General features: G+C 39.0%; 5 protein-coding genes across 5 annotated transcripts; all 5 read right to left on the minus strand.

Moving 5' to 3' along the window:
• Window positions 1–9,593: 9,593 nt before the first annotated feature.
• Window positions 9,594–32,704, minus strand: MS4A13 (membrane spanning 4-domains A13). The gene is made up of 6 exons (XM_064491858.1): window positions 32,648–32,704; window positions 29,267–29,407; window positions 25,892–25,948; window positions 24,782–24,901; window positions 22,743–22,838; window positions 9,594–9,848 (listed from the first exon to the last, which is right to left on the minus strand). Exons 1-6 carry the CDS (start codon window positions 32,702–32,704, stop codon window positions 9,594–9,596), a joined length of 726 nt encoding a protein of 241 aa, XP_064347928.1.
• Window positions 32,705–42,104: 9,400 nt separating this feature from the next.
• MS4A12 (membrane spanning 4-domains A12) lies at window positions 42,105–51,523 on the minus strand. Its single transcript, XM_031459521.2, has 7 exons — window positions 51,257–51,523; window positions 47,510–47,647; window positions 46,817–46,873; window positions 45,117–45,233; window positions 43,485–43,595; window positions 43,175–43,287; window positions 42,105–42,489 (listed from the first exon to the last, which is right to left on the minus strand). The coding sequence occupies exons 1-7, from the start codon at window positions 51,521–51,523 to the stop codon at window positions 42,105–42,107; spliced, it is 1,188 nt and encodes a 395-aa protein (XP_031315381.2).
• A 22,284-nt stretch (window positions 51,524–73,807) lies between these two features.
• On the minus strand, window positions 73,808–92,809 carry MS4A1 (membrane spanning 4-domains A1). Its single transcript, XM_010986998.3, has 7 exons — window positions 92,645–92,809; window positions 87,542–87,716; window positions 86,973–87,092; window positions 85,539–85,598; window positions 83,716–83,952; window positions 76,553–76,654; window positions 73,808–75,687 (listed from the first exon to the last, which is right to left on the minus strand). Exons 2-7 carry the CDS (start codon window positions 87,698–87,700, stop codon window positions 75,472–75,474), a joined length of 894 nt encoding a protein of 297 aa, XP_010985300.3. The 5' UTR covers window positions 87,701–87,716; window positions 92,645–92,809; the 3' UTR covers window positions 73,808–75,471.
• A 4,874-nt stretch (window positions 92,810–97,683) lies between these two features.
• Window positions 97,684–117,627, minus strand: MS4A5 (membrane spanning 4-domains A5). Its single transcript, XM_010987061.3, has 5 exons — window positions 117,475–117,627; window positions 111,345–111,473; window positions 108,950–109,006; window positions 107,820–107,972; window positions 97,684–97,797 (listed from the first exon to the last, which is right to left on the minus strand). Exons 1-5 carry the CDS (start codon window positions 117,625–117,627, stop codon window positions 97,684–97,686), a joined length of 606 nt encoding a protein of 201 aa, XP_010985363.1.
• Window positions 117,628–123,959: 6,332 nt separating this feature from the next.
• On the minus strand, window positions 123,960–141,695 carry MS4A14 (membrane spanning 4-domains A14). Its single transcript, XM_010987062.3, has 6 exons — window positions 141,527–141,695; window positions 139,554–139,682; window positions 137,156–137,206; window positions 134,508–134,657; window positions 131,892–131,990; window positions 123,960–125,756 (listed from the first exon to the last, which is right to left on the minus strand). The coding sequence occupies exons 1-6, from the start codon at window positions 141,662–141,664 to the stop codon at window positions 123,960–123,962; spliced, it is 2,364 nt and encodes a 787-aa protein (XP_010985364.1). The 5' UTR covers window positions 141,665–141,695.
• Between the last annotated feature and the right edge of the window lie 2,484 nt (window positions 141,696–144,179).

Below are 144,179 nucleotides of genomic sequence, written 5' to 3' on the forward strand. Positions count from 1 at the left end.
GTGTGCAATTGTAATTGGTAGTTTTAAAATTTTCATCTCCATAGTAAACCTATATTCTGCAAATATCAATAAATTCTTATTAGTTGAAGTTTTTTTTTTTTTTTTTGTAGACTACTTTGGATGTTTTAGGATGTCTGTGAATAAAACAAGTATTACTTCTAACTTTTCAAACATTATGCCTTCAGTAGCTTCTTGACCTACTACACTGAACAAGAACTCATGTACAATATTAAATAAATATGGTAAAATGATGGTGCAATGTTTCTGATCTTAGAGGAAACATTCAGTCTTTCACCATTAAGTATCATATTAATTATAGTTTTTTTTTTGTAGGTACCCTTTAGCAGGTTTAGGGAGTTCCCTTTCATAAGTAGTTTGGTAAGAATTTTAAAAAATCAAGTGTGTTTTCTTTATCTTTAATTACCCTAAGATGTTGAATTACACTGATTAATTTTTTAATGTTGGACCAAGCTTGCATTCCTGCAATATATTCTACTTCATTATGATTTTTAAAATATATTAACAAATATGATTGATAATATTTTAAGCATTTTGGCATCAGCATTCATGATGGATACCGGTATTTTATTTTTCTTTTCTTTGGAAGTCCTTGCCGAATTTTGGTGACAGGGTTAGGCTGGACTCCAAAAAAATCAGTAGAGAATGTTCTTTCTCCTATGTTTTCTGAAATATTTTGTGAACCAGATGATATTATTTGTTCATCAAATCCTTGATAAATTTACCATTTAAATCATGTGTGCCTGGAGTTTTCTTCATGGAAGGATTTTTAATGATTAATATTCCTTTAACAGACAGATACAGGGATATTCAGTTTTCTATTTCATCTTTTTCTGTTTTGGTAAGTTGTGTTTTCCACAATTTATTGGCATAACATTGCTGGTTTTTTCTGGGGAGGGGGGCGGATCGTAAAATGTTTATTTTTCAACCAAATATTTGGAAGTACAGAAAGTTTAAATCATTTGATAAAAATCTGACAGCATATCAAATCACAAACCCAGAACTGAAACCCAGATACATCACTCTTAAGTAAGTGTTCCTTCTACTACCGTGAGCCCAAAGTGATCTAATAATGTCATTTTTATATTTGAAGAACCTCATAGCTGTCAATAAATAGCACACATATTTTACAAACTGAAATTTTAAAATGTTACAGTTTCATTGTTATAATTCTCCATTTATTACTAGTTAACATGGTGGTTCAAGAATAATCCACTACTTTTACCCAAAGTACGTAATTATTTGATTAGGACCTAACAGAGTCGTTCACTAAAGGTGAAATAAAAGGAGTGATAAGCATCAGTTGAAGTATTCATGCTCTGTCATACGTTGATATGTTGATCAATGATATATACATTTTTATTTTTAAAATTATAAAATATTTATTTGAAAAAATATTTCTACTCAGATCTGGGGAAAGTGCCTCAAAGTAGGCACTATTATGGCATAATGCTGTTCACAGCATTTCCTTGTTTCTTCTTCCCTGTCTCCAGTATCTGTAGTGATATTTCTTCTTGCATTCCTGATACTGGTTAGTTTGTGTTTTTTCTTATTGTTTTCTTGATCGGTCTTCCCAGGGGTTTATCAATTTTATTTCTACTTTCAAAGAACAAGTTTTTCTTACTGTCTGTTTTACTGATATCTATTCCTATCTTTATTATTTATTACCCTCTATTTACCTTGTGTTAAATATGCTCTATCTTTTTTAGTTTTTTAAGTTGGAAATTTAAACAATTAGACTTTAAACCTTTCATCTTTTTAAAAATATACTTTTAAAGCTGTAATCGTCCCTCAGGCATTGCTTTAATTGTGTCTCAAAAATATTGATATGTAATGTTATCATTCATTTCAGAATATTTTCTAATTTATCTTGTGATTTCTTTTTAGCCATGGGTTGGTTATTCATTAAAAGTGTTGTATAACTTCCAAATATTTGGATAATTTCTTGGACATGTTATGATTGATTTTAATTTAATTCTATTTCCTTATGTTAACCTATTCTGTAATGTTTCAATCCTCCCAGGTGGCTGCAGGACCATCCTTTTCATGGCTACCACGCCAATGAACTGGGGATTGAGTGGGAATGGAAATCACTCCAGGTTACAACATTACAGATCTCTCTGCTTTTTCTGAGATTCAATAGTATCTCCTGGATAGACAATTTTGTTTTCACTTTGACTCTGGTTAATTTCCAGTGCTACAAAACCATTAATCTTACTTGTTTTGCTAGTGTTTTCCTTGTTCTTGTGGAAGAATGACCTCAGGGAGTTGCCTATGCCACCATCCCAGAAGTCAATACCTTCACAGTATTCCTAATTACTCTAATTTCTTATCTTTTCATTTCACTACCTGTCGACATAACACCCCATACTCTCTAAAAGAAATCAACATAATCCAGACTCTTTACAATATCTCATTCACATTGTCCATCATACAATCAAAAGTTCCCAGAAATGTGAAGGAAGAAAAAAGGAGGTAATAACAGATACTGGGGCATTTAAAGACAACCAAATCTACATCGCATAACCAATATTTTAATTTGCATTAAGTAATTTATCATCTAGAAATTTAACTCCATGATTAACTTCATACATCCTGAATTATTTTTATGGCCAATTAAATATAACAAAGATTTCAGTAACTGGAGTGTACCCTTTTTCTTTTGATACCAATTCAGTAGAAACTTAAATTTCTTGTTTTAAAAATGTATTCTCCTAGAATTTGGATAAGCTTTAGGGACTCAGAGATAATGCCACCTTCTTAGGGACTCTCCTTCGTTTGGCAAATAAAACTTATCTCTAGAGTTACTACAGACATTCTGACTTACCAAGAACCTTGTACGCCTCTTCTCTAAGAATATTGTACTGACCCCTGAGAGGATATACTGGAAACAAAAACAACATTTATTAATACCTAGTCATTATGATAACACATAATAAATTAAAAAGTAAGAGAATTCTGGAATGAAATAACAGGAAAAATATCATCTTATAATTAAAATACTGGCTTGCTTGTTAACTCTGTCTCCTCAACTAAGAAAGTGAGGTCTATGAAAGTAGATGCATTTTTTAATCTCCCTGGACTTACTATATGTCTTGTTCATTGTTTTAGTCAAGTCCCTATAGCAGTTCTTACAAATAGTGGCTGTCCAATGGAGTTCTTTACTGAATGAATGAAAATACAATTAAACAACATAATCCATTTTAGAAATGAAGTCAGATGTATGAAAAGCACTTTCAGTAGATTCCGTGTGTTCTGATTCACTTTGTCAGAGTTCATCTTCAACTAATTCCCAGACGATAGAGACCATAAAAAAATATCATCCCATGAAATACCAATCAAGACCCTTTCAGGTTTATTTGGTGTGTGTGTGTGTAAAACTGATTCCAAAATTTATATGATAAAGTGATGCGAGGATGGCCAAGATAATCTAGAAGAAGAACGAGACTGTAAGATGCAGCATACTGATATTAAAACTTACTTAAAGACACAGTAGTTAAAACACTGTAATACCAGCACAATTATAGAAAAATAGGTTCAGAAGTGGATTCAACCCTAACTACACTCGATTCATAGAAGCAGGAGAATCTTCTTTCCAATAAATGACACTTTTGAAAAATCCATATTTTAAAAACATAAAATTTGACCCCTAATGCATATCATAAACAAAAATAAATTCCAGGTACATTGGAAATCTAAATTACGCATGAGTAAGAAATAAACACTCATAGATGTACGGCACTGGGTTTTGTGGTGGTTAGTTACATAACATAATAACAGATTACCAGCAGTAACTTTTTCAATGAAGCCTACCTAAACCATTCAATTAAAAATAACCCATATCCCATTGATATTCCCAGAAATTCCATTCTGTCTTACCCTACCCAACTTTTTCTTTTTCACTTCCATAGCTTCATCATCTTCTAACATACTACACCCTCCTGGAATAAAGCTCCATAAGGGTTGGGTCTTTGTTTTGTTTACTGATATATTTCATGCACCTAGGACAGGTACCTGGCACATAATGGGTACTCAGTAAGTACTAGTTGAATGACTCAATGTCAAATGTATTATTATTATTATTATTATTATTATTATTATTATTATTATTATTATTGAGTTTCACTCAGGATTTTGTGGGGACAATGGCATATCACTCACCATACTGTCAGACATAATAAAATTTACTTTAGAAATCTCTGTTCAATTCTACCAAATGTTTCTTGGACCAATACTATAAAAAGATTTTAACTTTCTGTCCCTGTGCGAGTTCTATATATTCCAGCATTTCCATGGCAGTTCTCTCATTTTGCTTGCTCCATTGGAAAAATAAATGCCCTATGGGTAGTGGGACAGTCACCACCGTTTTCTGTTTTCCCAAAATGCCCCTTGTGCATCTTACCATTGTTTCCCATATCAAAGGGAGTAAGAATAAAAAGTGGATCTTTAACAAAATACACTCTCATTATAGAAGAATATTACTGGCAAGAATCTAAGTCTTTAAAATTTTTTTGTTTCATTTTTCATTTTCTCTTATTTATTTATTTATTTTTAGAGGAGGTACTGGGGATTGAACCCAGGACCTTGTGCATGCTAAGCATGTGCTCTACCACTTGAGCTATATCCTCCCTCTAAGAATTTAAGTTTTTTCCATATTGATACATGCCTTTTTAACTAGATATAAGAATGAGTTCCTTGAAAACAGGGATGGTGCATTTTGGTGTTCTATCTCTGGCATGCTACTGGGCTCAGAAACAGTCATTACATATAATAAATAAACTAATTAATAACAATCAAGAAGTAAATTATTTACTCACAATAAAAGCTGACCAAAATGGATATCTTGTTATTACTGCAACGGGAACATACGATTTTCCAAATGCTGAAATTTGTGTGACTAACAGATATACCCAGAGCAGTCCCAGGGAGTGAAGAAGCAGACCATTCATTACCTGTATAGCCTGGGAGAAAAGAACACCATTAATTACTTACTACTCTTCCAGTCCAACCTTTGAAAGGAACACACATCAAGAAAAAGCCGAAGTGGAGAGGGAAGGTGACAATCTAATAGAATTTCAGGATTTTCTTTTTAATTTTTTAAAATTATTTTTATTTTTTACAGGATTTTCAACATTTAACTCATATGAGAAGGGTTTGTTATTATTTCAGATACAATGACTGTTTACATGTCCAATAAAGGTTTATCAGAGAGTCTGTTTATCTACTTGGTTCAAGAGGTCATAAGGCATGAGCCTTGGAGCCCTGAAAGAACTGATCTTCGTCTATACTCATGACTCCTTATGCGGTCAACAGTCCTTACCTGCAGGTACAGCTCTTATGTTTCACAGGCTACTAGACTTGGGACTTCTGGCTGTACTCGCCTTTCTCTCATCTTCCCCAAACTGGGATTTGGACTTTGATTCCTTTTGGTCTCCCCACCCCCCTGCCCGCCCCTAACTATGACTTTTATCAAAGTTCTGGGCCCTTTATAAACAAGAGTTAAAGAAAGATACTGAACTCTTGGGTTACCTGGTTTTCTATAGCTTTTCCTAGGGACCATTTAGGGATTGTAGATAATTTCTGCCCACTGAAGCCAGGCCAACCATGATAGTTCCTGAGCCAAAGGAGAAGGATAATTCTACAGCTTGCTGTTTAGAGCTCCCTAACATCTCGCTGTAGGACCTTTCAGTTGGTTTTCAGATAGATGTTTCTCAGGTGTATCTCCTACCACAGCTGAATAAGCCACTCCTCCCTGCTCCTGTTCATCCCCCAAACATAGGAGTTAAGCTTGAAAAAACTGAAGGAGTTATATTGGAGTTCAGAGCCTAGAATCTCTTGCCTTACTGCAACTCATATTTCCATGATGTCTGGGGACACTGACATCCTTTTTCTCACAGGTGCTCTTAAATAGGATAACTTCAACTTGAAGTTTGCAATAGGCTTCTGTTCTGGTATGTAATTATCAGGAGAGCCAAGAAGTGGCTAGTTGGTGGGATACTTCTCTCACTTGGAGAGTACCCTGACCTCTAGGCAACACAAAACTATATATTTAGTGGCACTTTCAACGGGCTATGGCAGAGAGGAGGCAACACTGGAGTAGATAGGACTTTCTCCACTACTCCAATGGTGTAGTTTTAGCTCCTTGCTGCACTTGGAATACACTGACTTTCTCTAAAGTATGAGTTTAGAAGAGTGCAGGATTTAAAAAAATTTTTATTTTAAATAATTATATATTTACAGGAATTTGCAAAAATAGTACAGAGAGGTCCTACTCTTATCTTTATTATTGACTCCTGCTTGCTTTGAGTTTTTTGCTCTTCTTTTTCTAGTTTTTCTAGGTGGGAGTTTAGAATACTTGACAGTTTTCTTGTTTTCAAATGTAAATATTCAGTGCTATAAATTTTGATATGCTGTATTTTCAGTATCATTTCATTGATTTTTTTTAAAAAAACTTCCTCTTTGATCCATTAATTATTTAGAAGTATGTTAGTTTTCAAATGTTTAGAGTTTTTATTAAATTATCTTTCTCTAATTGATTTCTAGTTTGATTTATTTTGGTCAGAGAACACACTCTACGACTTGAGGTTTGTTTTATGGCCCAGGATACTGTCTATTTGGTTAATGTTCTATGAGCACATGAAAAGAATGTGTATTCTGCTGTTGGGTGGAGGATATTCAAAGCTTTCAACTAAGATCAGGTAAAAGGCAAGGGTGTCCCCTCTCACCACTCTATCCAACATCATACTGGAAGTTTTAGCAAATACAATAAGAAAAAGAAAATCCAAAAAATTGACAGAAAAACTCCTGGGACTAATAAGTGATTATAGCAAGATTGCAGGATACAAAGTTAATATAAAAAGGCAGTTTCTTTCCTATACACTGGCAATGAACAAGTGGAATTTGAAATTAAAAACACAATACCATTTCCATTAGCACTTAAACAAATGTAATACTTAGGTATAAATCTAACAAAATCTACAAAACTCTGACAAATCAAAGGAGAGCTAAGTAAATTGAGAGATAGTCTTATCTTCATGGGTTCAATACTGTCAAGATGTCAGTTCTTCCCAACTTGATCTATAGATTCAAGGCAATTCCAATAAAAATCCCAGCAAGTTATTTTGTGGCTGTCAACAAACTGATTCTAAAGTTTACATGGAGAGGATAATAACACAGAATCCCCAACACAATATTGAAGTAGAATAAATTCAGAGGGCTTGACTTTAAGACTTAGTATGAAACTGTAGTAATAAAGACAGTGTGATTTTGGAAAAAGTAGGCAATAAATCAATGGAACAGAATATAGAGAGCCCAGAAATAGACCCACACAAATACAGTCAACAGATCTTTCACAAAGGAGCAAAGACGACTCAATGGAGCAAAGTTAGTCTTTTCAACAAACGGTGCTGGAGCTAATGACACACACATGCAAAAAAAAAAAAAAATGAATCTAGACATAGAACTTATACCCTTCATAAAAATTAACTCAAATGGGATCACAGGCTTAATGTAAAACATCAAATTATACAACTTGTAGAAGATAACAAAGGTGAAAACCTAGATGAATTAGGTATGGTGATGACTTTTTAGCTACAACACCAAAGGTATGGTCCATGAAAGAAATAATTGATAAATAAGCTGGACTTTATTAAAATTAAAAACTTCTGCTCTATAAAAGACAATGTCAAGAGAATGAAAAGACAAGCCACGACTGGGAGTAAGTATTTGCAAAAGACATATCTGTAAAAGGACTATTATCCAGAATATATAAAGAATACTGAAAACTCAACAATAAGAACAGAAACAACCCAATTGAAAAATAAGCAGAAGATCTGAAGAGACATCTCACCAAAGAAGATAAATAGCTGGTCAATTAGCATAATAGGGAATCTAACCCCCACCCAGTAGTAACAAGGCTGTGCCCCTATGCCCTTTCCTGCACAGTATCAGAGAAAATTTGCTGAAAAAGATTTAAGTAATATATTTTTAATTGTACTAAAATACACATAACATAAAATTTACCATCAAAATCGTTTTTAAGTTCAGGGGCATTAAGTACACCTACGTTGTTGTGCCACCATCCCAGTATCCATCCATTCCCTACTCAGCCACCATTGACATTGGCAGGTTGGGTGGGGAGAGGGTCACCTTAGGGTTTCCCACTAGGTGACACCACTGTGGCTGGTTGGGGTAGGGTCACCACTTTATTGGTCCCCCGTGTGTCGTATACTGACACTGGGGAGGCTGGCGTAGGGTGCTCATTCTGCTGAGAGATGATGAAAGTCTCAGCCTCCCACTTAGCTGCCTCTGGTACAACCCTGGGGAAGGGGAGGGATGCCTTGTCATAGCCAGGTGATGGTGGAAGTCCAGGTTCCCACATGGCCTTTGTTTATGGAGGTGGGGGCCATAGTTTTTCCTATGGTGTTTGGTTAGAGTAGGGGGATGATGTCAAGAACATAGTGCCATTATGATGTTTGCCACAAAGCTCTATGGTCTGCAGCTTCTCCTGAACATAGTTCCCACAATCCGACCGTCTCATTTGGGACCATGTTATCATCAGCTCAGCTTGAAATAATATATAGATGCCAAAAAGGAATTTTATATCCATTTCCAGACTCAGAGTATATTTTATGGGTGTATGACTAGGTTATAGTGGTTTTGTGTTATTTAATTGTAGTTGATAGATTCATAATTTTGGCTTTAAATTTAGCCTGACATATAGTTGATATATATGTTCAGGTGGCATGTGGGAAATGCAGATATTTTTACAGAACCATTTCAGGACACTTTCATTACCTTTCATTTGGGGAGTTCCTAATAGAGGTGGTTAAAGTCTTCTTTTTATATTTAGAAATTGCAACACCATAGTTATTTATTCGCTCAAGTAGCATTTAGTTCTTACCCCCAACACTCTTGTTTCCTCTCTTATCCACAGACGATTTTGTGGCATTTTTCACTAGGATACAATAGAAAATGAGAAGATAAGTGTTTCTTTTCTATAGGAAAATATGGAGACAAATCAATATTAATCATATTCTTGGGTAAGATACTTAAAATACATCTTCATTTTGCTAAAACTAGTAAGAGATAATTTTTGTTTCTTGCAACCAAAAAGTCTTCTTTTTAAAAAATCACCTTGTCATCTAACTTTACTCACATGGCAGTGTACTCTAATAATCTATTCTCCTGAATCTCCAATGCCTGATAACTATTTTTTTTCCCTTTCAACCTCTTATCTATAGCCATGTCTGAAATCTAAGACTTTGTCTTTAAACTCTTCACTAATAAACTTTTCCTTCCATTGACATGAACTCTTAAGGTCTGAGTTCTCTAAATTGCCCTGTTGATGCTTGAAACTGAGAAAACGTAGAAAGGTATAGAGGAAAAAGTCAAATTTGAGTTCAAATCTTGTCCTTACCCATATCATTTATTCTTTCAAAGGGTGTTTCCTCAGCTGCAAAAATCCTGTAGGGCTATACTGGGGAGCAGATAAGAGAAACTGGTAGACAGTTGAAACTCAAGAACTAGCGTTGGGAATGCCTGCCTTCAGCGTGGTCCACACCGACCGTGGGCCCCTACATCCTCTTTATCACAGGGCCAGAGGGGCGTGATCTCACAGGTGGCGCCCTTAGTTCCGGGCCTTTCTGCTCCGGAAGTCCTTGCAGCAGCACTTGCTGGGTGGGCCCTGCTGCCTCGGTGGTGTCCCTCATCGCCCCTCGCGGGGTTCCAACGCCGCAGTTGTGGCCAAGAGCGCAGCTTCTGGGGCGACCGTGCGTGAGGACCCCCGCGCAGATACCTGCGCGGTGGAGGCCTCGAAGCTCTGCTGGAATCTGTAGGTTCCCAGGACACGCACAGATAGGGAAAGAGATGTTGGGGGAGGGAGTTGACATAGACAAACCCTTTGCTGCCTGTGATGGCATCACACTCTGACCTCGCTTGTTAGCATCACAATCTGGGCCACACCTGGTTCCCTGGCTGCCTCTGCAGAGACGTGCCCATCAAACACATGCTCCCTCTCCACTCTTCGGCTAAGTTAGTCCTTATGGATCACACAGGCTCAGAGATCCTCTCTGGGGAATGAGCAGACACCTGTACACCCTCAGCCCCTTCACAGGAAACTTTCTGTACCTCCTTGGCCTGAAAAGCCTAGCTTTCCTTTGACAGCAGTAATTTTCCAAGCACTCGCTCACTCTTTGGAACCAGGAGTCCTGGGATAAGGAGAACGATGAATACATTTTCTGTGAATTCTGCAGAAACTTCAAGTTCCACACTGTCCGATTCAGCAGCCATTGAACCACATGTGATAATTAAGCATTTGAAATTAGTCTGAATTGACATGTGTTAAGTGTAAAATGCACACTAAAATTTGAAGACTTGATAAGATAAAAAGAATGTAAAAAATATATATATTTTTTGACATATTGCGTTTATGAAATATATTATTAAAATGAATTTCACCTGTTTCTGTTTACTTTCTTAATGTGGCTACTAGAACATTTAAAATTACACACACTGAAAAAGAATAAGAAAATGAATATATGTATGTTCATGTATGACTGAAGCATTGTACGCCAGAAATTGACACAACATTGTAAACTGACTACACTTCAATAAAACATATACATATATAATATAAAAAAATAAATAAAATTACACACATAGCTCATATATATTTCTATGGGATAGAGCTGTTTCAGATCTTTTCACTCTCCTATAAACTTCTTCCCTCTTTCAGCTCGTCTCATCTTCTTGTTTCTATATTTACATAAAATCCTAACAACTTAATAAGGCCAAAAAGGCACTTTTTGGCAAAGATAAGTGAGCTGGCTCCATCTATCTTTCCCGCTTCACCCTTAATCACCTTCCTTTTTGATCAGCGAGTTCTAGCCACATCATCCTCAAACCAGCCAATTCCTGCCTCTTCTCAGGATTTTGTTCTATTTCCTCTGCTTGGGGCACATGTCTTCTGACTTGGAAAATGTCTGGCTTCATCTCTTCCTGCTAGTTTCAACCTAAAAGTCACCTTAGAAAAGCATTTATTTCCTATCTAAAATAACGCCAACTATCCACCCCACCTCTCTGCCCATCATCTGGTTTATTTCCTAAAAAGCACTTTCTAATTCCATACTTCCTAAAATTCTCTTGCCAGCTCATTAAAAAAAAAAGTGTGTATCGTTTATCTTCTCCTTCAGCTCCATCAGAGTAGGGGTCTTGTCTGTCTTTATACCCAGGGTCTAAAACAAGGTTGGTTGCCTAAATGTATGCTAAATGAGCACAAGCAATAAAGATTGATTGTATATATAACAACATAGGAATATTTGATTTTTTAGTCAAATTTAGTACATATGTGGTTGGGTAGTGTTAGTAACTATGTTTAAGTGTTACTGTAAATTATAGAGATTAGAAATAAATGATTAAACTAATTTAAGTAATTATGGTTAAAGTGCTTGCTTTTTCACCACCGTCTGTCTTTCCCTCTAGTTCCCAACATTTGACTCTCAGCTCTTGTGTCCTCCTTGTGGACTCCCTTCCTTGGCCTTATGTTTTGATCTTAAATGATATTCTTCCCTAGGGTCCTTTCTATTTTCACTCTCGTCAGAAATCACAATTAGAAAGACCTTCGGACTAAACAAGTTCAGTTACAAACTTTAAGGGGTTTTGTTTATTTGACTAATTTTGTGATTTTTTTTAAACTCTGATTTTAAGGGCATTTAGATAGGGCCTGGGTTCTTTAAGACACCATCTGGCCATTACTTTGTGACATTTTACACCTGGTTTCTTGTGGACATTTGATTGCTTGGTCTGGGCTTTCTCGATGGGAAATGCCATTTGTATATATGGAGTGCACTACAATTTTATAAATAGCTTCCAAACCTCAACTACCACCTTAGAATTCTCTACTGAATTCCTTGTCTCATATTTCCAACTTCCTAGTAAATGTTTCTAGGAAGCACCTCAGGTAAAAAAACAATCCAATCTGAATCAATCATTTTCCTATAAAGCGTTTCTTTTTCCTCTCTTCCAGTTAATAGCATCACCAACCAGCTAACTGCTCAAACCCCAGCATTGATGCCACTTGCAAATATAACCATTCTCCAAATCCTTTTGATTTTATTTTCCATATACATTTCAGAATTCTCCTCCTGGTCTTCATCCCCCACTATTCTAGCTGTGGTATGCACCAGCTCTCCTCTAGAAAACTGCGGTAATTGTCTAACCTAGATAACCCGCTTTTAGTATAACAGCCACCTCAGTTTCATCCTCCACGTTCCAGCTACAAGGAACTAACCCCAAATCTCATGATTCTACTTCTTGTGTTCCTCCCACAGTACTCCATCACTGACTGGCTGAAATTCTCATTCAAGTGCTAACTCCCCTTGTCCACCCATACAGCCTCATTTCCCACCTTCTCTCCATAGGCACCGTGGTTCATCTTCATCAAACTACTTGCTCTTCTACAAATATATCACGCTTTTTTCCTTTGGTCAGAGTAGGTCAGGTTACCATTGCAATGTAAAGTCATTCTGATTAAACCTCTATTTTTGAATGAATCTGATTAAGTCCCTAAGTAGGGAGAGACAATTATCAGACATTAGAACTTTTTTTGGTGTTCGGGTAGCATTAATCTATTTTCCTTTTTCGTTCAATTTCAGAGGCTGGCACTTAATTTTTAATGGCTGAAAACATTTTGTCTTGTAGGTTATTTATTTGTTTGTTTATTTAGTTTTTAAAAAATGGCTTCAAAACATTTTTAATTTCTAGTTTATTTTGAAAGAAATATATTTCCAATACTGTTCTCTAAGGTGATTGCTGTTAAAAAATCAAATTTGTCAACAATTTGTCCTTATTTTTTAAAATCTATTTTTATATATAGTAGCTGACATTTGTAAATCTCAAACTCCCAAATTTATCCCCTCCTACCCCCTTTCCCTGGTAATAACTAAGTCTGCAAGTCTGCTAGTGTTTTGTAGATGAGTTCACAGTGTCCTTTTTTTTTTAAAGACTCCACATGGGAGTGATATCATATGGTATTTTTCTTTCTCTTTCTGGCTTACTTCACTTAGAATGATGGTCTCTAGGTCCATTCATGTTGCTGCAAATGGCATTATTTTATTCTTTTTTATGGCAGAGTAGTATTCCATTGTATAAATAGACCACAACTTCTTTATCCAGTCATCAGTTGATGGAAATTTAGGTTGGTTCCATGTCTTGGCTATTGTATATAGTGCTGCTATGAACATTGGGTACATGTATTGGTATTATCACTCTTTTAAATTTAATTTTTTTGCCATTCAGGTGGATGAGTAGTGTTACATTTTATTCAAATATTCTATACTCTTACTGATTTTTGCCTGCTTGTTCCATCAATTGAGAAAAATTGCTAAAAATTTTCCAGTATGATCATGGATGATCTCTTATTCATTTTAGTTCTTTCAACTTTTGCTTTATGTATTTTAATATTACTCACAAATATAGAATTATATCTTCCTGCTAGATCGACAGCTTTGATAAAATTCCTCTTCATCTCAATTTCTCTTGCTTTAATATTTTCTCTAATACTAGTTTGCTTACCTCTGTTCTGTTTCTTTGCTTTCTTGCCTTCTTTTGGATTTTTCACATTTTATTTTAATAAACTATTAGGTTGATATTCAGTCTTTTATTATTCTTTCGGTGTTTACCTTAGAGATTACAACATGCACCCTCTATTTATTAAAGGTTGTTGTAAGTTAGTTCTTTACTGCTTTACAGACAAGGCAAAGACCTTAGAACACTTTAACTATATTTGTCACCTGCCTTGTGCTACTTCAGTCTCTTTTAAATATATCTTAGTATGCCTAGACATGAATTTTTCATTTTTCATTTTTATTAGGTAGAATTGTTACAATTTGACTGCACATATACAATATAGTGCATGTAAATACATATACCCAATATACTGCACATATAGACATTATTATTTATATGGTCACACTTACTTATATTTACTCAGACATTTATCCATTTAAAATTTTACTTCTTTCCTTACTTTCCTGCTTCTTCAAGTTTCCTTCTGAGGTCATTCCCCTTTTGCCTGAAGAATACTTAAAATTTTAATTCAGCATTGAAGACTTTTGGCTTTTATTGTTTTTGTTAACAAGTCAGCCACCATTCTTTTTATTGTTTTTCTTTCAAGGTAAAGTATCTTTTTCCCTTGACTGCTTTTAAGACTTTTTGTGGCTGGCTTTATACAGTTTTACTATGATGTACTTAGATGTAGGTTTCTTTGTATTTACTTAGCTTAGGATTGTAAACCTTCTTGAATCTATAATTTGTCATTTTTTTATCAACTTGAAAATTCCGAGATATAATAATCTCTTTAAATATTACTTATTTTCTCTTATCTCTACTCTCCTTCTGAACTTCCAAATACATGGTATTAGAACTTTTCATCAATGTCATCTCTTATCCTGTCCATTCTCCACACTGTACTTTCCAACACTTTATCAATGCTTCAGTCTGATTTTCCCTTTTGCTTTTTCTTCCAGCTTACTGATTTCTTATCAGTTATGTCTAATTCCTGTTCCATTCGTATGTTTAGACCTTAATTTCAGTTATTGTGCTACTTCTAATTTCCACTTGATTTTAAAAAATAATTTTAATTTCTCTGATGAAATTTTGTCATTTAAGATTCTATAATTCTGTTATTTGGATCTATTGTGGGCCTGTGTTTTTTCTTGGATTTCAGTCAATTCTTATTTTACTGTGGTTGAATTCTAGATACTGTGTATGAAAAATTGTAGTGATAACTTGATCTGGATAATGTTATCTTCTTCTTGGAATGCTTTATTTTTACTTTGATAGAATGTTAGATTTGGGGAAGCTCACTTTAATACAATCTGTAACTGAGCTTAGCATCAGTCTATGAGAGTCATGGCTCGTTTTTGCTCACTTTTACTGTTAGGCTTTAGCTCATAAGGATCACAACAGAAAGTTTTGGGTGTCAACGAGCTTCTCATCCTCTGGTAAGCATGAGCTCCAATCATTGTCTTCACAATCTTGTAAGTATCCTGCAGGAGTCTTAACTTCTTAACCTCTCATCTGCTGTGTATGATTTAGAAAATGCACCTGGAGGAAAAGCTATGCTAAAAGCCTGGATCATCTCTTGGTTTCAACTCTGGAATCTTGGTGCCTTAAACCCCAGTTCCCTTAAATTCTAGATTTCCAATACCTTTAAACAGATGATGCTTTAAAATTTTGGCTTGCTTTTGTTGTGTTCTTTGTAGGAGGCTTCAGCTGCAGGAACCTAATTTTTAACTGCTGGAAATGGAAACACTCCTATTCCCATATTTTTAATTACCATCAAAATAAATCTCTTTCTATATAGCTAACCTTTCTCCAACCTCAAGTTATATATTTTCAACTGCCCAACAGACACCTCTACTTTAATGTCTCATAGTTATTTCAAATTCAACCTATTAAAAATGGAATTTATCATTTTATCCAATCCTACTGTGCCTTCTACATTTTTTATCATTGCCAGTATTACCCAATCTGGAAACTAGGGAGTTATTTTAGATTCTTTTTTTCTCCTTCATACTTTATGATTAATCAGTTAACAAAACTAAAACGTACCCTCTTTTTCACTGTTTGTCTGAATCACTGCAGTAGTCATCCATTACTTTCCTCCACACTCTAGTTGTTCTTATCAAATTTATCCTGTCTAATGCATTTCCCTCTATTTAACACTTTTTCCTCAGGTGTAAATCCAAGTGTATAATTTCCCTACTTAAAAACCCTTCAGTGGTTTCCCACTGTCTGCAAGGTATAGTTCAACACTTTAAGTCATCAGTCTTGAATGACCTGACCCTATCATCTGGTTTCTTCCTACTTCTCCAACTTTCACCCTTGACCTATTCCTCCCTGTCATTACGTTTTAATTATACACACACACACACACACACACACACATACATATATAATTATCTTTTTCACAATTTTTGCATGAGCTATTCCTTCTATTTGAAATGTTTTCCCACCTTTCAATCTGCTTGATAAACTACAATTAATCCCCTGCTCAGAGGCAATATTCTTCATAAAACTTTATTCCCTCTTACTTCCCAACAGAAGGGTCATTATCTTTTCCGCACTATTCCAATTTTTTTATACTTCTGTTAATACACGTATCACACTGCATAATCTTGATTTGTTACCTGCTGGTTTCCTCCACTGAAATAAAGCTCTTTGTGATGAGGTACCTTATTAATTTTTGATATTCTGAAGTTTAATATATTCATTGATACACAATAGACACTCAGTTAATGTGTGTTAAACTGATAGACATGAGCTAAGCACTGAAATTCCCAGAACAACAAAATCTTAATTTGTAGTATTAGATAATGATTGATGAAACCTCTTGAGAGACAAGGCAGAAAACCAAAAAGAAACAGCAGCACATTTAAAAGAGAGTTACACATACTCATTGGCATGATTCATATTGTTGAGCAAGGCTTCCTGAAGTTCTGTTCCACATTTGAAGAAAGGATGAATCTGAATTCACAACGAATCCTTCGGAAATTTTCCTTAGTGCGGAAAAGCAGCCTGTTTGCTTTGCAAAGCAATTGAACAGGTGATCCAAGCAATGAGAAGAAATAAGAAGCAAGGGGGAATGAAAGGGATGAAAGACAGCAGAGACTTTCAGGGCAGAAGGGAATTTTAATGAGGAGAGGAGCAGTCAAAGAATAATGAAGGGACTATGAATTGGATGCCTTTTAATTCATACTTTGTTCAGGTAGAAGCTAGTTCAGGAAGAATAACTCAGACTGAAATGTACTCTTTACATGTAGAGGCATAAATTATTTAAAATTCTCCTAAGAATGATACAATATCTTGCTCCAAGTCTATGCAGCTTGCATGTAGAGACAATCACACATCTTTTTTATGGTCTCTTACAAGAGCTCCATTAGGTAGAGTTGACAGCTATGCTAGAGTGCCTAGAAAATAAAGTCTTCCTTATAATAATAGCATACTTAATTAGGGAAAAGCTTTCCACTTGGAGCCTACAAAAATATGTGCAGAGACTTTTCTTGAATACCGAAAAGAAAAATTCCAATTTGTTTTGCATTTTCTTTTGCAAAAAATCTGTGGGCTTTGTAGCAGGCTTGTTACACCGAGATATCACTAGGGCCCACATCAGGTAAGAGCACCAGGAAAATTCTCAACATTTCTAAGGATTTACAAAGCACTCTCAGCTTCCTCTGTACCAGCTGCAAAAGTCTCTTCATTTTTGCGACACTGAAAAAAAAATTAACCTCTCATAAGCCACATTATGACTCCTACAATCATATATGTAATAAGTATAGTTTTTTTAAAAAAAAATAAGCAATACTATTACTTATAGAATAAAATGCCATTTGTCCTCTTTTTGTTTTCTATCTCAACCCACTGTTTTAATTCCTATTGAACCACTTTTAACCTTTGGTATACTCCCAGAGCTTTATAGAAAATATTCATGGTCTTCTGCAACATGAGCAGATGCCAGCACCACAAAAGTCCCCTTGTCGTGACATTCCCAATTATTACCTATTCCTTCCCTCTGAAAGTAATTGTCGTTTTGACTTTTAGGTAATCAATCCTTTCTTTTTAATTTTACCAATAGCTTCCATCCTTCCCTGAACATTATAGTTTAGCTTTAGTTTTGCCGGATTTCAAACTTCACATGAATGGAAATTAAAAGTATGCATTTTTGAGCCTGCCTTTTGGTATTTGACATTATATATATGAGATTCATCTATGTTGTTAAGTGTAGATATAGTTTATTTTAATCACTATGCAGAATTTTATTACAGTTGTAGACTAAATATATTCACTACTCACTGAATGCATTTCCACTTTGGGACTATTATGAATAATACTGATATATATATATATATATATTTCCACCCCTCCCTGGAAGTGTCTCATCTGTACACACATTTCTGTTGGGTATATAATGAGGACTGAAATTACTGATAGGGTATGCACATCTTAACTTTTAGTAAATAATGCCCAAAAGTTTTCAAAGTTGTTGCAATAATTTTTATTCCAACTAGAAGTGTGTGAGAAATTTCTTACATCCATAGTCCTTATTATCACTTAGAATTATATATTGAAATTTAGTCATTCTGTTAGGCACCTAATATCTCACTGTAGTTTTATTTTAAGGACATTTTTGAAAAGGTTGGATTTATGTCTGACGTTTTGCTATTTGTTTTCTATATGTCTCATGTCTTTTATGTTCCTCTTTTACCTGTTTTTTAAAAATTAAGTACTTCCTGTGTATTATCTTAATTTATTAATTTTATTTTACTATAATCTTTTGGATTTTCTTAGTCATTGGCCAGGGATTACAATATGCATTTTAATTTATCACAATCTGCTTCAGATGAATGCTAATTTAATTCCATTAAAATATAAACACTTTGTTCTCATGTAGCTATATTCCTTCCCCTTCCTTTGTGCTATTATTGCTGTATATATTACACCTACATATGTTATATAATCAACAATATAGTGTTATCTTTTAAAATATCAGAGAAAAAAGGAGAAAATATGTATCTAAATACCAGAGGTTGGCAAATTATGACAAATGAACCAAATCTGGCCCACTACCTGTTTTGTAAAGTTTCACTGAAACAAAGCCATATCCATTCATTTAAAAACTGTCTATAACTGCTTTCATGTTATAAGGTAGAGTTGAATAGTTGTGACAGATGGAATTAAGATTGATAATAGCATGGCCTTAAAATAAGGAGATTATCTTGGAAGATTTGGGTGAGTCCAGTGCAATTTCTGCAATTGTCTTTTAAGTCAGTTAAGAAAGAGCAAAAGATATGTTTACACTGCTTTTCATAATCATCTACACAATTACCTTTACTGACGCTCTTTATGTCTTCATGTGTATTTAAGTTGCATCTGATATTACTTCCTTTTTGTCTAAAGAACATTTCTTGTAAGGAAGTTCTGTCAGCCACACATTTGCTGTCTTTGTTCATCTGTGTATGTCTTTATTTCACCTTCATCTTTGAAGGATAGTTTTAAAGGATACAGAATTCATGCCTGACTGCTTTTCCCTCCGACACTTTAATATGCCATCCCACTACCTTAATGCCTCCATTGTTTCTGATGAGTCAGCTGTTAATCTTATTGTGGTTACATTGCACATGAATTCATGTTACTCTTGCTGCTTTCAAGATTTTTTTTCTTTTCCTTTTTTTTTTTTTTTTGGTAGAGAATTAGGTTTATTTATTTATTTTTAGAAGAGGTACTGGGGATTGAACCTAGGACCTCACGCATGCTAAGCATGCACCCTACCCCGTGAGCTATACCCTCCCCCTAAGATTTTCTTTTTATCACTTTGGCTCTGAGGCACCTAGAGGTGAATCTTTTTGTGTTTATTCTTACTGGCGATCATTCAGCTTCTTTAATGGATAGAATATTTTTCATCAAATTTGGGAAATTTTTGGTCATTATTTCTTTATTTTTCTTATTCCCTCATTTTCAGGGATTCTCATTATGCATATGTTGGTGCACTAGCTGGTGTCCCCCAAACCTCTGAGGCTCTGTTCTTTTTTTTTTTTTTTTTTTCCTGTTCTCCAGACTGGATGGTCTATATTGTTCTATCATGTTTTCTGATTTTGCCCTCTGTCAGCTCAGGTTTGTTCTTGAGCCCTCTACTGAGTTTTTCATTTCAGTAACTGTATTTTTAAATTCCAGAATTTCCATCTGGTTCTTTTCAATAATTTCTATCTTTTTAATTATTGTACTTATTAAAAAATGTAACAGCTTCATTGAGGCATAACTGAAATACAAAGAACTATATGCATTTCATGTGTACAATTTGATGAATTTAGACATATACAAACACTCTGATACCATTGCCACAATCAAGGTTATAGACACCGATACTCTTATTTAACGAGCTATTATATCACCCATTAATTCTTTATACATGTTTTCCTTTAATTAAAGTCCAACATTTTTCTTCCCCTCTTCCCAAAAGACTATATCTATTGACTGCTTTTTTTTCCCAAGTATATGGGTCACTGTTTACTGTTTTTTGTATGTCATACATTGTTGCTGTTGTTGAAAAATGAGTTTTTTAGATAATATGTTGTAGCGACTTTGGATTCTGATTGTCCCATTTTCCCTCTGCAGTGGTTGTTATTGCTTCTTTTCTGTGAGCTGCCTCTATCAATTTTGTGGAGTCTGTACTCCTTGCAGTATGTGGCCTCTGATATATCTACTTACATTTTTTCCAGTTTTAAATCTCTGTTTTTATCTTTAAGGCTGGTTTCCTTGGGTTTTTCCCCTGGGTCTGCATAAGTGATCAGCCAGTGAGTGGTCAGAAGTTATGCTTAAACACCTTGTTATGGGCTGAACTATGTTCCCCTAAAGTTCATGTTGAAGTCCTAACCGCTAGTGCCTCAGAATGTAACTGTACTTGGAGATAGGGTCTTTAAAGCAGTAATGAAGTTATAATGAAGTCATTAGGGTGGGCCTTAATCCAATATGACTGATGTCCTTATAAGAAGAGGAAATTAGGACACAGACACATATAGAGGGAAGACCATGTAACGACAAAGAGAGAATAAGCCACCCGAAAGCCAAGGAAGAAGGTCTTGGAAGAAATCAACACTTCCAACACTTTGATCTCAGACTTCCAGCTTCCACAATTGTGAGACAGTATCTATTGTTTAAGTCACCCAGTCTGTGGCAGTTTGTTACGGTAGCCCTAGCGAAGTAATATACACCTTAAGCCAGTAAGACAACCACCTTTGTCAATGAATCGTTGTAGCTTAAGGAAAGTATTCAAAGTGTAGGCCATTTATAAATCTGTCACAGTGTTTACTCTGTGTTTGCAAGTCCTCTTACTCAGCCAGCGGTGAGTTTACTAGGACCCTCTCTAGTCTCCTCAGTGCACAGCACGCACTGCCCCATGCGCATTTGTAGTCTTCAGGCCACAAGGGATAAATAGGATATTATCAAGGCCCACTTTGGCTATTTTGTTCTCAGAGTCTCCCTGTTAACTTTTGGCTGGTTGCCAATTTCTTGCCCTGACAAGTACTGTAATCTCAGTTAGACTAGGTGTTATATTGGTTTTTCCAGACTGCAACTGAGATAACTATTGTTTTAGTAACATCCCTGGTCATAAACTTTCTGTGCTCTGTTCCAAGTAAACTCAGCCCTCTCCAGCAGTGAGGCTGCTGGTCCTCAGTCTGACTCACCCAGGGAAACTTCTATGAAATGGAACCTGGGTTTGCAGGAGTGAATCGGAAGGACCTGGAGCAGCCCCCAGCTAAAATGTCACAGACATCCCCTGTTCTTATCAAGTCTCCATACATTTTCTTAAACAAACACTTCTCAATTTGCTTTGGTAAATTTCCAGAATCTTTAAAAGGTTGTTTACTGACAATTTTGTCCAGTTTTATAATTTCTTTTTAGGGAAATTTGTCAAATCCACACCCAGACATTCTGGAAGCCCTACCATTCCCTATTCTTGGAAAACCTTTCTTCACATAGTCTCCTAGTTGCCTAGGCACTTCAGCTAGCCTCTGCTCAGACAGCATCCCATGTAAGTCAGTCTTTGCCTTATCTCCTTACTGTGTTTTATTTCACTCTATGACACTTTTGAACTTCCTGACATTATTATATATTTGTTTGTTTATTGTCTTTCTCCATCACTGGAATGTAGGCTCCCTGATTGTAGGGATGTTTTGTTAATCATTGTACCCTTAGTGCCTAGTAAAAATGCCTAGTAAATGTAATGCCTAGTAAAAAGTAGGCTTTCCTTATTTGTGAAAGAATGCATGAATGTTGGATATCTAATTTTTTTAAGCATGAGAGAATATAGCCAGTCTCATGAACTTCTGTGGTATTGTGAATTAGTACAGCATTTTGAAATATTAAACTTGCAATTACACTTCTTGGAATTAACCACCTACAGAAATACTAGTCTTGTATGCAAAGATATTTGTATTGGGATGGTCATTGCATCATTGCTTATAATTTAAACTGGAAAAAAGTTAAATATGCAGCAGCAATAAAGGAATGTTAAAATAAATACTAAGGAAAAGTATAATGCTATTAAAAGGCATTGTTTAGATATGCTTTATAATGGAAAGCTGTTTATTTTTTAATTGAAATACAGTCAATTACAATGAGTCAATTTCTGGAGTACAGCACAATGTATGTGTCACACGTACACATACATATATTCATTTTCATATTTTTTACATTAAAGGTTACTACAAGATATTGAACATAGGTCCATGTGCTATACAGAAGAAACTTTTTTTAAAATCTTTTTTTATATATAGTAGCTAACATTTGTAAGTCTCAAACTCCCAAGTGGAAAGCTGTATATGATAGCTGAGAAAATGTATGTGACAAAACAATATGATTACACAATTAGTAACAAAGAAAACTGTATGTGTGCCTTTTTGTGTAGATTTTGACATGTAAGCATGATTAGGACTACATTAAGAGGACAACAACCTTTACAATTTTTTACTTTTTAATATTGTTTCATGTATTACTTTTGTAATTTTATAAATAAAGAAAAAATTAAAAAGTGAAGTAACTATTATCACATATTCCATTTTTATTAGTCCCAACCAGGTATCAGAATACTTTATCTCCTCATAGTGTCTGCTTACTAGAAATAAATCTACATTCTTGATTTGCCAGACAGTTAGATAAACACTTACCAAACCAATACAGCCAAAGATCGTGTATGTGAATGCGATACAAAGTTCCAAGGGGTAGAAGCCCAGTAAAACACGTGAAATTTCTCTCCCGAGTCTCTGAAACCAGAAAGTAGGGAGACATCTTGCATTATTACCTTTAATAAATGCAAATACGTTCACAGAAGGAGCTCCTAATATAAGCGTCAAAGAAAAGAAGGGAAACAGAAGAACAAGGAAGCCTCTTTCACTGTTTGATTTCCCCAGGAATTTCTATTCCTGAACCTTCTGCTTCATTTTCCTACTTTCATCCCCCTAGTTTATTGCCTAGAGCTTTAGTTAGCGTTTCCTTCATTTACACATAAAGAAACTAAGGAAATGGGGAAGTAAAAAACTTGTCCCAGGGGTCAGACACAGTGAGTATGAAAGATAGCATCTGAATAAAGGCAGCCTGGTTCTGGATTTATACTGTTAACCATTTTTCTATATGAGAAGTATATTTCAGAGGCATGGACTTTGGGGGATGGCTGAACCTACCTGAGAACACTGACCACTTGATGAGTTTGTGGATTTAGCCAAGCCACTTGCTTATGTTAGAAAAACTGGCGTATGGAAACTCTTGCAAAATATTGGCTGCCTAGGTATGTAATTCTATAATGTGTCTAGGAAAACACAGCATATGTAAGTTCATTTTGTGTAACTCATCACAGCAAACAGAGCTGAAACTTGTGTGCTTGGGAGATTGTGAAACATCATTAGTACTGAGTTCAGGTCAGATAAATACAGTGTCCAATGGCTTGTAATACTTCCTGCAAAAGTTAAGTCTTGGCAGTTATGCCGTATTATCTCAAACTGAGATTATAAGCTTATGAGTAAGAGTTGTAAGATAAAATAACTTGAAAGAATTCTATACTTACTAAATTGATTCCTCCCCTCCCTATCTCTGCCTCTGAAATTAGAATTGAAGATATCTAGACAAAATTTCCAGGGCAAATGGAAAATTTTCTTACAACTTACAGGCAAAATCTGATGCACGCTTATTTTATTTAAATCAAAACATCATTCATTACAGATAATCTGTTTGGAAGTATTATTGCATCTTCTCTCATCATCCTATTGTCTTCTAGGATTTTGTTCCCCAACCTTGGATTCCTTTCCCCTGACGGTCCCTTTTATAATATACTGCAGGTATGGACAGGGGTATATAGGGAAGCAGGAGGAAGCTTATCCCTCACCTACAGTGACTCTTTTACTTAGAATTACTGTGAATTGAAAATTTCCAAATTGTTATTTGTTTTGTTCTGTTGTTCAGTAACAAAGAGAAGCTTCACTCTAAACTGTTTTCATTTTAAATGGAAGATTTTAGTAAGTATTGCCAAAATCTTTGGCAGCACTAATATTCTATGATTCTGAATTTTAAGCCAACACAAGTGAAATAAATCTACTGTGATATCAGTAAAGGGATTTACATTTATTGGGGAATGTTGTATCTTAAAAAGAACTGTAGTTAATTCTTTGGTACAAAGTATGTGATTGGATATTTAATTAAATGGAAGCAAAGTAGATTCATGTACATTCAGCATTTGAGGACTTAAAGCAAAATTCATGTGAGATATAGAAGTAGGCTGTATATGAAAATATTTATGTTAAACCAAAAATTACTAGATGTATACAATTCCAACTTCATGCATCAATAGCAGAATTCTTTTGTTGATTTTGGGAATGGTTTTAAGGTCTAGGATTGTACTTTCCTTTCATTAAGAGAATCATCCTAATATGTGTGTGTGTGTGTGTGTGTGTGTGTATAAAACTTATCACTGAAGCCTTCAAATCTTTTGCTTGCTTTATTTTAATTGAGCATATCAAGAATCAAATTTCCTATTAATATTTATAAAAATTACATTAGAGTTATTTTTTAATTAAAACTTTCAATCAAGAGCTGACTACTAAATCAAAGAATTTAATGAGGACCAACAAAAGCCTTATTTTACCTCCTAAAACTTCAAAACTTCTGAAAAGAATAATTTTGAAATTAAGATGTTACTATAGAATTGGTCACTTACCGCTTGTCCAAAATTCCTATATGACACAGAATCAAAAGAAGACAACTCTAATACTGTTAGAACCGTTGCAATAATCACAGTAATCATGCACAAGATGTTCATGATCATGGCACATATAAGCTGAAAAGAAGATATGGGGTAAATTTATTATACTCAGAAAAAACAATTTGGTTAAACAGTTTGCATTGCTGAATAAGATCACTTAGTTAAAATTTTGATCTAGTTTCTAAAGCTTTAGAAGTGTTGGTATGCTTGCCATTAGAGTAAAATCTTTTTGTGGTTTATATGAAACCCGGTTAATTTGGAGGAAACATTGAAATATCATCACACCAATAAGCATCGATCTTCCACTTGGGCTCAAAATTATTATATTTTATAATCTTCTGAGTCACTTGGAAAAAAGTCTTATAAGATATGATTTCAACAAAAAGCATTCCACTGCAAAAAGAAAATAAAAGATGAAAACTGATTGCTTGTAGAAACAGGCCAAATAGGATTCAATGAATTTTAATCCTCGGTTTTCATTCTCTGGGGAAATCCATCAATATCTTTGGATATCAGTTTTTTATCTGTACAATTATGAGAGCAGACTAATTAATTTCTAACGTATCTTTTAGCCCTAAGAGTCTAAGATTTTTTTCTTCCCAGTATCTTTCCACCTATACCATAGATCTTCTATTTTGTTACAAGATACAATCCTATTTCCAAATTGGATAGTTAGGAAAATGAAGTTTTACAGCAGTATTATGTGTGTGTATGTATGTATGTGTATATATATATATATATACACATACACACATACACAGGCATTAGGTCCTGTTAAATTTTTTCTAACAGCAAAATTCATACAATGTTAAAAAAGGTAGAATACCAAGCCAAAAAAAGAAAACCTCTACACTTAAACTTAGAAATCTTTACACAATATAATTCTAACTAATACAGCATGTTTATCTACAGTAAATTATGTGCTTCTGGGTTTTCACTTAATTTCTTCATTGATTTTACAGGTAGGGTAGATTCCTTCATTGTTTAGATGTTCAGTGTCTTTTCATTACCACCTGTTAGCTCTGTGACCAGCAATTTCTAGGGTACCTAAACATTTTAACTTACCAGGCGTTGAGTTGGATGCCTTGCTACTTTTATTATGGAGACTCCTGAAATGATAAACTGGATATAAAAACATATATTTATAAATACTCATTGATAATGCTCATCAAATTAAAATATACTTTTAACAACTCCCTCTTCTAAGTCAATTGTTTTTAGAATACTCAGAGTTAAAAAAATATAAGAAAGTTTTAGTAGAAGGGGTCAGGACAAGTTTACATCAGGCGGTAAAAGACAATAGTAGAGTCACTAATAACAGAAACATATAAGGGACACTGGGCATAATTCAGGCAGTGGGTTGTGGAATGACTTAAGATGACCTAAGCAGCTCTGAATCAGGGACCAAGTTATTTATATCTGTGTGTACTTTCTGAACTAGTTCAATTCTTACTTCTAATGCTATGCTTCCTATTGAGATGATACCACTGGTTATTAACTACTGTGTATATATCCACATGTGAAAAAGTAGTCCATAACTCTATTCCAAGTTGTGTTTGTACACAATACAGCTCTTAAGTGAGACTGTAGCCATTATTAAGGTAATAGCTGCTATTCGTGTTTTTACCTTTGTTTTTTTAAAAAAGAGGTTCCATTATTTCATACTAGGCAATTTTGTCTGTTTCCCAGAAGCGTAAAACTATGTCATATTGTTCGAATGTGGGTTGCACAATCCCTTAGAAATATTCCTTTTGTCTTATCTGTTTTAGTGCCTTTGACAAAGATCCAAGTCAAAGGCTAATTTCTGGAAAAATAGCATTTGTAGTATACACCATATAAAGGAAGGCCAAGCCTGCAGCTTACTAACTCCTCAAGGATAACTTAAATCTACATAATCAGCAAGCATTCCATTCTGTAGCAAAAGCTACACAGAAGAAGGTACACAGTGAAGGTACGAACTAGTTCAGAATATAAAGTGAAAATACGTTGTGAATTTTAAACTAGTGCTAACTAGATTACCAAACCATGTACTTTACAAAATGCCTTTCAAAGTTTATGACCTAAAGTAGAAGATTTGTATTGGATTAAATTTAATTGAACTTTTAGATAATTTAATACAGGAGCTAACTATGCTATTTTTATAACATAAATGATTAAAAACCCTGACAGACGTGAATCACTCATCTGGATTTTGTCAGCACTTTCACTCTTTTTCTCCTATTGTTTTCCAAGGCAATGCTCTGACACCTGTCAGCCAAGGTGCAAAGGCAGGGGAACTCCCCTACAGCCCTCTCAAATGGTGGCCATCCTCTCTCCTACAGCCCTTACATCACTGATTCTAAGCATGGGTAAGTGACCCCCTTACTTATTGTTACTTCCAAGCATTCCGTCTCCTCCAGCTGTGAAGCAGAGGTTGTCAGATTCTATCACCCACTATCCCTTCTGCTTGAAGTCATCTACGGACCCCCTTGGTCACTCTTCTCTTTCTAGATGAGTTTAGCTCTTAGCTCTCTCTCTCTCTGACATCGCCTACTCCTTGGTAATTTCAATATATACTTCTATGATGCTTCTTGTACCCTGGGCTTGTAGTTCTTTGAATTTCTCTCCTCTAATCCTTTCACTCCATCTTATCTCAGTCACTCACTCCCATATTCATTCTCTTGACATGTTTGTCAATGAGAGTAACACCTTTCACAGCTCAGTTTTAATTGTCCCACTCTGACCTACACGTTCTTTCTAGTTCATGCTCTGCAGTATGACAACCCTAAAAATTCTTTGACCCCATCTGGATCTATAATTTGAGCCCCTTACCTCTGTTATGTTCTCTCCTTCACCAGCTTAAATTCCATGGTCAATTATTAAGATGCTCATTTTTATACATTCTCAATTCCTTTGCACCTTTCTTGTTTGATCACAGTTTTATGGTTAAACCGAGATCCTGATTAAATGCACTTCTCCTTCTTACTACATGCCTGTACCCATGCAGTCGAACACAGCCTGAGAAAGATGTACACAACCATCTCAACCCACCTCACTATACAATCACATGCCAAAAGCTTAAGCAAGTTCTTAATGCAGCATGAAAGTCAAACTACCTTTCTACAATCCATGCACTCTCTCACTTTTCCTGGCCGATGATTTCCTATCATCTTCTCTCTCCTCAACCAACCAACATTTCTTCATTCACACTCTCAGCTCATGATTCACTGAGATATTTGAAGCCATCAGAAGAAAAGTCCACCGGCTTCCAACATGCCACTAGCTAACTATAAAATTTGTCTTTTCTCTGTTTCTCTACCTTCCCTCCTGCTACCTGCCTTGATACCATTTACATTAAAGGTGGGTAATTCTTTGTTGGGGGCTGTCCTGTGCATTATAGGATGCTTAGCAGTATCCTTGGCATCTGCCCACTAGATCTACACCCCCCAGCTGTGAAAATTAAAAAGGTCAACATCAAATGTCTTCTGAGGGAAAAAAAAAAATCACCTCTAGTTGAGAACCACTGCTAAAGATGAACTGTCCATAGTCCTAGCTATTTGTGTATTAAAATGTACCATTTCTTACCTACACAAGTCCATGATTCTAATAACCCCTCCCTTCACCCTTTTATCTCATACATCATTAGTTTTCTCTCTTCTGGTTCAGTCCCCTCAACGGAAGACATGATACTGCAAACTGACTGAAACAAATACGCAAACTCTGCCTTGACCCTAGGTTCCCCCAGCTACTTCCTCATTTCTCTATACCCCATTACACCAGAACCCGTAAAGGAGTTGTCTGTATTTGCTGTCTCTGATTCCTCTCCTCTTATTATTTTTTAAAACAATTCCAATCAGGCTTTTGCCCCACCATTCTACTGAAACTACTTGTTGAGTTTATTGTTGGCCTCCATATTGCTAAATCCAACGGTCAATTTTAAGTCCTTGTCTTATTTGGCAACATAATGAAATTTAATATAGTTGATATTTCTCTATTTCTTTGATCACTTGGTTTCCAGGGTGTCACATTCTCCAGACTTTCCTACTACCTATGGCTGTCTAGAAGCCATAGAAGAGTGCAGGTAATGACAAATTAAGAAAATGTGTGAGTATAGACGCATTGTGTGAGGAACCTAAGGTAAAGACTCTAAACATGAAAATTAAGCATGTTAATGGATATTGTACTTTAAGATTCTGTCTTTCACATATCTGAGGACAATTCAACCTATGGTTGTCACTGTGTATTCACTCATCTCTTTATCTCTTGTAATAGCACTGATAAATTAAAGGTGCTCAATAAATATTTGTTGAAAAAAGAAATTTGACTTTGAATAAATAATCAACATGGGATTTAGTTACTTAATTCTCCTGAAAACTTTGTTTAGAAATTGTGCCCTATGCTCCACTAGTTACATGAATATTATTTACTGAATGTTAATCCATATAAATGTATTCTACTCACAATAATTCCCCATAAAGAACATCCTGTTCTGTAAGTTATAGGTTCATATGTCCCAAAGACTCCTTTAATTTGTCCCATATACAAAATCAATAGGAGATACCACATGAGAACATTAAAGATGCCAATCATAATCTGGATAGCCTATGAGAAGAGAATGCTATTAGTACTGAAACCATGTGATTTATAACATAATTCCAATAAGTGTTAATTATAAGACACATTCAACATTTTTACAAAAGATGAAAGTAAAATAACAATGCACCTAACCATGAAATCCCTGGGTTGGTTAGTTCAAAAAGAAGGCCTTAAGCAGGAAGTACTGAGGTTTACCAAAGAGGAATCAGCCATACTTGGATCATCAGACTGTTCAGTAATAATTCTGGTGAATTCTCCCATGAGAATGTTGACAGTCTGACTCTGCTACTGGCCATGCCCCTAACTAGCAAGTAGTGGCATGAGAGGAGAGTAGTGGGGGTACTTCTTTTCCTTCCAGGCACACTTAGTGGCGATCTTTTTCACAAGCATGTAGAGGCGAGGTCGAGTCAACACAGAGATGCCAAGAGTACCCAGAGTAGACTTACTTGCACCAGGTCTCCCTGTTGGACAGGGAATAGGTTAAGGCAAGGGAGAATCATTACTCAATTTTAATTTGTAGTAAGATAATTATACCCAATAAACATGTACTAATAAATTTATTTCAGAATTATACGTATACTGCTATTTTGCCTACTGAATCACATTTTTAATTACTCTTTAAAAACTTCAGAGGGTACATTATATTCACTTTCATATAAACTTTGATATGAAGCTTTTCAGTGTTTAACTTTAATAGTTCAAGATCTTTGTAAAACCGACAACATAATGCCATTTGCAGCAACATGGATGTTCCTGGAGAATGTCAGTCTAAGTGAAGTAAGCCAGAAAGAGAAAGAAAAATACCATATGAGATTGCTCATATGTGGAATCTAAAACAACAACAACAACAACAAAACATAAATATAAAACAGAAACAGACTCATAGACATAGAATACAAACTTGTGGTTGCCAAGGGGGTGGGGGTGGGAAGGGACAGACTGGGATTTCAAAATGTAGAACAGATAAACAAGATTATACTGTATAGCACTGGGAAATATATACAAGATCTTGTGGTAGCTCACAGAGAAAAAAAATGTGACAATGAATGTATGTATGTTCATGTATAATTGAAAAATTGTGCTCTACACTGGAATTTGACACAACATTGTAAAATGACTATAACTCAATAAAAAATGTTAAAAAAAATAGTTCTAGCTCTTTGTAAAGCAAGTAATCTATGAAACACATAAATGCAATTGGCTAATATTAAAGATATGTTTTAGGGAAATTGTTCTTTTCGTATAGAAAAACCACTTTTCTTGGTAACAACCTTATGCATTTACAGTTTGACTTTTAAGGTTTCCCCTACATCAAATTTGGAAAAATTGCATTGTTTTCAAAGGTTCTTCGGATTTGACTGGGAGTAAATCCTCTATAAGATCTCAAAATTCTTGAGAGCGTGACTTCAACAGTCCCTTTGTTGTCCACCAGCCTCTAACACAGTACCCAGCATACAGCAGTCACCCAGTAAATACCTCTTGAATAAGCATATCAGTCTCAAGAATATTAATTCCACATCACTTTCTGTTAACTGTAAAAGGAGTGAGTAGGCTTGATAAATGGTATCTCCTTTTATGTAGTTTGCAACTGTTAAATACAAAACTATGAAATATCCAGGTAGCCAAATCTTGTAAAGGGCTCTTACAAGAAAGCAAGGCTGCTAGTATGTGGAGAAAGACAAGATGAGTTTTCTTATTTAAAAATTACTCTTAACCTAGAGCCAATGCATAGGTTCCAGGAGGTCATAGGCCTCCCCACCCACATACACACAACAATGAGTGCAGAGGATTATGATATGTGCCTAAGTGTGGGGAGAAGATTTAGAGCTTTCTTCCTAGCCCAAAGAGGTCTGTGACTTGAAAGAAGCCAAAAAACCTCTGAGTCAGGTAGGAGATTTAGACAACTGGTCTACAAAGTAGCCAAATTTAAATGAAAACTTCATATCCATCAGAAAATTTTTTTCCTCTTCAGATGTGATCTTCATAACTCCTTTGTGTTTATTAAGAGAGCTAGATAAATTCTGTTGATAATTTAATAGAAAAGACAAATTAATAATAATCCTACTGCATAGACATCAATATGGTAATTTTAAAAGATCAGCATTAAACTATCAAAGAAATGCAAATCAAAACTACAATGAGGTATCACCTCACACCAGTTAGAATGGCCATTATTAAAAAGTCCATAAACAATAAATCCTGGAGAGGGTATGGAGAAAAGGGAACCCTCCACACTGTCAGTGGGAATGTAATTTGGTGCCACCACTATGGAAAACAGTCTGGAGGTTCCTTAAAAAACAAAAAAAATGGAACTACCACATGACTGAGCAATTCCACTCCTGGGTGTATATCCAGAAAAGATGAAAACTCTAATTCAAAAACACATATACACCCCAACGTTCATAGCTGCACTATACACAATAGCCAAGACATGGAAGCAACCTAAGTGTCCATTAAAGGTTGAATGGATAAAGAAGATGTGGCATATACATAATGGAATATTACTCAGCCATAAAAAAGAATGAAATATTGTCATTTGCAGCAAGATGGGTGGACCTAGAGATTATCTTATTAAGTGAAGTCAGTCAGAGAAAGACAAAATATTTTATCACTTATATGTGGACTCTAAAAAAATGATACAAATCAAGTTATCTATGAAACAGGAGACTCACAGGCATAGAAAATAAATTTACATTACTAAAGGGGAAGGCGGGGAGGGATATATTAGGAGTTTGGGATTAGCAGATACAAATTACTATGTATAAAATAGATAAAAAACAAGGTCCTATTGTATAGCACAGGGAACTATATTCAGTATCATGTAATAACTGATACTGAAAAAGAATGTAAAAAAGAGTATATATATATAAAACTGAATCACTATGCTGTACACCAGAAACTAACACAACATTGTAAATCAACTATACTTCAATAAAAAATTAAAAATAAAAAAATCAGCAATAGATACCTCTACAGTTAAAAAACACTTTTTTTCCTTCTCTTCCTTTTTTGGATTCATCTATTACCCTGTGTATACTGATTTAGTCAGTACATTTATATCTAAGCACATATTTGTTTATGAAGGGCAATGACATCAAATTTGTAGAAGACAATCAATACTTAAGAAAAAAAGCCTTTTACCCTTTTGACTTGACCAAATCTGCCCCTCTTCAGATTCAAGAATGTTCCTTATTAAATTGAAATAGTGTGCGATCCTGAATTTAGTCAAAGAGAAGTCTTACTTACCCCTAAGACAAGAGCATCTGCTGTAGAGATTTTTGAACAACACTCACACGAAGCCATACTACCAGCATTTCCTCTAGATGATTATGTCTCTAATCTTTGATGATATCTTTATTAGCAAACTTCTACAAAACAATACAAAACACATATACATATGCTTTGCTCAAAAGAGAGTACTTGTTTCATTTCCTATTGTTTTGCAACCACCTCCCCAAACTCAGAAGCAATCACTTTCTGCTTTTCATGCCTTGTTAGAGGCATCAATTTGCATCCACCTATTCTGATTAACAGCTTCCATAACTGAAAAGCCTCCCTCTGCGACTAAAAAATATTGGCATATTACAGACACTTTCCCTGAGTAGTGAAATTGTCTCCGGATGATAAAGTATAAAGAACACCCAGGAAAGAGTGTTAGAGGATTTTCAGTAAAGCTTTTAACGATTCATTTGCAATTTATAATTAAGTCAATGCATTGCATAATGCCATGTTTGCATTTTTAAAACTGAGTTCTTGGACTTAAACTCATCACTGGCTTGTGACTTTTCTGACACATACTTGCTACCTAGTTCTTCATTCTATGTGGATGAAGTTTTTCCTCCCTCAGAGAAGGAACTTATCAAAGTTGCTTCCAAAATCCTAAAGGCCTTTTTTTGGTTTTGTTTTTCTTGTTATTCCTGCATTTCTCCCTGGTGTTTGTATCACCTTCTTATTTACAGGAACATAAAAACTTGGCTAATAATTGTATCCCCTTCTGGGATTTTGTCCATTTGTGCGTCTGAAATTACATTGTTTAACATCTTCCAACATGACCCACTTAGGTCAATAACTTGAGTTATGCCACTTGGCCATCCAGGTGATCATCTAATGGACAATCTCAAAACTTAAGCCTTGGACCGTCCAGAAATGAGGGAGGAGTTCGACCACATGATCTGCCATTCTCTGCACCCTTAAAATCTCATGATTCGATTATTTTAATGAGTCTTTGATTTCTAAAATTGATTTCCTGAATGTCTCTAAATTCTATAATGTATAGAAACAGAAAAGGCTAGGGTGAAAATACAGGAGCTGGTGATAGCAAATAGAGAGAACAATATGTTAATAACTGAAGTATAATGGTAAACTTTATATATTCCAACATCACCTTTGAGAAATACCAAAGAAAGAGTATAGGCCTATAGGTAACCAAGATTAATCACTCTGCTTAAAAGACAGAATTACAGAATCGATATATAAAGTAATGAAGAAAAGCCATACCTAGATTGCTATTATTTGTCATTTTTCAGAGAAAAGGAAAATAATAAAATAAGTCCTTTTGTGTATATAGAAAGGTTCTTTTCACATTCATAGTTGATAGTGGAAGAACCATGGGTGACTTGGGAAGTAGAAAATTTAGCATCACTCTAGCCTCCATCAGGCCCTCACCAAAACCACCCCAAATGAGGTATTCATTAAAATACTAAGAAAAAAAGTGTATGTGTGTGTTTAAAATCCTCAGCTTAATTGATGAAAGGAAGAAATGCTACAATATATTCCTGGAGTAAATGATGGCTAAATTTTAAAAAAAGTTCTACATTCTTACTCTACAACCCAGTTAAAAACTAAAAATAGAATATAAAAATAAAATAAATCATTTATTTGTTTTTATTTTCTGGTGTTCCCAGAACTAAACCAAAGGCAGCTGCAGGGTAAGTCCCTGTCCCTAATTCTCACCCATATCCTCACCCCATAAACTTGCCTTACATAAAATTCTGGAACAGTCACAGAGAGCTCATGTCTAGAAACCACTTCTCTATCTTTAGCAGGGATGCAACTCTTCACTGTCTTCAGAATAAAGTTCAAAGTCTTTGGCAGGGCCTATAAAGCCCTAGATGAACTGCTCCCTGCCCACCTTCTCAGCCTCATCCTGGCCACTCCCTCAGTTTCAACCCTAACAGCTGCCACAGAGACCTCTGGGAAGCCTCCTCTGCCTCACGAGTCTGTTAGATACTCCTCTCCTTGACCCCCTGACATTCTGTGCATACTTTATATTATGGTGCAATCTGAACTTGATTTTCAAGATTCGCTCCCAAGTCAGTGTGGGCGCCCAGAATTCCAGAAATTCATTTCTCTATGTCCAGGGCCAGTCCTGGGCTGTGACTGAGAGACTCAACCTTGATGAAATAAACCACAATGAGGTATCACTTCACACTGGTCAGAATGGCCATCCTCAAAAAGTCTACAAATAACAAATACTGGAAAGGGTATGGAGAAAAGGGATCCTTCCTACACTGTTGATGGGGGTGTAAATTGGTGCAGCCACTACAGATTACAGTCTGGAGGATCCTTAAAAAACTAAAAATTGAAGTACCACATGACTGAGCAATTCCACTCCTGGGCATATATCCAGAAAAGGCAAAAACTCTAATTCGAAAAGATACATGCATCCCAAAGTTCATAGCAGCTCTATACACAATAGCCAAGACATGGAAGCAACCTAAGTGTCCATCAACAGATAAATGGAAAAAGAAGATGCGGTATATATACACAATGGAGTATTAGTTAGCATAAAAAAATAAAAGTGCCATTTGCAGCAACATGGATGGACCTAGAGGTTTTCATGCTAAGTGAAGTCAGTCAGACAGAAAGATGAATATTAAATGATATCACATATATGTGGACTCTAAAAAACGAATACAAATCAATTTATTTACAAAACAGAAAGACACTCACAGACATGGAAAAGAAACTTACGGTTACCCAAGGGGGAAGGGTAGGGGATAAATTAAGAGTTTGGGATTAGAGGATACATATCACTATACATAAGATAGATAAACAACAAGGATTTACTGCATAGCACAGGGAACTACATTCAATACCTTATAATAACCTATAATGGAAAAGCATCTGAAGCTGTACACCTGAAACTAGTGCAATATTGTAAATCAACTACAGTTAAAAAAAAAGACTGGAGGCAGTGGAGGGTAGTGAGGCCCGGCCTTCCAGGCTCCGCACAGGGAGGGAAGGAGACACACAGGAGGGTGGGGGTGGGGAGGCCTTGAAATCTGTCTCCATGCCTCCTTGTGGCTTTTAAGTTAACAAATCCCGTAAGCAAAGCGACATCATTACCCCTCATTTTACATGTTCAAGGTCCCAAGGATCGACTCTCGCCCTCCGAGGTCCAGACCCTGGCTAAAGGAGGAGGGGTCCCCGCGTGGGCGGGTCACCCTGCCCGGGAGAGCTTGTCCAGCACCCAGTCTGCGGCCTCCCGCCAGTACAGGCCCGGCTGAAGATGCCGATCTCAGCTGGCGGCGCCCTCAGGGCCAGGTCCCCATATCCTGCCCAGCCGCCATCACTGAGGGACCAAGGCGCCCAGGACCCAGCCGGCCCTCAGGCTCCTCAGGTCTCGCAGGTCTCCAACGGCAACAGCAGGCTCCTGGTGCGCCTGCGCAACTCCAATCCCCAGGAGGGTGCTGGGAGCAGAGCGCGTGCGCAGACTCACTAGAGTCTGGCCGACCGTGTGCTCAGACCCGCGCCAACTACTGCTCGGTGTCTCTGGAAGTGTCTTCTCTTCCATTTCTGGTATTGGTCTGTCTGGTGAGCTTCTTATATATGCATCCGCTGCAGAGCAACCAGGATGGCTGAAGAAAGTCAGCCCTTCACCTTCTTGGTTCTCAAGGAAAAATTTTGGCCACGTAGGCGCTTTAGAAAGTGTACGTATTGGAAAAGTCTAGTAGCTGAGTCATTGACTCCTCTTTCTCTTATTTTTCAGACGTTATGTGGTGAAAGGAAGAAATTAATGAAGAGAATATATAGCAAGACACTGGAATGACTTTGTGATCCACCGGCTAAGGTGAGTTTCGCTTTCAGGTTTTACCTGGCATCAGTTTTATATTTGACATGGACAGGAGTTAAAACAGTTTTTTTAAAAGAGATGTGAGAAATAGAGGTGGCAGCTAGAAGATAAAGAAGAGTCAGATCTGGGGACATGGATGAGGAAGTGGGGGGGAAAAACTGGAGCAAACAGTGTAATCATAAATGAACCGACATTTACAGATCTTCCTGTTATGCACGACTTACTGAGGTGTTAAAGTAACCGGAGAGCAGCTTCTGAATATTTATGAACTTTAATTTATTCCAGAAAAATTTACCTTGGTATTTTGGAAAAGTTAATATTCAGGCTTGTGATGTAAATATTTAGTGAATGATAGCCGAGTGAGCAAAACATTCCTGAAGAGAGACTGATTTTCTTTGATAAAGAAATTGCTGAAGTGCCACAGACACCTTTGGCCAAAGTACAACTACAAGTATATCTTAAAGCTGCAAAGAACTTTTATGGTAATTCTATGGCCTGAAAATCAGTTATAAACTCAGTTAACTATCTTCAGCCCCACAGCTAGCTTCCTTACATTGCAACTGTAAAAGTTCCCTCAATTAAAAGAAAAAAAAATATGCCAAGCTCTGCTGAAACCTTTACATTTTGTACTGGTCAGTATATCATTAAAAGTTTTAGTTTCATTTTTAAGTAATAAAATACCATAATTTATATCATTCCCATTTTTCTTTTGTGCTTTATCTGTCTATGAGCAGAGGGGCACCTGACAATATTAAGTAGTTCACATGCTAAAGAAACAGAAACTCACTTGAATGTACCTTTAACCTTAAGATTACAGATTTAGTAGAAATAAGAGTCAGTTCTGATAAGATGGTGCCCTGTTGTAACTTGCTGCCATGGTTGGTTGATTGATTGTGAGATAAGTGATACATCTTTTTCTTAAATATATATTTAAGGTTTAGCCAACAGTCTCTGGAAATTATCTTTACTTTGACCATTTTCTTGAATTGGGCCCAAATATGGATTCATTTTTGTTCTGTGAATATGAATACATGTTCATTCACATGTATTCAGTAGGAACATAGGTGAGAATAGATGAGTCAGTCAAACTGAGAGACAGGACATCCTCTGATAATATCACAGATCAGTAAACCAACCTTACTTTTCTCTGTCCCTATAACCTGGATTTGGAAATTCGGAATTCATTTATTTTTAGTTTTTTCCCTTTGAGCCTCAATAACTCTACATCTTCCACAAATAAAGAGATAACTAGTTATGGTTTGACATCTAGTTTGACTTAACTTTTACTCTTTGTCATCTTAAATTTTTCTCCATGTAGATTATGTTGTTAATTTCCCTCGAATTGGTTCTCAGGATACAAAAGACAAGAAACCCTGGGGAAACTAAGCAATTGGGTTTATTGTAGAAGCGCAATATGTATAAATATTTATATAAAGTAAGTGTGTATGTATATGTATACACATACACGCACACATATATACACATATATAGTAAATTTCAGTTTTATATAGTCAGCGTTATTACTTAGTGATTATTTAATAAAATGCTAATGAACACAATTGACCCTTGAACAACAATGGGGGACCCTCATGCAGTAAAATATCCACGTATAACTTTACAGTCAGCCCTCCATATCCATGGTTGGGCATCTGTGGATTCAACCAACTATGGATTATGTAGTGTTGGATTGTGTATTTACATATTGGAAAAAAATCAGTATATAAATGGACCCATGCAGTTCAGTGTTATTCAAGGGCCAACTGTAGTTTAAAAGTTTTCTTTCTTCCTTCCTTCCTCCCTCCCTCTCTTTCTCTCTTTCTTCCTATGTCCAGGCAATGTTACATGCCTTACATGTGTTTAAAGATAAACTGAGGTACATTAAAATCTTGAAGAGTTTGAGCAAACACTGATGTGAAGCTGACTGCACCAAACCAAAAATGGTTAGAAGCACTCTGCTGACAGGAACTAGGGGAAAGGTGTTTATAGAAGACAAGGGAGCAAAGCAAGGAAATTATTTGGTTGGCTATAGTTTATTTATTTATTTATTTATTTTTAACTTTTTTTTTTTATTGAGTTATAGTCATTTTACAATGTTGTGTCAAATTCCAGTGTAGAGCACAATTTTTCAGTTATACATGAATGTACGTATATTCATTGTCACATTTTTTTTTTCTCTGTGAGCTACCACAAGATCTTGTATCTATTTCCCTGTGCTATAATCTTGTTTATCTATTCTGCATATGCCTGTCAGTATCTAAAAATTTTGAAATCCCAGTCTGTTTCTTCCCACCCCCCGCCCCCTTGGCAACCACAAGTTTGTATTCTGTGTCTATGAGTCTGTTTCTGTTTTGTATTTATGTTCTTTTTTTTTTTTTTTTTTTTTTTTTTTAGATTCCACATATGAGCAATCTCATATGGTATTTTTCTTTCTCTGTCTGGCCTACTTAGAATGACATTCTCCAGGAACATCTGTGTTGCTGCAAATGGTGTTATGTTGTCAGTTTTCATGGCTGAATATTATTCCATTGTATAAATATACCACTTGTTCTTTATCCAGTCATCTGTTGATGGACATTTAGGCTGTTTCCATGCCTTGGCTATTGTAAATAGTGCTGCTATGAACATTGGGGTGCAGGTGTCTTTTTGAAGTAGGGTTCTTTCTGGATATATGCCCAGGAGTGGGATTCCTGGGTCCTATGGTAAGTCTCTATTCCTAGTCTTTTGAGGAATCTCCATACTGTTTTCCACAGTGGCTGCACCAAACTGCATTCCCACCAGCAGTGTAGGAGGGTTCCCTTTTCTCCACAGCCTCTCCAGCATTTGTCATTTGTGGACTTCTGAATGATGGCCATTCTGACTGGTGTGAGGTGATACTTCATTGTAGTTATGATTTGCATTTCTCTGATAATTAGTGATATTGAGCATTTTTTCATATGCCTATTGTTCATCATGTGATTTTTATCCTTCCTTTTGTCAATGTGGTGTATCACATTGGTTGATTTGCAGGGGTTGAACCATCCTTGCATCACTGGAATACATTCCACTTGAGCATGGTATAGAACCCTTTTTTATATATTGTTGGATTTGGTTTGCTAATATTTTGTTGAGGATTTTTGCATCTATATTTATCAAAGATATTGGCCTGTAATTTTTTTTTTTTCTGTAGTGTCTTTGTCTGGTTTTGGTATCAGAGTGATGGTGGCCCTGTAAAATGTGGGAGTGTTGTGTCCTCTTCAGTCTTCTGGAACAGTTTGAGAAGGATAGCTACTAGCTGTTCAGTATATGTTTCATAGAATTCCCCTGTGAAGCCATCCAGGCCTGGACTTTTGTTTGCTGGGAGTTTTTTTTTTTAATTAAAAATTCAGTTTAACTACTAGTGATAGGTGTGTTTGTATTGTCTGTTTCTTCCTGATTCAGTCTTGGCAGGCTGGAGATGGAGGGGCTAGAGCTGTTGCCGAGTGTGAGGTGGGGTTCCCCTCTACTTAGTGGCCATCACTGCCCTGTGTAGTGGAGGGTGGGGGGATTGGATCCCAAGTTGCTGGGGCAGAAGCCCTAAGGGACAGCTCTGTTGTCTTTAAGTTGGTGCTTTCCCCTCCCAGCACTGAGACCCTTGCCCCACAGTGGAGCAGTGTGGAAGCAATAGGCTCTCTGCTGCTGACAGGGCCTGAGTGGCGATGGGTCCGCCACAGACAGAGGTCCGAGCTGCCTCTGATGTGTCACCTATGCAGATGCCAGCAGTTGTTGCCCTTGTCTTGCTCAGGTGCTGCTCCAGGTCTGAATCCCTGGCTGAGCTCTCTCCTTGGTCCTGGCAGCCAGCCCTAGTTCCACTGCATTGCTGTGATGTGGAGTAAGCAGGGCTGGAGCGTTCCCTTGGTTCATGCTGAGGTGTGTTGGGGAGAGAGTGGGGAAACTGAGCATCTGCTAGAGCAGTCCTCAGTCTGCCCTCTCTGCTTTGCCTTGGGGGTTAACCAGCATGTGGGTGCTCCACACAGCGGAGTCTGGGCTTCCCACAGCCCTCCTGTTAGTCCCAGCAGCCCTCCAACCAGCCAAGGAGGCTCCTCTTCCCAGTATTGGACCCTGGGCTGGGGTGCCCAGTAAGGTGCACCAGCCACTCCCCAAGGTGAATCTCCACCTGTGTAATCTCCCTTCCCTCTGAGTCTCTCCTGGGGGGCACAGGTCCTGACCTGATCACTTCTCTTTCTTTCTTACCCGATTACGTGTGTGTCTTTCTTACAGCCTTGGTTGTACAGGTGTTTTTGTGTCAGTTTCCAGTTAGTTTTCAGTGAGGACTGCTCCACATGTAGATGTATTTTAATGTGTCTGTCGCAGTGGCAGCAAGGGGATGCTGGGGGATGAGTTTCACATCCTCCTACTCCACCATCTTGAGCAATCTCCCTGCCAGATTTTAAAGTGTTGCTAAATATTTGGGGGAGTGGGAAGAGTTGTGAAAAATAAAGTTGTGAGTACAACTTAAACAGAGTAGAGCCCACGTGTGGAGAAGGAGATTGAGTGAAGCCAGCTGAGTACTGCTGAGCTGGTGGAATTGAGTAAACAGCTATCCATTTTTATTTTTTATTTTTTCCCCTTCACATTTTATTTTATTTTTTTAATTGTTGTATAGTCAATTTATAATGTGTTAATTTCTCATGTACAGCATAGTGATTCACTTGTGCATATATATTCCTTTTCGTATTTTTTTCATTATAGGCTTTAGCAAGGTATTGAATATAGTCACTGTGCTCTACAGCAGGACTTTGTTGTTTATCTATGTTATATATAATAGTTAGTACCTGTAAATCCCAGTCTCCCAACTTATCCTTCCACCCCTCCTTTTTCCCTCTGGTAACCGTAAGTCTGTTTTCTATGTCTATGAGTCTGTTTCTGTTTTGTAATTAGGTTCATTTGTGTTATGTTTTTAGATTCAACTTACAAGTGATATCATATGGTATTTTTCTTTTTCTTTCTGGCTTACTTCGTATGACAATCTCCAGGTCCATCCATGTTGCTGCAAATGGGATTATTTTATTCTTTTTTAGTGGCTGAGTAGTTTTCCATTGTATATACATAGCACAATTTCTTTATCCATTCATCTAATGGACATTTAGGTTGCTTACATGATTTGGCTATTGTAAATGGTGCTATGAACATTGGGGAGCATGTATCTTTTTGAATTAGAGTTTCCTCTGGATATATGCCCGGGAGTGGGATTGCTGGATCATAGGATAAGTCTATTTTTAGTTTTTTAAGGAATCTCCATACTGTTTCCATAATGGCTGCAGCAAACTACATCCCCACCAACTGAGTTGAGTCATGGGGTAAACAGTTGAGAATTGAGTGAACAGCTATCAGGAGTGGAGAGGAGGTGGGTTTGAGGAGAGGAGAAAACATTTCCACGTTATGAATTGTCTTGTAGAGAATAGCCTGGAGGGAGGAAGTCTTCGTTTTCATTACAAACGGAAGGGAGAAAGGCAGAAATAGCCAGTTGTAGGGAAATGCTGATGTCTGAGTGCTCTCCAGCCTGTGGGAATTAGAAGGACACACAGACAACACGGCCACATTAGCCTGGCCTGCACCCCCACCTGCGTGGGCACACCCCGGTTCTCTGCACATCCCCACTTCCAGAGTATTTCAAGGAGTTTTCACATTGTCCTCTAGCACAGCAGACCTCTGCTGAGCCTCGGCACCGTGTGTGGGGCCCCCACTTTCCATCTGCATCTCAGCCTTCTCAATCTTGGCAGCTGCTTTTCTGGACGAAGGCTGCTTGGCCCCAGGTGCGGTCTCCCAGCAGTCCCTAAGCTCCGAGCCCCCCAGGGGTGTTTCAGCAGCCTTGCATTTCCTTCCGTCCTCCTTACGGAGCAGGAGCCTGACTACAGTCCATGCACAAATGAGAGTACCTCTTTCTCCAAAGGGGTCAGACCCGTCCCGGAAGTCAGGCTGGGAACCGGGCGCCACGTCCCAGTGTTTCAGCTTCTGCTTCAGATACCTGAGCTCACAGCTTCCTCCAGACCTTTTCCTTGATTCAAATCACTCTTGCAAATAAATGCCTGGGAAGTCTCTACGAGCTTCCTCCCAATCACCTAAATTCAGGATATGTTTGGCCAGCATCTGCTCCATGGGAAAAGGGAACTGTTGTGACTGATTACTTTTTAGAGGGATGTGACAAATGCAAATGTTGTTTGTATGGATTCTGGAAAAATAATTCTTGTGTTTTGGTTTTTTTTTTTCTTTTTTTTTTTGGTTTCTGGCTTAACTATTTAAAAATTTTTAAAAAAATTTTATACAGTTTTTAAAGGTTGCTTTCCATTTATAGTTATTACAAAATTATTGGCTATATTCCCTGTATTGTGCAGTACATCCACGAGCCCATCTTATACCCAGTAGTTTGCCCCTCCCCATCCCCACTGGTAACCACTAGGAAAGGGTAACATTAACAGGCATGTTTCTAACTTTAAGAGAGGTTCGGAGTCATTTGCAGCATGCTGGTCCTTTACTTTTGCCAGTGTGTGGTGGTGGCACGTAGGAAGAAACAGTAACAAGGAGATCTATCCAGTTATGATTCATGACAAACTAAGAGCAAATCTCCAAACAGTCTCTAAAGATCAGCAGTCATCGTGAGTGGTAGAGGCCAGCTTCTTAGGCAGTTTCTGCAGGTGGTTTTACCCCGTGAGATTGCATGATGTTCCTTTGTCTTTTAATACCCAGTGGTGGTAGGTGGGGTGAGCACTAGGTGGCCATAATTTCTGGGAGGAACCGAGGGCAAGCCTGTGGTCAAGGGGCTGTTTGTATACACATTTGGAACAACCAGGACAGCCTGGAAAGAAAGAAGGAAGCAAGAAAATAGTTACTACAGTCCTATTCAGTACCCACCCCAACCCCGCCATGCTGGTTCCATCAGAGCTGAGGGCAGAGTGCGCTCTGGTAAACCCACAGTGGGGCTGCGCTGACACGTACGTGTATATTTCTCCATTACATACTCAGATTGCTTTACAGGGAAGAGGCCCAACTCACCCCATTGGTGTTGATGATTGCTTGGCTGGCATAATAGGCTGTGGTACAAGTTAGGCAGAACTCCAAGATGGAGAAGATGATCAGCATGGCTGAAATCCCTTTCCCAGCAAGCTGAAATCAGGAATAAACACACTGAAATTCTGACTGATCGGGGGGCTTCACTCAGGCTTCAGAAAGCTACTGACTCATCAGATGTGCTATTGCTTATCCTCGACTCGCTCTGGGATTATTTCTCGACTGTCATCACATGCTTATTTCAAAGGATTGTGAATTAATCTTGGAATTTCTTTAAAATGCTGGAAGACTTTTCTTTTCTCCAGTGGACTGTTTTATTTTGAAACATTGGAAAAGAAGTGGACTTTTTTTTTCTTTGTAGTGGCTTTCTTTATATACATATGTATAGATTTATCTGCTCATTAAGAAAGAAATCAAGCAATATAAAAGACAACCAGTCATCTCAAACACCACTGCCCAGAAATGAGCAAAATTAACACTTGAGGCCTATTATTCCAGAACTCTGTCGATGGGCAAAAGGCAAACGGAAAAATGGATGCATGGAGAGACAGAAAGAGAGGAGAAAAAAGAGAGAGCAAAAGAGAGAAATACTACTCTTTAAGAATGGAATCATTTTGTACTTCCTATTTTGAAGTAAAAGCATTACTTGATTTTAAAAGAATAAAAAGATGTTAAGTTAAATTAAGTTTTGGAAATTCTGAAAGAAGTTGACGTCATTTTATAAGTTTCAGTTTTAAGCAGGATTAGATGGTTGTTGATTATGAAAAATGAGTGAGTAGCACTCTTATTTTGTCTCTCATTTTATTGCTCCCCTCCTCACCTCGCCTCCTGATTTTTGTGCTTTTCACTCATGTCCTCACACTGCTTCTTCCTGCCTTTCTGAATTCTTGATTTACTTTACCTCATGTGTGTTGAACATTACGACTTTTTTAGCAGCAGTGCCCATGTGTGTTATTGTTCTTTTACTGAGAGTATCTTCCTGTTACTTTTATACTTTCACAAGGATTTTATTGGAGGTGTTATTCATGAGCCACATTTTCTTTTCATCAGAACTTTCTAGACATTGCTCCATTATTTCCCCTCATTGGATGTTCCTGGAGGAGTGACTGAGTCCAGCTGATTTTTTTTTCCTGCTTGTAAGTCATTTTGTTATTCTGCCTAAAATCTCAAAGAATCCTTTTCTATACCTTGTGCCTTAATAAGGATACATATGTGTATCACTATGTATCAATATTAATATCTATATCTGTATCTCACTTACTTTGCATCGCTTTCTCCTGTTACAGATTATTCCCATTCAGTCTATAAATTCCATTATTATTTTATTTCAGGGAATTTTTTTCACTCTTTCTGTACACTCTTTAGGAGTCTCCCCAGTTGTTCATGTGACTCACCATGAGATGGACCAGTAAAGAAGGCCCTTCTGCCCTAGTCCATCTGCAGAGGTAACTCTCCCACTTTATTCTCTAGTCCTAGAGATCACATGACTAGGAGTAGGGCTGGGATAGAAAAAGGGAGTTTCTGCTAGAGCTGCTGGGCAGTAATGAGAAATAAAAAACAGACCCACTCCACATGAGTGGGAAGAGTGGAGGCAATGGCAGACCATAGGATACTTACCACCGCCCAGTAGTCTTGATTAGGTTGCCCATTGATGCTCACATCCACCAGCAACAGAATCAACCCAATGAAGACAAAGACAGAACTGACAATATTCATTCCCAGGCTGCTTTTTATCTGATAGAGATGACAAGAAGAAGAAATAATATATAGGGTGAATGATAAATAAGAATCAATTAAATCTAATGGTTCTTATTCTCTGAAACTTTGAAAAAAAACTTGGAGGTTGAAATGATTTTTTTCTCCTCTGCCCTTCTGAGTAGTTACCACGAAAGCCATTTGGCATGCAGCATAAATGTAGGGTGTCTCTAAAATGTGTATAAAAACGTGAATAGGCCAAAGCAGAAGGTCATGTACAGTAACAATGATACTCCCTTTTTTACAACAATAAAATGACAAACTTTTAATGAGCACGTTTCTGTCACAGTCACTGTATTAAATTATTTAAATACATTATCACATAGAGCTCTTATAACCACCATATGCAGTAGTACTGTATAGCATTCCAGTTTTATAGATGGAAAAGTATATATACACGAAATCTTTGCTGATCAATTTAGGAATTTTGTTAGGCTTCTGGGGGTAGAGGTGTCTGGGCACAGTACAAAAGTTTCCCCAGCTGCTACAAGAAGATCTTGAAATTCAGCAGAGTAATTGTGAAACCCAGCCCTCGCTGAATTGTTAGGAGTTCTTTGGAATGCGCTGCTGCTTCAGCATGCCTGCGTCTTCCACAGGCTCCTGGAAACATGGCTTTAGGTATAATTTTAGTAGCTGTCTTCTCCCAATGGACAGATTCTCTGCTTGGACAAGCTTAGTTAGAGGGAAGCATCCCTAAATCATGCAGAGAGAGGGTGCTTTGTTTTGTTTTTGGAGCACAGCAGGAGTGGTTAATCAAGATTAGACTGATTTGATCTAATCTAATGTGAATTTAGTCTAGTCTAGTCCAATCTACTCTGGGAGAGCATGAGCAACACAATTCTACGTTCCTGTTCTCCCATTCTTCCCTCCTGTGCTGGATTAAATATAATCTTGAAACCACCTCTGCTCTAGTTGCCTCTAGCTCTTGGCAAACCGTTTTATTTCTCCTGTTTCAGAAGTGGACTAGGAAACTGCAAAAGGTGGAGTGCTATGGCCAGGAGAATGGAAGGCCTGTCTCAGTGATGTATTTTTATGAACTCTTCTTAGGTGGTGAGCTGGGTGTTTTTAGTGGTGGTTTCAAGAACTATGATGCAAAAGTCAGATCTGAATAACAATAGGAGAGACACACAAATGAAAAAAATAAAGTTCCAAGGCAAGGCAGAACTGGGAAAGGGCCAATGAGTAGCAGCATCTTTGATACTGAAGTGTCAAGCACGTGTTTCTGGGCCCCTTGGATTCTACTTGGAGTTCCAGCAATGCTCACAATGTTCCCCCGGCTCAATGTGACCCCACTGAACCAGAGAGCCTCAGGAAACCCCATCTGTACTAATTTCCACTCTTGTGAATTAAAGAGGCGGGATGGGGAACTCTGCCATTTCCTGAGTGGCAAATCGTGTGGACGATGCGAAGACACACATATCATGGAGAGGCAACCAACAGATATTTTGGGGAAAAAAATGCCCCCCCTTCTCATTTTCTGAATCCACCTTCTCTGTTTTATTCCCCAAATAAATTAAATTAATCCTTAAAGGGGTTTAAAAAGTAGAAACATTCTAACTTACCAGGGAAGGGGAAAGCTGCTTGCATGCTGATATGCAGAGAGCTCCAGTAATAATGAACTGTAAAAACAGACAGATGTATTTGTGAAATGATGAGTTCTTTGGTTGTTCCTGGAAATTACTTCTCTCTATATCATCATATTAGTCTATTTATATTTCCCTCTCAAAAATTCTTCCCATTCTTCTCAATTTTTGGAGTAACACTCAAGAGATTATGACCTCTTGACTTCCTTTTTTGTCTCCTTAGTTTCTTTCATATAAAGAACTCATTCCCTTGTAAACTTTCTTTGTTCTGATGACTTCTGACCTCACTGTTCAGTCTCTTCTCATGATCAATTGCTATTTTAAATCATGTTCCCAATTACCTCCTTTTGCTGCTCTCCACCCAACACATACATTTCCATCTAAATTGTAATAGGGAAGTAAGACTTTGGTTTGCTAATTACTTGATCAGAGTAAACTTTATCGTGTGAGTTCAGGCTGCAAGTTAAAATAGAGAACAAAAGCTCTCCCTTATTAGATGTTAATTATCTATCTATCTATCTATCTATCTATCTATCTATCTATCTATCTATCTATCTATCTAAATTCTCCAGCCGATCAGATGCAGGGCTTATTAAAAGATGAGTTGTGCATAGACTGGGGACAGCTATCTTCGATGAACTGAGCAGGAGAATGTTCCAGCAGTCTACTCACAGAGAGGCCGCCCCAGAATGGATATCCGCTAATAAAGGAAAGGGAAGCAAAACCCAAAACATTTCTGTAAGTGACGTTCATTAGACCCAAAATAATTCCGAAGCCAATGTGCATCGATCCAATTATGATCTGGATTGCCTGGAAAAAGAAAGTAGACACTTAAAAACTGCTCCTTCAAAAAAAGTATGAAAACAAATATATATATGTATGTATATGCAAGACTGGAATATTGTGCTGTTTATGAGAAATTGACACATTGTAATTGATTATACTTCGATAATAATTAAAAAAATTTGCTCCTTCATCTTCAGGCACCCCTGAAACATGACTGTCATTGCTGCTGTTGCTTGTTTATTGTCAACTCTGCCAAGACTTACGGGTGGCATTGAGCTGCACCCCTACAGGAGGTGGGCCATTAAGAGTTTGACTACACTAGCATCAGGGACTCGGCATAAGGCCTTGATTGAGATATTTGGGGATGCTTGTGCAGGTGGCCCAAGGAGAGTTCTTTAGAAAGTGCTACTGCTTACTCGTGCGTCAGAATCCCTGAGAGGCTCCAAGACTCTTAGAAAAAATGCTTTAACTGTGACTTCGATGGCTATCTTTTGTAAACAGACCAGTTCTCTGCTTGTTTAATCTCAGATATGGGGAAAGTATCAATGAAGGAAAAAACAAATATTAGGCATTAACTACATGCTTAGTAATATTCTAAACACTTGACACTTATTGTACATGTAATCCTTCCAACAATGGGATGGAGACAGAGATACAAAGAAATTAGGTGTCGGTCTTAGTCTGTTCAGGCTGCTGTAATAAAATACCACAGACTGAATGGCTTATAAACAGAAGAAATGTATTGTGCACGGTCCTGGAGGCTGGGAAGTCCAAGTTCAAGGTGCCAGCAAGGTCAGATTCTGGTGAGGGCTCTCTTCCTGGTTCATAGCCCACACCTCTCTGTGTCCACATGTGGTGCAAAGGGCTGGGACTCTCTCAGGAGCCTCTTTCATGAGGCACTAATCTCATTCATGAGGGCTCCACCCTCATGACCTAATAAGCACTTCCCAAAGGCTCACCTCCTAATACCATCATCTCTGAGAGTTAGGATTTGAACATACGAATTTGACAGGGTGACACAAATATTCAGACCATAGCAGTGCCTGAAGTCACACATTTGCTGAGGGGCAGCTCTGGGAATTTAATATAGCAGAGTGACTCCAGAGCCCACATCTTAACCATTCAGTACAGCCTTCCCTCAGGCTCGGCTCAGCTCCACCTCTTCCATGAAGTCTTCTTGATTACCCCAGTCAATTTAAGCTATCTTTTTCCGCCTAAATTTCTGTTGTATATTACAGTATAAATCACACAGCATATTACTGGTTTTGTGCTCATTTACACGGTTTGTCAATTGCAGGTATATGAAATTTCCTTACTGGCGTATCCATATGTTCTCAAAGACAGTGGATACATCTTTGTACCTCTTAGCGCACCTTCCTTCATCCCAGATAAACAGATTTGCGAGAGATAACTGTTGCTACATTGGACCAGAAGGTACACTGTTTCTTCCCAAGTTAACATCTTATCTATCCAGGAAGACTGCAAATACAAGGATTGCTGTTTATTTCTTCAGTAAAGCGCTACCACATACAATTAAATTGAATCAGAATTAGACAGAGAGAAAAAAACCACACAGCTTCCTAAATAATGCTGATAGATTAATATTTTTTGACAATGAAGTTGAGACACCAATAAAGCCTATGAACCTTCTCACCTCAACAACTGTTCTTATACATCCATACATTCACACACCCCACATTTGCTTATAACTTCAGAAGTGTCCTGGCTTTTAGCCAGTTGTGGGTCTCGGTTGAAGAACTCTGGCATTAGACGTAATTACTTGGTTTTGCAACCTCTTCTCTAGAGCAGCAATTGCAGCATCTGGCTCTAAGCTTTCCATCGTCATCCTTGCCATCATCTTGATGAGAAGCAATTAGATCTGGATTAAAACTGGCCTTTCTTTGGCCTAGTAGGACCCTGGAGGTACCATGTACTGATCAGAATTGCTTGTTGGCCAGACTTAGTAAGTTAGTCTTTTCATTCCTTCTGGACTTTTGGCCACAGACCCACTTTAAGCTCTGGGTCAGTTGTGACAGATGGTCCACTCACATTCTCCTGCCAGGGGCCCCTGCACCGTTGGGTGACCAGGGGCTATTAACAGCACAGATGTACAGTCTTCGGGGAGAAGAAGGTGCTTCTGTTAGCCGAATCTTTTAAAAAGACAAAACAGCACTTTAAAGCACTTTTATTGAGCACCTCTTTGGTACCAGGCAGAATGTTCTAGTGACTCTACCGTGAGACTAAAAGCCAAAGCCTCCTGTCCTGCAGGCCGCACAGAATCTGATCCCCTCTGCCCTCCTTCTGACTCCCCACTCCATCTGTCATTCTGTTCTGCTTTACTCGCCTCCTCCCTGTTCTTCAGACACGCCACACACATTTTCCTCTACAGACCTTTGGCTTTGCCTGGAACCTGTTGCCCTGACATCTGCGCGGCTCGCCCATCACGTCAGGGCTTTGCTCAGATGTCATCTTCTAAGGAAAACCTGCTCTGGCCAGCTTGAAATCGCTACCCCTCACTGGAACCGCTTATCCCTCCCACACTTCTTGATTCTCTCCATATCTTTGATCACCTTCTAACACACACTGGACTTCAGTTCTTTATTGTGCATGTAGGCTGATTTCCCCCGGTAGGTTCTCAGGTCCGCAAGGGCGGAGATTGTGCCTGTTTGGTTCTCGGCAGTATCCCCAGCACCTGTGAGGGGTCAGTTGGACCATGTGCTAGTTTGTCCCACTTCCTCAGTGGGAGCAGGGAATTTCCTCTATTTGCAGGAGGAGGATCTAAGCGGCCACCTCCCAGCTTAGGTCTGCCTGTTGGAGGGGGACCAGGGCACATTTTTTCTTTCCTAAGGTGGCTAGAAGAGTTTCTGGCACATAATGGGCACTCAGTCTCATTTACTGAATGCTCTAGCAGAGAAGTTAGAGCTGCATACAGGGAGGGACAGTGCTATTTGGTGGAATTGTGTTAATGGCGTGAAAAGCACAGCAAAGGGACTAACAGCTCTGCCTCTGGAAGTGGAGTCTTCCTGTACAAGGAAGGCGTGATTTACAGTGTCTCTCCATAGACTAGATTATGAAGGGTCAAAGTGCCCCTTGTGGAGAGAACTTGGCAGTTAGGTCGTAACATCTCCAGGGGCACTGGAAGGGCACGGCAGATGGAATGGCCCCTGATTCTTTCACATCCAGTTTCCCCAGATGACCCATTTGTAGTTCTATTTGTAAAGCAGCCATCAATGTTCATATTATTGTGAATTTATCTCTATACAAATACCAGGCTTGAAACTAATTCAGAGACAGGATTTGAGGGTACCCAGAATACCCTTTGTAGAAATGAGACCAAGCTAGAAATACTGGTATTCCCATAATGTCAATGTTACTGAATTGTCCTGCTGGGAAGAATCTTTTATCACCCGTTAGATTTTTGCTTGAATCTAAAATGAAATGAGCTCAGGGTGAAGTCGATAGGCAGACTGATTATTTCTACCCAGAAGGGATACTGTTTCCAGAGTATCATTCAGAACTTTTTAATGATTGGGTGTATGCCACAAGATCATAAACTTCTCTCCACCTATAATTTATAAATACAATAAACCCTTACAAATGCAACATTAAAATTCTAGTAGTAAGTAGACTTACCCCAATTGTCTTTGCTTCTTCTTTAAAGTTCGTGGCTCTTGTTCCGATAATTGGGTTTACCATTTGTATATTTCCTTGACTCTGCTGACTGTTAGTGACGATTCCAGGGGAAGTGATAAAGGGAGGCTGACTACTCGGAGCTTGGTTTCCCAGGTGGTTGAAACTCAGAGGCTGTTGAGACCCAGGAGCCATCGAGTTGCTTGGTGGGTAAGGACTGAGTGTGGTTTCATACACTGTGGAGTGGTTGGTTGACTTGGATGACATCATTATGTCCTAAGTATTATGAAACTTAACAAGAAGAGAAACTTACCCAGATAAGAAACTAAAGATAATCTTGTCAAATATCAATTATCCTTGCAAATGGAGGAAAGCAAGTGAGCAGTTGATGGGCAATGACAACCAATAGAAACATGATTCTTATTTGACTTGAGGATCCTGTACATCCTACAGTTTGAAGGAAGTGAAGGAAGGGAAGAGGGGGATAAGTTTTCTTTCCAATTGCTATTTGATTTTGCAAAGTATTTATATATATATAAGATATATATATCTTCTGTGAGTTTACTGCATCTGAAGAACAACAGAGAGAGGGAAGAGAGGTGGTAGGCAGAGTAACACACCCTCCCTCTCCCCCCAGAGATGTCCACGTTCTAATGCAGGAAACTGAATACGTTAGGGGACGTGGCAGAGGGATTTAAGGATTTATGGTTGATAATGAGCTGACCTTAAAACAGGGAGAGTTCCCTGGATTATTTGGGGAGGCCCAGAGGAGTCACAGGAGTCCTTAAAAGTGGAAGAGAGAGGTAGAAGAGAGTCAGAGAAAGAGATGTGATGATGGATGTTGTTGAGTCAGAGAGATGTTGTGCTGCTGACTTTGAAGTCAGAGGAAACGGGCCATGAGCCAAGGGACGTGGTGGCATCTAGCAGCTAGAGAAAGCAGGAACAGATCCTTTCCTAGAGAGTTCAGAAGGGAATACAGCTCTGCTGACACCTTGGTCTTAGCTCAATGGAACTGGTGCTGGATTTCTGACCTACAGAGCTGTCAGGTGATGAATTTGTGTTATTTTAAGCCAGTAAGTTCCTGGTAATTTGTTATATCAATAAATAGATAATGAAGACAGGGGCCAAGAATACAACTGGATGGTGAGAAAGGCAGTCCAAGATTTAAAATTATTTGTCAGTACTTTTACAAGTAGATAATTCACATGTGATCCATTAAGTTGATTCTCTTGTTCTTTAAGAAAAATACTCTTGAGATTCCCTACTCATTTTTGACCTGCAGGCATAGGACATCTCAAGTCCTTGGTGGCCAAGGGGAATTTTGTTGCAAATAAACCAGCACTCGATACGGAGAGCAATCACTGTTACCCCTTGGGAAAAGAAATCATGACACTTAAAAAATTTTTGTCATCATTGTCCTTAGATTCCTTTTTTGAGACCTCCTCTCCAAACCATTTTCTTGTACGTTGTGAATGTCAAGAAGGTAGTCCTGAATGCCCTCATCCTTGGTATGAAGTGTGAGTAGCTTGCTGAAGCTTTCCAGCACTGGTGTTTTAACAGGGGCAGTTATTCAGACCATGTCCTCATAGAATCCTGAAATTTCAGGGTAGGGAAGAGCCTCTCCAATTATCCTGTCCCATTCCCTTGGTTTATAGAAAAGAAATGGAATCTGTGAAAGGTGAAACACCTCAATCAAGGTTACCCGGGAAATGTTTGGCAGAGCCAGGAATAGACCATGGGCTCTTGTCTGTGGGTGGTAGTCCCCCTCCAGCTGCTCTGCTTATCCTGGGGGCTGACAGAGTGTGTCTTCACCTGGTGACAGGTGGCAGGGTATTGACTCTGCACCTGCAACTGCCCAACAACAAAACTACTGTTTGTGGAGATGTTGTGGAGAGGACTTTATAAACCAGACTGACTTCTTAGTCACTCAGTAGTTAAGTTAGGAAGGGCTCTGCTCAGCGAGCCCCAGGTGAACGCTTACCAGTGGCACCGTGGGGCCTGTGAACTCTGGGTTAGAATTCTGACTCCTCCAACCAGCTCTGTGTCTTTGGCAAGTTTCTTAACCACTCTTTGCCTTCGTTTCTTGTCTATAAAATGAAGGTAATAAGGGTGTCTTCCTTATAGGGTCACTTTGAATATTAAAGAGTAATTCCATGTAAAGTGTTTAGAATTGTACCTGTTACAACTCCATGGGTTGGCTGTGTTATTAATGCTGTGTTAAGTAGGTGAGATATATTATCTCTTAGTCTTTACAAACACTCAAGAGATAGGCACTTACATCATCCCCACTTCACAGTGAGGCAATTGAATCTAGAATCTACACTTACTTACCCTAAGCTCCTCAGCTGCTCGATACAACTAAAAAAGGTCGAAAACTCAATATAAAGGTAGAAGACACATGTTGGAAACGTCTGATTACAAGGGGATTACTTTTTCAAAGTAATTTTAATCTACAGGCAGTTATTTCTAACAAGAAAAAAGAATCAACTCCATAGCTGTGATTCTTGGAGTGACTCACTATAGTTCTCAAATTTTAACGTTTGAGAGTACAAAGTTTTTATATCCCGTGGGTCTGGTTTCTGTGGCCATTTAGTGTTCAGGCTCTCATCTGCTTCTTCATTAATCCCCCATCTGCTACTTCACTAAACTCTGGGGCCTCGAGCAATTTTCTTGACCAGATCCCTGTTAGTCCCTGTGTCCCGACTGTAGAGTGAGACTAGTGATGCCGATCCAAGGGGCTGGTATGAAGATCAGACAATCCTAATTCTCGTGAAGCTGGTGAACAGCTGTTGGCAAGGGCTTAATAAAAGGTAACTGTCATTCTATTATTAGAGCTCCAAATCTTCTGTCCCTGCTTAAACAGTGGCTGTGGCCGTATGAAAAGTTTATAATAGAGCTTGAGCTTCAAAAGGTCAATGCCAAGATCAAGGAGATAGGAGATGAGGACTCGGGACAGTAATTAACCAGAACAAGAATTTTTAAAAGTGTTTTTTAAAGTGTTAAACAATTAAACTGTTTTTACATATATGTGATCTCATTACCTCCTATTTCAGTTATTGATCATTGTAATTTTTTCGGTCTCATTGAGTCATTTGATAAGAAAACTCCAGGCTTTCCATCTACTTAACATTTTTTGATTTCATATCTGCTATTTAGTTTCTGGATCAAGGCTTGTGAGTTCCATATAGAACCTAGATTATTAATATTTATAAGGATCATGCTGGGGGGTGGAGGTATTTAGCTCAGTGGTAGAGCGCATGCTTAGCATGCATGAGGTCCTGGATTCAATCCCCAGCATCTCCATTAACAACAACAACAAAAATTTAAAGATTATGCTGGTCTCAGATTCATTTTTCCTGGGTCAAGTTTTGGTCTTATGAAAAAGATTATGGAGCTGAGCCAGTCTCAATCATTTTAGTTTATACCAAAGTGACTTAATGTGTAAATAACCTTACTAGTTATGTATAGTTTGGTATAAAGGGAAGAAAAAATGCTTAGAGGAATAACTAAGTGATTATCTAGTTGAAATAAGGATAATCCTATAAATGATGGAAGAAAAAGGAAACCAGTGCATAGGCTCTTTTCTTAGATTCTACCTATTAGTGCAATTTTTATCTTAATCTTTGGTAAAATACTTACTATTGATTGTCTTTTTTTCCTAAAAATTAGAGCAACTGCATTTATTTTTAAGCAAAGGAACACATCAAAAAACAGAAGGGCCAATGAGATCAAAAAGAGAAAACTGTAGCAATAAGAGGAAAGCTCACCAATTTGCTCTGATTAGATAATTTCAAATAAAAACTGGAAAGTTTATTTTTTTCTAGTTGCCTTCTACCTCTCTTCCACATTAATTTCTCAGAGTGAAGATGACTACTGTCTTTTGAGAAGACACTGTAACATATAGTAAAACAATCCCAAATCATTTCCGCATTATCACCCAGTACATTGGCAAATAAAAATACTGACCTAGTGGAAGTGAGTGATTTTTTCCCCACCTACTTTTATTTTTGCCATAAAAAAGCACGTTAATTAACATGTATTACGAAACCAAGTGCTCCAGTATTTCTGTGTGGTCAGGTAGTCTCCACGTTATCAGCACTTGCTGACAATGGGACATTGCTTCCTCCGTGATTTATATTCATGGAATGGCATAAATTTGAACCTCCTATGTCACCTTTCTTAGCATGAGCTTTTTTTTGAATTTTTTAAATTGATTTACAGTATTAGTTTTAGGTGTACCACATAGTGATTCAATATTTTTATAGATTATACTCCACTTAATGTTATTACAAAATAGTGTCCATATTTCCCTGTGCTGTAAAATACATCCTTGTTGCTTATTGATTTTATCCATAGTCGTTTGTACCTCTTAATACCTCTGTCTTGCCCTTCCCCCCTTCCGTCTCCCCACTGGCAACCACTGGTTTGTTCTCTATGTCTGTGAGTCTGTTTCTGTTTTATACATTCATTTGTTTTAATTTTTAGATTCTACCTATAAGTGATAACATACAGAATTTGTCTTTCTCTGTCTGACCCATTTGATTGTTTTTTCTCTAAGTGTCTTTTACTTGCTCTATAGCACCTGACATTCTCTTTCATGTCTCTCCTGGTTTTCATCCCTCTCATGGTTTCTCCTCCCTTACTATCTACTTGCCCAACAGAGAGCCAAGAGTTGGCACCACCTCTCCAGCCCAGGGATGGCGTGCCTCAGGGAGCCCGCGCCAGGTGGGCCAGATGCACCTAGATCTGCGTGAAGAGACAGGCAAAGATGTGTCAGTGGACTTACTCTGTTCCTTTGGTACCTCTGCGCTCTCTCTTCCTCTTCTCCAGGCTCTGTGCCAGTCTGTGACACTCCCCTGTATATTATCAGTGCTTTTTGTTTCCTTATTTCCAACCAACCTAACTTTATTTAATTCCAAAGTTCTTTTAGACTTGATTCCTTTACCCTGAGTGGATGCGTAGGCCGGTTTGCAAACTTTGGAATGAGCTGTCCTTTCGCACCTTCCCCTCCCTCATACTGGGAAGCCTTTTCTGACACCCTGTTTCAGCAATTCATCTTGTAAAGTTATAGGATAACTTCTTTCTTTTAATTAAAAAATGGATTCTGGAAAGTTTAATTTGTGGATCTTCTTTTGATAGGATATAAAATGCACAAGGTGATTGGTAATAGCTTCTTGCAGATGTGTAAGGTCAAAGCCATCATTCACTTCTTTGCTAGTTGTTGTTAAATTAGGCTCCCTGCGATCACCATCCATAAACATTCTGGTTTTCTAACTTTCTGGTGTTTGTTTTTGCCCCTTCACCTTACCTGCCATTGTAAAACACATTGCTTAGGCCTTCTGCCCAATTTTTGATTGAGTTGTCTGTTTTCTTGTTATTGAATTGTTACAGTCAGAATTGGCATCATTAAAAAGTCCACAAATGATAAATGCTGGAGTGGAGAAACAGAAACCTTCCCACACTGGTTGGTGGGAATGTAATTTTTTGCGGTCACTGTGGAAAACGGTATGGAGGTTCCTTAAAAAACTAAAAATAGCATTACCATGTGACCCAGCAATCCCACTCCTGGGCATATATCCAGAGGAAACTCTAATTTGAAAAGATACATGCACCTCGATGTTCATAGCAGCACTGTTTACAATAGTCAAGACACAGAAGTAACCTAAATGTCCATCAACAGATGACTGGATAAAGAAGCTGTGGTATACATATAAATGAAACACTATTCAGCCGTAAAAAAGAATGAAATAATGCCATTTGCAGCAACCTAGAGATTATCTACTAAGTGAAGTAAGTCAGACCAAGAAAGGCAAATAGCATATGTTATTACACTCATATGTTGAATCCCCCCAAAAAAGGCACAAATGAATTTATTTACAAAACAGAGACTCACAGACACAGAGAACAAACTTATGGTTCATTTGTTCTTGAGTGTACTCTGCCTCTGTCTCCACTCTTCCTGGTTGGCTCTCATTGACCTTCAGACCCAGCCAAACCCAGTTCTTTACAAGTTCCCTGCTCTGGGACAGAGTCTGACACACCTGGACACAGAGATCTCAAACCCTCACACACTTCCTGACTGTATGACCTTAGTCAGATTTCTCGCCATGCTGACTCAGCCCCTCCCCATCTATAAAATGGCAGTTAAATCTATTACAGGGTATTTCTGAATGTTAAAGGAGATTAATGTAAAACCAGATAGTGTCCCATAAACAGCACTTGACATTACAACATGTGACATGTTAAGGTTGGTTTGTCAACCGTTACCCACCCCCGCCATATGAAAATTTGAAAAAATGGAAGCCTTACTTATAACATTATTCAATGAGAAAATTCTGTGGAGAACATTGGAAATAGGAAGTGAAGTATTTGTGTTTCCCCAGATAAGAAGATAGTTTGGTCTCAACTTTTCAAAAATGTGACTATTACCGGACTCACTTATTTGATTGATATGTTCAATATTTAAATGATCTTAATAATTCTAAGGCCTAGAAGGAATGTGATATGTTTTTTCCCCCGTTTTTATTGAAGTATAGCTAAATTACAATGCTGTGTTTATTTCTAGTGTTAAGCATAGTGATTCATTTATACATACATATTCCTTTTCATATTCTTTATCCTTATAAGGTACTAAAAGGCATTGAATATATAATTCCCTGTGCTATACTGTAGGACCTTGTTGTTTATCTGTTTTATATATAATAGTTAGTATCTGCAAATTCTGAACTCCCAATTTATCCCTCCCCACCCTCTTTCCCCCTTGGTAACCATAAGTTTATTTTCTGTGTCTGTGAATCCGTCTCTGGTTTGTAAGTAAGTTCATTTATGTCCCCTTTTTTTTTAAGATTCCATATATAAGTGATATCATATGGTATTTTTCTTTCTGGCTTACTTCACTTAGTATGACGATTTCCAGGTCCATCCATGTTGGTCCAAATGGCATTATTTTATTCTTTTTTATGGCTGAGTAGTATTCCATTGTATATATACACCACATCTTTATCCAGTTATCTGTTGATGGACATTTAGGTTACTTCCATGTCTTGACTATTGTAAATAGTGCTTCTATGAACATTAGGGTGCATGTATTTTTTCAAATTAGAGTTTCCTTTGGATATATGCCCAGGAGTGGGATTGCTGGGTCACATGGTAATGCTATTTTTAGTTTTTTGAGGAATCTCCATACTGTTTTCCACACTGACTGCACCAAATTACATTCCCACTTAGAGTGTTGGAGGGTTCCTGTCTCTTCACACCCTCTTCAGTATTTATCGTTTGTTGTCTTTATAATGATGGCCATTCTGACCTGTGTGAGGTGATACCTCACTGTAGTTTTGATTTGCATTTCTCTGATAATTAGCAGTAATAAGCATATTTTCATAAGCTTGTTGGCCATTGTATGTCTTCATTGGACAAATTCTCTTTGGGTCTTCTGCCCATTTTTTGATTAAAAAGTGGTTTTTTGTTGTTGTTTTTGTTGTTGTGTTGTGTGAGCTGTTTGTATACTCTGGAAATTAAACCCTTGTCAGTCCCATCATTTGCAAATACTCCTCCCATTCTTTAGGTTGGCCTTTCTTTTTGTTTATGGTATCCTTTGCTGTGCAAAAGCTTATTAAGTTTAATTAGGGTTATGGGGGATGGAGAAGTAAATAGGGATAAATAGAGTTTGGGATTTGCAGATACTAACTACTATATACAAAATAGATAAACAACAAGATCCTGTTTAGCACAAGGAACTATATTCAATATCTTGTAATAGCCTATGATGATAAAGAATATGAAAAAAGAATATATATATATGTATAATTGAATCACAATGCTGTACATCAGAAACTAATACAACATTGTAAATCAACTATACTTCAATTAAAAAAAAAAAAAAACAAAGAATGGATGCATAGGGCTTCCATGGTGTAGCTTTTCACAAGGCTTTGGAAATTGCATGTCATCTAAACCTGAGCAGCACCCTCAAGTGGCAAGCATGGTACAGAGAAGCAATTGTGACATGATGGTGATGGATTTCACCACCAGATGTCCTTCCTCGTTAATCTTTGCACTCTTCTTTCTTCTTTTCTTCACCTTTCTTTCTTTCTAAACATTTTTTATTGATTTATAATCATTTTACAATGTTGTGTCAAATTCCAGTGTTCAGCACAATTTTTTGGTTATACATGAACATATATATATTCATTGTCACATTTTTTTCTCTGTGAGCTACCATAACATTTTGTGTATATTTCCCTGTGCTATACAGTATAATCTTGTTTATCTATTCTACAATTTTGAAATCCCGTCTATCCCTTCCCACCCTCTGCCCCCTTGGCAACCACAAGTTTGTATTCTATGTCTATGAGTCTATTTCTGTTTTGTATTTACGCTTTGTTTGTTTGTTTGTTTGTTTTTGTTTTTGTTTTTTAGTTTCCACATATGAGTGATCTCATATGATATTTTTCTTTCTCTTTCTGGCTTATTTCACTTAGAATGACATTCTCCAGAAGCATCTATGTTGCTGCAAATGGCGTTATGTTGTCGGTTTTTATGGATGAGTAGTATTCCATGTATAAATATACCACATCTTCTTTATCCAGTCACCTGTTGATGGACATTTAGGCTTTTTCCATGTTTTGGCTGTTGTAAATAGTGCTGCTATGAACATTGTGGTGCAGTTGTCATCCTGAAGTAGGGTTCCTTCTGGATATAAGCCATCAATAAGAGAAAGGACAAAAATCACGTGATCATCTCAACAGATGCAGAAAAAGCATTTGATAAAATTCAACACCCATTTATGATAAAAACTCTCGCCAAAGTGGGTATAGAGGGAACATATCTCAACATAATAAAAGCTATATATGACAAACCTACAACCAGCATAGTACTCAACAGTGAAAAACTCAAAAGCTTCCCACTAAAATCTGGGACAAGACAAGGATGTCCACTATCACCACTCCTATTCAACATAGTCTTGGAAGTCCTAGCCACAGCAATCAGGCAAGAGAGAGAAATAAAAGGGATCCAAATTGGAAAAGAAGAGGTAAAAGTGTCACTACATGCCGATGACATGTTACTATATATATAGAAAACCCTAAAAGGTTTTCTTTCTTTCTTTCCCTTTCTTTTTTTTCTTTCTTTCTTTCTTTCTTTCTTTCCTCCTTCCTTCCTTCCTTTCTTTCTTCCTTCCTTCCTTCCTTCCTTTCTTTCTTTTCCTTTCTTTCTTGCTCTCTTTCATGCTCTCTCTCTCTTCCTTCCCTCCCTCCCTCCTTTCTTATTCTCTCTTTCTCTCTTTCATTTCATTTCTTTCTTTTCTGAATTTCTTGCATGTTTTGGGCAGTTACACTCCTTTTCTCTTTCTGAGGTGTCAGGAAGTTACCTTGGCAACTTGGAGAGGCACGAAAATGTGTCTCTCTTCTTCTCCCCTGGCCCTGTGCAACCCTAGAAAGTGACGGGTGGTTGGAAATCTTAGAATATTGCTTCTCCAATATGTGTATTTGGGTCAAGTGACTTGAACCTAAAGAAAATGTTGTCAAGTATTTGACATGTAGGCGGAGAAAGATGAAACTGAAAGATAGGATAAAGTTAGCAGCAAAAGAGAGAAAATAAGAAGGTTATACTATGATGGACGTTAAGGAGAAAGTGTGTTTTAAAAAGAAGGAGAAACTTAACCATAGTAAGGATGTTACTTCTTCCCAAATTGATATGTAGGTTTAATAAAATTCCTACCAAAATCCCAACAGAATTTCTTCGTAAACATAAACAAGATTACTCTAAAATTTCTGTGGAAAGGCACAGGCTACAGCACAGCTAAAACAATCCTAAAAAAGAATAAAGTAAGGGAGTCACTCTACGTAGTGTTAAGGTTCACGGTACAGCTACAATAATCCAGACAGTGTGGTACCAGAGAAGGATGGATGCAAAGATCAATGGGATAGAATAGAGAACCCAGCACACAAATACACTCAATTAATTTTTTCACAAAGGTGCAAAGACAATTCAGTAGTGGAAAGATGGCCTTTTAAACAGATGGTGCTGAAGCAAGGGGACACCATAAACAAACAAACAAAAAAACAAACTGAAAGCAGTGAAAGAACCTAAATCTAAATCTCATGCTTTATGTAAAATCAGTTAACTGAAAATGAATCACAGACTTTAATGTAAAACTTTAAATATGTAAAACATCTTACAGTAAAACGTAAATTTAAAAAAAAACATAGGAGCAAATCTTTAGACTCTAGGGCTAGGTGAAGAATTTTCAGGTTGGCTAAAAAAAGCCCAATTCATGAAAGGAAAAAAAAAAAAGAAAGCGTTTGTTTACTGAAGACCTTGAATTCCACTAGTTCAGGGCTAATTGGTCTTGTGACCCTAGTTAGCCTAGGAAAGTACAGGAGAACAGAGCAGATTTTAAAATCCACGAAATATTTACTGAGGGCTGGCTGGGTGCTAGGCACTGCCCTAGGCCTTGATAAGTGAACAAGCCAGAAAGGGTCATCCTACCCCTACCTAGGCTGTGTGTTCTCTAGGCACTGCTCCTCCTGCTGTTCTGCATGAAAGCTTCAACTGAGCAGGCAAGCCAGGTTTCCCTGGATAAGGTCCTAACTTTGGAGCCTTCCAAGTTCTTGGAAGGGCGGAAGATCTGGCATTAGTTCAGGTCATACGGGTAAAGGCTACAGACACTGCCAGATACTTACATCCTGTTCATGCAAGGGTAGAGGATGTTTCTAAAAGATGAATACCTTCCCTTTCACCAGTGAGAACCTATTTCTAACATGCCTAGGCTATACAGTAAGCCACTCATTTTCAGTAGAAATTCTGACTTATTATTCTAATTAGCAAAGGGTCTGATATTGATCAGTACCACTAATTGCTTCTGGAGAATGAGTTATATGAATAGAAGGCCAGTTAACCATCCCCATTACTAGTTTAAATGGTTGCTACATTGGTTTCTAGCTTAATGCAACTGAAAAGTAACCAGTCTTATACTGGCTACACTGAAGTATTTGAACTGTAGATATTGTAATCCTTGGCCTTACCCACAGATACTCAGTTTGGATGGATCTGAAATGGGGTCCAGAATTCTGCATTTTTAACAATTGTACCCTGTTGAAGAAAGGCCTCCCACTGTATTTTGAGAATCCCTGGATTATTCTAGTAGAAGAAGCATAGGAGGGTACACAGAACTGTAGTGGTAGGTAAACAAACTGTGTACCTTGTTCAATGGAATGCTACACAACAATAGAAAGTAACAAACTATTGATACATACAGCAACTGATGGATCACAAAGGTATTATGTTGAGTGAAAAAAGCCAATCTCAGGTTACACACTATATAATTCTATCTATAGACTGTACTTAAAATGACAGAATATATGATGGTGAACAGACCCATGGTTGCCAGAGGTCAGATACAGTGGTGTGACCATGAAGGGAAAATACAAGGGAGTTTCTTTGTGGTTATGGAGGAGTTCTGCATTCTTACAGGGGTGTTCGGGGATAGTTGAACTGTTCTGAATTCTGATTGTGGTGGTAGTTACATAAATCTATACATGTAATAAATAAGTTACACATACACACACACACACAGACGTGTATGTAAAAACTGATAAAATCCAAATAAGTTGTAAGGTTTCTTGGTTCATGGTACTGTACAAATGTCAGTTTCCTGGTTTTGGTTGTTGTATTATGATTATGTAAGATATGAACATGGGGGGAGCCAGGAGAAGGCAGGGTACCCAGGAGCTTTTTGTACTATTTTGGCAACTTCTGTGTGAGTCTAAAGTTATTTCAGAATAAAAAGTAAAAACAAAACAAAACAAACGACAACAATACAAACCTAGGTGGATGTGAAGTTGTAAATGTGAGGATGAAAGATGGTGTTTGAAAAAGAGAAAGGGAAGATAGAGGTTAACAACAGTATGGAATCTACTGCAGTCACACTGGGTTCAGATTCCTGTTCTCATTCTTGCTAGATGTGACCTTGGGCAGATTAGTTAACCTCATGTTTGAAATGGGGGAATAGCAGTATCTATGCCAAAGGAAGGGTTATTGTGAAGAGGACACACAAATACATGTAAAACACTTCGTATAGTGTTTGATACATGGGAAAGACTCAAAAAAACTGTTCTTATTTGCTTAGAGACGTGGGGAAGGAATTGTCAAGGCTCTGGCTGAAGTGGCCGTGGGAACAAGGACAAGTGCAAGATCCCACAGCAGGGGCAGAATTGTCATGGAGAGACTGGGTGGGGGCGCTGGGTAGAGGAGGAGGATGCTTCACATGTGTAGAAGACACCAGTGGGGCTCACCAGTTGGCCTGGGGGACAGGACGTTAGGAAGATACAGAGAAGAGGATGAAGTACAAACAGTGATCTGCAGGACCTCTTCCCTCTCAGAAAGTCTGAGCCAAAAGAATAAAAGCTCAGATGCTTAGTACTGATCTCCACAATATTTGGAGGAAAGTAAAGTTGTGCAGAAGATAAAGACATGTTTACTCTTGTTCTCATCTGAGTGCCTTGAGAAGTTAATGTTGCTGATGGAAATTGTGTCAAGAGATGGTTTCACTAGGGTCTTAAAGGATAAAGCCTGACATAATAATTCAGAAACTATTAATTGAGCAGCAAATGGGGATGCTGAAGTGAGTAAAAAAATGGTTTTTACCTTCAAAAGTTCATATCCTAAAGAGTCAGTGAATGAAAGTCAAAGAAATACACAGTTCTTACAATATTCAATCAGTCCATAAGATAAGAATTTAAAGTGCTTGGTGGGGAAAGGCTTCACTAAAGAAGACATCCTTGAACCTGCCTTTGAGCAGGACTTCGTCTAAGATGGTGGGTCAGTGGAGTCTCTGGGACTAAGAAACAATCTTTGGTTTAAAAGTAGCAACATGAATCCCTATCAAAATACCCATGAGACTTTTTTCACAAAACTGGTGAAATAGTTCTAGAATGTGTATGGAAACACAAAACACTCTGAACAGCCAAAAAATTTTGAGCCAGAACAGAGCAGGAGGTATCATGGTCCCTGACTTCAAACTATACAGCAAAGCTACAGTAATGAAGACAGTATGCTCCTGGCACAAAAACGGACACATAGATCAATGGAACAGAATAGAAAGCCCAGAAATAAACCCACACACGTTTGGTTAATTAATCTACAACAAAGGAAGCAAGAATATACAATGGAGAAAAGACAGTCTGTTCAGTTCAATAAATGGTGTTAGGAAAACTATATAGCTGTATGAAGAAGAATCAAATTACCTTTTTACATTATATACAAAAATAAACTCAAAATTGATTAAAGACTTAAATGTAAGACATGAAACCACAAAACTCCTGGCAGAAAACGGGCAGTACACTCTTTGACATGGGTCTTAGCAATATTTTTTCAAACATATCTCCTCAGGGAAAGGATACAAAAGCCAAAATAAATAAATCAAATGAAAAACCTTTTGCACAATGAAGGAAACTATCAACAAAATAAAAAGGCAGTCTATGGAATGGGAGAACATATTTGCAAACAGTATATCTGATAAGGGGTTAATGCCCCAAATATACAAAAAGCTCATACAACTCAACATCAAGAAAACAAACAACCCAGTTAAAAAATGGGCAGAGGACCTGAATAGACATTTTTCCAAAGAAGGCACACAGATGGCCAGCAGACACAGAAAAAGACACTTAACATCACTAACCTTCAAGGAAATACAAATCAAAACCACAGTGAGTTATCTCCCACCTGTGAAGATGGCTTTTCTCAAAAAGACAACAGATAAGTGTTGGTGAGGATGTGGAGAAAAGGGAATCCTCATACTCTGTTGATAGGGATGTAAATTGGTGCAGCCGCTATGGAAAACAGTATGGAGATTCCTCAAAAAAATTAAAAGTAGAACTCCTGTATGATCCAGCAGTTCCACTTCTGGATATTTCCCCAGAGAAAAGAAAAACACTAATTTGGAAAGGTATGTGCACCCCTATGCTCACTGCAGCATATTCAAAATAGCCAAGTATGGAAGGAACCTAGGTGTTCACTGATGAATGGATAAAGAAGTGGTATATATAGACACAGTGAAATATTAGCCATAGAGAAGAATGAAATCTTGCTGTTTGCGACACTGTGGGTGGACCTAGAGGGTATTATGCTAAGTGAAATAAGTCAAACGAGGAAGACAAATACCGTATGATTTCACTTATGTGTGGAATCTAAAAAACAAAACAAATGAACAAACATGACAAAACGGAAATATAATAATAGAAACAGAGAGCAAACAGGTGGTTGCCAGAGGGGAGGAGAGTGGTGGGGTGAGTAAAATAGGTGAGGGAGATTAAGAGGTACAAACTTGTGGTTAAAAAATAAATGAATCATGGGGATGAAATGTACGACGTGGAGACTGTAGCCAGTAATACTGTAAGAACTTTGTATGGTGACCGATGGCAACTAGGCTTATCGTGGTGATCCTTTTGTAATGTAAAGAAAAACTGAATTACTATGTTGTGCACCTGGAACTAACATAGTGTTGTAGGTCAACTATACTTAAATTTTTAAAAAAAGTAGGAGCATGAGAATTTAATTTTGGCAAATACTGTGGGCCACTAAACCACAGGCCTTTAATAGAGTCTTCATATTCACTCATTTTCTCTTCCCCAGATCTGGGTCCCACAGATGGGCAGAAAGGATGGGCATCCTGGTCATAGTTGGTGGTCACTCTTCATATTCCCCCAGGGGTCGTGATTGGGAGCAATGGAGCCTGACCCCATCCCGACATTGGCAGGCAGACCTGGGGGAGTGGGGAACATAGGACTGGCCTGCCCCAGTCTCCATCACCAGATGGACATCCCGTTCACCTCCTCTTCTCCCTACAAGTTCGTGCTTTCTGGAGTCAGAGGTGAAGGAAGTCCACTATGAGCCTAATCTCTTGGGGTCCCTGAGTTTTCTCCTTGATCCTTCTCTGGTGTTACAGGATACCCCCCAAAAACCATAGCCTTTGCATTGTTAACAAGAGGTTCTTTTTGTGGTTGCAGGATATCATAAAAGGTTCATATTTTTCAGACAAGCAAAGCAAAAGCGCTTCTGTAGAAAACGATTTTTCACATGTTGGAAGGTAGAATATTTCTGAAGCCAGGGCCACCATTTAAATGTAAAAACGTAGAGCTAAAGAAGCCACCTCTTAGAAATTTTCTGTTGTAGACCCGTCCAAGAATGAATGTCCAAACCTAAAAACTTTATTATTTAAAAAAAATCTCTGCCAGGAAATCAGCCAGAGCTAGTCATATATCTAAGTATTTCACTGAATCTATCACATCTTTTTTGGTAGGATGCACCGCTACTTTATGTAACATGAAGAAAGAAAAATGTTGCCGCTTAACCTGTGACACCGTGAGATGTCAAAGATGTTATAACAAGAAAAAAAAAGTGAATTAGGAAATTCATGTAAGTTGGAAGACAGATTTTCCTTTTCAGTCTTCAGAGACAGTAGGAGAAAGGATGAGGACTTGGTGGTTAAGCTGAAGTTTGATCCCACCACCCCTCTTTCTAAGCTGCATGACTCTGGGAAGGGATGTTTCCTTAAACTCCATCCTTTCATCTGTAAAAAGGGATCACACCCACCTCAGCTGGGTTGAGGTGAGGAATAAACGATTTACTGGCTATAATGCTTCTCCCCGAATGCCCGTCAGAGGGTGTATATTTAATGAAAATTAGTTTCTCTTCCTCTTAGTTAAACCAGTCTATTTCTTGTATTCATTTAGATCAGTTTGCTCTGGTTTCAGTCCTCTGATGTGCAGGCATGGTTCCACGCTAAGATGCCTCCTACCGAGGAGTCTGAAAACAGAGCATTTCTCTTCTTGCCATTGCTGTCGCCTTGCTCTTTGTCCTCATTCCTTCCTTGCTGGTAGGAGTGTAGACTTCGGTGATTCATTACCTGGACCGCTTTGTGCCAAGACCTATGCAAGATGGGCTCATTTACCTCTAAATAGCTCATCTAGTTACTGATTTTGCCTCCTTTTGTTAAGAAGACACCTCTGTTTGCTTCCATCTTAACCTTGGGTTGCCTGTAAAATCTCTTGTGGGCCCCTAATTTTATACTTGGTTGAATATCCATAATGATCACAAAAAGAGCAACTCTCATTTCTACTATTATGGGAAGTAGCTTAGCTCAGCAAGGTTATTGCCCGTGTGCAGTGTCTTTGTCTCAGATAATGCTGTAGAGTGTTGTTAAATATTGCCTCTTCATCTTCTCTTTTCTCTGATGATCTTCTAATCATAGTCTCTTTAACTCATGTCTTCTCTGACTTCATCTAACTTCACTGTATCTTCTCCAACGCTGCTTTCTTTATTAAATTCTGTCTTCAAAGGGATTTGCTATATTTCATTTCTTCAGAAATGACAGCATCCACCTCTTTTTACAGGTGACCCTGCCAAAAAATAAAACCAAAGAACAACAAAGAAAGAAGAAGTAAGGATAGGAGGAAGGAAGGGAGGAAGGGAGGAAATTTTGTTCCACATTGCCTGGATTTTGTGGTTTGGTATGTCTTGAATTTCTACTCTGTTTGGAAGATTTGATATTATTAATTTAGTTAAAAGAGTACACAAAGGTAAATCACATTTTAGTGGGCAGAAAATATGAAAAGAAAATGAAAAGAAATTCAATTAATATATTAGAACACTATTCTGTTTCACTAGCAATAAGAAATTATCAAGATGACATACAATATTCTGTCTAATGTGATGAGGCTGTGAAAGAGAGAGTGGTATTTTATTAAAATTCTTCTAAATTTAGCAAACAGGGTACACTTGACTTTTAGGGGAAATGTATATCTTAACTACAAACTATATTGAAAAAATTGTCACACATGAAAACATGCCAATTATTGAAATCCCTTTGGTTCAATATTTCACTGATTTTTAATGTAAACTTCTTCAATAAAGGGATAAAAGAAGAATAAAACTGAATGTTCATATTTTAATAGATAAAGGAAAAGACAGATATGTCAATATGTAGATAGGGAGGTAGCAACATACAATCAGAATCAAGTAGGCAGAGATAGTTCACCCACTGGGTAAATGTGTAAAGTAATTCTGGTATTTCTATTGATGGACTGTTACACAATCATTAAAATGAGAATATGGAAAGATAAAAATACAAACATGAAACCCCCTATAAATGTAATGTAGAGAAAAGAATATGTTGATTAATATGAATACGAGTAACCAAAACAGAACTGATTTTTAACCATCATTTAATAAGTTTGAGGACCTACTATGTGCCACACTCTTTTAGATACTGCAGTTTTAATGTTTAGCACAATAGACAGGTCCCAGCCCTCAGGAACTTGTATTCGAGGCAGGGGAAGCCAACAACCAAATAAATGATAGAAACATCAGACTGTGGTAAGTGAGTGCCATGCAGAGAATTAAGATGAAATGGGAGGGAGTATTCAGAGATAAGGGGAAATCGGTGGTCAGAAAAGGCCATTGGAAGAAGTTTTATGTTGTTTTTATTTTTCTTGCCATGTCTTCAAAATTCTTAAAATAATTGTCTTTATGATTCAGAAGTACATTTCAGAAGCTATTTAAAGTGATAACAAGTTACCTCGATTTTTAAAATCTTAATTATTTGGATTCCATGGAAGGAATTTAGAATAGCGGTCCTCAAACTGAATCATGTGAGAGTTTTTAAAAAGTCAAGTTTTCTTAAAAGAAGAAAATTCGTGTGGCTGCTTCAGTGAATAAGTTTTAGTAAAGTTTCCTACCATCTCATGACTTGGATTGTTCCTGTCATGAACTTAGATTCACTGCAGCTGTTTCCTGCAAAATGCAAAAGCGTAACTTTAACAAGTTTCATTTCCTGCACAGATAAAAGCACAGAGAATTATTGATAGATCTCTGGGCAGCCCTTTCCCTACAGAAACAGATGAAAATTGGTGCCTGTTAGTTATGGTAGGAGAGCTTTTTGCCTGGTCCATGGAGTGATTCTCTTCTTGTCACTGATGCTGCAGCCCACAAATTTGTTTCTGCTGTATTGGCTGTTGTGGTTGTTCCTATCATAGCTGAGGAAATACTGCTTTGGAGATCAGGAACATTGTAAAAGCCACACACAGTGGTCAATAAGTTGTGAGAATGTCAATAACTTAGAAGTGATACACCTAAACCCTAGCTCTTCAGTGAAAGGAAATGTCCCAACTTTGTAGGAGCCTCTTGACTGCTACACCAGTGACAGCAGATTAATGCATCTGAATGGTGTAAACTCCACAAAGGCAGGAGCTTTTATCTGCGTTGTTCACTGCTTGTATCCTCATCACTTAGAACCGGTGCCAAGTGCAGTAAATATGTGAATTTGTCAAATGAATGTAGCCTGTACCTATCTGTGCCTGCAGGTGTTAGACCACCTGCCATTCTGGGTAACTCCTCGCCCTGCTTCTCATTCAAACCGTCAATCAACTCTCTCCTTCCTTTTGTGACCAGACATTCCCAAAGCTAAGCCTGCTCTCACAGCTTCAGTGTTTTCATGTCATGTTTATTTTTTAGTCTTTCTTCTCTCCATAATACCTTTCTAAAGTTGTTTCTTCTAGGCCACCAGTGATGACCTAATACCTGAATCGCATGGTGTCTGTTCACCCTCCGTTCTTGAGGATTTCTCAACAAAACTGCGCTGCTTCCCCTCCTTGCCCTTTGAGACCCTTGTCCTTCCTTAGCTTCCAAAACAGAATGCTCTCTTAAGTCTCTCTCCTACTTTCTTAGACATCCTGAGTTGCATCTTCAGTGATTTCACTTTCTCTGACAGCCGGATGGGGGCATTCTGCCCAAAGTGTCACCCTCCCCTGGGAACGCGCGTTCATTCCCATAACTTACCAATTTTAGGTGAATACTTCATACAGTTTCATCTTCTTTCAATCCTGTTCTCTCATCTGATTTTCAGACTTTTGTTTCCAGATGTTTGCAACGCATATCATAATGAATCTTCGATGTGTGATGTAAAATCGCAGAGCTGGTCCAACCCGAGCCCACTAGCCAGTCCCCTGGCTTCTCCTTCCTCAGTCCCCATCACTCTCCTTTATTAGCATCACCACCGTCTAACACCCTTCCTACTTCTCATCGTCCAGGCTCGAAGCTGAGAGAGGTCTTTGATTTCTTCCTCTTTTTTCACTCTTTATGTCTAATGAATTCCTTTGTATTTATTAAGTCCTTTCTACCCCAACATCTCTCTAAAATATCACCCTCCTTATTTCTCGTCTTTAGTTCAAGTCCGGTTTCTTGTTTCTCTTACTGCCCCACTTATTTTCCAAACCATTAATTGTGATTTCTTTCTTCCCTACTCAGTTCACCTCCAGTGATTCCCTAGTGCTTATGGATTAAAGTACAGATGCTGTGGGCATTTGAGACGCTGCATAATGTGGCCCCAGCCCTTTTCTGTTGCCTGAAGTCTAGGTACACCCTGATTTAACCGTGATCCATCTAGGTTATTGTTATTGGCTCTGAACACAACTAGAGTGTTTCTGTTTTCATCCTGTGTAGGTATTGTTACCTGCGATATTCTTTCCTTTTTCTCTTATTATATATGTAATTTCTACTTATTCTCTAATATTGAACTCAAATCTCTCCTAGTCCATGAGATTTCCTTTAATACCTTATCCTTCACTGAGCTCACTCCTGTAATAAAGCAATTATTTTGTGCTAGGCACTAGAGCATTTTACTGTTACTTAGTCTTTACTTTGCTTACATTACTTATCATCTCTTTTAAAATTATTTTTATTGGAATATAATTCAAGAAATGTTTTTAATGCTTTTGCAGAACTATGCAACCAGCATTGTACCATTATATAGTTACAGAAAATTTTCATCACTCTAGAGAGAACCTAATTAAGTAATTAATTAGCAGTCATGTTCACTTTCTATTTCTCTTTCCCCCTGCCCACCCCAGGCTCTATCTACTTTTTGTTTTTATGGATTTGCCTATTATGGGCATTTCATATAAACGGGATCATACAACACATGGTTTCTTGTATGTAACATGATGTTCTCAAGGCTCATCTATGTTGTGGTATGTACCAACACATCATTCCTTTTGATGGCTGAATAATATTTTATTGTGTGGATGTACTACATTTTCATCAGTTGATAGACATTTGGGTTGTTTGCACGTTTTGCCTATTACGAGTAACGCTCCTATGAACGTTTGTTTTAAAGTTGCTGTGTGAGCCTGGTTCTCTTGGTTATGAGGACTGCTGGGCCTTACAGTGACTGTATGTTTCGCTTTTTGAGGAACTGCCAAACAGTTTTTCAAAGCAGCTACACCATTTTACATCACCACTAGCAATGTACAAGTGTTCTAATTTCTTCAAGTCCTTCCCAAACTTGTTACTTTCTTTTTGATTATAGCCATCCCCATGGGCATGAAGCAATAGCTCATTGTGGTTTTGATTTGCATTTCCCCAGTGACTAGTGACGTTGAGCATCTTTTCATATACTTATTGACCATTTGTATATTTTCTGTGGACAAATGTATATTCAGATCCTTCGCCCAATTTTTAATTGGGTTATTTGTCTTTTTACTGTTGAGTTGTAAGCTTTCTTTATACATTCTGGATACTAGACCCTTGTCAGATATGTAATTGGCAGGTATTTTCTCCCCTTCTCCCCTTCTGTGGATTGCTTTCACTTTCTTTATGGTGCCCTTTGAAGTGCAGAAGTTTTAAATTTTGATGATGTTCAGTTTATTTACTTTTTCTTGTTTGCTTATGCTTTTGGTGTCATACCTAAGAAACCACTGCCTAATCCAAGGTCATGAAGTTTACACCTATGTTTTCTTCTAGGGGTTTTATATTTTTAGCTCTTACACTTAGGCCTCTGATGCACTTTGAGTATATGGTATGAAGTCATCGTCCAGTTTCATTCTTTTGCATGTGGGTGTCCACTTTCCCCATCACAATTTGTTGAAAAGATTATTTTTTCCCCATTGAACTTCCTTGGATCCCTACTGGTTATCTTTTAGTACATTTATTTGTTATCATCTCCAGTTTGGCATTAAGATTTGAAGGCAGGGAGCTTCTTTTATCTTTAGGTATACCCTTCTTTACTTAACAGTAGGCCAACCCATAGTAGGTGCCTAATGGGTGCATTGCCAGTATCTCTCTTTCCAGCCAGATAGGAAGCTCTGAAAGGAGAGGACTCTGATTATTTTTAGTTCATCAGTAAGCTGAAATCAATAAATATTCTTGGATGAGTGAATTAATGATTGCTTACTGATTAGTTCATGTCTTACTTGAGTAGTTTTGTTCTCTCTTGCCGCAGAATACATACTAGGTAAGTAATTTTCTTACACTAAGTCACCAAGGTGAGGGGTAAGTAAAGGGTATACAAGCAGGTTTTGAATTAAAGTTTCCAGACTTTACTTAGGAAAATTGCTCATTTGTGTTTTAGGTTATATACCAGGAATTAAAAACAAATCAAATCCAAACTCATTTCTGTGTGTTGGATTTGTTTCTTGTCAAAGTGTAATAAAAATTAATTTCCTGGTTTTTAACAAGTGCCAGTACTTCCTACTGGCAGTGTGACAAGGCCTGATGTGTGAAGCCATATTTTGAATAATGAGAAGAGGAAATACGTTATCTTTCTTTCTCATGAGTTCTGCAACTCTAAAAGTGACTTAAAAAAAAAAAAAAAAGGAAATACCCTAAGTACCCAATTATAGAAGAGGAATAGTGAATTATTCTCTGTTGATTCAGTGAAGTGCTAAGTTGCGACTAAAAATGATACTTATGAAAATTATGTATCAATAAGGGAATATTAGGACGTAAATTTAAGTATAAAAAGATTGTATTATGCAGTGACTGTGACTGGGTAAAATTACGTGTTGCCATGAACTAGGATGATCAACCATCCTGGTTTGCCTCGGACTGTATGGATTTTAGCACCGAAAGTTCTGCATCCCAGGAAATCTCTCAGTCCCAAGCAAACTGGGGTGGTCAGCCACCCTACTTTGAACAAATGGTCCAAGGGATGATTGGGGAGAAGGTCATAGCAAGGATTTTCATTCTTTTTTGAGAGTATACATCAGTGGTGTCTCATAAGGAGTTCTAAATGAGGTCAGTAAAAACTAATTATTTGAGACTATAAAAATGAATAAAATAAACGGAAATTCTTAAGGAAACCATGGGCGTGGAGACGGATACTCATATACATTTCAGAAGTCAAGAAAATGAAACAGAAATAAGATCTTGTCTTTTCCGGTGGTTTTCTCATTGATGTCTGCCTTGTGTCTACCATTGCCACACCCTCTTCCCGTTCCCCTAGTTCAAGGCAGGGACTAGTCCTAGTCCATTGCCATATGTTGCAGTCCTGTTCTGGAGTACAGAGAGTGAGGAATATGTTCTTAATGACTATTCCATGAACATTTTCCTTGGGGAGGTGTGTAAGAGTATATATTGACATGAATAGTCAGTGTCCTGATGTCTCACAGTTCAAACCCAGATTGGGGTTATGTGAACATGCTTACGGCTGCAGGAGCCTCCCATAGTCAAAATGCTACAAGAGTAAAAAAGACTGGGGAAATATCATGTTGGAATCATCTGTTGCTGACAAGAACACAAATACAGTTTTATTCATTTAAAGCCATTTTGAGGATGTTACATAGACAGAAAATATCCCACTTCCTTTTTTTTTTTTCTAATCACAGGAACTGTCTTCCATTGGTGGACCCTAACAAAGTGGAAATATCACAGAGGGGGGCAATTACATTGTCTATATACCTGCCAGAGTCTGGTAGCACTCAGCATGTAGCAAATGCTCAAATGTAGTTGATAGATTATAGTGACATCTTTCCAGGTGTAGGTAAGTACTAGTATCTCTAAATATGAGCAAGAATCGGGAAGTAGGGTAACTATTCCCTACGGTTTGGCATTGTAACTAATTATGCTGTTTTCAAGTATGATCTTTCTCAGAATGCCTGTAGCACTTAGTGTCTGCATTATATAATCTGACAGCTAATTATATATGAATGATTCTTTGAAGTTTGTGAACGTCTAAGTCTTTTTATCACCAAGGGGTAAAACCTGATTTCTGACTCTTGTGTATGTCTCTCTCAACACCTGTTTCGTGCTACTCAGGGGGTAGGTGCTTGATAAAACCTGTTGACATGGCTCTCTAGTGATTTATGCAGGCATTGGATAGGCAATTTGTTTATTTCAAACATGACAGCATTTGAATAAGAAGATCTGAGTATGAAACAAGGCTCTCAAAATTGCTAGCTGTGACCATTGACAAATTACCTTTCCTTATTTACAAGCTACTTGGCCTCTTTGAATCATTTGTAAAATAGAGATAGGGATTTTTTTCCTTGATCATGGAAGACCAATCACAATTATTTGATAAAATACTTTATGAACTGGAAAATATTCTACAAATACAAGTATTGATTACCATATGCAGTTTGGGTACTCATGGTGGCATTTTTTTCTTTCATTCTTTCTTCTCTTGATGAAAGGCTGAAAGTAGGTAGACAGTGCAAGACAAGAGACTAGAGCAGGAGTTTGGGAAAGTTAAGACAGAGAGTGACGTCATGTCCATGTAAAACCAGTGCTCTTTGTACAAAGACAAGGCTGAGTACTGGCTCCTTAGAGCTTCACTGATGGGGTGTGGAGACCACAGTGCCAGCCCCATAGAAACATAGTCAGAATAGGTTCTTTATTGTACCTCATTATTATTATTTTTTTACTTTCCTTAAAACAGTGGTGCTAAAGAGACTGCACAAAAAATGTAGATGTGGAAGGAGTTTAGATCAGTTTAGGGATGGCATGGAACACTTTTTTTTTTTCGCCTGGTGTGGAGTCTCCATACTGCAAAGGGAAAAATGAAAAACAAAAAACAAAAAACAAAAAAAACCCAAACCAACCCTACTATTGCTGCTACTACTGCAACTACTGCAACTACTACTATACCTTACCCAAGGAAAAGGCTAATAAGGAATCACGTTCTGCAGCCCTTATTCAGCCTTTTCTTTTAATGTAAGAAAACTGTCCTAAACAAGAAACACGACGACACGATCTGCTACAATGGCCTATATAATTCACTCTCTGAATGAGGATGGGAGAAGGGAGCTGTGGTCACTCCATGTAAAGACCAGAGAGAGATGTGCAGGATGCAGGCAGAGTACCTCCAGAAGTGGGGGGAACTATGTCTCCTGGAAGCTGTGAACACTGATGCTTAAGAAAAGGAAAACGGAAAACAGAAAAGTAGTTTAAGGGGCACCATCATTTTCTATTGGTGAGGATTCCTGCTCTTCGGGAGGTTCTGGGAAGTTTATTTCTGTTTCTTCTTCTTCTTCTTGGACTGGAATAATTTCAATGTCTTCTTCATTCTTTGGTTGGGGAGCTATTTCAGGCTGCTCAACCACCTCTTCTTTTATTTCAATTGCCTGTTCTTTTTTTTCTTCAGCTGACAGGAGAACTATATTCTAAAACACAAAATTGAATACATTTTTCTTGACCTTTATCAAAGGGAACATTTCTCAACACTCTGTCCGAATATCAAATACTTCCTAGTTTTTATGTTATTTATATTGTTTTCTACATGTTTCCAAATCCCAGGATTGATTTCCCAGCTGTTCAAAAATCCATACCACATCACTTATCAAGGCTCATTCTCAAGTCCAGTGGATATCTGACACTTTGCCTGGAATGATCATTCAGTATTTGGAAAAGAACACTGCAATAGTGGAGGAATTTAGATTTTAGTTTTGATTGGCCTTTCTTCAAGATAACCTTGGGAAATAATCTTCTCTCTCTAATCCTATTTTCCTCATTTGTGAAATGAAGGAATTAATGATGATTTCTAAATTCTGTTCCAAACCCAACATTCTATGGTTCTGAAGCCATTGATAATAGATCTGTCACGGGGATATTCATATCTCCCAATTGTGGAACCACCTTGAACTTATTGTTTTGGAAGAGGGATTTTATGAAAAGAGTGGGGAGAAGGGGATACTGAGGATGAAGTGGGAGAACTAGTGGCCTTAATCAGTCTTTGACCTTGAGCCATGCATTTATACATTAAGTATGGAATCCTGAAATCAAGGTGGATGATGGAAGTCAAACAGAACTCAGGGTTATTAAGATGATGCACATACCATAGAACTGGATCCTCTGTCCACCCTTTAAACTTATTTCATTTTCCCTCATTATTGGTATTTTCTGCCCCCCAGGGTCATTTTTTTCCATGACGCTCCCAGTCCCAAAGTCTCATCAGATTACATTCTCCATAAATGATCCTTTGTAGGTGTGATTTTCCTAGAGGAGGGTTGTGAACTATATTCTACTTACAGCTTTGCGTCTGGAGCACATTTTTTTCCATTCAGTCTCAACAATGCCAGCTGTCACAAGTTTCTGGCATAAAGCAAAGATCAGCAACAATGCAAAAATGCCCTGAAGAACAGTAAAATGAGGGTGAAAATGTAATAATGAAAATGTAAGAATATGGTTGGTAGTCAGTAAATGACTGTTGACTAAAATTAAATGAATAAAAGATTAATTCTTGAGGGGAGTAATGACTAACTATAGAAACTACTAGTATTTGTATAACCCTAACCCTTAGCACAACTCCTGTCACACAACAGATAGTTAATCATGTTGCTGACAGAAAGTAAGGGAATAATGGGACTTCCAGTCAAGATGGTGGAGTAGTAGGACCACGAGCTTGCCTATCCTCATGCCTACAACAAAACCATAACTGACTGCTAAATAACCATCAAAAAAAAAAAAAAAAAAAAAGACTGGGACTAGCAACGAAGATCCTCTTCAAGTGGAAACATAAAGAGGGAAGCTCAGCAGGACAGTAGGAGGGGCGTACTCATGATATAATTGGTCCCCATCCCCTCCAAGAGGGCAACCACAAGCTGAAGAATAATTAAGTTACAGAGGCCCTTCCACAAGAATGAGAGTTCAGAGCCCCACGTCAGGCTCCCCAGCCTGGGGTTCTAGCACCGGGAGAAGAAGACTCCAGAACATCTGATTTTGAAGGCCAATGGGGCTTAACTCCCAGGACTGGAAGAAACAGAGATTTCACTCTTTTGGGAAGTGCAAACAAAATTTTGTGCATGCCAGGTCCAAAGGCAGAGGCAGTGACTTTATCGGAACCTGGGCCAGACCTTCCTGCTGGTTTTGGAAGGTCTCCTGGGGAGGTAGGGGGCAGCTGTGGCTCACCCTGGGGAGATAAAAGCTGGTGGGGGAAAAGACATTCCTGGAGTGTTCATCTACATGAGCTTTCCTGGAGGCTGCTTGGGTCATTAGCACCAAGCCTTAGCCCCACCCAACAGCCTGTAGGCTTAAGTTCTGGGAAGTCTCAGACCAAGCAACATACTGGGTGGGAACACAGTCCCACCCATCAGAAGACTTCCTGAACCACAGTCACCTCTAGACACACCCCTAGACACAGACTTACCCACTAGAGGGCCAGGACCAAGCTCCACTGAGCAGTGGGCAGGCACTGACTCCTCCTGCCAGGAAACCTGCACAAGCCTCTAGTCTAGCCTCATCCACCAGGGGGCAGACACCAGAAATAAGGAAACTACAATCCCAAAGCTTGTGGAAGGAATCTGCAAATACAGGCCAGACTTCACCCGGGACTGGCTGGACCCTGGCCCTTGGGTGACAAGAGAGGAGTATACTGCTGGGATGCATAGAACATCTCCCACAGAGGGCCACATCTCCAAGGTCAAGAAGTGTAACTAACCTACCTAAAAATACAGATAGAAAGAGAGACAGTATGAGGCAGCAGAAGAATATCTTTCAGGCCAAGGCACAAGATAAAATCCCAGAAGAAATAAGTGATGGGGAGACAGGCAATCTATCTGAGAAAGAGTTTAGAGTAAATATGGCGAAGAGTTTCAGAGAACTCAGGAGGAGTATAGACGCACAGAGTGAAGTTTTTAGCAAAGGATTAGAAAATATAAAAATACCCAAACAGAGCTGAAGAATACAATTACTGAAATGAAAAACACACTAGAAGGAACCAAGAATAGACTAAATGAGGCTGAAGAATGGATCAATGAGCTAGAAGACAGATTAGTGGAAGTCACCACTGCAGAACAGAAAAAAGAAAAAAGAATGAAAGGAAATGAAGATAGTTTAAAAGAACTCTGGGATAGCATGAAGCACACTAATATTTGCATTACAGGGGTCCCAGAAAGAGAAGAGGGAGAGGAAGGACCTGAGAAAATATTTGAAGAGATAATAGCTAACAACTTCCCTAACTTGGGAAATGAAACAGTACCCAAGTCCAGGAAGCACAGAGTTCCACACAGTTCCTCTTTAACCCAAAGAGGAACACGCCAAGGCACATAGTAATCAAACTGACAAAAATTAAGGATAAGGAGAAAATATTAAAGTCAGCAAGAGAAAAGCAACAAATAACATACAAGGGAACTCCCATAAGGTTATCAGCTGATTTCTCAGCAGAAACTCTACAGGCTAGAAGGGAGTGGCACGATTTAAAGTGGTGAAAGGGAAAAACTTTCTTGGAAAAAACCAAGAAAACTCTATCCAGCAATGCTCTTGTTCAGATTTGATGGAGAAATCAAAAACTTCACAAATAAGCAAAACCTAAAAGAATTTAGTACCACCAAACCAGCTTTACAACAAATGTTAAAGGAACTTCTCTGGTCATCAAACCATAAGAAAAGAGAACAAAAAGAAGAAAGAGAGAAAAAAGACCTACAGAACAAACCAAAAACAGTTAACAAAATGGCAATAAGAACATACGTATCGATAATTACCTTAAATGTAAATGGATTAAATGCTCCAACCAAAAGATATGACTGGCTGAATGGATACAAAAACAAGACCCATATATGTGCTGTCTATAAGACACCCACTTCAGAGTTAGACACACATGCAGACTGCAGGTGCATGGATGGAAAAAACTACTCCATGCAAACAGAAACCAAAAGAAAGCTGGAATAGCAACACTTATATCAGACAAAATAGATGCTTAAAGACTGTTATAAGAAACAAAGAAGGACACTACATAATGCTCAAGGGATCAATCCAAGAAGAAGATATAACAATTGTAAATATATATGCACCCAACGTAGGAGCTCCTTAATATATAAGGCAGTTGTTAACAAACATAAAAGGAGAGATCAACAATAACACAATAATAGTGGGGACCTTAACACCCATTTATATCAATGGACAGATCATCCAGACAGAAAGTCAATGAGGAAATACAGACCCTAAATGATACTTAGGCCAGATGGACTTAATTGACATCTGTAGAGTATTCCATCAGAAATCAACAGAATACACATTCTTAAGTGCACATGGTACATTCTCCAGAGTTAATCACATGTTGGCCCACAAAGCAAGCCTCAGTAAATTTAAGAAAATTGAAGTCACACCAAGCATCTTTTCTGACCACAATGCTATGAGGTTAGAAATCAACTGCAAGAAAAAAACTGCAAACACGTGGAGGCTAAACAATATCCTACTAAACAACCAGTAGATCACTGAAGAAATCAAAGAGGAAATCAAAAAATTCTTTGAGACAAATGAAAACGAAAACACAATGATCTAAAACCTCTGGGACACAGCAAAAGTAGTTCTAAGAGGGAAGTTTATAGTGATACAAACCTACCTCAGAAAACAAGAGAAACCTCAAATAAACACTTAATCTTACACGTAAAGTAGCTGGAGAAAGAAGAACAAACAAAACCCAACGTTAGTAGAAGAAAAGAAATCATAAAGACTTGAAATAAATGAAATAGAGACTAAAAAAGCAATAGAAAAGATCAATGAAACAAAAGCTTGTTCTTTGAAATGATAAACAAAATTGATAAACCTTTTACTCAGACTCATCAAGAATAAAAGGGAGAGGGCCCAAATTAATAAAATCAGAAATGAAAGAGAAGTCACAACCAACACCACAGAAATGCAAGGGATCGTAAGAGGCTACTATGAGCAACTGTACACCAACAAAAGGACAACCTAGAAGAAATGGACAATTTCTTAGAAAGGTACAATTTGCCAAGACTGAATAAGGAAGAAATAGAAAATATGAATAGACCAGTTACCAGTACTGAAATTGAATCAGTAGTTAAAAATCACCCAACAAACAAAAGTTCAGGATCAGATGGCTTCACAGGTGAATTCTACCAAACATTTAGAGAAGAGTTAACACCTATCCTTCGGAAACTATTCTAAAAAATTGCAGAGGAAAGAATACTTCTGAACTCATTCTATGAAGCCACCATCACCCTGACAAAGATATCATGAAAAAAAAATTACAGGCCAATATCACTTATGAATATAGATGCAAAAATTCTCAACAAAATACTAGCAAATTGACTCCAACAATGAATTAAAAAGATCATACACCATGATCAAGTGGGATTTAACCCAGGGATGCAAGGATTCTTCAATATTTTCAAATCAATCAGTGTGATACACCACATGAACAAATTGAAGAACAGAAACCATATGATCATCTCAATAGATACAGAAAAAGCTTTTGATAAAATTCAACATCCATATATTGTAACTCTCCAGAAAGTGGGCATAGAGGGAACATAACTCAACATAATAAAGGCCATATATGACAGACCCACAGCTAACATCATACTAATGGTGAAAAGCTGAAAGCATTCCCTCTAAGATCAGGAACAAGACAAGGATGCCCACTCTTGACACTTGTATTCAACAGTTTTGGAAGTCCTAGCCATAGCAATCAGAGAAGAAAAAGAAATAAAGGGAATCCAAATCAGAATAGAAGAAATAAAACTGCCACTGTTCACAGATCATATGATACTTATATATAGAAAACCCTAAAGAAGCAACCAGAAAACTACTAGAGCTCATCAATGAATTTGGTAAAGTTGCAAGATATAAGATTAATATATAGAAGTCAGTTGCATTTCTATATACTAACAATGACATAGCAGAAAAAGAAATTAAGGAAACAATCCCATTTACCATCGCACCAAAAAGAATAAAATACCTAGGATTAAACGTACCCAAGAGGCAAAGGACCTGTACTCTGAAAAGCATAAGACACTGATGAAAGAAATTGAACATGACATAAACAGATGGAAAGATATACTGCATTCTTGGATTAGAAGAGATGGATATTGTTAAAATGGCCACACTATGCAAGGCAATATGCAGATTCAGTGCAATCCCTATCAAATTACCAATGATGTTTTTCACAGAGCTGGAACAAAAAATGTTAAAATTTGATCGAAACACAAAAGGCCCCAGATAGCCAAAATGTCTTGAAAAAGGAGAGTGGAGTTGGGGAAATCATGCTCCCTGACTTCAGACTATACTACAAAGCTACCGTAATCAAAACAGTATGGTACTGGCACAAAAACAGACACATAGCTCAATGGAACAGGATGGAAAGTCCAGAAATAAACCCACGCACTTGTGGTCAATTAATCTATGACAAATGAGGCAAGAATATACAATGGAGAAAAGACAGTCTCTTCAATAAGTGGTGCTGGGAAAACTGGACAGCTACATGTAAAAGACTGAAAGTAGAACATTCTCTAACATGATATACAAAAATAAACTCAAAATGAATTAAAGATCTAAATGTAAGACCAGATACTATAAAACTCCTAGAGGAGAACACCCTTTGACATAAATCATGGAATTATTTTTTTCAAACTGGCTCCTAGAGTAATGGAAATAAAAGCAAAAAGTAAACAAATGGGATCTAATTAAACATAAAAGCTTTTGCACAGCTAAGGATACCAACAAAAAAGTGAAAAGACAGCCTACATAATGGAAGGAAATATTTGCAAATGATGCAGCTGACAAGGGACTAATTTCCAAAATTATTTAATAATTTCCAACAGCTCTTACAGCTTAATATCAAAAAAGCAAGCAACCCAATCGAAAAATGGACAGAAGACCTAAAGAGACATCTCTCCAGAGCAGACATCCAGATGGCCAACAAGTACCTGAAAAGATGCTCAACATCACTGTTAGAAAAATGCAAATCAGAAGTACAAATGAGATATCACCTTACACCAGACAGAATGGCCATCATTAAAAAGGCCACAAATGACAAATGCTAGAGAGGGTGTGGTGAAAAGGAACCCTCCTACACTTCTGGGGGGAATAAAAATTAGTGCAGCCACTATGGAGGTCAGTATAGAAGTTCCTTAAAAAACTAAAAATGAACTTACCCTATGATTCAGCAATCCTATTCCTGGGCATATATCCAGAGGAAAACATAGTTTGAAAAGACACATGAACCCCAGTGTTCACAGCAGCACTATTTATAATAGCCAAGACATGGAAACAACCCAAATGTCCATCGACAGATGACTGGATAAAGAAGATGTGGTATATATATACAATGATGAATACTACTCGGCCATAAAAAGAGAGTAAAATAATGCCACTTGCAGCAACATGGATGACCTGGAGATCATCATTCTAAGTGAAGTAAGTCAAAAAGAGAAAGAAAAGTACCATACGATATCACTCATATGTGTAATCTAAAAAAAAGACACAAATGAATTTATCTACAAAACAGAAATGGATTCACTGACATAGAGAACAACCTTATGGTTACCAGGGGATAAAAGGGGTGGGGAGGGATAAATCAGGAATTCAAAATTTGCAACTCTTGGGGAGAAATAGAAATGTTAGCTATCTTGACTGTGGTGGTAGTTTCATTGGGGTATGCATCTATCAAAATTCATCAAATTGTACATCTGAAATATGTGTATTTTACTGTAGGGGAATCATACCACAATAAAGGTGTTTTTTTTATATATATATATACACACACACACACATATATATATATATATATATATACACATATACACACACACACACACACATAAACACACACACGCACGCACATATGAATAAATAAATGGTAATACCAAAAACAAACAAAAAACAAAAAAGAAACGAAAAAAAGAAAGCAAGGCAGTAATAATTAGTTGAAAAATCAATTCTATGTAGGCAGGAATAATTCCTGAGTCCCAGATTAAGTGTATCCAGCTTTAGGTGGTGTGGTATCATGGGAAGGAAACTTCTCCATACTTGGGAGATGCATTTTTTTCCCCCTTCAAACTCTACACCAAAAAAGTCTTTGAGGCAAAAGATGTTCATTACAACTTAGCTTCTTCAGTATTCATCTTAATCAATAATAATAATGAATATTAATTCCATTAATGATAATATAATAATGGTACATTTTAAAGTAAACACTAAAGTAGCACTTTCTATCTACCAAACACTATTCTACCTGCTTTGCATGTGTTAACTCGTCCCTCAAAACAGCCTTATAAGTACTGTTACCTTCCCCATTTTACAGTTGAAGAAACTGAGGTACAGAGTGGCTAAAATTCTTGCTCAAAGCTGTATAGGCAATAAGTAACAGACATAGACAGTCTGGATCCACAGCTTATGGTCATAAGAAAAATGCCATACTTCCTCCCTGAAAATAAATCTAGTTTCACACTTACCAAGAACACAGATCGTATGCTGTCACAATATTTCATAGATAGAGAGTTTTTGTCAGTGGGGTTAGCTGGTTCACAGTCGTGTATGTTAATGTATGGCGTGGGAACTTTAATAAAATTCAAAGTCTTCATTTTAAAAAAATGGGAAATTGTGATATTAAATATGTCCATGATCAAAAAAATTACTCCAGAAATCGCAGCAAAGAGACTCAACGAGTTCATTATGATTTTCCCTTTGACCTGAAACAGATACATAAATTTTATCAATTGGGCTTAATTCATAATTAGAGAATATAAGGTAGGATGGAATTTCAGATCCCATTCCCCTGACTCAAAAAAGTACTACACCTAAATCATACTAAATTAGACTTCTCTTGGTTGTTTTTAGTCTCTTGGTCACTATAAAATTAAAAAAGGAAAAAACCTCCAAATCTCAAGCCTGTTCCTTTCTCAGTCTTCCCTGTCTCCTTCATGCCGTCACCATCCAGTCAATTTATCAAGAAAGCATTCTATGAGTGATCCTCGTACTTGCTTTCTCTGCCTCTGCCACTGCCACCATCCTACTAGGCATTCGGTACCCAATGGTTGAGTAAATGAAAATAAGTAGTTACCAGGTTCTATCTTTCTGCATAAGAGGGGAGAAGGGAGAGAGAGAAGAAGGTTCCTCAGCACAGTGAATCAGGATGGTATTGTGGGTATAGGTAGGGACAGAGCAGATAGAACCCTGTAGGTCCAAACCATCAAGTGGAAAAAGCCTGCAGCGAGAACAGTAACACCTGCTCCCTGTTGACATAGGATGCAGTCAGCACCAGTCAGACATCTTTCAAAATACAATTAGAGCTGATGTCTCTGGGTAGCACGGGTAAGAGGATGCCTGTGTGCCCATTCTACCTTGCAGGGATACAAGGTTGAAACAGGAAGATATATGTGACAAGTACCATAATGGTACGGGGTTATTGATGATTATTTTAAGACACATACTTCACCCCGGGTTGTACGACCTACAGGTGGCAAGTCTTCAGGACTGGCTGTGTTTGGAGAAGAAATACAACTTGATCTTCATAAACAGCGCCCCCTCCCCTCCAAATTGAGTTTGTCAGACTACCTCCAGAGAGGTGCCATCTTAATCTCCTCAGTCCCTCACTGATTTTGCAAGTGACTTAAATTAGTTATAGCTTAGTAAGTGTAAAAAAAGCTGAGGAAGGAAACTTGCTGGTAAGCTCTTGACCTGCAGAGAATTGGGAGTTCTTCCTGGATGTGACTGTGTCCCAAGGGCTTATACGTAGCAGAACACTCTAGCTCTTCCTAGCCTCTGAGGCACCTTCATATGCGTGACTCCAGTTTACCCTCAGGATAATTGCATACAATAGCAAGGACTGTCATCTCCATTCTCTGGGGGAAAACTCAGAGGTACGTAGAAGGAGACTGACTTGCTCAAGGTTACAGCTCAGGGTTAACTAGGACTTGAGTCAATCACAACATTGATTACACAGTCTTCCTAAATCCTGGTCTGAGAAACGACAGGGCTTTCAAAGAGATCTTAGTCTCACGGAGCATTTCACATTCCTAAGACCATAAGCATGCTCTTTACTGATCTGCCTTTAATTCTATTTCCATGGACATATTTCAGGTGGACCTCATCCCCCTCCCTCTTTTTTTAATGAAGAAAGCCAACAACAGCATCATAGAAGATCTTTTGCTTTTTCAGACTAAGAGATAACTCAGTACTACTGTGATTCCAAAGGTCTGCAAGGTCCTTGATTTCAACTGAGAAAATAGATAATTTTCTCTGATGTGTGGGGAAGAAGGACATAACGATCACTTGCCAAACTCTCCCTGGAGTTTTTCTCCGCCGCCGCTGCCAGGAGTGATCCGGAAATGATAAACTGTAAAAAGAAAGGTGGTGGGTGGGGAAGCGGGTGGGAGAGATGGGAGGAGCAGCAGGGAGGGAGAGAGGAGGGCAGACAGAGAGGGAGATCACTTTAAACATTGAGAAGTGGTTGTCAAAAAGTTATCCACACTTTCACCACTTTCACTAAATTATCCAGCCCTTTTTATTGGATTCATTCACTTTTTCAGCCATATCTCTCCTTTATTCAGATTCAGCCGCATTCAGTCCATGCCTTTTAGTCAACTGACTGGGGAGCTGTGACCAGAAATATACTAAGACCAGAGGCAGAACTGGTATTTCCATGCCAATTAGTACTCACACTGTGAATCTGAAAGTTTTATTTTTAGTTTCCCTTCCTTCCTTCCTTCCTTCCTTCCTTCCTTCCTTCCTTCCTTCCTTCCCTCCTTCCTTCCTTCCTTCCTTCCTTCCTTCCTTCCTTCCTTCCTTCCTTCCTTCTTTCCTTTCCTCCCTCCCTCCCTCCCTCCTTCCTTCCCTCCTTCCCTTTCTTTCTTTCTTTCTTTCTTTCTTTCTTTATCTGTGGACTTGTGGAATTGCTCTTTGGAGTTCACAGTGATTTACATAGCTTTGGTGGAGATCAAAGAGTGAATCAAAGTAGAAGAAATACTTGGCCTGAATGTCATATGATGCTATTAAAATAATCACAGGAAGTGATCATTATGTCTCATCTTCCTTTTCCACTGTTCAGGCTGTAAAGTGTAGGAAACTCATGTTCTAATCCATCTCTTCTTGTTCTGGAAATTTCAATCCTGGACTCATGTTTATAATAGTGACTATGAAAGTGTCATGGTGATGTAAACATCACTGCCCTGTACCACATCCAGACAGGGCTACGAGCTTGGAAGACATGCACATGAGACAGACATAAGGAATACTGCTCTGCTGATAAGTGAGAGGAGATTTATTTGGGTTGAGACTGATTTCACCACGTGGACAGTAACTAAAGAGAACTGTAGGGAAGAAGGGCCAGGCAGAAGGAAGTGGGGTGTTCCTGCTCCTCTTTGCTTTCTGAAATATCATGCTCTTCTACAGTCCAAATGTCTAGTACCCACACCCCCACCCCGCCTTAGCCCCCGCCATTGACTTGGAGAGGTCCTGCTTTGGGCAGTCTTCCTTCCCTGTGGAGATCCATGTAGGGCAGCTTTCTCTGAATTCCCATCAAGCATGCCCACTCAACTGTGGGACTCATGCTCTATTTAGTCAACCTCTATTTCTGCTAAATTCCTTCAACCAGATAACCTACTTCCTTCCTATGTTTTCTTCTACACGGAAATCATCAAGTATATTCCTGTGGAGCTTTTTAATGTTTTTGTCTGCATCACTCCCCAAATGGTTGTTAGTTTTTACTCACCATAATGCCTCCCCAGAAAGGGTACCACAGAATTACACAGATCGGTACGTAGACCTCCATGTGGATCAACAGGAAGCCGCCTATGGCAATGTGGAAGAGCCCATTCATAATCTGGACAGCCTGGGGAGGGAACAGGGGCACTGATGGATGAACTGAAATCACCAGTCAGAAAACAGAGACGAAGCTGGAAGCCCTAGCTCCTGAGCTGAGTGGGGCTGCGTAAGATGCCCAAAAGCAAGCGATGAAGGTATCAAGACCCTTGTCTGGTTCGGATCCATTTTCCCCACCACCTGAGGCATTTCCAAGGCAGTTATGCCTCGGATGTTGAACTGGGTAATGAACTGGGATGGGAGACCCCTAACTCTGCAAGCCTCAAAATTAAGGGGCATAAAATCACCATGGTAATTTCTCTTTACACCTCTGATTTTGCCCACTGTGTCAGACAGAAAGAACACCTCAGGCTGGATCAAGTACCCTCAGGTCGGCTTGAACTCTGTACCTGGCCTACAGCATCTGCTTCTATAGGCCAGAGAATCCCTGGGGTGTGGAATGAAGGGCAACCGACTTACCCCGAGAGCCTTAGATTCCCTCAAGAAGAAGCCTTGGGTGGGGCCCACCATTGAAGGCACCCTCCTGGGAATCCGTCTTTGGACAGGATACATGGAAATAGGACCTTTCATGGGATCTGCTGGGACAGCCCCAGTCATCGAATTTCTGGGTGTCGTCATTTCACCCTCCAGACTCCTACAAATAGAGCAAAAAATTAAGTGAGCAGAGAGAGAACAGGATTTTTGGCAGCCTTTTGTCTTGTGTCATGCATCTGAATACTTCCCTCTGTCTTCTCTCCGTGGGTGTCACTGATGGGAGGCATGGCCTCTTCCTGGCAGCTTTGGATCTGAGGCAAGCCCTACTGCCATGTCCCAAGACAGTGTCCAGAGGGGGCGTCTCAGACAAGGATGGACGGGCTCAGGGATCCCTGCCATTATTCTGGGCAACCATGTTTGGGACATGTTTTCTCTTCATAGAGAATATCATGCTCGTATATCTGTATGTTCTGTGTGTCTGTCATCCTTGGATGCTTTTCTTCCGCTTTCATATTGGAAAATGTACTTTGTGTTGACTTGTCCTTGTCCTTTTGCTTATCTGCTTTTGTCCATTGTGATGGACCAGATGCATCATGATGGAGTATGATGGGGAGCCATCCTTGGAATGAAGAGGGCCTGATTCAGTCTTCCCGTACCTCTAACTCTGCGACCTTGAGTAAATCATGTCAAGGAGGCTCTCTAAGTTTCTGTGTAAGACTATAGCTTCCTGAGTCAGAGTGCCTAGGTTCAAGTCATGATTCTTCTATTTGCTGTGAAACTTTGGGCAAGTTTCTTAAATTCTCTGGGTCTCAAGTTCTTCAGCCATAAAATGGGGATAGTAATCATTCTCATCTCATAGGGTTGCTGTAAGACTTAAATGGGCTGGTGGTGTGTGCATGGCTGGTGTCTTTTCATTGTTGGGGGCGTGGCTAGCTCAGATGTCAGCTTCTCAGAGAAGCCTTCCCTGAACCCCTAGTGCACAGTGCATCTCACCACACCCCATTTTATTTGCTTCATGGCCTTATCAGTTTGAGGAATTACCTTATGTGTTTTCTTGTTTCTTGTCTGTTTCTCCCCACTAGAATATAAATTCCATCAAAGCAGAGATCTTGTGTTCTCTCTTACTCAATATTTAAAATTATGCCTGGATTTAGTAGTGTCTTCATAAATATTATCAAAGAAGTAAATGTATATATAGCACTCGTGTCTCAATAATTATTAGCTGCTTTTGTTGCTGTTCTAGTTCTTAATATTATTACCCTTATGAGCACTAATTTCTATTTTTTATCTGAAAAATGAGAACAATACCCCTTTCACAGACATGTTGTGAGAAATAAGTTCGTTAACACATGTGAAAGTACCTAGTACGCAGGGAGAAAGTAGTAAATGCTGTTTGTTCGTAGAATTCTTTGTCTACATGTTTCTGGAGAGAAACGTCCCTCTCCAGCTCTGACACTTTAGGACTGTTCAGCCCTCTTCATCTTGTCATCCCCTTTGGTATTCATTTCTTTATGTCAGTTACTTACATGAATCCTATTGGGTCTTTCCTGGGCCCTCCCTGGAAATCTCTCTTGAGGGACACATCTTTGGCCTTGTCTTTATTGACTGTAAGTCATGTAAGGGGCCTTGGAGGCCAAGGCTGTCTGTCCAGCTTGCTTATCTTTAAAGCCACGCAGAGGCGGGCACCTGCAGGCTTGCCGTAGGACAGGTGCGTGGGCGTCTCCCAGGCCTCACATCTGTACCCACTTTCTAGTAACAAAGGCATTTCACACCTAGAATCTCATCTGAGCCTCACAGTGTAGACAAGGGATGAATCACTGCCCCTATTTTGTAGAAAGGGTAACAAGGGCACAGAGAAGTTAGGTAACCTGTTCAAAGTGACATAACCATCAGAGATTTAAAGTGAGGACTCAGGCCTAGCCAACAGGGTATCGATGGTACCAGGCTGCTTTGTCCTCCGTGGGGAATAGGACTTCCGCCTTTCACTTATGAATCTCTTCCTTCTCCTTCAAACAGATGTGCTAAGTGGATGACTGTAAATCAGCTGAAAACAGAATACCTGTCTGGGCCATGGCTGAAGGGGAAGACAGGAGACTTGGGGTGCTCCACACTTGTTTCTGTCCCAGCTCTAGATTACCAGATGTCATGTGGTCTTAGGGATCTGCTTTGTACCACAATCCACCCCACAAGACCACCAGCACAAGGGAATGTATGAATATCGACCACTAAGGAGTTTACAGACTGATTCTGGTCTCCAGGCAGAGTTTTTAAGGCTAATCAGAACCTCAGAAACCATTTGCTCATTTGACAAATGAGGAAGCTGTGGCCTGGGGCTGGGACATTGCCTTGGTGAAGACCTTGCACCTATAGATGGAGCCAAACCAGAAAGCAGCCACCAAGGCTCTGAGGCTGGTGGTCTTCCTGCTACACCACGGGCTGAACCACAGAGTTGAAGTTGTTTACTGGGCTATTGTGTATCTAGTTCCAACTCCCCCAACACCTTCCTTACTAAGTGGGCATTTTGTGTTTTTTTAGATGTGAAAATGGAGGTTCTGAAGGGTTAATTAATTTTTCCAGAATATGTATGCAATGAGCTTGGAGTCACCACACTCCTGTCTGGAGGGCTCGTTTTAATGAGGACAACTTAAAGATCAAAAGTCATCCATTGGACAGAAGGAGATGATTGGACTACCATTATTTTAATTTTTCTTTATTTTTCAACTGCCTAAGGCTATGTCTGTGTGATCGGTGGGATAAACCTTTTACGTAAACAAGTCCTGCCTGATCTGTGTCTACAACGGCTAATGGCAGTAATGACCTTTGGAGGGGAGTATTTTATTTCTCTTAAAACGATGTCTCACCATGACAGCTATATTTCTACAAAGCCTTCAACACATATTACTGTAAAATAGTTCATAAACATAAATATACTTGTTTCTATATGCTGCTTTATGTTTTATGGAAATAATCTCTCTGAAATATATACATGTTTTTATGCCAGGTCATTGTAGACTAACTGAGGAATGAAAGATTTTGTTCTATGGGAACATAAAACTAGACCATACACTCTTACAGATATTGTAGATTCCTGCAGCCTTAGCCTACATGTTTTTTCCCTTAATTGTTAACAATGACTGTTTGTTTCAACTGTGTGTTGTTCAGTGAACAATTGTGCTCAAAGACTCGTTGGTACACTAGTAGTGGTTACCGACCACGTTGGTCAAAATGTGGTAATAATAGGGTTCTATTTTCACTAAATTGTATTAAAATGAGGACTCAGTGTATCAGACGTGGCCCTATTTTATTATATCAATTTCTGCAAATCTTTTCTGATTTTTAAAAGGCACCCCTGTTTCTGCATCCATCCACTGAAGAAGATCTCACAGTCTTTATGGGTTTTGGTTTGAATAATGGCTTTTAGGTCCAATAATTCCATCATTTACTGTGAAGTTCAAAGCTGCCTAGCTTTTGTTACCTCAACTTCCTCCTTTGCCACTCAAAATAGTTTTGCATTTTTATCCTTTGTGGCCTCCTGGGCGCTTATCTCTGAGGAAGAATGTTCTTACTTCCTTTCCTTCCTTACTTGCTTCTCAGCCCCTCTCCTTCCACCAAGACGTTAGTCCTTCAGAGAAATCAGTCTGGCATCTTTCAGTCTCTCATTCTGTTCAGGGTGGTGTGTAGCAGAAAAAGCTAGTCCCAGCTCTGTCCCTTGCAACTTCTGTGATCCGATCTCTCAATCTCTATTCAAAGTCTTGTTTTGAAAACATGAGATCATTTGCAATTGATAAACTATTAACCGCTCAAAGAATAATTGTTATTACTGGACCCTTTTTAGGATTAAAACGCGCCGCAGTGTCCCCCAATCCCAAAGCCGCATGCCTTTAATCTAGCGCCGTCCCCCGGCCACTGCCCAGTCTCCCCAGCCCTGTACCCCTAGCTTTTTAAAAGCGTGTCGTTCCACTCGCTTCCTCCACTTCCTCACCACCCACTCCCTCCTTCGCACTTGGCAGCTAGTTTCTGCCAGAGCCACTCAGTTGAAACTGCTTGCTTCAAGGACTGGGCTGAGAAGCCAGGCAGCATCCCTCAGATCGTTTCATTTCTGCTTCCCCGTCACCCAGGTTGAAAACGTTGGAGCCATGTTCCTCTCCAGCTCCTTTACCTCCCATGGTGGGTCAATGGCCAAGTCATGCCCTTTCAACCTCCTTAAAGTCTCTTGTTTTGCACGTGGACTTTTTTTCTACTTCCAGTGCTCCCTCCCAGCACTGCCCCCCCTCCATGAGTTTGATTCTCATTTCCTCTCCTTTCATTTCTTCTCCTGGTTTAGCACAAAAATCTTGCTTTTCTACCTTCCATCTTTCTCTTTTCTAATCCATCCTCCCAAGGCTGCTAGATCAGATTCCTCAATCACTGCTGAAGTTCAGCTTTCCCTGAACTTGAGCTTTTGCTCCAATCTGTAATCACCTGCCAGAGGAACCCTTCACCTGGCCATCAGCTCTACCTGAGAAGCTTAACACCATCCAGGGATATTCACATTTAGTGGGATATCTTTGGAGACAAAAGCATTTAAAGCTAGAGGAATGGAGTTATTTTCATTAGAGCCATGACTGATTATTTTCTTACTTGGTACCAGACGGTTCTAAGAGCTTCAGGTTTTGAGCTCATTTAATCATCATAACGCAGTGGGTATTAATTACTCCTGCCCCCATTTTATAGATGAGGAAACTGAAGAACAGAGAAGTTTAGTAACTTGCCTGAGGTTATATGGCTTGTAAATAAATAGTAGAGCTCAGGTTTGAGCCCAGCAAGTTAGTCACTATGCTTTAATGGACATGATGCAATCGACTACTTTTGTAGAATGACTCGCAGTTGACTGGCCAGAGTCATTCTTGAGAGAGAGAGAGATTAAGGTTAAGGTAGTAGGTGGGCAGCAAGCCTCGGTATTGCCCCTCCTCAAATGATGACACTCTCAGAAAACCTAACCAAGGAAGCCCTAGAATTAAATCCAACAGTCTCCAGTCTCCAAAATCATCCCATGCCTTATCCATCCCTTCTGGTCACTTAAACAAAGCAAGTTGATTGATTCCTTACCTGAGTCTCCAAGGCTTTAGGGCTCAAGGGAGGATTCGGATGCTTGCTGCTGAGTTCAGTTCGACAGCTACTTTCTCAAGCACACAGCGAGTGAGTGAGATGGTCCAGGCCTGGGATCTCTGACAGATACCAGGTGACAGGAAATCAGTGGCTTCTGCTACCTTGGGCTTCGCCCCAATTACTTTGGTTTAATCACACTTATCAGAGCCAGAGGATATACAAAAAAGTTTCTGCTGTACCAGGAGGTTTCACTTCTTGAAAAAGATCCCAGGGGACTGCCAGGCGTACTTTACGCTGCCTTAATTAGAAGAACTTTGCAGCCCCCACCCTGTACGCAGGTGTGGATGTTGGGTCCCCAAGGGCAAGAAGGGCTCTAGAAATTCTCCAAAGATGGGCTGGTAGGACTTTTACCTTTTTATGTTACTTTTAGGAGTGGGTAGGTAGGGAGGAGGCAGCCGCGCAGAAAGACTCAAGCATCATTAAGCCCACACCCTTGAGACTGTTGTAGGTATCTGTCCCCAGATAATGTCCTCGTTTGACCACACTTAGGGTTCCACTGGGACCCTGTATGTCTCATGTGGATTTTAGTAGGAATGGCCTAAAAAAATATTTTAGTGCTGTAGAGCATGTCCCCAGAAGCTTGAGGCAAGAGTTCCATATTCTGGGATATCCATTGAAATAGCACTTTTTACCTCCAAGCCCACCTTTCTCTCCATCTGTCTAGTTTTCTTGTGTCCCCCTCTTTCCAGTCTGGGCTGGAGCCCACTGTGAGATCAAGTGAGGAAATGGAGGGAGCTGGTGGCCAGGAGAGTAAAACATGTGGGATATGAATCAAAGAAAGTTTTGCCCAGGATAGTGCATTCCCTTCCCAACCTCTACGCTCATATGTTGGGTTTTCCATTACTTTTTAAAAATTAAAAAAAAATTTTTTTATTGGAATACAGTCAATTTCCATTACTTTATAATTTCCTTGTCCATTGCTTTGTTTCATTAGAGACCCAGGGTGGTTGTTAGAGAATTGTTTGTCTCATCTAAAGGACTGAAATATGGTAGCTCTGTTGCTGAATCTGAGGTTATTTGTAACTTCTCTCTCATTCTCTCCTATTTCTCCCTCTGCCTCTCTTTCCTTTAAGATGGTCTGGAGTCAGAGGTTTAGAACCAATGGTAAAAGTCATTCTGGAGAGGCTGATTTTGGTGCTACAGAGAAAAAAAAAGCCATCTCCCCACCATTAGAGCAGTTCATTCACAGAACAGACTGCCACTTGAATGGAGAACTTGCTGTCATCAAATATCCACAGGTAGAAGCCATGCGATCACCTCTCACTGATGCTCTGGTGAGGAGGTGGGTGGAGACATACGATCTGCCGTCTGTTTAGGATTCTGGTTGTGGGTCTGTGGGAACCTGCTGAAGTGCTTGGGTGCTTGGTGGTAGGGACAGTAACTACGTAGGGTCTGAGCTGTGGATGATTTTGAGGCCTGAGGTTTGAGTCCAGGATGATGGGTGATTAGGGGAGGGTGCCTTCGTTTTACCAAGTATGAAAGAGGGGTTAGAACTTGGCAAACGTGTGGCATTAATGAGGTTGGATTGGGGTTGGACAACTGGGTTTTTCATATCCTTTTCTCTGTGTAGGTTCTGTTTTTCCCAGGTCTGTCTTGGGGTGTTTGCTACTCTGGTTTTGTGGCTGGTGAGATCGTAGGTGGCTCTAAGCTTGAACTTGAAATTATATAAATAAATAAACTTTCACTTTGTCTTTGTCGACTTGGATTGATTGACTGTTCAGTGCTAGACTGTGTTGAAATCCTACTATGATTTGTATTTGTCAGGTGCACTTTATTCCATCTTTTTTTTTTCCCTCTCTGTAACGTTGGAGCATATTTTATTAGGTCTATCACCACGCATTTAAAATTTGTCTCTCTGAATTAAACCTCGTCATTGTCTCGTGGCCTTCCTGCTTAATGACCTCTTTCTAAAAGTCTACATCCAAGTTTATCAACTGACCTTTTAATGTCTGCATCATAGGTCTTTTATTCCCCCTACATCCTAACATTCCTGTTTTTTTTTTTTTTTTAATCCTTGAGGCGTTTTACCTTTCTTATGAGAACTACATTCTACATCATAGCTGTTTGTGTCCTTGTCTTAGCCATTGGTCTGTATGTCCCTGGAAAGCAGGGCTGGTTTTTCTGATTGCTGTGTTCTCGGTGGTGAGTGAGAGGCCGTGGTCCTGCTCTGGTCCTTTTGCCCATCTGGATTGGGTATCGCAACGCTATCCAGTATCAGGAAGTAATACTATGATGTGTTCCCAACTGTTCAGCAGGGCATTGGCACCCAGGATCATCTGGTGTGGAAGGGTTTTGGTTTCAAAGAATTGGTAAGGGAGAGGCAGAGGTGAAACGAAAAATCTTATTTTGAAAAATACTGGGTTATATATTGGCAAATCCCAGTGTTGTGTTGTACTTATAAAAATAATTATGACTAAGGAAAATATAAATTTGAGTACTTAGGGGCTTTGCAGTTTATGGGGTCTTCTTTCTGTTTTGAGGGACCACCTTACATTTTACAAAAAGTAACATTAGTTAAATATCTGCTTATATGCCAAGCACTGTTCATATAGCACTGTAGGATTGATTCCATTTATAATTATGGAAACCAGAGTTCAGGAAATGGGGGAAATTGGCTACAAGTCACACAGTAAGTGATAAAATGTGATGTTTAGGAAGCAAGAAAACTTCAATTATACATTTAAAATAAAACCTATAATTTTCTAAGTGATTTTTAAGTTCCAAGCACTCACAGAAGCAGTTCGCAAATGTTTCATTTAAGGCTCACAGTAAATGCATCAGGTAGGTGTTAATGATTACCTTTTAGTGTAGGAAATTTAAAGCTCACAGAAGTTAAATACTTGTTCAGGTCCCCCAGCTTTAAATTGCAAAACTGACATTTAAACCTAGGTCTGACTTAACAGCCCTTACCATTAGGTGATGGGCCACTCTCCCTTAAATACATCTCAAACCCCACGTCATCAGAACTTCACTCAGATACCAGATATTTTTCATCAGAACTTCACTCCCCCATCCCCTGTCCTCCCACCTACAGGCCTCTCTCCTTCTAGCTTTTAGCAGAAATGAAAGCCTGCTAGTTTATTTGAGTATGCTAAGTTTTTTTCTATTCCACAAGAAGCGTAGAGTAATGGGATTTGGAGTTTGGAATCTTGATTCAAATCTGGGTTCTAAATCATACTCGCTAACTACTCTGAGCTTCAGTTTTCATGTCTGTGACATGGGCCCATTACATCCATCTCAGAGGGCGGTGGTGACAATTCAGTGAGATGATTGAAATAAGATCTCTAATACTTTGCAGGTATTCAGGCAATGGAAGGCAATATAACATAAGGTAGCTGTTCTCAAAGTCTGGTCTGGGAATCCCCTGGAGTCCTTGAGACTCTTCTAGGGAGTCTGTGACCTCAGAGCAATTTGCATGGTAACACTCAGGCCTTATCTCCCCTTTTGGTGGGTTTATAGGGGTAACATCACAGGCTACAGAACGTGAGACTGAACGCGAAAGGAGCTAAGAGAATCCAGTTGCCTTCCATTAAGTGAGAGAGAAGCGGTGGTTTCCAAACTTTGCTTCACTTTGAAATCACCTGAAATCTTAAAAAAAAGAAAAAAATCCATGTCCGGCTCTCAGCACATTCTGATTTAATTAGTATGTGGTGCATTGGGGTTTATAAAATTTCCTCAGGTGATTTGAATGTGCACTAAAGTTAAATGGGGATTTGGTTGGCAGTCTGTACAAAGTTTTTTGTTAAACAAGATGAGTAAGTTCTAGAGAGCTGGTGTACAGCCGAGTATTTATAGTTAATAATACAGCATTGCGCCCCTGAAAACATGTGAAGAGGACAGATCTCACGTTAAGTGCTTTTACCAAAAAACAAAAGTAACAACAAAATCCCACAAAAGAAACAAGGAAAACTTTGGAGGTGATGTCTAGGCTAAGTACCTTGGTTATTATAGTGGTGGCATCGGGACATACGATCATATTCAATGTGTGCAGTTTTTTTTGTCTATAAACTATAAAGAAAGCTAAAAGATAAAAATAAATGAACATCAAGTAACCTAAAAAAAAAGACATTTGCAAAGCTATCTGTCAGAGCTACTCTCCACACTACATTTTTTATTTTGGAAAATATAGTTATTTTAATAAAAATGTTACTTGTATTAATGTGTAATGAGTCTTGAATAATTCTTAAGAATGTGAAGGGGTTCTGAGACCAAAAGTTTGAGATACGTTGGTATGTTGGTCCAGTGGGTAAGACCTTGGGATCTGGGATCAGACTACCTGTTGATACCATGACTTTGCCACTGCAGTCTTTGTGACCTTGGGTACATGACTTACCCTCTCTGTGCTTCCGCTTCCTTGCCAGTAAAATGAGTGTACTAATAAAATTTGCCTCTTAGAGTTTTTGTGAGATTAAATGAGGAATACCCCTAAAGCACTTAGCGTGGCGCCTGGAATATTATAGTGGCTTCCCCCATATTTGTCCTCATCACTGTTGCTATTCTAGTTGTTGTAAGTGACCAGCATTGATGAGTGTAAGATTTGTGGGGCAAGCCATTCTTCCAGCCAACCCATCTTTCCACACAGCAGTGGAACAGGAGCCCCAAGGGAGAGTCTCTTGGAGAATCAGCAGGAGGTGTCTTGGACCTGGTCTCTCCATCCATGTGCTGGGCTTTCGTTCATTTCTCTGTTTGGACAGTGACAACCAACCCTACAGTGCTGTCCTTTTCTTCAGTGAATGCATGACTAACAGAGGAGTTGACACCACGGAGACTGTGTGATTTGGGGAGAGGAGGAGATGGCGCTGCCAAGAGGCACGATGTGTTTTATTAGCTACAATGTTTCCAGACCCCACTCCCTTGAGTCACTTCTCTTTGCCTCCAAGAATCGCCAGCCTCAAGATTATGTTCCTCTTGGCTTTTCCTCACAAGCATAACTCATCGCTCAATAATATTATAACACATCTTTATTCTTGCAGTGCTATTCAACAGCATTCCTCACAATAGTCACTACCGTTAACGTTTCCCCTCAAAATCGAGAAAGACAGAGAAATGACTAGTTCAATAATGCTGAAGGCCATCAGCATAATCAAAATTCCCTGTAACAGAAGAAGAAAAAAAAAAGAAGTCACAGTGTTAGCACAGTAATGGCTTTCTGATGACAGAGAGGTGGTGGTGCCCAGGTAAGGACAGCTGCCCCACGTGTCTACAGTGTATCCGAGGCTTAGGGAGCAAATTCGCGGAGGCTCCTGGGAGCACGCAGGCAGTCCAGCAGAGCACACCACAGCATGGAACAGCATATTGTCTTCTTAGAGAAAGTCATCCAAAATCATCTACTTTCTAAATTATATGTAGGAAGTAACTCCGTTTCATAAATACATACAATACAAAGAAATAATATTTAAAAAGTGGTCTCTTGAAGGAGAAAGAAAAGAAGTTAAGAAAAACACGAAAAAAAAGCAAAAATAGAAAAGGAAGGGGGAGGATACAGCTCAGTGGTAGAGCACATGCTTAGCATGCGCGACATCCTGAGTTCAATCCCCGGTACCTCCATTTAAAAAAAAAAAATTAAAAACAAAAAAAGAAAAGGAAAGCAAAAAGGGGAAAAAAGAAAACTATGGGCTCAGAAAAAGAGGAACATGTAAAAATAAGCCAATAGTAACTTCTTGTGTCCTTTTTGTCACCACTAAATACCTGTAAAATCTTTCTGTATTTTGACAACTAAGAGCACATATAGGGACACACACCTTGTTAACAGCCCAGAGGCTGCACGCACTAGTGTTTTGCTGGTGAAAGTTTGTTAATATTAATATGGTTAACATTCTATTCTATGACCATATTTGTCTGCGTATTTTGGCTACAGGTTGAAAAGCTTTATCTTAAAGTCCCATAGTATCTCATGGTGTAGTTACCATAATGCATTTATTCTGTAGTGACAGGAAATCATTTATTTCCTCTTTCTTCTCTTCTTTTCTTTTTTGTTTGTTGTTTGTTTTTACCACCCTGAGCAATGCTACAATGCACGTCTTGCACACACACCCGTATACATAGGTGGCCTAATTGCTGTGGGGGTAGCTTCCTGGGCTAAAGGTATGTGTATCTTTCACATAAGTGAATGTTTCCCTGCTTTCCAAAATGGTGGCAGCATTTCACATTTCTACCACTGCACAAGAGCATTCTTCTCACCATTTTCCCTGTCTGTGATCATTTTTATAATTCTTTAATTTTTGCCTATCTAGTGAATGTAAATCTTAATACATTGCTAATTTAATTGGCACTTCCCTGACTACTAATGAATTTGAGCATCACCTGGAGTATGTTTGGCCGCTACATTTGCATTTTTGTAAGCTTCTTCCTCTTAATCTTTTGTTTCTTTTTTTTTTTGTGTGTTCTTGATTTTTTGTCACTTACATTTTTCTCTTTGTATATAAGAACATTACAACTTTGCTGTCACCTACTTTAAAGCTATTTTTCCAATTCTTTTACCATACCAGAGTTTTTATGTAAATATGTGTATTTTACCCCATTTTTGCTTCCTAGACCAGGTATATTCAACATCTTCATCACCCCAGTAAGTTCTCTAGTGTCCCTTCTTGGTTGATCCTCCTGCTCCCTCCAGAAGGAACCACGATTCTGATTCCTAACACCCTTTATTAAGTATGCATGCTAATTTTTGTGTCTGAATTTGTTTGTTGAGTATGATGGATTGACTTTCACCTGTGTTGCTGCATACCTCAGTATTCTGAATACTTTGAATAATCACAGTTTGTTCAGCCACTGTTATTGACAGACATTTGACTTGTTTCAAGCTTTTAACTGTTATGACTAGATTTGCTATAACCATTCTTGTATATATTGCTGAGACATAAAATAAGTCTATATTTAATTTTGTTAAAAGCTACCCAATAGTTTTCCAAGGTGGTTGAACCATGTTACACTCCCACCAAATTGTCTAAGAATTCCGGTTACTTCCCATTCCTGTCAACAATTGGTTTTTCCTGTTCTTTTGATTAAAGATATTCTGGTGTGCATGAGTGGTATCATAATTGTGATTTTAATTTGCAGCTCTTTGGTAACTAATGATATTGAGCACATACTTAACATGCTCACTAGCTACTGGTGTATCTTTCTTTGTGAAGTGCTTGTTCAAGTCTTACTCATTTATTTTTTGGTCTTTTTATTACTGATTTTCAGGAGTACTTACTGTATTCTGGATATGGGTCCTCTGACAGATATATATATATATATTGAGATTGTCTCCCATTCTGTGGCTTGCAGTTTCACTTACTTTTTAAAAAATTGAGATGTAATTGACATAGAACACTGTGTAAGTTTAAGGTGTACAACATGTTGATCTGATACATTCCTATAGTACAATATAATTACCATAGTGTTCGTTAGCTGACCTTCTGTCATGTCACATAATTATCATTTCTTTTTTTGTAATGAGAACATTTGAGATCTAATCTCTTAGCAACATTGAAGTACTGTTAACAGTAATCACGATGCTGTGCATTAGATGTCCAGAACTTCTTCATCTTCTAAATGTAAGTTTATACCCTTTGACTAACATCTCCCTTAATCCCCCTCCTCCAGCCCCTGGTAACCACCATTCTACTCTGTTTCTTTGAATTTGGCTTTTTTAGATTCCATATGTGGTGATATCATACAGTATTTGTCTTTCAATATCTGACTTATCTCACTTAGCATAACGTCCTCAAGGTCCTTCCATGTTGATGCAAATGGTAGGATTTCCGTCTTTCTCACGGCTAAATAATACTCCATTGTGTGTGTGTGTGTGTGTGTGTGTATACATATATATATAAAGAAATATATGTGTGTATATATATATGGATAAAGAAAATATGGTGTGTATATATATATACACACACACACACACATATATATATACACACCATATTTTCTTTATCCATTCATACATCAATGGGCAGTTAGGTTGTTTCTAGGTCTTGGCTATTGTAAATATGCTGCAGTGATCATGAGGGTACACATATATTTTTGAGTTAGTGTTTTAGTTTACTTTGGAGAAACACCAGAGTAGAATTGCTGGATCATGTGGTAGTTCTATTTTTAATTTTTTGAGCAATCTCCATACTGTATTCCATAGTGGTGGTGCTAATTTACATTCCTACTAACTGTGCACAAGGGTTCCCTTTTCTTCACATTCTTACCAACACTTGTTATTTCTTATCTTTTTGATAATAGCCATTCTGACAGGTCTGAGGTGATATCTCATTGTGGTTTTGATTTGCATTTTCCTCATGATTGAGCATCTTTTCATGTACCTGTTGGCCTTTTGTATGTCCTCTTTGGAAACAAATGTCTACTCAGATTCTCCACCCATTTTTTAATTGGATTTTTGCTGTTTTTGCTGTTGAGTTGTATGACTTTTCAAAAATTATAATTTAGATATCAGCCCTGTATCAGACATACTATTTTGTCCTATTCCACAGGTTGACTTTGTATCTTGTGGATGGTTTCCTTTGATGTGCAGAAGCTTTTTAGTTCAATATTGTTCCACTTGTTTATTTTTGCTTCTGTTGCCTTTGCTTTTGATGTCAAATCCAAAAAATCATTGCTAATACCAATGTGAAATAGCTTACTACCTGTATTTCCCTCTAGGAGTTTTATGGTTTTAGGTCCTACATTCAAGTCTTTAATCCATTTTGAGTTTATTTTGTGTATGATATAAGATAGAGATCCAGTTTTATTCTTTTGCTTATGGCTGTCTGGTTTTTCCCAGCACCATTTACAGAAGAGGTTGGCCTTTCCCTATTGTATATTCTTGATTCCTTTGCCATAAATTAATTGACCGTATATACATGGGTTTATTTTGAGGCTGTCTATTCTGTTCCATTGATCCATCTGTCCATTTTTATGCCAATACCATACTGTTTTGATGACTGTAGGTTTGTAATATGGTTTGAAATCAGGAAGTATGTGTTTTTTTCTTCTCAAGATTGCTTTGGCTATTTGTGGTCTTTTGTGGTTCCATACAGATTTTAGAATTTTTTTTTCTGTATTGGTGAAAAATGCCTTTAGAATTTTGGTAGGGATTGCATTGGTTTGCTCTGGGTAATATGGACATTTTAACAATATTAATTCTTCTAATCCATGGGTAGGGGCTGTCTTTCCATTTCTTTGTGTCTTCTTCAATTTCTTTAATCAATGCCATAGTTTTCAGTGTGCTAATCTTTCACCTCCTTGGTTAAATTTATTCTCGTGTACTTTATCTTTTCTGGTGAAATTTTAAATGGGATTGTTTCCTTAATTTTTCTTTCTGATGGTTTGTTATTATTGTGTAGAAATGCAGCTGATTTGTTTATTGATTTTGTATCCTGCAACTTTACTAAATTCGTTTATATGTTTTAACAGTTTTTCTGGTGGAGTATTTAGGGTTTTCTCTATATAATATCATGTCATCTGCAAACAGACAGTTTTACCTCTTCCTTTCTGATTTTGATGCCTTTCTTCCTTTCTCACACCCTCCCTGCCTCCCTCCTTTCCTTCCTTCCTTTCTTCTTTTCCCTTCCCTTCCCTTCCCTTCCCTTCCCTTCCCTTCCCTTCCCTTTCCTTCTCTTTCCTTTTTACTTTCTAATTGTTCTGGTTTTATTGCATAGGACATACACTGTATGACTTTAGCCTTCAGTATTAATCTGTAATTGTTTTATTTATGAATATATAGTCATTTTTGTTGGTATGTGCTATAAAAATATATATTCTGTTGTTGTCAGGTGTAGTAGACTAAATATATCTATTAGCTCTAGTTTCTTATTTTTGATGATATCATAAGCATTCAGACCAAACTCTACAGTTCTTCAAACATTTACCCCCTTCTCAGGTAAAACTAAAGCCCTTAGCAAACACAGATAGCAAAAACACCATTTGCTTCCTTTTCTACTTGTATGTTAATATTGTCTGGCATTTTGAATACTTTATTTTTAAGCCCAGTATGTATTATTATTACTGTGTTATACAAGCAGTATTCGCTAGTATTTGTCCACATGTTCTTCACTGCATCTCATTGTGCTATCATTTCCCTTCTATTTGGGGTTCATCTTTTATTATTCTTCTAATGTGGGTCTATAGGAGACAGACTGAGTTTTTTTAATCTCTGAAAATTCTTCATTTCACCTTCATCCTTGTAAGATAGTTTAATGGACATTGATAGGTTATTGGTTGGCAGTTGTTTTATTCAGTACATTGAAGACGTAGTTCTACTGTCTTCTGTTTTTTTATTGTTGCTTTTTGGAAGTTAGCTGTTAATCCAATTGCTTCAGCTTTTTTCTTTTTAATTTTCATAGTCTTTAATTCTTTTTGGTTTTAGTTACAATTACTGAGAATTGAGAAATGAAACCATGATTTGAAAAATACCTGTACCCACCAAATTGATAAAGTGCACCAAAGCATGGCGTGTAAGACTACTATTTAAGTTCAAGGTTTTAAAGTAAGGTTTTTCAGAGCCTTATTATTATTCAGGATAAGACCACAGAGAACTGTTTCAATGGCAATTTTATGTTAATTCATGTTTTCCAAAAGTAAGACCGTTGACTGTCTCAGCAACTATTCTGCTTTGCAAATTTAACAAGTTCCTTCCTAGACTACTGTTACTCTCCCCTAAAGCCATCTTATGACTAACTCCAGCTGGGAAACCCTATTAGTACACTTCCCTGTTTTCCCCTATTGAGCCTGACACTCTGTGCTCTCTCTTGCTTAGCAAATCCAATACATTCAGTTTTTAATTGTCATAGATTTTCCTAGTGGTCTTTGAAGGTGCCAGGCAGTCATGGAGGCCCCAGAGAGGTCTAGCCAGAACCCTCACCACTATGATCCTGGTCTTTTGATTCATCTAGTGCCTCTTCCACGGGATCCCTGTGATATCCTCCCTGTCGGGTGTGCACGGCCGTGTTGGTGAGGTGAGTATAGCACTGCTCATTGATCAGGGTTTATTTATTTGTCCCAGGAATCTGGTCTCCCAGGACTTTTTCATTACCTCTTCAGATTTGTTGTTTTCTTTTTCCTTAGTGAAGGCCTGCCAAAGCTTTGCCATTAACCATCCTGTCTGCCTATCTGCCTTTTATCTATATTTTTGTGTTTCTATGAGAATAAGTGACAGGATAGGAGTCATTACAGATTTTGTAATTCTGTCTTCTTAGCCAGCCACAGGGACTAATAAATAAAAGATCTCTTTGACCAAAATCCATTCTGGGACCAACTGTCTTGGTTTACTCATTAAAATCTCCTAACAACTTTTTAAAGTCTTGTCTATATGTGAGAAATTTCTGTTGGAGAGATTCTTTTTCACATTTTTCATCTGTCAGAAGCAGCTGATTCCTTATGTCAGCAGGCAGAGGTGGATTTTCCAGAGTTCTCATTCTTCCTAACATCTTCTCACTTCCTGTTTAGTCGTTGACTAAATCCTCAGAAATTAATTCTGTGTTATGTTTCAGTGCATGATTTGACCCCCGTGCTGATCATACTGATTATTTAATAAACTTGTCAGTATTGTCCGCTAGCAGATATGGACTACTTTCCCTTGACAACTGTTTATCATTCTTGGTCACCTTGGGCAGGAGACTAGTTATTTTGGAAACATCATCTGAGAAAGAGTACACTTGAGCCTTGTTAGGTAAGATCTTACTAAAACCACCACCACTATCACGTACTTATTACTGACCTTAAGCTGCAGTCCTCTAGAAATTCTCCAGAAGTAAGTGGTCCAAAAGATAGGACAGCTGACAGATAAAGTGGCCCAAGCTCCTCAGAGTTAGCAACTAAGCTGGTTCCACTCAAGACTATTGGAACCAAGCTACCTCCCCTCAAAATGGCAGATGCCATTGATGGCCATGTGCTTATCCTCTTGGCCGTTTTCTCTTCTCTGTGGTACTTCAAGGTGGTAGATTATTGGTAGACGACCATACTAAAGTGGTACCACCAAGACAGTCTTCCTTGAAAATTTGTATTGTTGTATTTCTTCATTCACTCTTGCTGACAATAAAGGACAAACTCCTAGGAAGACACAAACTATTGAAATCCCAAAGAAATAGAGAATCTCAATATACATATAACAAGTAATTTTATAACTTCCTACAACGAAAAACTCAGGCTAAGATGACTTCACGGGTGAATTCTTCCAAATTTTTATAGAAAATTTAATACCATTACTTCACAAAATCTCCCAAAAAGTCTAAGAGGAAAGCATATTTCCCACTTCATTCTGTAAAGCCAGTATTAACCAGTCACAAAAATCAAAGACATCACAAAAAAGGACAACTACAGACCAACATCCCTTATAAATATGTATGCAAAAATCTTTAACAAAATACTAGAAAACTGAATCCAACAACATTCAAAAGGGATTATGCACCATGACCAAGTGGGATTTAACCCAGAAATGTAAGGTTTATTTAAGATTAAAAAAAACAATGAAATATACCATATATCAATAGAATAAGGATAAAAAAATATGATCATCTCAATTAATATGAAAAACGCATTTGAAAGTCTCATAGTGCCAGAAAGTATGGAAATGCTAAAACAGACAGCTCCCCTCCCCCACAACACACAGAGGTAAGTCAAAGGGCCACAGGAGCCAACTAAAAGAGTTCCCAATGGCTACAACTGAACAATTTACACAACAAAATAGTTTTAGATTCCAACCCAAAGTGTAAAATAAATACCTATAAATCTGTACTGAAATAAATACATGATTGAATACATAAGTGAATAAGTAAGTAATTAAGTAGAAGGAGAATAGGCAAATCTCCTATTTAGAAGAATTTCAAATAATTTACGTGGATACTCTATCCTCAAGGAGTTGGAGCCTGACTCCCTACTCCTTAACTGTTGGTTGCACGTAGTGACTTCATACAAAGACTATGATACAGAATGGGTTGGGGGTGGAAACAATAACTTAAGATACAGATATATTCAGTTTATGAACATTTGTTAAACTGTACACTTAACTCAGAGTTTTAAAAGTTAAAAAAAATATGTCGAACACCGTCTTTTTGTAGACACCCTCCTACAAAGGCTTCCAGATAAGCATAAACCCATACCCTGGAGGTCCCTGTCATCCTTCCTTCCAATTATTATCCCTCAGAAGATAACTCCACTATTCTAATTGGTTTTTTTTTCTTTAAAGATAATCCATCTTTTTCCACTGGCTGTTTCCAACTTTTCTTTTATCTTTTTTTTTCTACATTTTCCTTGTAATGTGTCAAGGTGTCTGGGATTCACTGGGCTTCTTGCATATGTGGTCTTATGCTTTTCATTGGTTTAAAAATCTATCATTTTCTCTTTCTCCTTCTCTCTGTAAATATTGTAGACTTTTTCACTGTATATTTTATATCTCTTATTCTCATTTCTGTATTCCTTGTCTCCATGAAATATGATTCATTCTGATCTATCCAGTGTGTAGTATCAAATATGGCACCAAATTTGGTAGGAGTTTCTTGAGATTGTTGGACGTTCTTCCCTCCAAATAGCCTTTGGTTTTGCTTTTGTTGGGTGCTAAGTACATCAAATATCAAGACCAAATTCAGGCTCGACCATTCTTGGCTCACCCAGTTTATGTTATCAAATGTTAACACCCCAGTTGGGGTGGAGGGTGGGAGGAGGTTGTCATGGGGTCTGATATGGGGCCATGATTTCTCAAGGACTTCTCTCTTTCTTTTTTCACTCTGTTCATCAAGCTGCCTCTGCTGTTATGAGGCAGAGTACTTTGTCTTTTTGCCCTTATCTGAAGAGTGCAGTAATCTTTCAACAACCCAGTGCAATGTTGGGAATGTCTTTTCTAGGTCTTTCTACCTTGAGTGGACTCTGGGCTGTGGCTTCTTTTTCCTTCATTACCCATAAGCTGGGAGTCGGATTCCAAAAGCACAACACTGACAAATGGCCTCAAGGCATAAGCAGCTTTGTTGCTCCTTGGTGGCCCACTGACAGATTCTAGGTTAGGCTTTCTTGTAACAATTGATCTAGGAGTTCCAGTTGACTTTTCAGCTCTTCAGTGCTTTTAAGGTGTTAAAAATTTTTTTAACGTAGTTTTTTTTTATTATTGAAATATATTTGATTTACAATGTTGTATGAGTCTCTGGTGTACAGCATAGTGATTCAGTTATACATATATTCTTTTTCATATTCTTTATCATTATAGATTATTACAAGATATTGACTATAGTTCTCTGTGCTAAACAGTAGGACCTTGTTGTTTATCTATTTTATATATAGTAGTTTGTATCTGCAAATCCCAAACTCTTAATTTATCTTCCCCACCACCCCGCTTCCCCCTGGTAACCATAAGTTTGTTTTCTATGTCTGTGAGTCTGTTTCTGTTTTGTAGATAAGTTCATTTGTGCCATTTTTTATGTGACATTTTGCTTTGTTTTCTCAGGAGGGTTGCTCCAAATAGCTCAATTTACGATTACCAGTCTATCTTCTTTTCTGCTCAGCTTTCTGTAGTTCTGGTACACCCAAATACTCCATATTACTTAGAATGTGCCATATGAAATATTTTTCTTCTATTAAGACCTCGTTTTCCTTAGGTGATTAGTTTTCAGCTTTCTCAGTAATTTTTGATGGGTCTTGTTGGCTAACTTTTTCCTCTTCATGTAGACTCATATCTTGTACATTCCTTTATGCTCATTTTAGTGGTATTTTGGAAAGAGCAGAAATAAATGCATATTTTCAATCTACCATGTTTTATCAAAAGTCCAGTCTAAATATTAAAACCAAAACCAAAACCATAAAAATACTCCATACATGATTCTAATGTACATCTGGGGCTTTGAACCATTACCATACTGCTATTCCTGCATTTTTCTTTTAGTATATCACTGTCTTTTGATTATATTTACTGGTGTGCATGTTTCATCTCCACTACTCATCTGTGAATTCCTAAAAGTGGGGGTTATAATGTATTTATTTTTCAGTTTCACAATGTCTGATGTAATGTCTGTCAGGTACTGTGATTTCTGTAAATGTTTGTGAATAAAAGAAAATACATGTGTCTGCAGCATTATTTGGATGGTACTGATTGGGTGCTAGTAAGTCTTCATGATTACACCTGTTACTCCTCGCCCCCCAAATGCAGGATACTTACAATGAATAGGGTGGTAATCGCCTGACACTGACTGGCTTCTTCAGAATAGCCACAAAAGTAGTGTTGATCTAGAATGAAACCAAATGTGAGGAGGATGATTCCAGCTGTTGCTGCCAGGGCACTGAGACAGTTCATTGTTCGACTCATCGTCACCTGAAAGAAAATAAGAACATAAGGCAGTGACTCAGCCCCGCTGTGGAAGCAGTGGAAGGTGGGGAAACTGGACAGCAGGATTTTAGTCCCAATACTGCAGGGCCTCGAAGCAGCTGTGTGAGCTGTGTGATCTTATATGAGTCACTTTACCTCTCTGGGCTTCAGGTCCTCATCCACAGAAATGAGAAGATCCAGTGAATTTTAATAGCCCTTCCATTCCCCGCCCCGCCACTGTGTCTAAATTAGCTCCCATTTAAATGTGGGTGGGGCGCACTCTGGACAAAAGAGATGCTTAGGGGTTGGCTACATTACATTGTATTTTGATGCTCTGGTAAAAAGTCATGATCTGTTTATATTTTTGTTTCATGACTCTGCTTAATTAAGCATCGTATTTCTTTGCAATCTTTATTTCTTCCTGAAACCACCAACCCACAGGAGATGTCTTTTTCTGAAAATAATTTGTTGGCCTATTAATGAACAGTGAATGTCTTTGATTCTTTGAGCAAAGTAAAAATATTCTGCTTATAACTCACTGGTAAGTTAAAATTTGTGTTCATTAATGCTGTATTACTTATTTTGAGCTTCTGCTTACAACGTGGAATTAGGTTGTCTACACAGCGTGCCTATCATATGAGTCAAACCAGTGCCTGCCAAAGTGTCGAGTGTGCAGTAGGTACCAAAAATACAGAAAGAATGAAAGGGAGTTCCTGGAATATTGAGTCATCCTGGAATACCAACTGGATGACTAACTTGAACAAATCATTTATTCTCTGCCACAGTGTCTAAGAATTAAACTAGATGACTCTTCTGGCACTAATGCTTTAAATTCTATGAGAAAAAGAAGCAAACGCTATTGGTTGGTATCAGTACTTGACAGTGGAATTAGAGTGGCTTACTGATTTTCCAAATTCATGTTCAAGGCTAGAATGCAGTATTTCAAAATTATGCATTTTTAGTAGAGGGGCCATATAACTCACCAGAGTTTCTGTGGTTTTTCTTTCCAGTGCAACTAGAAAAGCTCCAGAATTAATGAACTGTTAAGAAAAATAAATATCTTAGTGACGGACATGGTTAGCTGATGTTGAACAATTTCTCGCAGATTAGACCTCTACCTGCTTTCTTTCCCACACCCTTCTTCCAAGTTCACATCATCCTCCGGACAGTGAGCAGGGTGAGATGCCTTGTATGACTGTCCACAAACGCACAGTGGACAAAATTCTGGACCTGAAATTTGTTTTAGTCTTACCTATTTATTCGGACATGAGAATTTTGTTTTTAACCTTAGTGGGCTTCAGTTTTCTCATCCATCCTCCTTTTACAGCTACTGTGAGAAATCACAGCGTCAAAGCTACTCAGCTTTGACGTCCTGAGAAACTAGTGTCAAGTCAGCTTACAACCAATCAGGTTGGATTCCATCGTTCTTAAAAGAAACCTCCTTCACACCCACCTGCGGTCCATTGTGTTCTCTTGGGTGAGAGCATCGGTGGAGCTGTGGCAAGTATGCTGGAAACTGGAAAAAATCCCAGTAAGCTTCACGGAGGCGAGTCATACTTGGTAGCTCCATTGTGTAGTAGAAACTTCCAATCTGATTACAGCACATCCATTTTAAAATTTCTAATCCTTTGACTGGCATTTTTGAGCTTCATCCCTCCACTCACTCTGTGTGCTGAACTCAAAGTTCTCAGAAGAGAAGATGTTCTCCCACCCCTTCAGCCCTTTTGCCCATGTTTCTCCTTCGGCATCAGCAAGACATCCCTCCCCCTTACACCCAGATCTTCCCCCTCTCTTCCTCTGTGTGTGTCCTCACCTGATTAACCACGCCTCCTTTAAGACTCAGTCAAGCTGGAAATGTGTCTGGGGAACCTCACCTCTGTGCTGTGGCATCTTCCTGTAGAGGTAGCTGTGTGTCCCTCTGTCACCACTCACCACACCACATGGTAACTGTCTAATACTCTCAGCTGAGACCTTGAGACCAGGGACTGCCCTTCTCTGAATCCCCACATGCTGCCCATTCTCTGCTCTGAGTCTGATTCTCCGATACTAAAACAGATGCTAAAACAATGTTCATTGAATGTGATTAAGTAAATGCTTCTGTGCAGCTCAGAGGTCCATCTAAGAAGCCTTCCCTGCTTCTTCACTTCTTAAAGAGTAAACTGATCCTTCATCTCTGCGTATATAAGCACTTTCTGCACCTCTGTGATATCACGTATCGATTACCTTGAAATGACCTGTTTGCATATTTTCATTCTTGCTAGACTTGAGAGCCCTTTGAAGGAAGGGCTCATGCAGTATTATTCTCCTCTGTTTGTTTTTCTCCCCAGTTTTATTGAGATATAATTAACATGGAACATTGGATAAGTTTAGGGTGTAGAGCATAACTATATGACTTACATATGTCATGAAATGATTACCACAATAAACATTCATCCATCATCACACATAGGTACAAAAAGAAAAAAGGAAAAAGAAAGCAAAACAAGAAAAAATTTTTGTTCCTGGGGATGAGGACTTTTAGGATCTACACTCTTAAAACATTTCCTCTTATCACTGCAACACTGTTAACTACAGAATCACGTCATACATTACATTTTTAGTACATAATTTATCTTATAACTGGAAGTTTGTGCCTTTTGACCACCTTCATCCAGTTCCCTCCCACCCCCTGTAATGACAAATCGGACCTCTTTTTTAGATTCCACATGTAAGTGACATCATATGGTATTTGTCTTTCTCTGTCTGACTTATTTCACTTTGCATAATACCCTCAAGTTTCATTCATGTTGTCACAAGTGGCAGGATTTCCTCATTTTTTAATGAATGAGGAATATGTAAACTCTATATATATCTCACAGCTTCTTCATTCATTTGTCCACTGACGGATTGTTGTTTCCATGTCTTGGCTATTATAAATAATTCTGCCATAAACATGGGAGTTCAGATATCTCTTTGACATAGTTTTTTTGTTTCTTTTGGATATATTCCCAGAAGTGGAATTTCTGGATCATATGGTAGTAATTTTTTGTGGTAACTCTATACTGTTTTCCATAGTGAGGGCCCATGTATTAGTAACCTTTGGAGCCTCATTGCCTTTCTCTGTGTATCTGGCTTATAATAAATAGTCACTCATTTCAAATGAAATGAATGGACAATTATGTAAAATCTCAAAGAAAGATTCCCAAAGGAACCTCAAGACCCAGTGATTGAATACAAGTAACTCTGATGAATTAAATTCATCAGAAATAATTTCAACAAGGTAGAATTTTAATTTTTCAAAGCATGTCATACAACTGGATGTAGCTCATTTCATTATTAAGAACTCCCTAATATCCCTATTGGCACGGCTTCAGACTGAACTTGAGTGACTCTACTCACCAGAACGGAGCTCCAGAATGGATATCCTGAAACAAATATAAAGGGAAACCTTGGGTATGGGTTTTCAAAGGTGAAAAGTAAAATGATTCCAAAAGAAAAGTTCATCAGTCCGAACAGGATCTGGATAGTCTGTAAACAGAGGAAAAAGTCATGGTGAGGAAAAAGCAAAATGGTGGGTTTCCTTTTTGAAAATTTAGATCTCCTTTTGGTTAAAAGGATCTGGCAGTTACTCTATTTTATAAAAAAGGGAAGGATAGTAGAAACTTCTTTATGATGACAGTAGAAGCTTCTACAGGTAGTTTCTTGACACCTTTACCTGGTATTTGGTCTTAGGTAAAATGTTCTGAATCACTGTACCTGAAAATGTAATCCGTGGACTGGCAGCATTAGGATCACCTGGGAATTAGAAATGCGAACTACCGGGCCCCGTCCTGTACTTACTTCGTAGGATCTCCAGGGTGAGGCTGAGAAGTCTGTGTCTTAAACTCTCCAAGCATCAGGGAAATACAAATGAAAACCACAAAGAGGTATCGCCTCGCATCTGTTAGAATGGCTATCCTCAAAACGACGAGATAGCAAGTGCTAGTGACGATGTGCAGAAAAGGGGGTATCATTGGTGGGAATGTATCAGTATGGAAAACAGTATGAGGATTCCTCAAAAAATGAAAAATAATACAACCACATGACCCAGCAACCCCACTTGTGAGTACATATCCAAAGGAAATGCAATCATTATTTCAGAGAGGTATCTGTGCTCTCATGTTCATTGCAGCATTATTCATCATAGGCAAGACATAGAAGCATTCTAAGTGTCCATTGACAGATGAATGGATGAAGAAGATGTGGTGTATATATAATGGAAAATTTTTCAGTTGTAAAAAAGAAGGAAATACTGTCGTTTACAGCAACCTGGATGGACCTTGTGGGCATTATGCTAAGTGAAATAAGTCAAAAAGAAAAGACAAGTACTGTATGATCTTTCTAAAATCATTGAACTCACAGAAATGGAGAGCAGAATGGTGGTTGCCAGGGACTGTGGGGCGGGGGACATGGGGAGATGCTGGTCAACGGGTGCAAACCTCCAGTTACAGGTTTTGGGGTCTCAGGTACAGCAAACAACAGCACAGTAATTATGTGAGGTGAAGGATGTGATAACTAACCTTATTGTGGTAAACATTTCGCAGTTTATACATGTATCAGATCATCACATTGTACGCCTTAAACTTACACAGTGTTTAATGTCAATAATATCTCAACTAAAGCTGGAAAATAAAGCCCTCCAGTTCTTTCGCATATACATGGTTTGAGAAACACTGAATTCCAAATCATCGTTCCAGCCTGGCCTCAAGCAGAAGTGAACTGTCAGAAAATCCTTCTGTGGACAGCCAGTCCTCTGAGCCCATGGAGGTACTGTCACCTCCCTGGACCCAGAGCACTCCCCGTCTTTTCTACTTTTTGTCTGGTTTTTCTCCCTTTGCCACACTCGTGATGCCTTACAGCACCCAGCTGTGGTTCGACGACTGCTAGGGAAGGTTGATGAGAATGATGTGAATGGTGGTACACAATGTCTGAGTCTATGTCCCCGCCTTCTGTTATTGTCAGTCCACCTTCTCAGTCATTCTTACTTGTTCCCATAGCAGCGGTCCCCTTTAAGTAGGTGAGTCGTAAATGATACCATTTCCCTCCACTCCAGACCCACGTTGTCAGCTCTCATCAGACACCCCCGCTTGACTGTCCCGCTACCACCTTGTATTCAGTATGCTCAACAAGTTCGCTTTTCTCCCTTTAAACCTTGCCTTCTTTCTACCTTCTCTGTCTTTATTTTTAGCTCCATCTTTTTCTTAGGCTTGAAGCCTTAAGGTCAACTTCTGTCCTTCTAATGTCCTTTGGTCCCCAACAATAAAAAAGTAGTAAAGCTTTCCTCTTCCCTTTCCTTGCAAAATCATAAATGTTTGGCTTTTTTTTCCTTTCATTTTTTTCCATTGTGACCAATGCTGGGGCACTTGTTTCATGCACCCTAAGCCCCTCCCGTGTGTCAATACAGATGTTCCCGGCCTTTCTCCAGCTACAGTTGACAAGTTTCAAAGAAGCTGGATGAGGAGAGCCCAGCCCCTTGTCTTCCCTTCTTGAGAGAGTTCTCAAGGCGAGCACACATTCTCTTCCGCTTCTTGGTGCCCTAAACCTTCTAGGAATAAATACCGCTCTTGTAATGGGGAAGCCTGATAGTTGGGGAGTACATTCAGCTCAGTAGCCACTACCCATTCATCTAAATGGTTACAATTGCCTTCTGACTGGCCTTTCTGCACCAGCCTCCTTAGTCTCTATTCCAGCGTTGTGCCAGTGTTGAAGTAAGACTGCAAAACAGAACTTCCATCCAACGTTGTTTGAAACATAGCTCCCCCATCTAGTGGTCATCAAATTCACTCAGAGAAGTGTGCAAGAAATAATTTCTAGCCCCCCACCCCTTCAGAACTGCAGTTCAGTACTTTTGGAACGAGGCCTGGGGACTTGATACATATTTTATAAAGCTCCTTAGGTCATTTTATTGACTTTACAGATCAGAAACTACTTGTCTCCATTCTGAAACTTAAGTAAGGAAGGAATGTAGGATTCTTGGCAATCAGGCCTCCAAAATACCTTCCTGTTGTTTTCCCCCCACCCCTTAGTATTTTTTTGTATTTATTGACATCATGGTGAAATATACATAAAATTTACCATTTTATTTAAATTAACAATCTTTATTTTTGAAAGGAGTTTTAGGCTCACAGGAAAATCAGGCGGAAAGTACAGAGGATTTCCATATGTCCCCTGCCACATTCCTTCATATCCTCCCCCAACTCTCAGCAGCCCCTGCCAGAGGGAGGGGTACATGTGTTACGACTGGTGAGCCAGCACTGACACATCATTGTCAACCAAGGTCCGTAGTTTACACTAGTCTCCACTCTTTGTTTTGTATTCTGTGGGTTTTGGCAAATGTAAAATGACATGTATCCACCATTATAGTATTGTACAGAATAGTTTTCTGCTGTAAAATATCCTCTTTTCTCCACCTAATTTATCCCACCTTCCCCTCTTCATCTCCTGGAAACCACTTATCTTTTTATTGTCTCTATATTTCAGCTTTTCCAGAATGCCATATGCTTGGAATCATGTGGTTGGTAGCCTTTACAAGCTGGCTTCCTTCACTGAGCCATGTGTGTCTAAGCGTCCCCCGTGTGCCCTCACGGCTTAATGGCTCGTTTCTTTTTAGGGCTGAGTAATAGTCCATTGTGTGGATGTACCACGGTTGATTTAATCCATCCTGTTTGTTTCTTATTTTGTATTTTTTAATCCTCTCACACCTTTTAAGCCTAGCTTGCTTTCTGCCAGCTCTCCTTTGCCGTCCCCAAGCCATGCTGCCGTGAACTCTTGTTCATGGTTCTTTCTTCATCTAGAACATTGCACCTCCCTCCACTCCCTCGTTAAATTCCATCTCTTCTTCAGTGTTCAGACTTGCCATGATGCTGTGTCATCCCTTTTAGCAGGAAGTAACTGTTTCCTCTCTGGTTTCTGCCACCCCATCACCACCACTATCTGTGGCTGTTAGTAGATACTGCATTGAGATGTAGTTATTAATATTTTCATTTCATTGACTTTAAATTATGTGTTTACTCTCCTCAGTGATAGAAACTAGATTGTATTTATTTCTCTAACCCCACTAGTGGTTAACATAGTTTCTTGCACATGGTTCAATACATATTTGTTAAAATATTTTGCACTCTTTAGCAGAAGTTTGCCTACCATAATATTTGAATAGATGCTAAAGCAGTTTAGACTGATGGCCCTGTTCTGCATGTCAGTGGGCCATCTTTCTCTATAAATCTGTTTTTTTTTTTTCCTGAAAAAAAATTTCTTTCTATTTTCCATTCTCAGAGGCTGTAGATAAAAACGATAGATATTTTCTAAGATATGGGCAGTATTATAGCCTCAAACATACCTGGAATTCTGATGTTGTCTGAAAGGAGGATTGGTAAATAAAATATAATTAATATTAATGAAGTGGATAGATGGATGAATGGGTAGATGAGGAGTTATGGTACTAAGGGGAATTTCTGTAAAAGCCTCACACAGAAAAATACCATATCATGTTGTCAAACTGAAGTCTGATTTTTCACTGGGAAAATATAAAACCACAGAACTCAGTAACCCAGGGTGTAGAATTTGGTCTGTTGACTTTTATTTGGTTTTCTCTTTCCTTTCTTTTTTCCTGAACTTGACTGGAAAAAATCTTATCAGTGGTCAGTTTGAAGATTCTTACTTTGATGGTCACTTTTAAGAGCCTAGGGACCTTGGCTTATTCATTTAATATTTTCCTTTCCATAGAAGCATGTAAATCATTGATATAGAAATGTGATACACACTTCCCGAACTGAATGGGAATAAAAGTTGGAACTACCTTAAAGCATTGTACTGTAAAATACAAGAAGTCTGACAGCCTTCCTTTAATCCTTTCTATCTCCTTCCCCTTAGTTTCAAAATGCCAGTTTTCCCTTCTAAGGTGATCCATACCCACCCTAATCTCCTTATCAAATGACCACTTGGCCACACTTTTCGTGTTGTCTTCCCAACACTCTCAGTTTTTGCAATATGGATAGGCTGAGAATTTTCCAAATCTTTTAGTTCTGGTTACCTTTTGCTTAATATTCAAGTCATTCCTCTCCTTGCATTTTACTGTAAGCAGTCAGGAAGAGCCAAGCCACTCCTTTGACACTTTACTCAGTATCACTAATTACCAGAGAATTGCACATCAAAACTACAATGAGGTATCACTTCATGCCAGTCAGAATGGCCATAATTAAAAAATCCACAAACAATAAATGCTGGAGACCGTGTGGGGAAAAGGCAGCCCTCCTACACAGTTGATAGGAATGTAGCTTCGTATAACCATTATGGAAAACAGTATGGAGATTCCTTAAAAAACTAAAAATAGACATCATATGATCCAGCAATCCCACTCCTGGGCTTATATCTGGATGAAACTCTAATTCAAAAAGATGCATGCATCCCAGTGTTCATAGTAGCACTATTTACAATAGCCAAGACATGAAAGTAACCTAAATGTCCATCAACAGATGACTCAATATAGAAGATGTGGTGTATACACACACACACACACACACACACACACACAATGGAATGCTACTTAGCCATAAAAAATAATAAAATAATGCCATCAGCAGCAACATGGATGGACCCAGAAATCATCATTTTAAGTGAAGTGATCCAGAAGAGAAAGAAAAATACAATATGGTATCACTCATATATGGAATGTAAATAAATGACACAAATGAAATTATTTATAAAACAGAAACAGACTCACATACATAGAAAACAAACTTAAGGTTACCAGGAGGGAAAGGAGAGGGGAGTAGAGGGGATAAATTGGGAGCTCTGAATTAGTAGATACTAACTACTATAAATAAGATAGATAAGCAACAAGGTCTTACAGTATAGCATAGAGAACTATATTCAATACCTTATAATAGCCTATAATGAAAAAGAATATGAAAAGAATAAATATATGTATGTAACTGAATCACTATGCTATACACCAGAAATTAACACAACATATAGACCAACTATATTTCAATTAAAAAAAAAGTCTTCTAGCCTCTACCCATTACCCAGTTCCAAAGATTATTCTACAGTTTTAGGTATTTGTTATAGCAGCACCTCAGTTCTTGCCAATTTCTGCTGTCTTGGTCAGTTCAGATTGCTATAACAAAGTACCATAGACTTGTAAGCAACAGAACTTTATTTCTTACAGTTCTGGAGGCTGGAAGTCTGAGATCAGAGCATCAGCATGGTCAGATTTTGGTGAAGACCCTCTTCCAGGTTGCAGAGTGCTGACTTCTCTGTTGTATCCTCACATGTTGGAAAGAGAGCTAGCTAGCTTTCTGACCTCTTCTTATAAGGGCACTCATCCCATTCATGAAGGCTCCACCATCATGAACTAATTACCTCCCAACGGCCCCACCTCCAGATACCATCACATTGGGATTATGGTTTCAAATATGAATTTTGGGAATAGCAAACATTAAGCCCATAATATACCCTCAGTCGAGTCTACATTGGGGCAAATCTTACTTACCCCTAAGATTTTCATTTTTTTAGTAAGTCGTTTTGGAAAGGGCATAATAGAGTCATAGGTTGTGGCTGTATGGTCCGTTGACTGAAATTCGGGAACAGTGATCTCTGGAGGAAATACCAGAAACACAGGGCTGTGTGCAGTGTTTGAATTCATGATCGTGTCGTTGATATTTTGAGGTGAAAATCTGCTTTGGTTGATGCTTCCGTCTAGATCATGTTCTCCTGTACCAAGGCTGTCTGGAGCACAGGCATTGTTGTGCCTTGTCTTGGAATTATAGAACCATCGAGTCACAGAGTCATGGAATCTCAGGGCTGGTTGAGATCTCAAGAAGGTTAGTGAGTAAAAGGCCCTGAACTGGGGGTCGGAGGACCTGACTGGTGGTCCTGATTCAGTCAGGAACTCACCCTAACCTTGGGCAAGTCACACCCTCCCTCTTGGTTTCAGCCTCCTTATGTATCCGTTGATCTTGTTGGACTAGGTGATCTGTAAAGACATTTCAGTTCCCAAATAAATGAGTATTTTGAACATTTGACCGTGCTGACAGTTCTGTGGGTTCTGTGGGTGGTTCTGCTGGTCCAGCTCAGCTCAGCTCTACCAGGGTTTCTCATGCATCTGTGGTTAATGAGAGGAGTGCCCAGAGCTAGGTGATTTCGTGTGGCCTCAGTCACGCATCTGACTGTTGGCAGACTCTTGATTCTCCTCTGATGCACCAATGTTTCTCAAAAGTCTGCTGACTCATGTGTGCTAAGGTCCCAATGACCTAAACAAATGGCATAGACAACCCAGATTCAAGGGGTAAGAAAAAAGATTCCACATCTTTAGGGGAGGGTCTGTATGTCGTATCGCAGCACTGAAGGGAGGGGAAGAGTTGTGTCCACTGAGACACTGTTTTGTCATCCTCTGTTGTTCCTTGTTAAGATCAGTTCGTCCTAAACTGAAAATCCTGATGTGCAGCATCTAGCCACTTGCCAGTTAGAACATTTTATAAGACTACCCCCCTTACAAGTCCTTTTCTCTGAATTTACCTTCTAGCATTCAGTTTTCCATGGGCATAGAATCCTAATGGTGAGCGTCCTTTATGGAAATCCTCTGACGTTGGGCTAGCGTTCTCTGAGTTAAGCAAACTCTATTCCAGATACTTTACAATGTACCATTTCATCCTCATTGCACACGTTTTAGCTTTCCTCTGGACCTTTTCTAGTTTCTCTCTGTCTCTCTCTTTTGCATTGATGACCAGAACAATGTAGTAATAACTGTGACAAATGGTAGAAAAATAACTAAAGATAACTTTAATTCATGTGAGCTAATTCTGGAGGTTTAGTGGAAGAGTCAGTCCTTGGAGCATAGAAACCTAGAATTAATACCGAGCCCTTTTATTTGCTAGTTCTGGAGTCTTGGCTAAGTGGTATATTAACTTACATATTCGTATTCACTTACATATTTATTGAAACATTGCCTTCCTTATTCAAAAATGGAAGTAATAATTCTGACCTCGTAGGGTTATTGTGAGTGAACTATAAAGTATCTGGCATGTAGTGGATGTTGAATAAATTAATGGATTAAAAATAATAGCAATAAATATTATTTCGATTAGTATTACCATTTTGATTATGGTGACCAGGTGCTTTGTTTTGTTTTATGCTTGCATTACTTCCAAAGCTCATTTTGGTTGGTTTATCAGCCAAATGTCCCATGTATTTTTGTGAACTTGTCTATAAGAACATTGGAAATGTCACACTGAGTTAGTCCAAAAGTTATTTTACCTCATTTATCCATTTCAAGGTGACTATGGAACTCCATAGCCTCCTGATAATAAATCCTCTACCCACTGATACACGGATAGCATGTTGTACACCGTTTTTCTTTCTTCCTGTAGCCTTAGATTTCTTCTTACTTTCCAATCTGTCAAAGCCTACTCTTCTCATGAGAGTTAACTCTAGCCTTAAAGTGGTCTATGGAATAATGTATAATGTTCCTGTATTCCTCAGTGTTCCCAAATCGAGCCTTTATTTCAAGCTTCTTATTGCTGACTGTTCCAGGGAAGTTTCTGTTGTGGACACAATGCAGGGGTCGCCAATGGTAAAAGAATTTTACCAAAGGCCACGAAGAAGGTTTAGGAAAGTTTAATAGGTGTGCTGCTACAGACAACAGTGGGCCACACAGAGAGATGCCTGCGTGAGATGCCCGAGGGTGGGCGTGCAGGGTCTTTTATTGGGGAAAAGGGGCTGTGAACACAAGGAGCAGGGGCTGCATGATCAGTCTGTGCACAGGTACCTGATTGGTTGTAAGATCTGTCAGGGACTTCTCTGAATAATAGGATTTACTACTTTGATCTGGGAAAGATGTGAGTCCTGTCCGTCGAGGGCTTTGTGAGACAGGCTATCTCCTGGGGCGATGAGTTTTGTTAGACAATTGAGGATGCTTTTATCTTGTAGAAATGCAGGTATGCAAAGTGTGGGTGTGGGGGTTAAGGTGTCACTAGGCTCCAGGCACACAGAGAGCCCAGGGGTAGGGGTTTTATGACTCCAGAGAGCATCAGTCCCCTCCACAGTTGTTAGGAGGATCCAAGAGGTCAGAGTTCTCTGAGTTGTAATCAGTGGGATTAAGCCTCTTCTCACAGCCTCTTCTCTGATTCCCTTGCTAGGTCCAGGAAAGGCTCTCTCTGCTCTTTCTCTTATTCTTCTCTTCCTGCAGCAGAAGCTCGCTTTTGTTTTTAAGTTTCTCGTCTTTCTCTCTGTTGCAGAATCTCTCCCCTTTTAAAACATCTGTACTCTACAGAGCGCAGCAGTAGCGATCACGTCACCTGCTTAGGGGTCCCTAATTCTCCAGTTTTCTCTTGCTGTTTACTGCATGAATGTCAGTAGCAAGGAGCTGAGTGGCTGTATATGATGCTTTTGAACAGTTTGGGGAAACTAATGAATATAACGGAATTGGCTCATTGCTCCTATTGTCACTGGACAAAGAAGTAAGAAAAAACAGTGAGTTCAGGGATTCTGATTCCTAGTCCAGTTGCCACATAAACGACCCAACAGCTTGTGTGTGTGCCCTGAAGGAGACCCATATATCCTATAGCCACAGGGCTGAGATTGCTGAAAATCCAATACAGAATCTCATTCGGGGACTGGATGAGTTACAATGTAAATTAAACGCCCCGCAGCATCCCAGGGTATCTGCTGTTGAAGTGGGGGCATTGACTGGGGAAAGAATGGGCTCCTGCAAGTTGGAATGGGGACATGTTGGAAGATCTTGATAAAAGCTGGGGACACTGAGACCCTAGAGTCTAGTGAGCCTTCTCTGCCAGTGGAAGAAACTTCTCTACACCATTGGGAGTGGCCTTGTCACCCCAGTGGTAGAGGCCTCTTTAACCCCATCTGAAGGGATCAACCCTGCATGGCCTGTAATGACTCCCCCTGAGACAGTTTCCCTGCAAGACAAGCTGATTCTCCTTAGGACCCACCCCACCCCTCTCTTTGTTTCTAGGCCTGTAACTAGATTGAAGTCCCAGCAGGCCCCTAAAGGTGAGGTATGTATAGTTTCCTTTAGTTATTTTTTGGGTTCATTAAGGTCCTTGGTGTTGTGGGCTTAACAATTTTCATCAAAGCTGAAACTCCTTCTGCCAATAATTCTTTAAAAGTCTTTTCTGCCACTTTTTCTCTTCTTTTGTGACTCTGATTACACATCTGTTTAGACTACTTGAAATTGTCTCACAAGTGACAGATGCTTATAGTTCAGTCTTTTTCAACATTATTTTCTCTTTCATTTATAATAATTTTTATTGGTTGTCTTTGAGTTTAGAATGCCTTTATTCTTCCATGTTTATTCTGTTGTTAATCTCAAATAAGACATTTTTAAAAAATTTTCAGGTATAATATTTTTCAGGTCTGAAATGTCAGCCTTGTTTTTATAGTGCTCATTTAAATTTTGTCTCCATTTCCATCTTTTTCTGTAATTCCTCAAATTTATGTATAAGTTACTTTAAAGCCTTTTTCTATTAGCTTCAGTATCTGGGTCATTTGTAGATTGGTTTCTGTTACTGCTTTTCTTTGACTGTGGTTTTCATTTTCATGTTTTTTGATTTCATAAGAGGTGTTGTGTATAGAAAACCAGTGGAGATTGAAGAATGCTGCAGTTCAGTTTCTATTAAAAGAGAATGACAGTTCTTTGCTAAGCTTTGTAGTGATGTGAAGAGGTGATCATTCCAGTTTTATCAAATGTTTAAATTGATCGAGGACTCAGCTGCCACTTTACGAAGGCTGAGTTCGCCTCTAGTGGACCACCTCCTACCTTCCTTATGCTGCTTCTGCCAACACTGTCACTCCTGCAGCCGCCTGGAAGCTAGTCCCTGAGCAGAGGGTGATGGGCTGTAATGTGGCCCAAGCGTCACAAGAATGCAATTGGGCAAGTTCTTTTTCCTTTGCCATCCCACTTGGTATTTTCTCAGCAAAGTTAGGGGAGTTGTGGGATGGAGTTACTGGACTGCACCCTGCAGTCCTGCCATCCTTGCAGTTGCGCAGCCCCTAGACTGAAGGAAGAACCCGGCATCAGCGACAGAGACATCGGTGATTTGTTGGGCCGGGAGTCTTACAACTCAGAGGCATAGGTCCTGGAGTGACACCCCACCACGTATGGCCGAAGGCAGGCCAGGACACGGCAGCAATCTTTGCTACATGGGGAGGAGGAGGGTATCGTTTATAGGGGATGTGACGTCAGAGGGGCTCCTTGGTTGCCAGGGGGGCTCTTGGAATATGTCCCCTCTCCGCTTTTTGGGTTACTAACCATTGTGAGGGCTGCTGTTCCCTGTTGATGACCAAACATACTGGAGCCGTTCTGGTCCAAGGGCCAGAACAATCGTTATCTAGGGGTAGGGCCAATCGTGCAGGTAGTTAATTGATTACACTTTCTGCTTAGGAGGGGGAGGCAGTCATGGGCAGAAGGTAAGGGTGAGGCAGGGCCTGGTTGGGAGGGGGATGGACAGAGAGTAAGAGAACTGCCATCTTAGGGGTCCTGACCATACAGGAGTTAATTATCATATCACAAAAATTACTGTTGGTTTGCAGAGTATTCCAGGTTTTAACCGGTCTCACTTGCCTCTGCTGATGCTCGTAGCTTGGCTAGCCCCTTCCTGACCAGGCAGAGTTTCTTTGCCTTGAGCTGGCCTGCTCTTCTGCTCCCCTGCACCCAGACTTAGCATTTGCCCCCCAGAGTTGCTGTTTCTGGCTGTTCAAAATGGAAAAAGAGAACAAATAGATCTCTTCAAAATTATGATGATAGCCAGCAAGAAAACCTCAGTAAAGGGTTTTGATACGTGGTAGAGAAAATTAACTAGAATGTGGAAGAAAAGAGCAAGAAAATAGAAAATAGAAGAGAATATAATAACAAAAAATGTCTGATTGAGGAGGTTCAATAGCAGTTACAGAAGAGAAGAGAGAAAAACCAGAAAATTTGGAGACTGTGCATGCCTGCAAATGTTTTAATTCATATCCCCTCAATAGTTTGATGGTTTGTTTTCGGTACAAAATTCTAGATGAGAGCAGTTATTCTTAATGTTTAAAGCATCACTGACTTCTCATTTCCAGTATTGCTGTTGAAAAATCCAAAGAAGCCAATAAGGCGGATGAATATTGGAGAAAGAAGGGATGGTTAATAACTCCAAATGGATCAGAAAGACTTCAGGGAGGGAAGAGGATTGAAAAATGTAATTAGGTTTGGGGGATGGAGGGTAACTGAAGGCTTTTGACCACATGATTTCCTTTGACCACTGAGATTGAAATTATATGTCACAAGGTTGAGGAATTAGAAGCGGTGAGTGCAGGCATATGAAGGGAGCTAGAGCTTCACTCAGTATGTTAGTCTTATACTTTCTACCATGACATCTGCATCTCTCCCCTTCCCTGCCCCCTACTACCCTCTCTCCCTGTACGCGTTTTGTACTCACTGCCACATTCTGCCTTATGAATAGAACAAACTTAAGGTATGTATCTTCAGCGTAGATTTGGGGTGGCAGGGGAATAAATTGGGTGATTGGAAACAGCAAAGCAGGGTAATGGTGGAATTAATTTTTATTCCTGGCCAATTCTTTTGGTCCTTGAACCCTTAGAGAGCCTGTGTAGACTTCTTGCTGTTGACTTACTGAGCCTCTAGAAAGTACAAAGGAGAAGGCAAAAAATATTAGCACCATAGAAAAGTAGGCCCCTTAAATATTAAGCTGTAAAATGAGCTGGTGATCATAAATTGAAACACTAAGATTGATAACAAAATTTCAATGTGAATTATTTTTTCACCCTCAGAAAATTCTGATACAGTATTAATATTTGGTGTCATTTTATTATAATTAAGGACAAATCTCCTTTGAGTGTTCTGCATGCCCTTTGTTTTCTGGTGAGTGAATAAGGTAGCAACCACACTTAAGAACAGAGGTTGGAGGAGAGTATACTGTTTTCCCCTAATTCGATTCCATAATTCCGTGATACTTGAATCGATGCACGTTAGTCAGAGTCTTCAGACTGCTGTCTTTCATTTGGGTAACTTGAGGTAGGAGTTAAAGTCAGGTCTTTGCTTGCAGTTGAGCACACTGAAGTGTTTTGTTGCACGTCTTGTTCTGAATTTAAATTGGACAAATAGGTGAAATCTGTGCCTTGTGCTGAGCTTTGGTAAGAGGAACAGTTGAAGTCTGGCTTCATGTCTTCTGATTGCACGTCACTTGGGCTTTTGCTTCCACAATTCACGTCCTCTGGGTTGATGTCTCTTGTTTGCACAGCATCTCTTTCCATATCTTCTTTTCGAGTTCTTGTGGGCTGAAGGTCTTCTTGGTCTTTATCTTGATGCTGACTGTCTTGATAGGGAACATCTTGTACTTGTCCATCTAGGTGAGGTGGAATTACGGCATACAAGGGCTGGGTTTCTTGGAAGAGAGCTTTCTGCTTGAGGGATTTTTTCAGTAGTAGATCTTGGGTTTGCCTGGCTTGGGATTCCCAATTTAGGGAATGCTGCATTTCAAGTTGCCGTTCCTGTGCTTTCCATTCATTGTTTTTCCATTCTAGAGTTCTGTAGTCTTGAGATTGCTGGCCTAAAGATTGCCAGCCTTGAATTTTCTGGTCTTGAGCTTGCCAGCCATGGTATTCCTGGATTTGGGATTGCTGATCTTGGTACAGCTGCTTTGGGGGTTTCTCCTCTTTGCCCTTTTGGTCGTCAACTTGCTCATCCAGGAGTTGCAGTGTGGTTTCATTAACTTGGACTTGTTTATCTTTGTATTGCTTCTTTTGGGATAGCCAGATTTTGATGTGCTTGTCTAGGGATTTCCTCCTTGGGGACTGTTGGGCTTGGATTTTCAAGTCAAGAGGTTTCTCTTTTAGAGGTTGCCAGTCTTCGTTTTGCTGATACAGGGAATGCTGCTTTGATGATTTCCTTCTATGAAGTTCTTCCTCAGATTTCCATTCTTCAGTCAGTAACTTGACTTCTGATTTAATGTCTTGATAGGATAAATGTATAGATTTGTGGTCTTGAGATTGAATGTTTTGTAGTTGAAAATCTAGAGATTGTTGATCTCGATGTTGGGTATTAAGGGGCTCCACAATGCGTATTGTTGGGACTTCAAATGGCATGGCATTTACTGGCAGAACTCGCCTTTGGAAAAAGGTATCTTGGGAAGGTGTATCTGGGCCTAGTCTGCACTGAGAGAGTGTATCTACGGATTGTGTATTTTCAGATGGTTTATGCTGGGGCTGCATGTCTTGGGACGTCAGTCCATGAGACTCTGTGACATGAGATGTTGGGGCTTCAGATGGCTGGGCTTTTGCTGGCAAAGGTTGGGATGGTAAGACTTGGGGTTGTAAAGCTTGGTAATCTTTTTCAGCATAAGGTGGAAGAGCTTGGAGTTGCAAGGGTCGGGCATGCAGCAGTTGGGTTTTCTTTTCTGGGGATTGTATGATAGCAATTCGTAGGTCTTCATCATTTAGTTCGTTGGTGTGCATAATTTCTGAAGGCCTTAGCTCTAAACTGAGGGGCAGAGATTCCAGCTCCAGGTCTTCCTCATAAAGGCTTAAAGGTGGAGGGCTGTATTTCTGTTGTTCATCTGCCACAGATACAGAATGTTGGAAGGCTGAAGGGTGTCTTGTGACTCTTAACTTGAAGAAAGTATAGCCTCCGAAGAAAACAGGTTGTATGTTTGTTGTTGACACATCACTTGTTGACTCTTCTTGATGCTCAAACTGTATTACAGCATTTTCTTCTGGGACAGATAGTTCACTATCTTGAGTAACATCCAAAGGCAAGAAAAACACGATCTAAAAAATCAAGCGGTGGGGGAAACATTAATAGAACAGAATCGTCTTTGATGTTATTTTCTTCTTGTATTCCAAAATTATTTTTCATCTCTGCTTTAAGATAGTAGATAGGGAGTAACATCTACAGGAGGAGTCAGGAAACAAATACCAGTACTGAATTTACCATCAACTCACTGGTTTTATTATGGACAAGTCATTACCCTCTATTATCTCGAATATTGACTAGGGGATTTATTAAGATTGTCTGAAATATTCTCCCCATACCTTATATAAAACTTCTAAGAGGGGGAGGGTATAACTCAGTAGTAGAGCACATGCTTAGCATGCATGAGGTCCTGGGTTCAACCCCCAGGTCCTCCATTAAATAAATAAAAAATAAATAAATAAATAAATAAATAGACTGAATTACCTCCCCCACTTCAAAAAATAAATAAAATAAATAAATCTATTAAAAAACTTCTAAGACATTTTAAATTATCCACTCAATGTTCACACATCAGGTTTATAATGATTTACTTATCACCTACGAGATGAACTGGATGCTGGAGATCAAATATAGTTAGATGTGGGTTTTGCCCATAAGATGTTCACAATTATAGGTAGACTAGATATAAATAGATAACAATACAGTTTAGCAAATGCTGTTATAGAAGTAGATACTATGTGTTTCATGGGAACGTAGAAGATGACTGAATTCTGAGAGAGCCAGGAAATGATTCACAGAAGAGATATTTGATCTGTGTCTTGATGGATGAGCAGAAATTTCTCGGGTAAAAAGGTAAGATGAAATAAGAAAGGAGCCACAATCCAGGGAGAGGAAACCGTGGAAAGAGTGGGTACAAAAAACACAAGGCTGCCATGCAGCCCAGTGTGATGGCAGATGGTAAGCAGTTCGGTATTACTGGATGGTGTGCTAGGTCCTATAAACTGAATGTCTGTGTCCCTCTGGGACCATATGTAGAAATCTAATCTCCAGTGTGATGGTATTCAGAGTCAGAATCTTTGGGAGGTGATGAGATCTTAAGTGTGGAGCCCTTGTAAATGGGAATAATGCCCTTAAAAAAGGGACCCCCCAAAGAACTCTTGTCCCTTCCTTCCTGGGAGGACATGATGAGAAGACTGCCCTCTGTGAACCAGGAAGCAGGTCTTCATGAGATGCTGAACCTGCCAGCACCCTGATCTTGGACTTCCCAGCTTCCAGAACTGTGAGGAATACATTTTTGTCATTTAAGCTACCCAGTCTTCAGTATAGCAGCCCCGCTGGACTAAGACAGAAGTTGTTACCAAGAAGTGGGAGTGCTGCTGTAACAAATACCTAAATATGCAGACGCAGATGTAGAGCTGGATAATGAGTAGAAGCTGCAAGAGTTTTACGGTGCATGTTAGAAAAAGTTTACATTGCTATGAATGGACCACTAAGGGCAACTTTGATGAGAGCCCAGAAAGAAAAAAGGAGAGCTGTGGAGAAAGCCTCCATCTTCTTAGAGAGGACCTAGGTGATCCTGAGCAAAATGCTGATAGAAAAATGGATGATAAAGGTCATTCTGATGAAGTCTCAGGCAGAAATGAGGAAAACATTATTGAAAACTGAAGGAAGGTGATCTTGGCTATAAAGTGGCAAAGACCTTGGCTGACTTGTTTGTGTTCTAGTATTTTGTGGAAGGTAGACTTTGCAAGCACTGAAATTAGCCGAAGCCTTTCCTAAGTGAGGTGTTGAAGGTGAGGCCTGGCTTCACTGACAGCTTCTAGTAAAACATGAGAAGAGAAAAAGGACTTAGAGGTGGAATTGTTAAGCCAAAAGGAAGCAGGAACTTATGGTTTGGAAAATTCTCAGTCCATCCATCTTGCAAAAAATGAGAACATTTATTTAAGAGTAGATCAAGTGGTTGGCGTGATAAGGAAATTGTTACAGATCAGCCATCTCAACAGTAGTCAGAAGCTGTTTCCAAGACAATGTACGAATGACCCCAAAAGCAATTCATCGTTAGGGCTGCCACTCCCACCACAGGCCCTGAGTGCAAGGACCCCTAAAGAAGAATGGTTTCAAAGGATGGGACCACCTCTCTGGTTTAGACAGAGCCAAGATGCCCCCACCCAGTGCCTCAGGGGTGGAGCCATCACAGAGAGCTGCCACAGGGGCTATGCCCAGCGGAGCCATGGGAACCAGGCTGCCCCCACCTAGGCCTCAAAAGGCAGAGCTGCCTGACAGAGTCACGGGCTAGGGCCCCCAAACCAGCAGAACCACAGGTGTAGGACTCCACCCAGGAGAGGAGAGCCACTGGGCCCAGGCAGAGAGATGCTGCAGGGGCAGAGCCCAGGTCTTCCTGCTGACCCGCGGGGGTGATGGTGGCAGCCCCGTGTACTTGGAAGACAGAGCATCGGGGCGAAGAGGTTTGTTCTTGAGCCTCAAGGTTTCGGTTATTTGCCCTGTTAGGTTTTGGTCTTACTTGGGACCTACCTTTCTTCTTTCTCATTCCTCCCTTTAGGAATGGGAATGTCAGTCCTGTGCCTCTTCCATCACTGTGCTTTGGAAGCTTGGTTTCATAACATGCTTGGCTTCCCAGGTTCACAGCTGGAGGGAATTTGCCTTGTGTCTCGTCCATATAGAATTTAGATGGTATTTAGAGGAGACTTTGGACTTAGACTTTAAAGTTGATGATGAAATAAGATAAAACTTAGGGGGGCTTTTGGGATGAAAAGAATATATTTTTCGTGTGAGAAGGACATGAATTTGGTAGGGGCAGGAATGGAATGCTGTGTACTGAATGTGTTCCCCACCCTAAATTCGTATATTGAAAATTAATCCCCAGTGTGATTGTATTTGGAGATATGGCCTTTGGGAGGTGATTAGGTCGTGAAGGTGGAGCCATCATGAGTGAGGCTGGTGTGCTTAAGAAAGAGACCCCAGAGGGGTCCCTGGGCCCTTCACCATGTAAGGACACAGCAAGATGGCTGTCTATACACTAGGAAGTGGCTCTCACCAGCCTCTGAGTCTACTGGCGCCTTGATCTTGGACTTCCCAGGCTCCAGAACTCTGTGAAATTAATTGTTTGTTATTTAAACCACCTAGTCTGTGATTTTTTTTTTTAAATAGAAGCCTGAATGGACTAAGACATTAGGCTAGGAAATTTGGGCTTTTCGTTATGTACAAGTGAGGTATATAGAAGTTTTTTTAAAACAGCTAAGTGACAGCATCTGATCTGATATAGCCATTAGTCAGTGCTTCCCATTCCTTACAATTTGCCTTTTTGTTTGTTTTTTTTAGAGGGGTTGTCATTACAGACCAGTCTGGTTTTTGTCAGCCTGTTCCCTTTCTGAAGTCATTCACAGGGTCAGAATAGACTGCTGCTTCTATTTGGAGAAGTGGTTGGAACTCTGAGTCATTAAATGGCCTAGTTATGGTTACCTAGTTGGTTGATGGCAGGCTTAAAATGAGAATCTCCACATTTTCTTACACTATACATTGTCATTCCCCACCCTTCTAGCTTGTTTCCAAACCTATATTTCATCCCTATTGAAAGGCTATTTGTGTAAGGATAAATGGTACTTTGGGGAAGATGTCTGCAGTTTTACTCACCCCCAAAACTTCTGTTTCATTTGAATTATAGTTTATTGATTTGTTAAAAGAGAGATGTGGAAGCGTGAATTATACTTCCTCTAACGTTATCCATGCTGTTAAGCGCTATGCTTTTAAGCTTACTCATCCCTATTGATAACTGAAAGATTGTCAGGTGCTAAGCAGGGTTCTAAAGTCATGTCAAGTTATTGGCTTAACATCCCTATGATGTATTATCCTTGTTTTATGACTGAAAGAATTGAGGTTCAGAGAGATGTTAAGTAACGTGACCAGTGTCGTAGGGCTACCAGCTTGGGAAGCTAGGATTCATACTTTGCAATGGAATTATAGGTCCTGTGCATTTCTATCTAATCTCTAATCTGTGCTTCCTTGTAATAACTGCGTCAGTCGTACCTTACTCCAGGGTGGTTATGACTGAAGACTATGTGAAACAATGCTTTTAGGCATTGTGGTAGGCACAGTAAATATTAAAAGTTCACTTCTTTCTTCTTCTTGAGAGCTGGGTGCATATTACATAGTATCATTAAATCTTTTGTTGTACTTTGCACTTGACATGCCATTGAAAAGCATGGAATTAAATTGGATAGCTTTTCAGTGTGGGTAATTTGTTTTACTATCGCTCCTAAAGAGCTTCCCACAGAACTATGTATTCTTCTGTAGTTGTATCAAGAAAAGAGCAATACGCCAGATATTTGGGCTCAGATAATATAATAAAAAAATAAGCATAAGATGAAACATTACAAAAGTCAATGCTCATTTGTGATAAGAAAAATGCTCTGCAAACTAGGATAAGTTTAGTCTATGAAACACCCATAGGTAACATCACATTTGGGGGTGAACTATAATACTTTTCACCCTAAGATTGAGAACAAGGAAGGCTGAGTGTGCTCAGCATTTAAAAAAAAATACAACAAATATCACTCTGGAAGCTCTACAAGTGTGATAAATCAAGAAAAATAAGGCATCCAATTTGTAAATAAAAATGTCTTTACTGGTAAAATAGTTGTATACCTATAAAATAACATGAAATCAATTTAAAAAACAACTAGACTTAATAAGTTTAGTAAGGTCATAGTATACTATAGTATACATAGAAAAATAAATTGCATTTCTATATGTAGGAATGGACATTTGGAAAGTAAACTGTTTAAGTGCCATATATAATAGCAGGAAAAATGAAAATAGTTATGTATAAACTTAACAAAATGTATCCAAGACTTATACACTGAAAACTACAAAATATCTTGGAAAGAAATAAAAGGGAATGTAAGAAAATGTAAACATACTCTATGGACATGGGTAAGAAGACTAAATATTATTAATCTGTAAATTTTTACTAAATGTTGTATAGGTTCAATGCCACTCCAATCAAAATATCGGTAAGATTTTCCTAAGAAGTGATAAACTGATCCTAAAACATTAATGGAAATCCATAGGGCCTAGAACAGCCAAAAACAATTTTGAAAAAGAACAAAGAAAATTTGTGCTACCTGATTTTAAGAATTATTCTAGAGGAATCTCAGGGAATCAAGCAGAATAGGAGGCTTCTGGAATCTGTCTATTCATATATACTATAATCATACTGGCAAAAACTGTCTGAAGTAACTATTTTGTAACTCTGGAGTCTGTCTGAACACTTGCAGCTTCCAGGGGAAATCCTGATTGGTAAATTGACAGGTTCTATCAGTCAGTTTCAGCCTTCAGCATAGTAGTGACTACCCATCTCTCACTCCCAGCCCTTAGAAGGTAACCCACGTTCCTGGTGTGATTGGCTGGAGCCAGGATGGGCAGTAAGGACCTTGTCTTCCAAGTATCAGGTTTCTGTGGTGTTCTAACTGCAGATTGTTGCTTCTGATCACTGATGAGCAGGCACAGAGGCTGGATGCCAGTCTTTCAACCCATACTGGCTGAAGCAACTTTGTGGGAGAACTATTCCAATTTCCAACTGTTTTTGTTTTTGATTTTCAAAAACAACTCTATATATGGGAGAATGTAGAAGCCCACTGTGCTTGCCCAGGAAAAGATGCAGACTCGGAAAAGATCTTTCCTGGAAAGATCGTAAGCTTTCATCCCTTAATAATTTGTTAAGATTAAGTTGGTGCTAAGTGATAAGACTAATGACTGACATAGCTAGCATTCAATGAATGTGAGCTATAATGATTATGATAAATAATCTGAGTGTCACTGTTAAATATTTTGTTTCTCTTAAATATTTTGTTTCTCTGCTTCTTCTCTGGTGAGGGAATTGTCTCGCACACCTTCACGGCCCAGGTATAAGCTCCCCGTGTTACAATACTTTGGGTTCCCCATAAGTCTGATTATTCATATAGTTTGGCAGGGAGATGAGGAGCTACGTCTGAACAGAGATGACCGTGAACAGCAGCTCGGGCAAGACAAAGAAGCATGTTGTCTCAAAGGGTGGAGTGACCATCCTCGATCTTCCTCAACTCAGAAGTTTTAATGCAGCATCTGAGTCTACTGCTCTGACCACTAATAGGCCAGAGGCCACCTTGGAGTGTCCCAGTAGGAATCCATTCTCATGACAACACTGAACGCACCTCATTCGACCTTGTCCAGCACTTGCTTCTAAAGGAGGCGACAGTCACAGAGATGCTGAGCTGTGCTATGCTGCTGATCAGCAAGACTGACAAAATTCCCTGTGAATAATGAGGGTAAATATATGTCATTTGAAATGAAAGCTGTATCATTCTAAAGATATTAAGTCAAGGACCACTTACACTGTATGACCATGTTTGGGAAAAACCCATATTTTAGATGTGTCTGGAGCCACTAGTGATTGAACAATTTTCATCTAACGTCTTTCTGGTAAGTAGGGGTGGGTAACAAACTCCAGTGCTAACGGGGGCTGGACCACCATGCCAAATGAGCGAAACAGGAAGGGAGAAAGTAGAGAGTAAAAGTATTCTTCAGCATCCATCACTCAGTTCCAGGCAACAGTTGCCCTGTGGGAATATGGACCCCAGGATGCCTGTCTTTTTTCTTTCCTAAGGTAGCTGTATATACATATTTTTAACGTGCAACTTTCCAGTTATTTATTCATCTGTGTGAACCACATGAAACATATTTTCAGGTTGGATATAGCCCACAGATTGCCACTCTGCACACTCTGCTTTAAGGTAAATGCTTAGCTCAAGCAGCAACAGGGAACAGTGTGGTGTTCAAACAGTTTAGACTTTGGAGATAGAAGGAACTGGGTGCAGCTAACCTTGGACGAGAGATTGAGTCTATCTGAATCTTAGTTTCCCTGCAGCACAGTATTTGGTTGATAATACCAAAATGTATGAAATGCCTACTGTAAACTTACCACCTCCAGCTGGTGAACAAGATGGACCTGGTCTTGGTCTTTGTAGAACTTCCATTTTTGTAAGGGAGGCAGACAGTGACAACTAATTAGACAATTATTTACTTAACTCAATTTTGCGAAGTGCTATGAAAAAGTATTAGGAGCTTGTACTGCTGTGATGGGAGGCCTGCCCTGAATGGGCAGAGGTGCAATCAGGAAGGACCTTCTTAAAGAAGGGGCGTTTAAACTGAGATTCAGGAATGGGGAAGAGTTCATTGGGGAGGTGGAAAAGCGTAGGCACTGGGCTGGGGAACATTTGAAACAAGCAAAAGCTGGTCTTGACACTTTAAAGAATTCCAGGAGGTGGGAGGGGGGAGTGGAGTGAGACGGATAGAGTCCTGGAGTAATACTGGAAAGGTAGGCAGCTTAGATGTTATAGGGTCCTGTAAGCCTTTTAAGGTTTGGGTCTTATTTCTGTGTTTAACAGGAAGCCATTGAGTAATATGCTCAAAGTGCATTTTTAAGTGATGACTTTAGCTGCAGTGTAGAAAATGCATTGGTCTCTGGGACCGAGGTCAGTCTAAAAGATGTCTAAAGCCCACTGTTCTCACTTTTTTTTTTAAGCTTATTTATGACATTTGGGTTGGGTTAACAGCAAGGAACTGTGGTGTGATACAAGGGAGGTCTTGGAACAGGTTCTCCAGGATTCTGTGTGTGGGAACGAATCCTGCAGTGCCCATCCGTGGTGGGCAGGAAGTAGACAGCAGAGTTTCATTTATCTGGAGACTGAACCTCAGTATGGAATTTCTTCCCTGTATATACTAAAGTAATGTACTGTAGTGGCCTCCTGTCCACCAGGAAAAAGGGTAAGGATGTTGTGTCATCTTCTTGGCCCAATTAGGGTGGGATTTTTGTCCCTTACATTGGTTTCTGTCTTTCCTTTTAAACTTTTATGAATCTAACGGATTTTATCTCAGAACCTATACGAATGTCCTAGGTTCACTTTAATCGGTTGATTGTGAGGATTAAATAGGATCTTGTTTTCAGCAACTGATGGCTCTTTTCCTTTTCCTTCTTTATTGAAGGAGACAATTCCCCACGATTCTATTTCACTTCCATCCACATGAGTCAAGCCTCATTAACATTCTGGGACAGAGCCTTATAAGATGTGCCTGGTTGAAATAGAATGAAAGCTCAGGATTTGCTTGGAGAGCAGAGGGAAAGGCTTCTTGGAATCACTGACATGCATAAAAATAGTCACTGAATGCTTGCAAAACAAGCACATAAAATTATACCTACAATTGTACTTTCTGGTAAAGATACAGCTCATCTGCTCTAATGAATACAGTTGTTACACTTATATAAAATGACTTATGTTCCAAAATTATTCAAATACTTTATGAAGCGCCTTAAACACCTTCTCCAACTCTATTTTGGTTTTCGTATTGTTAGATCATTCTGTTCCTCATTAATGCTGCAAAGGGAAAACTGAATCTAATCTCCGTCAGTACTAACAGAAATAGCTAAAACCTGTTGACGACGTACACGGTACTAAGTGGTGCCCTAATTTAATGAAGTAATTGTCACAACAACCCAGTGAGGGAGGTAGTCTTATACCTTCATTTTCCACATAAGGAAAATGGAGGCTCAGAGAAGACAGAATATTAGGCGATGGTCACAAGCTTCTAAGTGACAAAACCACGATTCACATCCAGACATTGACGCTCTCGAATCACACTATGTTTCTCAGCAGTTAGTTCAAATGGTGAGACAACTTTTGGTTACTGGACTCATAATCAATGAACTGATACATCATGAAATTGTTCCGATTAGATTCTACAGATTCATTGTACAGAATAAGACCACTTACGTTGTAAAGGACTCTGCCTATAACACATATTCCTTCAAGGGAAGGCGCCTGGCAGTACATGTGTTGCTGTCTGTAGCTGATAACGGTGAGGGTAATCCCAGCTACCGCAACCATGGAACTGATAATACTCATACCTGTGGCATCTTGTCCCTGGAAAATAGTTGAAACAATAATAGTAAAATAAATAAAAACCTAATCAAACCAAAAACACCTTTTAAGAATTTCTCATGCTTTTATCTTTCCAGATACCCCTCCAGAATCACTCCATCAGTTCTGCATTCTGATTCATCAGAGTCAGAAGACAGACCAAATTGTAGAATGAGCCAGGGAGTGAGGAAAACAGGTAGAAAAGCCGTGCTCTCTGGTTAATGCTACAGAAAATGTTCCTTTTATCCTCATGCACCAGCTTTCATAATCTATTAGCAAAAGAGTGTATTGGGAAGTGTCTTGGCCTTGTTAGTAGACCTGATGTCGCGTCCTCATCAACTAGGCCCTTGTGCAAGTTGACCAATCTCTTGTAATCTCAATTTCTGCCTTTAAAAATGAGAATGATGTCACCTAACTTCAGGGCAGCATCCATTTTTTCATTTGTTTTAATGAATATTATTGTGCATAACTGTGTCAGGCACTGCATTCAGCCTGTGGGACAAAGAAACACTCCAGATGAGGTCCTGCCTTTCTGTGGCTGACATCAACCCCCTGGGGGGATCCAAACAGGAACCAACCGAATCACCAACATGTTTACGGAGGACAGTGGATTAATGAGTTTGGACTGAGGTTTAATGGTTTCCTTTCTTTTGCTCTCAGTTTTCCAATTTTTTTTTAACCTTTATTGTGGTATGGTTCCTATGCAGTAAATTACAAATATTCAGATGTACCATTTGATGAATTTTGATAGATGGATACACCCATGGGTGGTGGTTTCAGTTTTCCAATTCGGAAGCTATGAAAGTTCAGATTGCCCCACCAAGTTCCAGTTCCCGTTACTTCCCAGTTTTCTGTTTTGTTATTTAAGTCTGAGTCCCTTTGAAGGAAGGGGGACGCCTTATTCGCACCTACTCCCAGCCCTCCTATTGCTCTAGCAAAAACAAAGAAAGACCTCACATCTCAGTTCAGTAGACATTTACTACATCCTGATTGTGCTACGTCTGTTGTGGTGGGAAATGCAGTGGCACGTTTACACAGCCTGTCCTATCCGGGAGCCCTGTGGCTTACCGCGGCAGACCTTGGACATACACCTGTGGCTTAATGTTTACCCTGAATGCAGGTCTTTTCTACAAACAGGAATTTTGGCAGAAAATATCCAGAGTCACACAGATAAACCATCTCTTTCAATCAGTCTTTTGTTCTCTTGAAGGCTCTGTTTTGGCTCCCATGGGACATTTAATGGACTGAAGTCTCTAGATAAGCAACTCATCATGTGTACTGTGTTTTACAGCTTACAAAGACTATGCCCAGCCTTAGTCTCATCTGATCCTCACTGTAGTTTTATGATGGAGGTAAATCGCTTGTTATTGCCACATTACACATGCGTAGGGCTCAGGAATTAAGTGATTGTGAGTTTGAAGGAAGAGCTCTGATGGAAAGCCAAATCTTCTGATGCCCAGTTTAGCACTCCCGTATACACAATTGTCTTCCTCCATCATCTGCATGGCTCTCAGTGAGTCATGGGTGTGTCTGTGTTATCCTTAGTGTATTCCTTTGCTCTGAAGGGAAGTCGGTGCAGAGAGAACAGCATTTGGGGCTTCATCTGCACTGCCTGCATTTATTTCCACCGGTGGAGAGAGATGGGGACTTTCATCCCTCAGAACGTCCCTGTGGTTTGTAGCTATCACTAGAGGAAATTGGCAGAAGACCATAAAAACAGAGTTAAAATGGCTTTGGGAGAAGGTCCACATCTCCAGGGCCTTAAAAAAATTCAGAATGGTTAGAAGGGAGTACAAACATCTAAGTATCATTTTGCCTTTTATATGTAATATCTTACTAAATCCTCAAAATAATCCTTCAAAGTTGACACATCAGTGGGTGGTAGCCTTGATTCAATCCTGGAATGATCTAGCATCAATGCCAGACTCTTTCCTTCAGACCTTGAGACCTTGGGCAGGGCCCAGAGAAAAGCCTCTTGTTGTTGTTGTCAGAGTTGGGGTGTGGTTACTGGGATCCTAGGATTGGTTTCAGTTACAGTAGGGTATATCAACCTTGACCTGATAAATACTTGGAGCCAGATAATTTTTTTTTTAATTTGACTAGCCTATATGCATTTTAGTATGTTTAGGAACGTCTCTGGTCTCTATCCATGGGATGACAATAGCACCTCCCACCACCAACACTGACTTGTGACAACCATAAATGTCTTCAGGCATTGTTAATATTCCTGAGGACAGAACTGGGCAGCGGGTGCAAATATCTTCTAACTCAGAACCGCTGAGTTAGAAGCATGGAGAATGGTTTTTAATAAGCAACCCTTTCAGTTTATTTGACCAGGGAAATGGGAACCAGTGGAAAAATGTCGGGCTAATGGTGAACCGCAAATTTGATGTGCAAAGATTTTCTTGGAAGATCTTTTGTTACTCAAGGCTTTCTACACAGAAATGATCTAAAGCAGGTAGAAGGTTTTAAATTGCATAGGAGTCACCAAAGTGACTTACCAGACATTTGTCATTTTTGCTGGATCCTGTGATACATCCTGTTATAATAAACTGTTAAGAAGAAAAGAGATAAAAGTTAGCAGGTGATATGTATGACCACCCCACAATACAATTTCCCTCAGAGAGTGTGTAGAAATCTACATGTCTGTGACTCTCCCAGACCATCTAATATCTGGCCTTTTCCATCAGAGAGGAAGGAGAGTGGGCACTGATGTAAGAAGAAATATTGCGCTGGGTGTGCTCGGCACTGAGCAAGGGCTCTTTGCCAGGGCCAGAAGGCACAGGCAGGCCCCACTTTAAGGTCCTGAAGATATCACCCAGATGTTTGGCCTAGCTGGGCTCCATCAAAATAGATAATCTTGGGCTCTGGGCCTGGAAGAGTGGAGGGTGAGTTCTGTCTGCTCTGAGCAGACAGAGGGAGACTTTCTCAGGACAGAACTCTCTAAAAGCCGGAATGAGGGCTGGAATCTAGCGGTGCTATCTCAGCCACTTCTTTATGTGGAACGTAAAGAGCCTGGTACCATGCCAGGAAAATGAGACTCTGTTGCCCAAGGTGGAGTCCCTTACTTACTTTTTCAGTGTTCTGAGAATCAGAACCTCTCCTGGGGGAATGCGTGTTGGACCTTAGGGAGAGTGAGCCTTGAGTCCAAGGAGGTTGAGGTGACATGCAGAGATCAGAGAGTTACCTTTGATACCTCCCTCCTTTACACCCCCAACACTGGATTCAGCATCAGATTAGCTCTGCCTCCAAGTTGCCTCAAAGCCATCCATCTTTATCTTCCCTGCTGCCCAGCTGGTCAGGGTCCCAGCTTTCCTTCCACGGATTCTCACAGCTTCTCCCCAACTGGTTCTCCCAGATTTGCTGTTACCGTCCTTGAATTCATTACCCACTCAGAGACAACACGTCTTCAAATGCTATTTACCTCTTTAAAGATTATCAGTGGATTCCCCTTGCTCTGGTATTAAGGTTCCACATTCTTTATACGACCACAAGGACTGGCATGACCATTTTTGGCCTCATTTTGTGCCACTGCAATGGACTCATTGGTCTCTTTTTCTGTTGCTCTTTCCCACATCAAGGCTCATTGCCAAAAGGGCACTTTCTTTCTACTTCACCCAATGAATACCTGGGTGCAAAGCACTTCCTGACCTCCCAGGCCAGGTGAGTCCTCCACTGAAGCTCCACATGGTGCCTGGAGCTCCTCAGTGTGCTTCACACGTGTGATAACATACCTGTGGAGTTATTTTTTACTTTTTCATTTGTAGCCTCCCTATTAGATGACAAACCCTGTGTAATTCTAAGAGCAGTTCATCACTTCTCTCAGAGAGGACCTTGTCTGCCAGCACTCTCTAAGCATCTAGGGCACTCCTGAGCGTGTCATGTGGGTACTCGGTAAATATCTTTCCAGTGAAGAGTGGAGTTTTAAAAAGCAGTGTGCCAGAGCCTCATTATGATTCATGCATGGAGATCACACAGCATCATGGTGAGAACACTCTCTTGTAAAGTGGGGAGGTGAGGAGCTGGTCTGTTTGATTTTCTGTATGTGTACTTTGAAAATCATATGCAATATTATGTTATTTACATTTGCAAAATGAAAACATTACGAGTTGGTTTTGAAATGCAGATGATGGAAGAGGCATAGGATATCTGTGTTTATCAAAAGAGAACAGGACTTTTAACAGAGACAGTCTCACTTACTCATTATTTCTTCCATCTGTTTACTGAGTGATTCAGTCATCGATGCCTACGAGGCATTCAGCATAATTCTAGGGTCCGAGAATGTAACAACTAAGACAGTATTCTTGCCCTCTTGGGACTGTAAGCTTGAGTGGGAGGAGCTCTAATGAGTGTACCCTTAAATATTACAGCACAAGATTAGGAACCGAGGCTGTGGGGATTGGATGGAAATAGCACTGTACTAAGAATTGTATTTATGGCTCTATTATGAACTGGATGAGTGACACTCATAAACCTGTCTCTGGGCATCCTGAGGGGTTCGAATCGTAATAAACACTTAAAATTCTCCTTGAGCTGTGAGACTCTGTGATTCCATGAGTACTAGCTAGATACATTTAAATTATTACCTGCTCCTAAACTCCATTTTCTTATTTGCAAAGGGGAAAATAGGATATTTGTCCCTGTAATCTCCTGGATTGGTAGTAAGGAGCAAAGGACTTACTGTGCACAGAAGGGCTTTGGAAGCTTTTAACACTGTACACCTTTACATCTGTACATCATTATTACAGTGATGGTGATAATAGTGCAGTGACCAAATGGAGTCACCTCTTGTGCTGTGCAGGAGACCATGTTCATAGGATTCATCATCCCAGGACTTGAGGCAGTTCAAACCAGTCTTTAATAGTAATTCTCCCACAGCTCCTAACTGGCGGTACTCACAACAAGTGCTCCCCAGAATGGATATCCTGTGAAGAACACGAGCGGAAATCTTTGGGTGAAATTGAAGTAGTTAAATGCAAATATAGCTCCAACACCCGCAATGATCAGAGCAAGCAGGATCTGGAGAGCCTGCGGGGAGAGAAATGGGTACCGGGTGTCACAAGTGCCCCAGTCTCTCTGGACTCTCCCGGGTCCCTTAGGCATCCTTCTGTACTTAAATGTCACACTTCCCTCCATCTCAATACCTTCCTCTTCTGTTTACTGAACACTCTCAGATTATCAGGGTCTCTTTGTTCATCATGCTTACCTGGGTCCTTGTTTGAATCCCCCTTTTGTAGTTTAATAAAAAATGCAGCTTATTAGCTTTTACTAATACAGACAAATCAGAAGTCTCGATTAGAAAGTTGTGAGATTGACCAAGTGTGTTGTCTGCATAGCTGCATACTTCCCTACACACTTGAATGATTTGTATGTTAGGGTGTATTTTATTTGCTTCTTGGCTTAGTGCCTGTCTTTTAATATTTATAATTGTGCTGACAATGACTTTATGCACTCACATTTTTCTCATGGACTCTTTAGAGCAATCAGGAAAAAAATAATGAATGAAAGCTGAGATGCTTTGATATTAAGCAACTTGTTAAGGCTCTTCATGTTAAGTTACTTGCTAGTTGGTGGGAGAGCTGGATCAAGATTTTAATTCCAGCCTCTTGTTCAGTTGTCTTGACATCAAAAAGAACATGAGCAGAAATTATCCATGTGTTTTTGTTTAGAGTTCATCGAATCCTTTTCTCTCATCCTTCCCTACCTCCAGTGTCTCCTGGTGTTACCAACTTCTCACGTGTCAGATTTGAGTGTATGTCTGGCTTTTCCCCTAGATTGCAAGCTTCCTGAAGACACAGACTCCAGACTATTCACCTTCATATGTTTTCCTTCTGTAGCACCAGCATCCTGTTATTATCCTCATTCCCAACACACACGCACATTTTCCATGTTCAGCATATGCTTTTGGAATTACAGCCTCAGCCCAGTTCTCTCTTATGAAGTTTGCTGATCTAGAGCAGAGAAGCTGGGGTGAGGTCGTGTCTCATTTCTTGTTGTGAGGACCTGCTTAGAGCCACGAGTGACCCAGTGGGCTCCTCAGCCTGTCAGGAGTCACGGAGAGAGGAACAGCATGGTGGTCCCCTGGGGTCAGTGGCTCTTCTCAGGGCAGAGCTTCCCCTCTGGCATCTGGATTTCCCCCCAGGCCACACCTCTGGGACTCTGTGCCACAGGTCATGACTGTATTCTTGTCCTAACGGTGGGGGCTGTGCACACAACTTCACTCTAGTTCATTTATGACTAAATTTTGTGTATGTGTGTATGTGCATCGACATTATGGCTCACTACGGAGCTTTGACTATGGCTTTCAAAGAACTCCCAGTGCCTGTAACGGCACAAAGGAGAAGCTTCACTCCCCCTCTACTGGCTTTTAGCTCCAAGGGAGGTGCCACCGCACCCTGAGGTCGTTTCCTCGGGACATATGGAAAATTTGCACTGTTTCCTGCATCCCCTCTGCTGAAATTTAAAGACCAGCACTGGCTCCTCTTGAAACAGCCCTAGGATTTCCTCAGGGTTACTGTAATTATTAATTACAGTTAAGTATTTGATTTCTCAGAGCTAAATAAACCCTCAGAAACATTTCTAAGACATGAGGCAAACACTGTGTGTTTCTAAACAGAACTCTGTTTCTCTTGTTTATCAAAATGTAGGGAGATGGTATTCTAGGCTACACAGTGGCCCTTCTACTGATGATCCAATTATTTGTACAAGCAAATGGCTTAGGGGAACTTATTAAGCAAGAAAGATGCCTTGTAGATGAAAAGCGAGGAAAAAGGGGGAGTCAACTTCCTTCCCAAAAAGCCTCTCTGCAGACATATTTGGGGAGCATATTTATATTCCTTTCTGGGGAGACCCATGGGTGGGAGGCGACTTACCCCCAAGACTTTTGGCTCTCCCTTCAGGAAATCCAGCAGAGAGCTATGAGGTCCATAGGGAAGTGCAGTCAGTACAGTTTCATTTGGTTGTAAAGTGAAGACTTGGGTCGATCTTTTGACCCCAGATGATGACTCCATGATTCAATGGCAAAGCTCTGTTAAATGAATGAGTGAGTAAACATTGCAGTCAAAACCATGGTCTTCCATCAGCCTCATGTGGAGTCCTTAGCAGTGAACCTTTAGCAATTACTCAGTGCTAGAACCACAGAATCACAGTCATTGCGTCATAAAGTCTTAGAATTCTCGAGCATGTTCTTCTGTCTTCCTGGTGAAGGATCCAGCTGTCCAAAAGACTTGCTTTCTTGTCAATTTATTTATAAACAGATTGTAAACACAACGTAAATTTCTGGTATAACAACGAATCCTAGTATCTGTGTTCATCAGATATAAAGGAACTGAAGTTATGGGCTATCCACTCTGTTTCAGGCACTGTGGAAGGTGTTTTGTTTTAACACGTAGTAGCATTTTTTCTTTTCACAATTCTACGGTGCTGAAATTGCGGTACAGAAAGGTTAAGCTGCCCAAGGTCACATACCAACGGATGCGAAGGAGTCCAACTCTGCGTGTCTGTCTCCAGAATCTGTGTTGTTTCTATTCAACTATGACGCCACCCTCTTTTGAAAGGAGTCCCACTTGTAGTTATTGCCTGACTTATTTATTGCCTAACTTATTTATTGCCTAACCACGTTCTTCTGTAGCATAAAAATCAGTAGCTAAAAAGATACAGGACCGGAAGTCACTGCCACTTTAATAGAGCGTATTTTAGCTTTCAGAAAGACAAGTAAAACCAATTCCGTTCTGGGTCTTCCTGGTTTAAACTAGGCAAATACAGTTAAAACAACAAAAAATGCCTTTTTGGAATTTTGCTTTCCGTGTTAATCCATTATATTCCTACATTTGTTATGATTTTAATTAAATCATAAAGTAAATAGCTTCAGAAAACCAAAAGAAACAGTGCAAATATTATCTTCAGTCTTTCCTAGTTTGTGGCAACCATGGACAGCAGTGTTTCTCAACCTCGATGCTGCTGGCATTTGGGGCCCTAAGAATCTTTGCTTATAGGGAGTTGTTCTGTCCACTGTGGGATATTCGGCAGCATCTCTGGCCTCTCCTCACTAGATGCTAGCAGCACATCCGCTGCTGTGACAGCCAAAATTATCTCCAGACATTGCCATATGTCCACTAGGGGGCAGAACCGTTCCAAGTTGAGAACGAGAACCATTGATGGATAATTGCAGACGGTGTCCTCTGTTTTCTCCTAAAGAGTGCCTCTTTTATTTTTCACATCCAAACTTTAGAGAAGGTATGTCTTTCTCTTTGTGTTTAAATTCTAAGCAGAAGTGATGGAGCATCAGAATCATGTAGAGGAGCTTTGAAAAGCCTGCTGTGTCCATCAAAGACAAGTGAGCCTGGGAGGGTGTTGACTCCAAGTGCAGCCACTTACTGCAAGACATCTGTTTGTTACCAACCATTGTGGTTATTTGGTGATCGAGGAATTACAATATTTTAAGCGTTTTATAACCTGACATGTTCACTTACTACTAAATAGATATTTTACTGCCTTTTACTTACATTTTAGGAAATTGGGTGGGAGTTTGCTTTGACTAATAACATAATTTCCTTCCTTTAAAGTGATGGGCAACAGCTATCTTCATGCAGAGTTCTTAATTTTTATGAATGGATTACTGGTATTAAGCAGGAGAGCTTATAATTCTAATCTGCCTTGTTTATTTCAAAATGCACTCATTTTATCATTTCAACTAGGTTATAGTTGTCAGCCTCTGCCTTCTTCCTCCTGCTTCTGACTTTCAAGCTTCTTAAAGAATAAGTATTTCAGTCTATGGGCTCAGACCAGAAGGCAGGAGCTAGGCTATTCCATGGAGATGTGAAATGACAGAATCTTTTAGGGGCAACTTCAAACAGGATAATATTCTTTGGGTGGTGACAGTGTCCCTCTTGCTTTCAGCCCACAGAAGACCACCTTGAGTTGGGCAGTTACATTTAACACTTGGTTTGTGCCAACACTGCTCTAAATAAAAAGAGGTATTTGCTCCCTCATTAAATTAATCCTTCTGCATGTATTACCATGTCACCCTCCCAACAACCTTGGGAGGCAGGATCTATTATCATACCCATTTTAAAGATGATGATAACTGAGGTCATGCTAACTGCTGGCCAGTGGTGCAGCTGAAAGGCGAACTTGGCTTTTCCTCTTCCATTTTCCACACAGCAGTCAAGTGTGTATTAGTTCTCTATCACTGTGTAGATACCACAGATTTATTGGCATAAAACACCACACATTTATTATCTTAGAGTTTTTGTGGATCAGGAGTTGAGTCATGGCTTAGTTGCTGCCTCTGCTCAGGGTCTCACCAGGCTGCAGTCAAGGTGCAACCAGGCCATATTCTCATCTGGAGGCTCCACTGAGGAAACCCCACTTCGAAGTATATTCAGGTGATTGACAGAATTTATTTTCTTGTGGTTGTATGACTAAGGGCCCTGCGTTTCACTGGCTCGAGGTTAGAGGCTGCCATCGGAAATAGAGGATGCCCTGAGTTCCTTGCCTCCTCAAGGTGGCTGTTTACTCACTGCA

The sequence above is a fragment of the Camelus dromedarius genome, chromosome 12, assembly GCF_036321535.1.
Source record: "Camelus dromedarius isolate mCamDro1 chromosome 12, mCamDro1.pat, whole genome shotgun sequence".
Lineage (NCBI taxonomy): Eukaryota > Metazoa > Chordata > Mammalia > Artiodactyla > Camelidae > Camelus > Camelus dromedarius.

Bases quoted from the DNA above. Each gene is read 5' to 3' on its own strand.
- MS4A1 (XM_010986998.3), bottom strand. From the start codon at position 87,700: ATGACGACACCCAGAAATTCGATGACTGGGGCTGTCCCAGCAGATCCC. The intron at 87,093-87,541 runs GTAAGTCGGTTG...TTCCCTCCCCAG, and splicing joins GGGAATCTAAGGCTCTCGGG to GCTGTCCAGATTATGAATGG. The intron at 76,655-83,715 runs GTAAGTGTGAAA...ACTGTTCTTCAG, and splicing joins GCATACGATCTGTGTTCTTG to GGCATTTTTGCATTGTTGCT.
- MS4A13 (XM_064491858.1), bottom strand. From the start codon at position 32,704: ATGGCTTCGTGTGAGTGTTGTTCAAAAATCTCTACAGCAGATGCTCTT. The intron at 24,902-25,891 runs GTAAGTTAAAAT...TCTTCTTTTCAG, and splicing joins GGCATCCAACTCAACGCCTG to CTTATATGTGCCATGATCAT. The intron at 22,839-24,781 runs GTAAGTGACCAA...TTCTGGTTTCAG, and splicing joins ATAGGAATTTTGGACAAGCG to AGACTCGGGAGAGAAATTTC.
- MS4A5 (XM_010987061.3), bottom strand. From the start codon at position 117,627: ATGAATTCAAACACTGCACACAGCCCTGTGTTTCTGGTATTTCCTCCA. The intron at 109,007-111,344 runs GTGAGTAGAGTC...TTTTCTTAACAG, and splicing joins CATTCTGGAGCTCCGTTCTG to TTCATTAATTCTGGAGCTTT. The intron at 107,973-108,949 runs GTGAGTTATATG...ATTTTCTTTCAG, and splicing joins GAAAAACCACAGAAACTCTG to GTGACGATGAGTCGAACAAT.
- MS4A14 (XM_010987062.3), bottom strand. From the start codon at position 141,664: ATGGAGTCATCATCTGGGGTCAAAAGATCGACCCAAGTCTTCACTTTA. The intron at 137,207-139,553 runs GTGAGTACCGCC...TCTTCTTAACAG, and splicing joins CATTCTGGGGAGCACTTGTT to TTTATTATAACAGGATGTAT. The intron at 125,757-131,891 runs GTGCGTTCAGTG...TTGATTTTTTAG, and splicing joins GCTGGACAAGGTCGAATGAG to ATCGTGTTTTTCTTGCCTTT.
- MS4A12 (XM_031459521.2), bottom strand. From the start codon at position 51,523: ATGATGTCATCCAAGTCAACCAACCACTCCACAGTGTATGAAACCACA. The intron at 46,874-47,509 runs GTGAGTAGACTG...CTGTTTTTACAG, and splicing joins CATTCTGGGGCGGCCTCTCT to TTCATTATTACTGGAGCTCT. The intron at 43,596-45,116 runs GTAAGTATCCTA...TCCTGATTTCAG, and splicing joins ATCAAGACTACTGGGCGGTG to CTTGCTGGGAAAGGGATTTC.